The sequence below is a fragment of the Eleutherodactylus coqui genome, chromosome 6, assembly GCF_035609145.1.
Source record: "Eleutherodactylus coqui strain aEleCoq1 chromosome 6, aEleCoq1.hap1, whole genome shotgun sequence".
In the NCBI taxonomy this organism is placed as follows: domain Eukaryota; kingdom Metazoa; phylum Chordata; class Amphibia; order Anura; family Eleutherodactylidae; genus Eleutherodactylus; species Eleutherodactylus coqui.
The window spans coordinates 51,934,899-52,079,077 of record NC_089842.1 but is presented as its reverse complement, the minus strand read 5'-3'; the positions used below and the strand labels follow the sequence as shown (position 1 = coordinate 52,079,077).

The 144,179-nt window shown below is 43.2% G+C and overlaps 1 protein-coding gene across 1 annotated transcript; it reads right to left on the bottom strand.

Annotated features, from left to right (window-relative positions):
* Positions 1–57,461: 57,461 nt before the first annotated feature.
* Positions 57,462–121,079, bottom strand: C1QTNF12 (C1q and TNF related 12). Its single transcript, XM_066606828.1, has 8 exons — positions 119,984–121,079; positions 81,772–81,882; positions 81,028–81,145; positions 79,119–79,303; positions 78,460–78,568; positions 73,940–74,030; positions 63,609–63,687; positions 57,462–58,232 (listed from the first exon to the last, which is right to left on the bottom strand). The coding sequence occupies exons 1-8, from the start codon at positions 120,152–120,154 to the stop codon at positions 58,134–58,136; spliced, it is 963 nt and encodes a 320-aa protein (XP_066462925.1). The 5' UTR covers positions 120,155–121,079; the 3' UTR covers positions 57,462–58,133.
* Between the last annotated feature and the right edge of the window lie 23,100 nt (positions 121,080–144,179).

Genomic DNA, 144,179 nt, shown 5'->3' with positions numbered 1-144,179 from the left:
ATAAACCCCAGTACCAAATTAACTCGGGCGAAGCCGGGTATATCAGCTAGTATAGACATATACATATCGTATAACATCACCAAAATGCGGAAAACATTAAAAAGAGAGAAACATAGTAACAAAAATAGGGGGCTGGAAATGCTATTCCTAATCAAATTTGGTGTGGCATATTCTGCCTAGAAGAAGGGGTGATTGCCCTGAAAGGGGCAACTCCACTTCAGGAGCCTAGGGGGCCTAGTCTGTCCCTAGATATAGGATGGGGAAGATGTTTAATGCAGATGTAATGATCAATGTATATTACACAGTATAGGGTAGAGCTGAATAAGTCCCATACAGCACAAATAACCACAGATACATAGCTGACAGGAGACCGCTGCCTCACCAAACACATCAGGCAGGGCAATAACCGGCGCCCATGTAGACGTGGGCCTGAAATTATGGCTGATTGGCTGGCTAGAGAAACACCTCCTTGTCGGCCAATTACTCCCTACACAATAGAAGATGTGGTAGCAGCAATGTACTTAATTCCCTCAGAACTCAAGGGTGAACGCCATCCAGACCTGTTGATTTATCTATTTTAATTTCTTTAAGGCAACTCTGCAGTTCTTGCTGGGTTGAAGGGGTATTCTCATGCAATCACTTGAATAGGGTATAACTATATGATCAGTGAGGGTCTAATTGTCGCAAGGACGAGGGTCTTGAAGGCCCTTGAATTAATGGTCATGCATACACACCACTGCTTCATTCAGGCATTGCCTGAGATAGCAAATGCTTAAAAAGCTATCTTCAGCAGATTCAACTACCATTCATTCTGGGGCCTTCAGGATCATATAGTTACCCCTATTATGTGGATAGCAAATAACATTATTTCATGGGACAACCCCATTAACCTCTTGCCTTTTATAGAGATTTGACAGTACATTATCCCTTATAAAGTCATCTGTCATTGGATTTTCTCATGTAAATACAGTTACGAAGATGACATTTAACCCTTTCCAATCCACTGTCTGACCTGTGAAGACATTATGATTCAAGGCTGTACAGCTCTGATCTGGAAGACATCAGTCAGGGTTCTCTTACTGTATATTGCCAGCCTCTCTGCTGTTGGAGCCTATCCAACGTGTCATCTCATGCAGTACTGGCTTTAGCCAGCAGATAGCGCCGTTGTATAACGGCAGAAAAAGAGTAAGCCCCCTAGGAAAACCAGGATACAAATTGGAGTGGAAATGGTTAATAGATTGCCCTTTTCCTCATCCTCCTCCACCATTATACCCAGACTATTTTTTAAAGGGACAAATTTCAGTTTTAAATTTCTCTTATTATTTATGTAACTGAAAACTGTTTTAGGGTTATTTTTGCTTTGCTTGGCAATGAATCCCTCTGTATTAATCTTTGCTCTCTTTTATCTGTCTTATACAGAGTGCATTCTTTTCTTTGTAATTTTCTAATCGCTGCTTTCTGGTTTTAGCTTTCTTTTTACGGTACCATTTATTTTGACACTTACGGTTTTATTTAACCACATTCATATTTTTCGGTTTCTACCACATTTATTCCCTTAAGGCATATATTGCTCATGGGACGTATTTAACATGCTTTTGGAAATCTCCCATTTAGATTGTGTACTTTTATTTTTGAGGACATTATGCCATTAAGGTCACCTCTTAATGGATGAAAATCGACCTTCCAAAAGTTTCTTTTTCTTTTGAAAGTTATTAAATAGTGGTCACTATTATGTTGGAGAACGCCAACTTGTACTTTTGATATCCTGTCTGGCTTATTATTTACATTAGGTCTAGAAGTGACCCCTTCTTGTTGGGTCTTGTACTAGTTGTGAGAAGTAATTGTCTTTTATTACTGTCCAAAAATTATTTCCTCAGGCAGTTCGAGTCCCCCATAATAATTACTCTGTTTAACTATGTCACTTTATCTATTGGCCTTATTAGTAGATTTTCTGCTTCTTGCATTATACTTGGAGACTTATGACAAACTCATATCAGTGTTTTTTTTTCCTTCTCCCTCCCCTTTTTTCAACCCTTAGGGACTACAGTGATACGAAGGTTATAAACAGACCGATCCAGAGTATAAAATGTCTGGGCAGCCTGGAATCAGATTAAATTAGAGAACACATGTAGTATTTTGATATGCATTTCACATCTGCCATATACATCATCACTGGGTTCACTCTCTCTAGTTCCACACATAGACCCACCACTTCTGCTGTTGTTTCCACTGCACGCTAAAAGAAATGTATTTTTTTCATTGCGTATTTCTGCAACTAGGAATCCATATTTGATAATATATTAATTGAAGGTCCATATTGAATGACAGCAAGCAGAGAGCTTGAAAACGGTGAGAAATGAATACAAAAGCTGCATTGCAAACTTATATAATTTTTCATTATATAAACAATAGCATTTAAAGCATATGGAAACCTTTGTGCATGAAAAAACAAAGCACACATATCTTATTAAGTCCCTGCAGAAGAAAAATGAGGTACTTATCTTTGCTTTTTTTGCATTGAGTTTTCATTCTCATGCATTTAAAAATCCTCACACATGGTTTGCAGGTTCTCCCACATTCAAGTTTTGGGCTTGGGGGCATTTAAAGCACTGATCAGCTGATCTCTCTCATGAATACGCACAAGCTCAGCTCCCTGTCCCCTCTCCTCTTTCAGAGGCTGTGTAGCATAACCACATCCACTCAATACTGCACAGCTATCTCTATCTGAGTAGCTGCTGACCCATTCCCCCTCACTGCTGATAAGAGCAGAACATTCACTTGGAGTGAATTAGAGCCCTCTGTAATAGTAGCTTTCTCTGCTCTCTGTTCTCTTGATATATTCCACCATTCCCCAGCATTACCATACAACCTTTTGTAATAGCTGAGTAGAAAGGCAATGAATGCACTTTCACAACAGGGAAGCAGGCTAGGGGAGGAGCTGACAGATTTCAGTCTTCCAGTCTGCAGTGCCTTGGAAAACAATACAAGCACAGCAATCAAAAATATGAAAATGTTCATGAAAACTAATTACAAAGAGCTTTCATTTCCAAGGGCACATTGATTAAAAGAAAAAAAGACTTCAAATATGTACATAGCCTTTAATTGCTGTCACTATCCCGAAAGACTTCTAGTAAATCAGTCCTAGAATGAATGCTCTTTATCCCTATGTACTATGTTACTATGTAACATTTATAATACTAATGTATCTTAATATAGTATATGGGCCTTTGTGCACTATGGCCCTTGTTTGATTGCTACTTCTCACCCCCTACAGCTATGCACCTGGTTGGAGAGGAAGCAACCACAAAAACGTTACAACAACCTGGGGACCCAAAGGACATGTTGCCATTTGAAAGAATTGGTAGATTATATGGACAACTTTTCCCTTCCAGATGTCTAGATGAAATACTACATAATCGAGTCACAAAATTAGGACCACCTCCTACTTTCGATGTCGGCAGCATGTTGCCCATGAAGGAGGTGACATCTGTTGGGCTGGCTTGGGGGCTATATAAGGTGTGTGATAGGCCGTCTGCTCACATATCACTCATTGTTGTCATGGGTAAAAAGGGCAATTTATCAGAGGCACCAATACGGGTGATTGGCTTTCGGGCCGAGCATGACAGTATTTCTCAAACAGCGCAGTTGGTAAACTGTTTGAGTGCTGCTGTAGGGAAAGTTTATAGTGAGCGGACAAATTGCACCATTGAAATGGTCGTTGTGGAAACTGCTGAGCACCACGTGCCATTGATGTGATATAGGTCACCATCAAAATGAACCAGGGGGCTACCTGATGTGTATCTAAAACAACAGTTCAGCGAACCCTATTGTGTATGGGGCTCCAAAGCAGACGGATAGTCACTACACCTACGCTAACAAAGGTGCATCAGAAAAAAAGGCATCAACTTGCATGGCAGTATGGGACTTGGAGAACCACTTATTGGCAAAGGGTTGCCTTCTCCAATGAGCCGTGGTTTCTGTTTCATTAAACGGGTGGGCGCTGGCGTGTCAGGTGAGAAACATCAGAGAATAAACCCCCTGCAACCATTGCCTGAAGAACACAAGCTGGTGGTGGCAGGATTATGGTCTGGGGATGTTCTTCGCACTATTCTCTGGATCCGTTCATCCATGTGGAAAGCAGTCTGAATCCATCTTTGCAGATCATGTACACTTAGGCCGGCTGCACACGAGCGTGACGGGCTCTGCCGCGGAATATTCCGCGGCGAAGCCCTTCACGGCGCCCCCCAGAGACCCCATACTCACCAGCGGATCCGGCGTCTTCGCTCCCGCATGACGCTTCCCCGCCCACCGCCGCTGCGTCACATGACACGACCACCGCGTCACATAACGTGGCCGGCCGTGTCATGTGACGCGCCGGTCGCGTCATATGATGCGGCGGCGGTAGGCGGGAAAGCGTTTTCACTCTATCTTTCGCTGTGTTACAGCTGGAGATAGCGTGAACGGACGGCTTCCATTGACTGCAATGGAAGCCGTCAGCGCGTACACCCGCGGCAAATAGAGCATGCCGCGGGTGAGGACGGGAGATTTCACGGTGCGGAATTCCGCTGTGGAATTCCGCACCGTGTGCCCTGAGCTATTAGGTTCAATAGAACCTAATAGCTGCGTGCAACGCAGCGGATTTTTGCCGCGAATTACGCGGCGGAAATCCGTTCGTGGGAAGGAGGCCTTATACATTATGTTTGTCTTTCCAAGGGCACATGGGATCCTCCAGCAAGACAATGCAAAAGTCATATGGCTAGAAACTCCTGCCAGTGGTTGGAAGAGCACAACTAAGACTTCCAAGTACTTCCCTGGCCCCCTAATTCTCCAGACTTAAACCCAACTGAGCATCCATGGAACCACCTCGATCGTGCGTGTTCACTCTATGGATCCTCCCCCACGCACCCTCTAGCACTGCGGTCTGCATGGCTCCAGATACCAGAGACCGCCTACCAGCACCTTACTGAGTGACTCCCGGCCCCTCTAGCTATTGTCCATGCACCACACCATTCTGGATGCTAGCTGGTGGTCCTAATAATGTGACTCAACTCTATAATACCCAACACCCAATGATGTGATCACACAATTTCATCTCAGGCCATTAGCAAGCTATTGTTATTCTATTTTAAAAGAACTGGGCCATTGAAAAGCAAATGAAAGGGCAAATAAATGGTGGCACAGAACTGTATCTTAACTAGAGATGAGCGAACGTGCTCGGCCCCGCCCCTTTTTCGCCCGAGTACCGCGATTTTCGAGTACTCGGGCGAAAAAATTCGGGGGGCGCCGTGGCAGCGCGGGGGGTTGCAGCGGGGAGTGGGGGGTAGAGGGAGAGAGAGAGGGCTCCCCCCTGTTCCCCGCTGCTACCCCCCGCACCGCCGCGCCTCTCCCCGCCCCCTGGCGCCCCCCGAATCTTTACGCGCGAGTACTCAAGTACTCGAAAATGGCGGTACTCGGGTGCGTAAGTACTCATTACGAGTACGTTCGCTCATCTCTAATCTTAACGCTTTAAGTATCACATTCATCTTTGCTACATCTTTATATGCATATACATATATACAGTTCTATGTACATGCCAGATTTATGGTGCAAGACAAGTCTTAGTTAGTTTTAGATAGTTCTTCCATCACATCTGGTGTCCCTTCATGTGTGTTGATATGACATTCATAGCCATGACAATGTGCCATCAATAGTGATACTGCCACTACCACTAAATGGTCCCTGCGGTCACCTGATCTGTCATCAATATGAACATCATGGTGATGACAGGATGAGTAAACACTGGTTTTGTATACAAAAGCTAAAGTCTCATTTATAAAATAGTGGAGCAGATTTGTCAACATATTTAAAGAGGTTGTACAGCTGTAAACTATCAATGGCTTATCTCAAGGATACCTCATCAATAGAAGATCAATGGGGGTCTATCTTCTGGGACCCCCACTGGTTAGCAGTTCACCAGGCTGATGTGTATGTGCACTGAGCTGATTTTTGCAGGAGGCAGACAGCTCCATTCTCACTGCAGTGGCCAGACTTGAAATTGCAGGACATTCACTTCAATGGGAACTTTGGCAGCAATACCAATTCTGGCCACTGCAGTGAGAATGGAGCTGTCTGCTTCCTGAAAAAATCAACTTTGTGCACAAGCGCATCAGCCCAGAGAACAGCTGACTGGCGGGGGTCCCTGGTGACGGACCGTTCAGTGACAATCCCTTTAAGCTGTTTACTGGTGAGAATACATAAAAATATATATGTTGTTTGGGCTGAATGCCTTATTTATGAAAGCCCTGAGTCAAATAGAAGGAATGAGGCTGCAGAGTCATGCCAATTGTGCGCCCTTTTATCTGTCACATGCAGTACTGGTTGGAGAGACTGGAATCCTATGCCATTTGTATAGTGTGTCAGCCTTGATAAATCTCCCCTGGAGTGCGGAAAAAATGGAAGTGCTACAACAGAAAACAGTGAGATACTGGCTTTTTTAGTTTCTAATGCAGGTAATAAAAGGAAACCAGTGATCTAATTGGTTGGGCCATTCGACGCCTTTATTTGTATTAGCTTTCACATATGAGGCCCATAATATCGTAGAGAAGCCTTCTTGCCTATTGCAATGAATCATATTTAAACGTGCAGTTTAGGAAATGAAAGCTGAGCTCTGATTGGTTAACAAAGACACCTTCACTCTGAGGTACTTATGTTACCTGAGGCTTTTTAGGAAATATCATAGCATCCAATAAAAATGTTTCCCTTATATTTTCAGTGACGGGAAAATGGGATTCAGTAGAGTTACGAATAGAGATGAGCGAGCACCCAAATGCTCGGGTCTGCGTTATTCGAGTCGAGCTTTTCGTAAAATTCGAGAGCTCTACTCAAGTAACGAACCCCATTGACTACAATGGGGGACTCGAGCATTTTTGTATGTGGGACGCCGGGTGCCGAGCTTTTTTTTTCCTTCTCTCTCTCTCTCTCTCTCTCTGTCTCTCCCAGCCAGCCAAAAAATATGAGTAACGAGCACCATCGAGTGCGCTAATACTCGAACGAGCATCAAGCTCGGCAGAGTATGTTCGCTCAACTCTATTTACGAAGAAACTAGAGACTAGGAAAATGCATTTCAAGAAATGTTTAGCTAGCCTTCTAGAAAATTCATAAAAAACTTTGTTCTCCATGACAGCCAATTACAACATGACTTTCATGTTTCATTTCTTAGTGCACTCTAAGAAATGAAAGCTGCGCTATGATTGGTTGCTATTAACGATGAGCTAGTGTACTACTCGAGCGAGCGGTGCCTTATTCGAGCACCTGCCCGCTTGTCTCTAAAGATTCGGCTGCCGATGCGGGTGACAGGTGAGTTGCGGCGGTGAGCAGGGGGGAGCGGGGAGGGGGGGAGAGAGAGATCTCCCCTCTGTTCCTCCCCACTCTCCCCCGCCGCTCCCCGCCCCCTGCCGGCACCTGAATCTTTAGAGACGAGCGGGCAGGTACTCGAATAAGGCACTACTCGCTCTAGTAGTTTGCCTTATCGAGTATGCTTGCTCATCTCTAGTTGCTATGGGTAGCGATATTTTAGCTACACATGCTCATTTTGTCTAGCGGGTAATCCCTCCTGTAGAATGAAAATGCTCATAATCCATAGTGCCTGCCCATCCAAGATAGTCGCTTTCCTTCCCTCTGCCAATTAAACCTTTTGATCATTGTGTGATATAAGGATGCAGATGTGGACCTCATTTTCAACCATACTACTCTGAAAACAAGAACGAACAGTGCAAAATAAGTACATTACTACAACAGCCACAAAACACGTAGAGAAAATAGAAAGTCCAACTTGGCCAATTTTTCTACTACTAGTAATGCCAGGAAAAATGTAAATCCGATTAGGGTTCGTTCACACCTGGGCTCTGTTGGGATTTTCCATCTGTCGGTTCCGTTTTTGGAGCAGAGAAATTGACTTAAAACGGAATTAAACGTTTCTGTTTTTTTCCCCATTACTTTAAATAATTTTAAAAAAAAGAAAGATTACAGTTTGCTTCCGTTCCGTTAGGTTTCTGTTTTTTAACGGCTGCAGAAAAAATAAAACATTGAATAGGGAAAAGATGGAAATGTTTATTTCAGTTTTAGGGCTTATTCAGACGACCGTATATCGGCCAGGTATTCACGCCCAGCCGATATACGGCGTCCATCTCTGCAGGGGGAGGAGGCTGGAAGATCAAGGAGCAGTGCACTGAGCTCCCGCCCCTCTGCACTATTTGCAATGAGAGAAGGTGGGGCGGGTTGGAGCTAAGTACCGGGACTTAGCTTCGCCCCCGTTCAGCCTCCTCCCATTGCAAATAGTGCCAAGGGGCGGAGAGGGGGCAGGAGCTCAGAGCACTGCTCCGGACTCTTCCAGACTCCTCCCCCTGCAGAGAGGGACGCCGTATATCGGCCGGCGTGAATACCCGGCCGATATACAGTCGTCTGAATAAGCCCGTAATTACCTTTCTCTGCGCCAAAAAAACGGAAGAGATGGAAAGACCTAATAGAGCCCAACGCAGGTGTGAAGAAGTCTTTAGATGTATGTATTTTCATCTATCGTAGCCATTCCTGAATTATCCTTGTCTTTGACAATGGTAATGTACCGAGCGACCTTTTCAGTGTCCATAGGGTTTACAGGATTCCATTGCAGTTACTACAATATGTCTATTTATATGCTATTCAGGGCAGTGTCACATGAGCATGTTTGCGCATGTTTTTGCGCACGCAAAGTCTGTGCATGCTAAACGCAGAGAATAGAACTCATTAATTTCAATGGGTTCGTTCTCATAAGCACAGGTGCGAAGAGGAAGGGTGTGCTACTGAGAAAAACACAGGAAAAGAAGGCAGCTGGCCTTATTAGGCTTTAATTAGCCATTAAATTCCATGTAAACAGTGTCTCCCATGCGCGTATGAATTGGCGCTGCTCGCACAGAAATTACAGTAATATGTGCAGATGTGTGCGACACGCTGATTACATTGCTCTTCCAATCTTGTTCGTGCCCAAACATTCGCGTGTCTCTGCTCTGAGGGTTTGAGAAAAAGTAGGTCACAACCACTATGAGTGCGGCAAGGGGACATTCACACACGGCAGATCTGTTGCCGAAATTTTTGCAACCGAAATTGATCTGAATGGGGTTATTTTAGCTGCAAACACATCCTTTTCTGCAACACCCATTTAGATGAATGAGAGAGACGCAGAAATTTCTGCAACACATCTACTTTGTGTGAATTCACCCTCATGGTGGTCATCAGAAGCATAAGGGGGCATTAACATACAGCTAATTTGCTACGAATTGTGTGACAGATTTTGGTGCGGCTCGGCAGTAAATTTCACTCCTTTAAAGGAAGCCTGTCAGCTTGAATATGCAGTACATTCTTCAGGCCTCATGTTATAGGGTAGGAGGAGCTGAGCAGATTGATATATAGCTTTATGGGGAAAAATTCAGTATAACTTTATCAAGCTTGATAAAGACCAGTTCTTTTAGTCGAAACGTTGCCAGCTTTTTATTGTATGTAGGAATAAAAATTTGACATTTTTATACACATCATATGCTGCCATGGACTTTGTATATACTATTGCAGGATTCGCTAAATCATTCCAGACAGATGTCTGTCCAGACTCTGTTTGAACACTTCCATTGAAGAACTCACCACCTCCTGTGGCAACTTGTTCCACTCATTGATTCCCCTCACTGTCTAATATCTAATCCCTATAAGAATAGGGCTGATCCCTCTGCAGTGTGACAGCCCTTCAGATATTTGTAGACAGCTATTAAGTCTCCTCTCAGCCTTCTTTTTTGCAAGCTAAACATTCCCAGATCCTTTAACCGTTCCTCATTGGAGATGGTTTGCAGACCGCTCACCATCTTGGTAACTCTTTTCTGAACTTGCTCTAGTTTGTCAATGTCTTTTTTAAATTGGAGTGCTCAGAACTGGACACAGTATTCCAGATGCGGTCTGACTAAGGAAGAGTAAAGGGGGATAATGACCTCACATGATCTAGACTCTATGCTTCTCTTAATACATCCCAGAATTGTGTTTCCCTTTTTTGCTGCTGCATCACACTGTTGACTCATGTTCGGTCTATGATCTATTAACATACCCAAGTCTTTTTCACATGTGCTGCTGCTAAGCTCAGTTCCTCCCATTCTGTATGTGTTTTTCTAGACCTTTTTGAATCCTCTCTCTCTTTTCTCTAGTGTTAGCTATCCCTCCTAGCTTTGTGTCGTCTGCAGTTTCCCCTCACTTCCCCTCTCCAGATCATTTATAAAAAAAAAGTTGAAGAACACTAAGCCCACTGAGACCACTCTTTGAGTAAGATCACTCAGCCACTTGTGAATCCACCTAACAGTTGCCTTGTGAATAGAACTTGTATTCTGTTCATTTATATCTCTGCTCATTCTGAGCTGAACAGTCCCATGAGCGGTCCTATCAGTGATTGACAGCTACCCCTGTATGTACAGTCATACACAGCTGCCAATCACTAATAGCTCCGCCCAATGGACTGTTCAGCTCAGAATGAGCAGAGATATAAATGAATAAAGTACAGGTTACACTGAATCTTTCCCCATAAAACTATATATCAATCTGCTCAGCTCCTCCCGCTCCTTTTGCTTCCCTAACAAGGTAACAATGAATAATTTCAAAACAGGCATCATAAATGGGTGGATTATAAAAATAGTGAAACTTTGTCGGAATTTTCCTTTAAATACCTCAATAATGCCTCGGGTACATAATGAATTGTCATTTTGGCTAGACTAAAATGATGTCTACCACCAACTCTATTAGTAGGTGACAGACACTGTATAAAGCCTATGGCAAAAATAAATACACATTCATTTCTTTATATTATGGAAAAGAAATCATTTTTCATAAGGAAGCCCGTGATTTTATGGTTGCATGCAGCATTCTTTCTGTTAAACCTTATGAATCATTTTATGAATCATTTTCATGGCAGCAATAACTAACATTTTATTAACTGCAAAAATGCATAGCCTTTATTATATATTAGACCTGTGTCTTTTATGGCGCTTTTATGCAGTTAAGTAGAAATAAATGCCCCTTTCATTTTCTTTCTGCTGTGTTTTATATTGTGAACATAAATTGTAACCGGGGTTTAGTATCTGTTTGTTCTTGCCGAGTGTTGTTTTTACTTTTTATTCCCTTGTGAATCACCTGAATGTCTATGAGTACAATATCTTACATGTGATTTTTACTCTACAGTGAATGGCAAATATTTAAAGCCCATTTCTGTTTGCGGCAATGCCCACATTTACTAATGATGCCATATTTGGCGCCAGTAAAAGTGGAGAGGGAAGTTAGAGAGATTGCAGCACATTTATTAAAAGCTGCACGTTTCGTTTCATGCACCATTTGCACCATTTCTCCTTAGTCCAATTAATAAATTTGGCCTAAATTACGTCTCCTAGGAGGCCACATTAATTTTCAAGATTAACGTATTAGAAGAAAATTTACAAAACCATTGGAGAAATCTGGTGCACGTTCCAATGTGACCTTAAAAAAGTTTTATTTGATGCCATAAATTAGGGTAAACACATTGATGTGAATCAGTGTCTCCCTGAATCTTTCCTCTCAACACATAGGCAGCCTACAGATTTACCTAGAGGAAAAGTAAGCAGGTACCGATAGGCCGAATTAATAAAGGAATTGTTTAAGGGGGTCTTCCCAAAATAGACCACACACCAATCCTGAGGATGGGGGTGTTGGGTCCTACTTTTCTCATCACTGCAGGTTTGCTACACTCATTGCAGTGACATCAGCTTGAATGGAATGGCACATGTGCTGCACCACTCCATTTATTTCATTGGGGCTGACGGAAATAGTCAAGTTCAAGCACTTGGTCACTATCTCCGTCAGCCTTACTGAAGATGAATGGAGCAGTACCATTTATGCGCAACCACTCCATTCAATCTCCTCCTTACTGCAGGGGGTGCAGCAAGCCTTCTGTGTTGAGAGGGAAAATAGGACTCGCATCCTCGGGATTGGTCAGGGTCTCTGCCGTGAGACCTTCACAGATGAATCTTTTATCCCCTATCCTATGGATAGGAGAGGAAAGTCAATTTTGTTACAACCCCTTTAAATATGCAAATACATACACTATCTTACTAAAAGAATTTGGACACCCCTATCAGCAAAATAGAATCATATCTTATTAGCATGTCATGTGTCCTGAATCATACTACATAAGATGCAGACCTTGGAAGGTGTCAACCATAGTTTGTGATAGGAACTGCACGATATTGGATTTACAGTTTATGCCCATCCACAATGGGGCAAGGAGTGACGTAATTGGACAGTTGAGCAATGGAAGAACATTTCATGCAGTGATAAATCACACTACTGGATCTTCACATCAGATGGATGTACCTGGGTGTGGAGGAGTCTGGGGAATGCCTTTTGTCTGAGTGTGTTGTGCCAACAGTTAAGTACGTTGCAAGTTCCGTTATGGTCTGGAGATGGTTTACTTGACATGGTCTCAGTCATTGGATGTAGTGACAAGAACCATGAACACAGTAGTGTAACCTTGACATTCTAGACAATAATGTGCTGACAACAACGTGGTGATACTCTGGGAATGGTCAGCAGTACATTCAACAAGACAACAAGCCTTGTCATAAATCCAATGCTGTTTTACATTGGTTTAGGGATATGGATGTTCGACAATTGGACTGGCCTCATAGAGTCCCAACCTGAACCCTACTGAACATCTTTAGGGCAAACTGGAATTTCGGGTTAGGAAATATGAACAGAGTCCTTCTTCTTTGACTGATTTTGCTGTCGGCTACAGGCTCTACAGTAGGGATAGGCTGCATCTCAATGGGGAGGGTGCAGCTGTGCTGGGGAAGAAGATGGCTAGAAGGTTGGAGGAGTGTTTTAACTAGGGACTGGGGAGAGGACAAAAAGAGTAATAGTGGGGAAGACACTGTAGACAGTGACCTGGCACCAAGTACTGGTAATGGGAGTTGAGTGGGGGAAGGAGTTAGTACAGGTAGAACTGATAGAACAGCTAATAGGACCATAAGTCGCATAATGAATACAAAGAATAACAACAACCGTATAAATTGTTTGGCAACTAATGCAAGGCGTCTGATCAGTAGAGTGGGTGAGCTTAACACAAGAATGTCTGAAGATAATTACGTCTTAGTAGGAATAACTGAAATATGGCTTGATGATGAGTGCGATTGCGCAGTGAATTTACAGGGTTATAATCTCTTCAGAACAGACCATTGAAAACAGAAAGAGAGGTATGTCTGTACGTTAAATCTAACTTAATGCCGAACCTACGGGAAGATATAGGTGTAGGAGATGAACACGTGGTATCTCTGTGGGTAGAAATACAAGGAGGGAAAAATAACAAAATCCTGATAGGGGGTTTTCTGTAGGCCACCAAAAATAACAGAAGAAACTGAAAACTTATTAATAAGGCAAATATAAGAGGTGTCAAACCGCAATGAAGTAATTTTTATGGGAGACTTTAATTATCCAGATATAATATGGGAAGACGAAACCTGCAAATCTCACAAGGGTGATAAGTTCTTGAGGAGAATTAAAGATAACTACCTTACCCAACTTGTGCGGGAGTCAACTAGAGGGAGGGCCACTCTTAACTTATTATTAACTAACAAACCAGACAGAATCATGGGGGTACAGGTTGAGGGGCACTTGGGAAATAAAGACCACAATATAGTTAGTTTCCAGCTGTCATTCAATAGGAAGCCTTATCAGGGAGCGACAAAAAAAACGAAACTTTAGAAAAGCAAAATTTGATCAGCTCAGCACTGTTTAAAAGTTTTAAAATATCCTAATTACCGCATCTGAGCGTTTCATACCCTTTAAAAATAAAAACTACAAGTAGAAGGAAACCAGTGCAGCTCAACAAGACTGTAAAGGGGGCAATAAATGAAAAAAAGAAAGCGTTTAAATTATTAAAACAAGAAAGCAGTGAAGAAGTGCTTAAAACATACAGGAAAAAGAACAAATTATGTAAGGAAAAGATAAAAATTTCACCCAATCCGAGCTGTCTCATTTTATATATCAACCTATTATGCGGCACGGTGTCAAATCCTTTAAAAAAGTCCAGATATATGAGATCAATAGACTCTCCCAGGTCCAGCCTAGAGCTTACTTTATCGTAGAAGCTGATCATATTGGTCTGACATGATCGACCCTTCATGAACCCATGCTGGTGAGGAGTTATTCCGTTGTTCTCCTTGAGGTATTCTTCGATGGCGTCTCTCAGAAACCCCTCAAATATTTTTCCAGTTACTGAATTGAGACTTACCGGCCTGTAGTTACCAGGCTCTCTTTTGGACCCCTTTTTGTAAACTGGAACCACGTTGACAATGTGCCAATCCAATGGTACAACCCCGGTCTTGATAGTATCCACAAATATTAGATATAGTGGCCTAGCTATCATATCACTTAGTTCCTTTAGTACCCTTGGGTGTATTCCATCTGGGCCTGGCGATTTATCGATTTTAATCTTCTTTAACTGGTTAAAGTGTATCAGATGTGAGGAGAAAGTATGCCACAGAGAGTATCCAATGTCATTAGGGCCAAAGGAATCCCCTCTAAATATTAACGTATGTAAATAATTACTACTTTTGATTCTTTCTCAGGTGTCTAATTTCTTATGGTAATACAGTGTATGAACATTTATATGTAAACTACATGTATGTAATAACACGCATTTGTATGTTAAACTCCCATCGACATTAACCATATATTTTATGGAAATATTTGCATTAATATTCCCACACATATTCCATTCCATTTCATTTCTATTTTCCAAACAGAACAGCACGGCTAACTGCGCTATTTCTTTTGTTTGAAAAACGGAAGTGAAACAGAATGCAATTAAACTGAAATAAACGGGAATATTTCTGTTTTTGTAGGAAACAATTGAAACCAATGGGGAACAAAACGGAAATGTTTAATTTCTTTTCTCTGCTCCAAAAACAGAACAAAGGGAACGGAAATCCCTAGCACCAGTGGGAACAACCCCTAACACCCACATGCAGCTTTTCAATACATTATTTGTTACATTAAATGATGCTATAAAAAAAAATTACAAATCATCTTGCAAAAACTGAGCCCTCATGCAATTAACCCTTTCCAATCCAAATTGTAGCCTGGTTTTTCTAGGGGGGCTTACTTTTTTTCTGCCGTTATACAACAGCGCTATATGCTGGCTAAAGCCAGTACTGCATGAGGTGACACGTTGGATAGGCTCCGACAGCAGAGAGGCTGGCAATATACAGTAAGAGAACCCCGACGGACGTCTTCCAACATCGGAGCTGTACAGCCTTAAATCATAATGTCTTCACAGGTCAGACAGTGGATTGGAAAGGGATAATTTGATGGAAAAATGAAAAACTTAAGGCTGTTGGAAGGCCAACAGCCATTTTTACATGAAAGAATTGCCGCCAACACTGACTGTGGCCGGAAGGGAGCTAAGAATGAGCCAAGAAGAAGGCTACTCTGCCCTACTTTATTGCATCTTTGGTAAGATTCTGAACACCCTTTGACTTTCCGAAGATAATAAATTTAGTGAGCATGCAAGAAGCCATTTTTGCATAATTTATGCTCTATCAGCTACAAAAAATCGATCAGACAATCTTAGGTTTAGTGTCCCTTTAATTATGATTGGACTTGCTTTTCTTAGATAAGGCAATTTCCATTCACTACTGCTTTTTTGTGTTGTCTACCAAGTCAGTATGCAGTACATGGGTTTCTATATTTGATGTTTTCTTCCCATAGCATTGAGGGATATATAGATAGCATAGATGTCTGTTTGGACAAGGCTTCTCTATCTTACTTGGTATATCGGAGTACGAGCAGCTCGGTATATCTGAGTATGATCGACATATGTTATTCTTACCCTCCGTTTTCTGTACTACCATTATGCCTCTACCTAATTAAGTTACTGGAAGACATAATCAGCCGCACCTACTGCTTTGGCTTTCATCTGAGTATTCAGTAAGCCCCTAGTCTTACACCGCTAGCTTGGCCAAGCCAAAATTGCTATATGGATTATAAAAAAACACCCATTCCTCATGATTCATTCTATTTTGATGGATACGGTCTGTGTTTTTAATAGTTCAATTACCTGTTTGCCTTTATCTGAGACATTCGTAACAGCATAAGTGATCTACCAGGAGCATTTCTGACGTGTTACATCTTTTGCCAGCTGGTTTGCATCCTGGGACATGATGAGAGCGCCGTCCAGTTATATAATGATCTATAGACCTTTTATTTTCAGCCAGGCTGTCATAAGGCTCCTGATTCTTCAATGCGTGATATAGATGTCAGCATCTACGACAAGCTTAGTGTTTCTACAATATTAAACTTTTATTTGGGATATTTGACGTAGATGTCTGATCAGTGATAGCTGCCAGGTCTTGAGAAGATGATTGCTGAAATCATGGAGATTTTTTTTTTAAGTAGCAACATTGTGTTTAGTGTTGGGCGAACCGAACCAGTAGAACCATGTTTCAGGTTGAACTTCGGTTCAGCACAAACCCAAACCAAGATTTTAGCAAAGTTCTTCCCAAAACAGGGTTCTACTGCTGCAGTTCGCTCAACACTAGTCCTGAACACTGGTGTATAGCACTATCTAAGAGCCATAAAAGCCCTGTTTTATATCCTCAGAGTGCTGTACAGAACTTTATGGCTCTTAGACAGTGTTATGCTTCAGTTTCAGGGGTTTTGGTGAACTTCCAGTTCGGTTCAAACTAATTCAGACCAAGCCAAAACCTTTTGCAAAACTTTGGCAAACTGGCCAAACTGAACTTTTCAGAAGTTCGCTCAGCACTAATTGTCTTAGGTAAGTTCTTGAACCTTAACGGGAAACTGCAAAAACTGGAAAACCATCTTTTGCTTATAGTTTTGCGGTAGTTTAGAAGTCCTGGTCTTACTTTTGCCTACTAGCTATACTTGCCTAGACCCTCCAACCATGAGAAAATGTAGCTTATTTAAAAAATAACAACGCTGTAGTTTTCATGACACAAGGATCAGTTCTACCCAGGACAAATCTCTTCCATCATAATCAAATGTAAGTTGTAAAGTTTTTTTCTCTAGTCTTATGCCTGTAATAATAGTGTTTAGCTACAGTCAGTATAGAAACTTCTATGCATGCAGGACCAAAACTTTTTTCTCAGGGTTTGGCCAAATTTTTGTATCTTTGGCCACCTTTTGGGCGTTTCTTGGAGACGAGCTTTAGATGTCTATAGGACAAATATGTACATTAAACTCTATTGACCTATTTTGGACATTATGGATCCATGGACCACTGGTTATATGTTAGTATTCTTCGAATACACATCAATAAGGTCTAAAATATGTGTGTTGAATATGGATATGTATTCTTTATATAGAAGTCGAATGGAGTGTAAAAGAGATGCGTGCTTGTAGACCCCACTGAGCGTCATTATGAGATTATTGATCTGTGTTATGCATTTGACCCATAGATTGTTTATTTCCATGGAATGATCCTCAAGAGAATGGGTGTAGATTGTAACATATCATATCATATAAGTCTTCCATTTAAAGTTAACATGTTACAACAACCAAAATAGGATTGGCCCAAAGAGAACGGAGGAGAAATTGGCACATTAAAACCAATGTTACTAGGAAACGTGAAGGTGTGCAGTAGATTTATGCTATATTATAGATACATATTTACTGGTATACCGATAAAGATCTTACTGCATGTTGTTTTTTTTCATGTTCAATGGTTAACCCCTTCCCACTATAAGCTATTTTCACCTTTTCGTAATTGGTTTTATTCTGTGACCGCTTTCCAAGAGTTATATTTTTTATTTTTATGATGACATAGCTATGTGAGGGGTTGATTTTTGCGGAAAAAGTTATATTTCGTAATTTCCAATTTAATGCAGCATGTAGTGTCTTAAAACACATTCAAATATTTCTAAGTGAGATCAGATGGCAAAAAAATGCAATTCTGCTATTTTGGGGGAAACTTAGTTTGTGTTGTAAAAATAACATAGATTTTTCTGGATTCTGACAAAAAATATTTTTTTTTATTTTTCCATTGATGTAGCGGTATGTTGGGTTTTTTTGCAGGGCGATCTGTAGTTTTTATTGGTATCATTTTGAAGGGCATATGACTTTTTGATAATTTTTTAAATTCTTTTTTTGGGGATAAGAGGTGACCCAAAAAATACCATTCTAACATAGTGTAATTTTTTTTAGGTATTCACCGTGGGGGATAAATAATGTAAAATTGTATTAGTGCAGATATATTTGAATGTGGCAATATAAATTAGTGTATGTTTATTTATTATTGTATTTTTTATTGTAAAAAAAAATGGGAAAGGGAGGTTTTTAAAATTTCGATATTTTTATTTTTTTATACTTAAATTTTAAACTTTTTTTTTTTACTTTCCAAATGGGACTTGAATATGTGATAGCTTGATTGCTTCTACAATATAATGTATTGTTCTCTGGCTGTTGTCCTGTTATACCCGGCACCAAACACCCTTATGGCTTCTTCGTTCGTGCATATGCGCTACTATGTTCACCACTACAGAGCGTATTATGCATGAACAAGGAAAAATCTTTTATTTTACCTTTCCACGCGAGTTTGAGAAAAAAAGCAGGAAGATAGGTCTTGCCTTATGTTACTCGTTTATTAATGGCCAAGAATACCGTTAGTGAAAACCAAACCATTGAAATTAATGGTATCATTTTGTTCTATTATGCAGCTGCATCACTGGTCTAAATCATGCCCATCTGTTTAAGCCCTTACTATAAGCCTCTAGGGCCTCATGGGAGTTCACATATTACATCAGACAGGGTATTATATGTGAACTGCCATGGAAGCCCTAGAGGCCCATAGTAGGCTGTAGACTGCCATGACAACCTTTGGCACCCCATGATCACATTGTAGGGGCTTAACTGGGGGTCAAAAGGAGCCCCCTCCCACCGTCTAACCACTTGCTATGGTTAGCCTTGACACTCACATGTAATGAATGAGCTCAACTTCTCAGTCTACTAATCAAATGTATTAATTAGCTGTATATTTTTACCAGGGAAGTGAAAGGCCAGGTAAAAATATACAGCTAATTAATACATTTGAGAACCTTGCTCTTAGAAGTGGAAAGAAAGAACAAAGACAAAAAATTCTGAAGGAAAGTAGAGGAGCAAGAGACACCGATCACAAACTAAAATGTTTCTACACAAATGCACAGAGCATGGGAAACAAACAAGGAGAATTGGAGCTCGTAACACAAAAAGAGAAATATGATGTCATAGGCATCATGGAAACTTGGTGGAATGATACACATGATTGGAATACAAGGCTTGAAGGATACAACTTCTTTATAAGAAACAGACCTAAAACAAGGAGAGGAGGTATTGTGTTGTATGTTAGGAAAGCATTCATCTACACAGAGATTCAAGCTTCAGAGCATGGTAGTTCTGTAGAAACTGTTTGGGTAAGAATACAAGGAGAGAACAACAGAAAGGACACCATTGTAGGCATTTACTATAGGCCACCTGGACAAGCAGAAGATATGGATGAACTCTTGCTACATCAGATGGCCAAGCTCTCAAAAAAGCATGACATGGTGATCATGGGAGATTTTACCTATACAGACATTTGTGGGGAATCTCTCTCAGGTAAAAGTAATGGATCCAACAAATTCCTATCCGCTCTTGCTGGAAACTTTATCTTCCAAAAGGTAGAAAAGAAAACAAGGGGATCTGCTATCTTGAACCTAATTTTCACCAACAGGGAGGGAATGGTCGAGGACGTAAGAGTGGCCGGAACCATAGGAGGCAGTAATCATGATATTCTTGAATTTTGGATAAAAAGGGGAGGAAGACCCGAGAAGACTCAGACCTCAAGTTTGGATTTCAGAAAGGCAGATTTTAATGAATCCAGAAAGAGGATAGAAAGAATCCAATGGCTGGATGTTCTTAAGGACAGAAATGTCCAAGAAGGTTGGGAAATATTGCGAAATGAGATTCTCAAAGCGCAATCGTTAACAATCAGAGATGAGCGAGCACCAAAATGCTCGGGTGCTCGTTATTCGGGACGAAATTTTCGCGATGCTCGAGGGTTTGTTTCGAATAACGAACCCCATTGAAGTCAATGGGCGACCCGAGCATTTTTGTATATCGCCGATGCTCGCTAAGGTTTCCATTTGTGAAAATCTGGGCAATTCAAGAAAGTGATGGGAACGACACAGCAACGGATAGGGCAGGCGAGGGGCTACATGTTGGGCTGCATCTCAAGTTCCCAGGTCCCACTATTAAGCCACAATAGCGGCAAGAGTGGGCCCCCCCCTCCCAACAATTTTTACTTCTGAAAAGCCCTCATTAGCAATGCATAACTTAGCTAAGCACCACACTACCTCCAACAAAGCACAATCACTGCCTGCATGACACTCCGCTGCCACTTCTCCTGGGTTACATGCTGCCCAACCCCCCCCCCCCCCCGCGCACGACCCAGTGTCCACAGCGCACACCAAAGTGTCCCTGCGCAGCCTTCAGCTGACCTCATGCCACACCACCCTCATGTCTGTTTATAAGTGCGTCTGCCATGAGGAGGAACCGCAGGCACACACTGCAGAGGGTTGGCACGGCTAGGCAGTGACCCTCTTTAAAAGGGGTGGGGCGATAGCCCACAATGCTGTACAGAAGCAATGAGAAATATAATCCTGTGCCACCGCCATCAGGAGCTGCACACGTGGGCATAGCAATGGGGAACCTATGTGCCACACACTATTCATTCTGTCAAGGTGTCTGCATTCCCCAGTCAGACCGCGTTTTTTTATAAATAGTCACAGGCAGGTACAACTCCGCAATGGGAATTCCGTGTGCACCCACAGCATGGGTGGCTCCCTGGAACCCACCGGCTGTACATAAATGTATCCCATTGCAGTGCCCTGGACAGCAGAGCTAACGTCAGATTAAATGCAGGTGGGCTTCGGCCCACACTGCATGCCCCAACCTGACCGGGGTTTTTAATTCATAGACACAGACAGGTACAACTCCCTATTGTGAAGTCCCTGTGGACCGACAGCATGGGTGGGTGCCAGGAAGCCACCGGCGGTACATAAATATATCCCATTGCATTGCCCATCACAGCTGAGGTAATGTCATGTTTAATGCAGGTGGGCTTCGGCCCACACTGCATGCCCCAGTCAGACTGGGGTTCTTTAGAAGTGGACACATGCAGTTACAACTCCGTGTGGACCGACAGCATGGGTGGCTCCCTGGAACCCACCGGCTGTACATAAATGTATCCCATTGCAGTGCCCTGGACAGCAGAGCTAATGTCAGATTAAATGCAGGTGGGCTTTGGCCCACACTGCATGCCCCAACCTGACCGGGGTTTTTAATTCATAGACACAGGCAGGTACAACTCCCTATTGTGAAGTCCCTGTGGACCGACAGCATGGGTGGGTGCCAGGAAGCCACCGGCGGTACATAAATATATCCCATTGCATTGCCCATCACAGCTGAGGTAATGTCATGTTTAATGCAGGTGGGCTTCGGCCCACACTGCATGCCCCAGTCAGACTGGGGTTCTTTAGAAGTGGACATATGCAGTTACAACTCCGTGTGGACCGACAGCATGGCTGGGTGCCAGGATGCCACCGGCGGTACATAAATATATCCCATTGCATTGCCCATCACAGCTGAGGTAATGTCATGTTTAATGCAGGTGGGCTTCGGCCCACACTGCATGCCCCAGTCAGACTGGGGTTCTTTAGAAGTGGACACATGCAGTTACAACTCCGTGTGGACCGACAGCATGGGTGGCTCCCTGGAACCCACCGGCGGTACATAAATATATCCCATTGCAGTGCCCATCACAGCTGAGGTAATGTCATGTTTAATGCAGGTGGGCTTCGGCCCACACTGCATGCCCCAGTCAGACTGGGGTTCTTTATAACTGGACACATGCAGTTACAACTCCGTGTGGACCGACAGCATGGGTGGGTGCCAGGAAGCCACCGGCGGTACATAAATATATCCCATTGCAATGCCCAGCACAGCTGATGTAACGTCAGCTTTAATGCACGTGGGCAAAAAATTAATTGGATTACACTGTAGGCGAGGGCCCCAAAAAATTGGTGTACCAACAGTACTAATGTACGTCAGAAAAATTGCCCATGCCCAACCAAGAGGGCAGGTGAAACCTATTAATCGCTTTGGTTAATGTGGCTTAATTTGTAACTAGGTCTGGAGGCAGCCCAGTTAAAATAAAAATTGGTTCAGGTGCAAGTTTCAACGCTTTAATGAGCATTGAAACGTATAAAAATTGTTTACAAAATTTATATGACTGAGCCTTGTGGGCCTAAAAAAAATTGCCCGTTCGGCGTGATTACGTCAGGTTTCAGGAGGAGGAGCAGGAGGAGGAGGATGAATATTATACACAGATTGATGAAGCTAAAAGGTCCACGTTTTTTATGGTGATAGAGAACAATGCTTCCATCCGCGGGTGCAGCCGACGTATTGTTTAGGTATCGCTGCTGTCCGCTGGTGGAGAAGAGAAGTCTGGGCAAATCCAGGCTTTGTTCATCTTGATGAGTGTAAGCCTGTCGGCACTGTCGGTTGACAGGCGGGTACGCTTATCTGTGATGATTCCCCCAGCCGCACTAAACACCCTCTCTGACAAGACGCTAGCCGCAGGACAAGCAAGCACCTCCAGGGCATACAGCGCGAGTTCAGGCCACGTGTCCAGCTTCGACACCCAGTAGTTGTAGGGGGCAGAGGCGTCACGGAGGACGGTCGTGCGATCTGCTTCGTACTCCCTCACCATCCTTTTACAGTGCTCCCGCCGACTCAGCCTTGACTGGGGAGCGGTGACACAGTCTTGCTGGGGAGCCAGAAAGCTGTCAAAGGCCTTAGAGAGTGTTCCCCTGCCTGTGCTGTACATGCTGCCTGATCTCCGCACCTCCCCTGCTACCTGGCCCTCGGAACTGCGCCTTCTGCCACTAGCGCTGTCGGATGGGAATTTTACCATCAGCTTGTCCGCCAGGGTCCTGTGGTATAGCATCACTCTCGAACCCCTTTCTCTTTGGGAATGAGAGTGGAAAGGTTCTCCTTATACCGTTGGTCGAGCAGTGTGTACACCCAGTAATCCGTAGTGGCCAGAATGCATGTAACGCGAGGGTCACGAGAAAGGCATCCTAACATGAAGTCAGCCATGTGTGCCAGGGTACCTGTATGCAACACATGGCTGTCCTCACTAGGAAGATCACTTTCAGGATCCTCCTCCTCCTCCTCAGGCCATACACGCTGAAAGGATGACAGGCAAGCAGCATGGGTACCCTCAGCAGTGGGCCAAGCTGTCTCTTCCCCCTCCTCCTCATCCTCCTCATGCTCCTCCTCCTCCTCCTCAACGCGGTGAGATATAGACAGGAGGGTGCTCTGACTATCCAGCGACATACTGTCTTCCCCCGCCTCTGTTTCCGAGCGCAAAGCGTCTGCCTTTATGCTTTGCAGGGAACTTCTCAAGAGGCATAGCAGAGGAATGGTGACGCTAATGATTGCAGCATCGCCGCTCACCATCTGGGTAGACTCCTCAAAGTTTCCAAGGAACTGGCAGATGTCTGCCAACCAGGCCCACTCTTCTGTAAAGAATTGAGGAGGCTGACTCCCACTGCGCCGCCCATGTTGGAGTTGGTATTCCACTATAGCTCTACGCTGTTCATAGAGCCTGGCCAACATGTGGAGCGTAGAGTTCCACCGTGTGGGCACGTCGCACAGCAGTCGGTGCACTGGCAGATGAAACCGATGTTGCAGGGTGCGCAGGGTGGCAGCGTCCATGTGGGACTTGCGGAAATGTGCGCAGAGCCGGCGCACCTTTCCGAGCAGGTCTGACAAGCGTGGGTAGCTTTTCAGAAAGCGCTGAACCACCAAATTAAAGACGTGGGCCAGGCATGGCACGTGCGTGAGGTTGCCGAGCTGCAGAGCCGCCACCAGGTTACGGCCGTTGTCACACATGACCATGCCCAGTTGGAGGCTCAGCGGCGAAAGCCAGCGGTCGGTCTGCTCTGTCAGACCCTGCAGCAGTTTGTGGGCCGTGTACCTCTTCTCTCCTAAGCTGAGTAGTTTCAGCACGACCTGCTGACGATTGCCCACCGCTGTGCTGCCACGCCGCGAGACACCGACTGCTGGCGACGTGCTGCTGCTGACACATCTTGATTGCGAGACAGAGGTTGCGTAGGAGGAGGAGGAGGAGGGTGGTTTAGTGGAGGAAGCATACACCGCCGCAGATACCACCACCGAGCTGGGGCCCGCAATTCTGGGGGTGGGTAGGACGTGAGCGGTCCCAGGCTCTGACTCTGTCCCAGCCTCCACTAAATTCACCCAATGTGCCATCAGGGAGGCTGGGACGGCACATCGGGAAAAGTAGTGGCGACTGGGAACTGAGTAGCGCGGGGCCGCCGCCGCCATCATACCTTTGAAAGCCTCCGTTTCCATACCCTATACGGCAGCATCTCCAGGCTGATAAATTTGGCTATCTGCACGTTTAACGCTTGAGCGTGCGGGTGCGTGGCGGCGTACTTGCGCTCCAACACTTGCGCTAGCGACGGCTGGATGGTGCGCTGAGAGACATTGGTGCATGGGGCCGAGGACAGCGGAGGGGAGGGTGTGGGTGCAGGCCAGGAGACGGTAGTGCCTGTGTCCTGAGAGGGGGGTTGGATCTCAGTGGCAGGTTGGGGCACAGGGAGAGAGGCAGCGGTGCAAACCGGAGGCGGTGAGCGGCCTTCGTCCCACCTTGTGGGGTGCTTGGCCATCATATGTCTGCGCATGCTGGTGGTGGTGAGGCTGGTGGTGGTGGCTCCCCGGCTGATCTTGGCGCAACAAAGGTTGCACACCACTGTTTGTCGGTCGTCTGCACTCTCAGTGAAAAACTGCCAGACCTTTGAGCACCTCGGCCTCTGCAGGGTGGAATGGCGCGTGGGGGCGCTTTGGGAAACAGTTGGCAGATTATTCGGTCTGGCCCTGCCTCTACCCCTGGCCACCGCACTGCCTCTTCCAACCTGCCCTGCTGCTGCACTTGCCTTCCCCTCTGAAGACCTGTCCTCAGTTGGCGTAGCAAACCAGGTGGCGTCAGTCACCTCATCGTTCTGCTGCTCTTCCTCCGAATCCTCTGTGTGCTCCTCCCTCGGACTTACTCCAATTACTACTACCTGAGTGATAGACAACTGTGTCTCATCGTCATCGTCCTCCTCACCCACTGAAAGCTCTTGAGACAGTTGCCGGAAGTCCCCAGCCTCATCCCCCGGACCCCGGGAACTTTCCAAAGGTTGGGCATCGGTCACGACAAACTCCTCCAGTGGGAGAGGATTCGGAACCATTGCTGCCCATTCTGGGCAGGGGCCCGTGAACAGTTCCTGGGAGTCTGCCTGCTCCTCAGAATGTGTCATTGTAATGGAGTGAGGAGGCCGGGAGGAAGTAGGAGCAGCAGCCAGAGGATTCAGAGTTGCAGCAGTTGACGGCGCAGAACTCTGGGTGGTCGATAGATTGTTGGATGCACTTTCTGCTATCCACGACAGGACCTGCTCACACTGCTCATTTTCTAATAAAGGTCTACCGCGTGGACCCATTAATTGTGAGATGAATGTGGGGACGCCAGAAACATGCCTTTCTCCTAATCCCGCAGCAGTCGGCTGCGATACACCTGGATCAGGAGCTCGGCCTGTGCCCACACCCTGACTTGGGCCTCCGCGTCCTCGCCCGCGTCCACATCCTCTAGGCCTACCCCTACCCCTCAGCATGCTGTATTACCAGTAGTGCAGAAACAGAACGCTGTAATTAAATGTGCCGCTTATTGGCCTGTGGTTGGAGGCTGACTTCGCTTACGGAACGCACAGCAGAGCCACGAAAGAATTTTGCGCAAGCCTGCTGTAACACTTAGCTGGCTGCGTATAAATTAGGACAAATACCCCCAGCAGAGACGCAGTACACTGAGGACGGTCACAGGCAGCCCAAATAGATTTTTTTTCCCAAATTTTTTTGGAAAAGCCCACTGCCTATATAGACTGTATATGTCTTTCACTGTCCCTGCCTCACCACCACTACTGGCCCTGGACTATGTAAAATTACTGCTGACTGTTTCACTCTGGACAGGATGACAGCGGTGATGTAAGAGGCAACGCAGAGCCAGGAAATAATTTTGCGCAAGCCTGCTGTAACACTTAGCTGGCTGTGTATGAGTTAGGACAACTACTCCCAGCAGAGACGCAGTACAGTCAGGACGATCACAGGCAGCCCAAATAGATTTTTTTTCCCAAATTTTTTTGGAAAAGCCCACTGCCTATATAGACTGTATATGTCTTTCACTGTCCCTGCCTCACCACCACTACTGGCTCTGGACTATGTAAAATTACTGCAGACTGTTTCACTCTGGACAGGATGACAGCGGTGATGTAAGAGGCAACGCAGAGCCACGAAAGAATTTTGTGCAAGCCTGCTGTAACACTTAGCTGGCTGCATATGAATTAGGACAACTACTCCCAGCAGAGACGCAGTACAATCAGGACGGTCACAGGCAGCCCAAATAGATTTTTTTTCCCAAATTTTTTTGGAAAAGCCCACTGCCTATATATACTGTATATGTCTTTCACTGTCCCTGCCTCACCACCACTACTGGCCCTGGACTATGTAAAATTACTGCAGGACGCAATGCTCTGCACGGCCGATATACAAAAAAAAAAAAAAGTGCAACACTGCAAAAAGCAGCCTCAACAGTACTGCACACGGTCAGATGTGGCCCTAAATAGGACCGTTGGGGTTCTTGAAGCCTAAAATCAATCCTAACACTCTCCCTATAGCAGCTCCGGCATCAGCAGCACTTTCCCTGATCTCTGTCAGAATGCATCTGTGGTGAGCCGCGGGAGGGGCCGATTTATATACTCGGGTGACACCTGATCTCACCAGCCACTCACTGCAGGGGGGTGGTATAGGGCTTGAACGTCGCAGGGGGAAGTTGTAATGCCTTCCCTGTCTTTCTATTGGCCAGAAAAGCGCGCTAACGTCTCAGAGATGAAAGTGAAAGTAACTCGAACATTGCATGGTGCTCGCCTCTAGTAACGAGCATCTCGAATACGCTAATACTCGAACGAGTATCAAGCTCAGACGAGTACGTTCGCTCATCTCTATTAACAATCCCTAAAAGATGGAAGAATGGGAAGCATTTAAAGAGACCAGGATGGGTGAACACAGAACTTGCACACATGTTAAAAATATGTTTATCCAATGGAAAGAGGGGTGAATAGCTAAAGAAAAATATAATGCGGTCTGCAGAAACTGTAGGGCAAGTCTCAGAAAAACTAAAGATAATAATGAATTGAGGCTTGCAACAGAGGCCAAAAGTAGATGGAACATCAACTGATCTTCCCTGTAGTATTGTGGGAATAAAAGAATGCAGGCTATCTGTAAGCAGAGAGATGGTGAGGGAACACTTAGCTAACTTAAATGAATTCAAGTCTCAAGGTCCAGATGAATTACATCCTAGGATACTAAAGGAAGCAGTGGAGGTAATTGCTGAATCACTCGCCATAAGCTTTGAAAATTCCTGGAGAAGAAGAGAAGTCTCAGAAGATTGGAAAAGGGCAAATGTTGTCCCTATCTTCAAAAAAGAGAAGACGGTGGATCCAGGAAAATACAGGCCTGTGAGCCTGACTTCTATACCAGGAAAGAGCTTTAAACAAATTATTAAACAGCATATATGCAAGTACTTGAAGAAAAATGGAGTAATTAACCAGAGCTGGCATGGGTTTGTAAAAAACAAGTCATGCCAGACAAATCTAATTTCCTTCTATGACAGAATCACCAACTGTGTTGATCAGGGAAATGTGGTGGATATAGTATATCTTGACTTTAGTAAAGCATTTGACAATACCATACTTATTGAAAAAAATGACCAAATATGGGATTGACAAGGTAACTGTTAGGTGGATTCACAAATGGCTGAGTGATCGTACTCAAAAAGTGGTCATAAGTTGCTGCACATCCAAGTGGAAGAATGTATCAAGTGGGGTACCACAAGGCTCTGTCCTAGGCCCAAAGTGTTGTTCAACATTTTTATAAATGATCTGAAGGAGGGAATTGATGGGAAACTGATCAAATTTGCAGACGACAGAAAACTAGGAGGGATAGCCAACACCAGGGAAAAGAGAGAGAGTATTCAAAAAGATCTAGAAAAGCTTAAACAGTGGGCTGCGACTAACAGAATGGTATTTAACAAAGAGAAGTGCAAAGTCCTTCATCTGGGCAAGAAAAATGAAAAAAGCGCATACAGAATGGGAGAAATTGGGCTAAGCAGCACATGTGAAAAAGACTTAGGTATACTAATAGATCATAGACTGAACATGAGTCAACAATGTGATGCTGCAGCCAAAAAGGCAAACACAATTCTGGGATGTATGAGAACCATAGAGTCTAGATCACATGAGGTCATTATCCCCCACTACCTTTGTCAGACCTCATCTGGAATACTGTGTCCAGTTCTGGGCACCCCACTTTAAAAAAGACATAGACAAACTGGAGCAAGTTCAGTGTATTGCTGGAAGGAGCAAGACTTAGTTCAGATTACGCTTTAAAGAGAGTAAGACACTATAAAAGGTTTAACAATAAGAATTTATTAAAACCAAATGATAATTGAGCATAGTGGTGAGTAATTGTCATACGTTTGTAAACTATCAGATCTATATACAAAGGAGAATATCTATATACAAAACATAAAGGTTGCAGATGTTACATAACAAAGTATAAAGTTAGCAAGTTACATTATAACCTAAAAGATTACAGATCACATATTACCATCACCAGAGGTTCCCTCACTTCTACGGGTTCAACAGATGACATTCTCATCTGGTCTTTGAAGTGTCCGGACTACCCAGAGCTTCTCATCCTTCCAGAGATTCCAAGAGCTTCTCCTCCTAGATTCCAAAAGCTTCTGCTTCTCAAACCCTCTCCTATCCTTTATACTAGTATAACTTGCTGAGTCATAGGCCATATTCTCCAAGCTTTGCAAACCAAGATGTTATCAATCTGAGACCATCTGAAGTAGCCAGTTTCATTGATCAAAGGTTCAGAATCAACAACTCAATTCCCTAGACAATGATGATGGTATCACAGGATTAACAAGACTCAACAGATTTCTGGCCATACAATGTATATGGACAGAGCTCAAACAAACCTATACACATGGAATTGTAGTAAAAGCAGGTAGCATTGTTCTGTATAAGTAAGACCAATATAGATATGTTAGACCTCTATCTTATACAAAGAACTAACAAGTCGCATACACATTTCACAGTTTCATCAAAGCTTCCTACACCAAACAGGTTTGAAGGCCACATGAATGTTCATAGCTATTCGCATGTAAAATACAAAATGGAGGATGAAAGACAAAATGGAAGGCTACAATTAGCCAATTATATTTGCACCACAATCCACCCTTTGGCTATTTGTAGCCATCATACCACTATTTCCTAATATGATCAAGATACATAAAATTAGCATACAATTTAGGGTTGGAATATATACTTTGACATATCATGGTTTGATCTTTAAGTTCTATTAATGAACAATTAGCAGTTTCCAAATGTTTCCTTCAAATGTTCCATATTTTTTCATAACAATAATACATTCACTTTTATTACACAGTTCCCTATCTTTTCATTTGCCATCAACATAAAACCAATCTTGTCAAATCTGGGCTCGAGAAAATAACGAAAACAAAAAATTCAAGAACCGTTAGATGTTGAATACAAATGTCTCTTCCTGTAAAATAGTTTATTCTTCTCGATCTTCTTTAGATCCTAAACCTATAGGATCTCCGATGCAGGGAAGCAGGGGGATTATTGTGCCCTCACTGCTTTCCCTGGTTAGCCAAAGAACAGACCCTAAGTAGGAATCTGTCCCCGCCCATTACATTGGTATCAAACAATCTTCTCCATTCTCCATATCCAGAAGTATCCGCAGCTGACTATAGAGCCCCTTTATTCCAATGGTGCAGATGCCCTCTGTACAGCATTTTGTTGCCCAAGGCCTTCAGGGAGGAGCTGTGATGCTTCACCATCCTTTGACGTCATCTGCTGGCGGTTATTATGCAGAGTATGAGGATCACCCCAGTGGCAATTTAGCAGCAGTCAGGCACACTTGTCAGTTCTTCAGGCTCAGTTGAATAGTCATAGCGTGTGGATAGGTGCAGCATGCACTTGGAGAAGATCAAATGTCAAATCACAATTGAAAAAGTCCAAAGGTCCTGGTGGAAATAAGTCAGTTCATAAATTTTCTCAGTCCCAAATAAACTTGATCCAAAATAATTCAGTCCATGGCAAATCAAACAAAACAAAAACAAAATCACAATCTGGGGTCTTGTGTGCTTTTCTTCACCCCTTCAAAACAAAAATCTGTAGTTCAAATTTATCCATCCAACAATCTCTGCCCAGAGAGACTTGATAAGTTTTCTGCTGTAGCAAATGAATATTTTTAATATTCCTAATCTTTCTACATTTCAGCACAAATACCTTCTACATACAGTAGACAGAACTCAAGAATTCTTACTATGTAAACAAACAATATAATATCAAACATTGCAAATCAATCAAGTTTACATTACAATAATCTCAGATTGATCAATATCATCATCAGTACAGTTACTTGTTTTTCACATGTTATCAAACACTGCGAACCAAGTTAAGCAAATTTTATAACTCAATATTCCTAGATTTGTCATGATCCTCTTCATTGGTAGTTACGTATTTACCACATCCCCTTCCTAGATTTGTCCCAACACAGTTTTTCACAAGTACATTATTATGCAATATATTCACATAATTTTACTAGTTTCCCACATAACAAAACCCAAATAGATATTGTATTAGTCCAACTCATGTAAATGAATTTGTACATTGTAATATCCCAACACACAATCATCAATTATGAGTATCTCACACTCACTTTCCCTGCCTTCAATCCATTCATTCAATATGCAGAGAAGTCTCCTACCTAAATACAAAGAACCATACATTTGCATACCTTTGTATTACACTCTGCATTTTCTCAGAAACCTGTTACCAGGATCCACAAACATTGAACATATACAAACAATTAACATGTAGACAGACCACAGACAAACATTAGACATTGAACAAGGGTTTTCCTGCAGCTAATGTGCAGAATAAAAACATTGTCCGTTTTTTCAATACACATGAGTTCTTCTGAACTCCATATGCAGTGGAGCTCCCAAAAATAAACAAAAAACCTTCTCTGAATTTAGGCCTTTTTGTGTTTTTTACAAAAGCAAAAACTAGCACTATCTATTGTAAGGCGATATCAGATGTCAATGAATGACCAAGGTTATTCCTACAAACAAACAAATGGGTTGTTAGCATCTCATCCCCAAACAAACAGTCTTGAAGTCTACCCTGTAAAACAAAACATATTAGAAAAAGGAAAAACATTTATTTTTCAAAGCCAAAGATCTCAGCCAGTACATCCTTGCCGGAATATCTCTCATCACCTGTTATCTTGAAGAAAGAGAAAAACAAAAGTACAGTGAGACAAAAAGCACATTAAACAAAAGATTATAATCATTATAATCCCACATTGCATTTGGAGTTCTATCAGGTACGTTTTTCCCCAATTCTCCCCCGGGGTCATATAATCCCCTTTTCTTATACAGTTTCCACATCTCATCTGTATGGATCCCATCTATTTTCTCCCATGGGACCCCAGCTTTCAATAAAGCTATAAACATATCTCTCCTGTTTACTCCACTTTGATTCACCTTAGTTCTTCTAGTACAATTTGGATTTTGATCTTGCTGTGATTCGTCCTCATTAAGGAACGGACCCAAGTTTCCCAAATCTCCCAACTGCCTTACCGCTTCCAGAACCTCAGCCACCGGATGACCAGTCTGATTTATCAGTACAGGCATGATTACTTCTTTATATGCAGGGGGAGCGGTTTTGATCATCTTATTCCTAACACATGTAGTCAACACTCTTCTCATCAGATCACTTTGCTCATTCATCGCAATTGCATGTTTCATCACTTCTTCCTTAATTCTCTGCATACAATCAGACAGAGTATACCAAGGCTTCTCTGTGTGCGGCCAATCAGAATCAGTAGGATATTTAGATCTTATAGCCGTCGCCACCACATCTAGTAGAGTGGATCGGCCCTGCTGGACCTGTAAAGTCCTGAATGCTTCAGCTACCACTGGATCAGTTGACAAATTAACAAATTTGGGTGCATCTTTACCATCTACACTTACACCATCTGCTCCTCCATCAAACAATCTTACTATCCAGGTTATCAATGGTTCATCTGGTTTCTGTGCAAATCTTTCATGAATGTCACTTAATTTCTGCTGTGAAAACTCCTCCACTACATCTCTCTTCACTGGTCCTTTTGGAGTGCTCACTGTTCTGCACTTCATGATGGGATTTGCTTTTACAGGAGCAGGAGGTGGATCAATTTTTCTACACTCATTAAAATGTCCAACTTCCTCAGCAGAATCTGAGAAATGCTCAGATTCATCTGAGGAAGAGTCCCAGATATCTCCATCCCACTTATTAGGGTCCCAATCAACTCCCGCCTTGGTCACTACAGTATGAACCTTTCTCTTATTTACTCTCCCTCTGCGTTTGCGGTATTTGTATTGTGCGACCCTGACAACTGCCTTTTCTGCTACTGTACTGTACTGATCTGCTTTATCCATAAGCAAGCTGTTCTGACATTGGGCCATCACCAGAGAACTACGCACATCACACATCTCCTTTTTCAGTTGCTGCACTTCCTGCAACGCCCTCTGATATTTATCGTGCATCTTCCGATACGCACTCAACAATATCCATCCTCTCCGGCACACAGAAGCAAATTCTTTGCCTTTTTCTACTTTTACTTTCTGCAAACATCTCACAACATCCACGGGCTCTCCACCCTCCAACACATCATCCCACGGCTCACATAATCCACCACACTGCGACCACTCAGCGGCCAATATATTATAGGGGGCTTTATTCCACCCTGGGATAACTGACAATTCATCAGACACTTTTTTGTTCTTAGTTACCGACATTTTCGTACTATTGCGGATTTTCTTAAACAGCGACATTTTCACACTATGCCAGATTATCACAAGAAATTCTTCAAATATCAGTTTATCAAAATTTTCCTTAAAAACAAACTAGTATATTACTCTCTGCGTAATCCTGTTCACAGCGCCATTTATGTATTGCTGGAAGGAGCAAGACTTAGTTCAGATTACGCTTTAAAGAGAGTAAGACACTATAAAAGGTTTAACAATAAGAATTTATTAAAACCAAATGATAATTGAGCATAGTGGTGAGTAATTGTCATACGTTTGTAAACTATCAGATCTATATACAAAGGAGAATATCTATATACAAAACATAAAGGTTGCAGATGTTACATAACAAAGTATAAAGTTAGCAAGTTACATTATAACCTAAAAGATTACAGATCACATATTACCATCACCAGAGGTTCCCTCACTTCTACGGGTTCAACAGATGACATTCTCATCTGGTCTTTGAAGTGTCCGGACTACCCAGAGCTTCTCATCCTTCCAGAGATTCCAAGAGCTTCTCCTCCTAGATTCCAAAAGCTTCTGCTTCTCAAACCCTCTCCTATCCTTTATACTAGTATAACTTGCTGAGTCATAGGCCATATTCTCCAAGCTTTGCAAACCAAGATGTTATCAATCTGAGACCATCTGAAGTAGCCAGTTTCATTGATCAAAGGTTCAGAATCAACAACTCAATTCCCTAGACAATGATGATGGTATCACAGGATTAACAAGACTCAACAGATTTCTGGCCATACAATGTATATGGACAGAGCTCAAACAAACCTATACACATGGAATTGTAGTAAAAGCAGGTAGCATTGTTCTGTATAAGTAAGACCAATATAGATATGTTAGACCTCTATCTTATACAAAGAACTAACAAGTCGCATACACATTTCACAGTTTCATCAAAGCTTCCTACACCAAACAGGTTTGAAGGCCACATGAATGTTCATAGCTATTCGCATGTAAAATACAAAATGGAGGATGAAAGACAAAATGGAAGGCTACAATTAGCCAATTATATTTGCACCACAGTTCAGAGAAGAGTTACCAAGATAGTGAGCGGTCTGCAAATCATGTCCTATGAGGAACAGTTAAAGGACCTGAGAATGTTTAGTTTGCAAAAAAAAAAGGCTGAGAGTAGACTTAATAGCTGTCTACAAATATCTGAAAGGCTGTCACATTGCAGAGGATCAGCCCTATTCTCATTTGCACAAGGAAAGACTAGAAGCAATGGGATGAAACTGAAAGGGAGGAGACACAGATTAGATATTAGAAAAAACTTTTTGACAGTGAGGGGATCAATGAGTGGAACAGGTTACCATGGGAGGTGGTGAGTTCTCTTTTAATGGAAGCGTTCAAACAAAGGCTGGACAGACATCTGTCTGGGATGATTTAGTCAATCGTGCACTGAGCAGGGGGTTGGACCCGATGACCCTGGAGGTCCCTTCCAACTCTACCATTCTATGATTCTATGAGCCTGCTGTATACTATTCCTCCCAACTTCTGGAGCACATGTACGACTGATTTCTGGAAAGGGTTAAAAGGGTTTTCTATAGTCTAAAGAAAAATTCTAGGGGCTTGAAATTGTTTAAAACAATGAAAAATGAATACTCATCTATTGCAGTGGTTACTCTGTCCAGCATTGCAGCCCCGGGACCCACAACACGGTACCCAGAAGAAGCAATTGTGCAATACTCCTCCATATAGCAATCTGCTTGTCTACATTTTGTTGGAAAGTGCTGTTTGTACCTGCCTGTATGTATCTTTGTATTAGCAAATATGGTCATATGGCCGCTGGCAGTCATGTTTACATGGGGAAGATTTGCTCTGGTAAATGCACCAGGATTTTGGTGCATGTTTGCTTGCAGTTTTGCAGCTGCAAATTGATTTACAAAAGAAAAGATACTTCCCGTTGGTCTTTCCTGTCCTCCAGCAATGATGTCTTGATCCATGTGACCACGTGTAATCTGTGATTGGCTGCAAATGGAGAAGGTGAGTAAAAATTTTATTTAGTAACTATCTTATTGTTTTTATTTTAACCACTTAGATACTGCAGATCCGCTGTAATCCGCTGTGCAATCTTCAATCATTTTGATTTCCTTCAGATTTTGACTTCCTCATTGAACTCAATGAATGAAAGCCCTAAAAGCACATCTTGGGATATTGCTATCCCACTTTATGCTCTCCACTTTGTGCTAAACTTTTATTTACATCTCCTGGCAATGATTTTCCATTTTCTGGATCTAAACAAACCTACAAATGCATTTCTTATGTTTAAGTATCTTTCATTAGTCTCTTAATTGCCCCTTGACCCTCATCCTTCAGCCCCTTGATTTATAGACTTTCCTATTTATAAAAGAACCTTAACAGAGTTCATAGTGTGCCAAGACAGAGCCAAAGTAATAAGTGTGAGTTGTCTAAAACAAATACCTACGCAGTCTGTCTGCATGGATGTTACTGTCACTTACTGAACCTGAAACCTAAATCCAGGGTTAGAAAAGCCAAGCACTACACTCGGCCAACTCTTACGGTGGTCCTGTGTGAAGATACAAGCTTGGTGAAGACAAAGTGCAGTAGTTATAATTTCACTAAGCTTCTCGTGAAAGAGCAGAACGAAAATACTACACAGAGATATTCAGAAGTTTTAGGATTTGCATAAGTTTCGTACAAAATTCCAGGAGAGGAATAACACGGGCAATGAATTAGACATGGCCAATTAATCCAGACTCCAAAAAGTCACAGCAATCCACTTTCGAGAAAGTTAACAATTTAAGAAAGTTACCAGCATAACCGTAAGATTTATGGAGGTTTGTCCCTGGCTAAAGGGTTCCAAATGTTACTTACTGTATATACATCAGGTTCAGAGATAACCGTGGAGAAATTACGTCAGGTAGTCGGCAACTTTCAGAAACTTTAATATTGGAAACAGGTGTAGCCAGTAATACAAGGTCTGTAATGACATTTTCTGTAGTCTACCTAGATTTAAGTGAATGCAGTTAATATCATGAACTCTTAATGCTGTCTCAATAAATCTTGAGACAGTCTGAACAAAGAAATCTCTCTGTAATCTCTATGTAATCCCGCCATCTTGGTGTTTTGTCAGTGCACTGTCTAAGATGAAATATAAGGGCAGTCTTTGGTGACATGACTAAGATTTCTTACTGCAACTTCCTAGAAGTTTTGTTACAATTTCTATTGAAATCTTAGTGCATTTCTAAAATAACATTTAAGAAAGACTCCAAAAATATGTTCTGACTGTCAGCTCTGCTAATAATTAACATTTTTCTTGGAGCTAAATTATTGATGTCAAGTCAAACTGGGCTTTCTTGTGGCATGTGTGATGGAGAAGAATGGCAGATGGGTTTGTAAATGGCAGAACTTTAATTCACCTTTCACATTCACCCTTTCTGGTACTAACTGTGTCTCCCAGTACTCAGATATCCCCAGAACTAACAGTAGATCTGAATAGTGTAATCGGCCGTCACAAGAATAATAGGCATGTAGCATGAATCAACACAGTAGAAAACACAAATACAAAACTAGGGATTCAACATTAGATGACAGGGCCAGAATACGATCATGATGATCATCATGCTGAAAATGTTAGCGGAGACTGGAGTAGATGGTATGAAATGGAAATGACAAACAAAGAAACGTTTTCTGTAACACTAGCTCTCGCCATGTCTTTCCCTAATCTCTCGCTGACGTTGATCCTAAGACCAGACACCACTGTCCCTCAGGAGCACTCAGTTATACCTACCAGCGACCCTGTCTGAAATACTGTCCCTGAGAACAAGAGAGCACTTGGACTCAGGCATGAAGTCTAACAAGCAAGCTGAATAACCAAGGCTAGGTATATAAAAACAAAGAATATGCACATAAAAACCACAGGCTAGGTTGAGGAATAAGGTCAGCCAACCCACTTCAGTGGATCGGCTGTGGGACCAGTTGTATAGCAGCTGTTCCAACAACAGGTTAGAAGGCAGGATGATGAACCAGTAGTAGAATTTCTTCTGGTTGTAACATTGGAGCGAAAATGCATCTAGTTCAAAACAACCATGCCATGTTATATTGGAAATAGTAACCTGAATACCAATGTTCACCAACCAGAGGCCATGCATTTGGCTTCATTCCTATGGGGAGCATTTAACACTATTGTTTTTCATTAGCACTAGACATGTCATAGCATTACTATGATATAAAATTATTGAAAATTGGCACTAAGGTAAGAACCATGCAACTGGTGTTTGGCTCAGAATCAGATACATACACTTAACACTACATTGTATGGAACTGCACTTTGCATCAGCACAATAGCACTAGTAAATTTAGACTCTCGTGTGGCGCAGAGTGTTAAGGCAGCAGTAATGCCATCCTAAGCTCTCACTCGTGACCTGAAGGTTGCAAGCTCAATCCTTGCAAGGTTCAGGTAGCCGGCTCAAGGTTGACTTATCCTTCCGAGGTCAGTAAAATGAGTAACCAGCTTGGTGTGGGGAAATAAATTACCTAAAAGTGCTGCAGAATAAGTTGGCGCTATACAAATAACTATTTATTTTAATGGCAACTTGCATTTTTTTTAACATAACATTTTGTAAATCCTATTTGATTTCTTCTTTAAGGCCTGTTTCACATGGGCTACAAAATCTTGCTACAAAATCATCTTTACAAAACACATGCATGTGCAGCTCCTGGTTTCCAATTGGTTCTTTCAGGCTACAAAACATCTCTCATGTGGATGAACCCATTGGTAACCATGGGCTCCACATACATGCGTTTTGTAGCGATGATTTTGTAGCCTAAAGGTGTTGTAGGCTCAAGAATACATTTTCAAATACTCCATTATAGTATTTTCAGTTAAAGTGACCATCCCGCTTCAGGACAAAATTCTTTCCGTGGACAGAAGGGGGATAAGTATACGTTACCCACAGTTATGTTTCCTTGCTGCCCTTTTAATCCACCAGTTCCGAGCCCCATTTTCAGCTGTCCAGCAATTTTCACACTGTGCATTTCTTTTGCTTGGCCAGTTCTGATCATGTGAGCAGCTATAGCCAATCAAAGAGCAAGTACAGTACATTGGTAGTCTAAGACTAGCAATGCACTGTAAGATTAGGTAGTCTGAAGATTGTGTTAGCCATCTTGGGCAACTGAAAACAGGACCTGGAACCGAAAGATTGGATGCCGACAGAAGAATAACTGCAGGTAATACACCCCTCTCCAACTTCAGTCCCGGGATAGAATTTCATCCCAAAACTGGAGGATTGCTTTAATAGAAAGGGGTCCTCTATTCACAATCCCCATCTACCAGCCTGTGTAGAGAGTGGCTACAAAGAGCACCTCACACTCCCGGACAGTCCATTAATCTTATTGGAAACCTCTTTATCCTTGTGGAATGCTGAAGGGAAATCAAACTTTTGTTGAGTGTTGATATCAGATACCTTGTTACCAATGTATCATCATCTTTCTATCAAAAAGGCATTCTCCAAACCGATAACCCATTGAATACATAAGCCCAACACTAACGTCTATATCTGATTGTGTTTGTATCAGTAAACGTACAGCAATTTCCTGATGGTCTTTGCTTATGGTGGGATTATGTTTATGCTCAGCAAGTGACAAAGCAGCAGCCTACACCTCTGGTAAGGAGTTAGATTTAAGACCATCTTAGATGACAATAAATGAGAATAGATTCAGCTAAACTGAGTCGCTGATCGTAACGTAATGGAGAAAGCTCGAAAGCAACTAGGCGGCCAAGATGAGACAAAATATATTGGTTTGTACTTTTAGCATGCAAAACCAATCCACGATTACATACACTTCTGTGTATTCTGCAAACACCTTCAGTAGGTTACTGTTACAAATATTTCAATATTAGGCCAGCAGATATATTGATTTATGATTAGAATAGATAATGTCAGCAAATTAGATATAATTACCCAATTCTATGGCTCCATCATAGGTGAGACGAGAGTGAAGCTTATCTATATTTTGGCAAAGAAAGGTTGGCACCAATCCATAAACTAAAAAAATTCCTCTGGACTATTAAAGTAGCAATAACGGAATACTGGAAAGCCTAAACCACAGTCTGAAGATGTTGGGAAAAAAAGATTATGTTGATTTATAACCCGCTATTCTCAATGTCAAACAAATTCGGGAAGCTTTTCAAGTTGAAAATAAAATTAAAAGCCAAACTACTTCAGTCTGTCTGTCAAAGGTTCCTACTGAAGCACCTTGACAATGATTGCAATATTGGACATTGAACTTCAGAAACTCGTTTTAATTGTACAGGCATTAGAGACATTACTCGATCAAACATTGTCCTTAGCAAGTATCTGCCCGCTCGGAAGAAAAGGTTCGGCTGCCGGTGCGGGTGAGAGGTGAGTTGCAGGGGGGAGCGGGGGGGAGAGAGGGAGAGAGAGATCTCCCCTCCTTTCCTCCCCACTCTCCCCAGCTGCTCCCCGCCCGCCGCCGGCAGCTGAATCTTTTCTTCCGAGCGGGCAGGTACTCGCTAAGGGCAATGCTCGCTCGAGTAATTGCCCTTAGCGAGTATGCTCGCTCATCTCTAACAGGCATCTATTCTTGTGTTGACCCTACATTGCTTAACTGGTTACTGAGCTCTAAACAAAATTTGCATAAATTTATAGTATTGCCAAATATAAGAAACTATGTATTATCTTATCAGAGAAAAATGCTTCTTTCTCCTCTCTTCAGGCGCTTTTCCTCCTTCCCTCCTAAACAGTTCACTCAGTAGGAAAAACTGCTTAAGTCCATCTTGGTATAAAAGATGGGCTAACAGCTGACTGACAAATCACATTACATGCTATCTATAGAAGTCTATGTAGATGGGATAAGAGAGAGGAGGAACCCAGAGTGAGAGAAGCAAAGACTCATATACGCTGCAAATATTAGTAAGTGTTTTACTGTCTCACAGATACTGAATCAGGAAGGGTATCGTTTCTCCTTAAGGAGAGCACCTAAAAAGTGTGTGAGGAGACTTATAAGCCTCTGGGAAATATGCAAATGAAAGATCGAACAATTCCTCTGCAGCACCACCTATTGGAAGGCAGCATTCCTGTAAGTCAATGTTAGACTTGCAGAAATGCTGCCTTCCAATAGGTGGTGTGCAAAGGTATTGTTCCATCTTCCCATTTACTGATACAGGAAACACACCTACACATGTCTTCCATGCTGCTACTTCTCTCTAAATGAGATATAGTGATAGGGCAGCAGGATCTCCTCTACTTTGTTATGTATGAGAGACATCATAGAAGCTAGTCTCCACCCACCATTTTAGGCAAAACTACGAATTAGAGACGGAGCCTGCAAAGGTGAAAACTAGTGATAAATACAGGGTACAAGTCATACTGTATAATAGATAGAGATAGTGTTATTCCTATGCTACACACATGGCAATTCATTCTGAAAAGTAATCTGAAAGTTTAGGTATGCTTTAAGCTTTGATCCACTTTAACAAGTAGGTTCCGAACCAGGCTTTGCTGCAATGAGAGATGTTCTGCAGTGCTTCCTCAATCACTTCAATAGATCAGAAGCACTCAATATCAACCGAGTGTTGACCCTTGGGGCTGCTGTTAAATGTGCCTCCATCCAAAAATTAGGCACTCCCATCTTAAGACATAACTAGTTAAATGGCATACTCTAATTTCTAGTCTGCCCCTTAACCCCGCTGTTCTAAGTATGAGACTGAACTGGTTTTAGGGTGTAACTGTCACGTCTGTCTCCTGGGATTTGTGGTTCTACAGGTGCTATGGAGTTTTCCTGTTCAGGTGTTGCAGATTGCGCTGGCTGGGTGTGTGTGTCTCTAGTCAGCCAATCACTCTAGGTCGGTACACAAAAAAGTTGTCTTCCCAGGTGTGGGTGTGTTCAGCTTTCTCTGTTCTCATTCTCTCTGTGTGTGTTGTTTCTGCAGGTGCTATGTGTGGTGGCTGCAAGAAAGGTTTGTGTTGCTGGACTCCTGGTTAGTGTAGGGACTAGCAGTATAGCCAGGAGCTGTGACGTGGCCCGCTAGCTTCATATTTTGATCAAATATCAATTAATACCTGGCATTTATAGCATTAACATCTGCTACTACTGTTTGCGTTTTGGCTGCTGTATGGTGTGATCATGGCTCTGTGTGTCTTCTTACTCTGTCCAGTTGTCCCTGTTGGTCGCGGCATGTATATGTGTCCTATCCAGGGTGCATGGGTTCCTAGGAGCAGCTCGGGCCCAGATCAAAAGACTGCTGGGCTGTCCTTTATTGCGGCGATGTTCCCCCTCTCAGGTGGGTCTGTGTCACTTACCCTAGTAGAAGATAGGGAGAGTTGCTAATCTGTGGTATTTCACCGGGTGTCCCTTATCTGTCTGGTAGCGTTCGTGTGGGCCTGGTGCTTACTTGCCCACGCGGACGTAAGAGTAACTAGGGGTTGACCTAGAGGGACTTGTGCCTGGGTGTTGAGAGCTAGAGGAGGTGCCAAAAAGTCATTCTGCCTTGACTGTGGTATATAGATAGAGGATTAGCACACAGACTTTAATCTTTGCCCCAGGTTAAAGAAAGTTTGGTTATGACTCTGGACTGGTTTGCATAGGATAAATAATATCTTTCATAACATTTATAGACTCACTTTGATACAGATTCAAATTATTACAGGTGTACCTATCAGGGATAAGTTAACACTCACACCTCAGCTTCTTTGCCAAAGAAGTAGACACCAGGGTGGTGTTGCAAATTTTTTATTGGGCCCCAAAGGTCACAAGATACATCTGCAAATTGAGTTGTGTCAACTGAAATATGACATATTGGCCACTAGAATATATATAATAAGCTGACACTTTTATATACAGTACTGCTGGAGCCTAGATAGGCAGAACTATACTACTGACAACAGAAAAGGGGAAAGCATATATAGAACTGTGCAAATGTTTTAGGCAAGTATAGAAAATATGCTACAAAGTAAGGGTGCATTCACAAGGGCAAGTGCGATATTGGTCCAAGAAACTTGGACTGATATTGAGCTTGTAAAATTGCGGTATTCACCTCAAGTACGTTGCCATTTGTGAAGAAACTGCATTGAATCGAAACAATTTTCATGCTTTACAGTAGAGGATTAAAAAATTGCATTGTACTCAGATGAAACTTGTGAATGTGATGCAATTGTTTACTCACTCATTGGAAACAATGGGCGAGATTTCTGCGGAGTTGCAGAAAAATATAACATGCTGTGATTTTTCAATCTCACAGCATCGCTGCAAGAGAAAAATCATACATGTAAGTAGTCCCATTGAAAGCAATATGTTACAGGAGAAGAGAAGGGAGAGGGGAGTCATGATAGAAACCCTTATATATGTTACAGGAGGAGAGAAAAATAAGGGGGATATGATGGAAAACCTTATATATGTTACAGTAGGAAAGAAAAGAGAAGAGGGACATGATGGAAACCTGTATATATGTTACAGGAGGAGAGACGGTAGATGAGGACATGATGGAAACCTTTATATATGTTACATCAGACATCATAAAAGGTCAGTCTCTAATGGCGAGCCTATGACAAACCAAGAAAAGCTATCCATTTCATGAAATGTGTTTGAACTTGTTTTCCAAAACATTCCATAATTTTTAGAAATTATAGTATGATATTTTAGTGAAATAGAAATTGTTTATGTAATGCCTTTCACTGCCAGATTCCAAAAATCATTTACATAATTGAATATGTTTACTAACCCACAAGTAATAGTAGAAGGGTTTTGCCTGGAAAGTCGTTTGTAACTGGAGATGGAGGTTCTTCTCCAGCACCCGCAGATGTTCTTATCCAGAAAAGCTTCAAAAATTTTCTGGATAGGACTTTGGAAAATTGATAAAATTTACCTTTTTGCCATACAACACTAATGATGATGCCCATTTAGAATAAAATATAAACTTCTACATTTCTCAGTTAATTCACTTAAATAGCGCTTACAATAATTACCTTTAATGATATGTCATACAAAAGTATGATTGATAGAAATCAACCTCTATCAATCCCAAAAAGCAGAGGTGGTCATGAATGTGTAGCCACTCTTTATTGAAGGGGATTTCATTATTTTTCTGCTAGTACTTATAGCATAGAACTACATTGCAAATGTATTGAATCGCTAGATGGTGTTGAGCGAAACGAACCATTAGAACTCAGGTTTAACTTTGATAAAAGTGCAGTTTGGTATGAATCTGAACTGAGCTTTTAGCAAAGTTCTACCCCAAACAAGGTTCTACTGGTATGGTTCACTCAACTCTAGTCCTGAACACTGGCGTATAACACTATCTAAGCCCATAAAAGCCTGTATAACACTATTGAGTGTTATACAGGGCTTTTATGGCTCTTAGACAATCTTATATGCCAGTTGTAGGAGTTTTGGTGACCTTCCAGTTCAGTTCAAACTAATTGAGGTCGAACCAAACAATGCAAAAGTTTGGTGAACTGGCTGAACCAAACTTTTCAAAAATTCACTCATCACTAATGTTAGACCATCACACTGGATCAATCATAATCTGGGACTGACTCTACTAGAAAAATCTAGTTCTGTTTATGAAAACTAATGAATTTAGTGGTGAGCCAACATGCACATACAGCCAACTCTTTGCTAATAGGGAGAATGGAATCCCCTTGTTCATATCATAAAAGTTCAAGCTGGGAATTTGAGAGAGATGCCAAATATTTAGAATTTAACATTCAATTCATGTTTGTGTGTTTTTTGGGGCACAGTGTTCCACACAATGTGCTTTTCAGTTCTTTAAACATCACTTCACAATTTTCAATACAGATTAAATTTAATCTCCATAATACATTATGTAATAATATGGATACTGTACATTGAATTATTTGTCTGAGATATACCATGTATAATAAACTTGGGCTGCATTCACAATTCTGTAGCCTCCCTAGCTCACATTTTTCAGCATTTCTTCCTGGTTCCTTGTCTGTACAGGGCTTGTCAATTTTTTTCTGGGAATTGTTGTCTATAAATAGTGTTGAGCAAACCTTCGAAAAGTTCAGTTCTGCCAGTTGACCAAAATTCAGCAAAAAGCATAGAGCTTGGCTTTTTCTATCAGTCCCATTGAGATGAATGGGGCAGAACTACTGTCCACTGTATACTGCACAGCATTGATAATGCCTTTCAAGATGAGTAAACTGCCCATGCCATAGGCACTAATGCAACCCCATACCATGAGAGATGCAGGCTTTTAAACTGTGCACTGATAATAAGCTGGATGTTCCCTTTCCTCTTGAGTCTGCAAGACAAGGCGTCTGTGGTTTCCAAAAAGAATTTCAAATTTTGATTCATCCGACCACAGAGCAGTTTTCCATTTTGCCTCAGTCTATTTTAAATGAGCTTTGGCCCAGAGAGGACGTTAGCATTTCTGGATTGTGTTGCGATATGGCTTCTTCTTTGTTTAATACAGATTTAATTTTTTTGGTTGATTGGACAGCAAACTGTGTTCACAGACAATAATTTCTGGAAGTACTCCTGAGTCCATGCAGTGATTTGCATTACAGAATCATGCCTGTTTTTAATGCAGTGCCGCCTGAGGGCCTGTAGATCTCAAGCATCCAATATTGACTGTCAGCCTTGTCCCTTGTGCACATGAATTTCTCCAGATCCTCTGAATCATGTGATGATATTATATACTGTAGATGGCGGGATATTCAAAGTCTTTGCAATTTTATGTTAAGGAACATTTTTTTTGAAATTGTTCACCACAGTTTTTAGATGCAGTTTTTCACAGATTGGTGAACCTTTGCTCTTGAGAGACTCTGCCTCTCTAATATGCTGTTTTTATACACAGTAATGTGACTTAGTAAAAAATTGACCCTCCAGCTGTTTTCCAATAGTGCCACTTACTTTTCTAGCCTTTTGGTACCCCATCCCAACTTTTGTGAGATGTGCTGCTGCCATCAATTTTCTAAATGAGTTAATTCTTTTAAATGAAATGGCTAAAATGTCTCACTTTCATCTTCTGATATGTGTTCTATGTTCTATTGCGTATAAAATATGGTTATATGAGATGTCCAAATCATTCCATTCTTTTTTGGTAACATTTACTTACATTTTACACAGCGTCCCAACTTTTTAGGAATTGGGATTGTAGAAGAGAAATAAAACTCCGTACTTTAATGCAGATAGTTTCTATTAGGTAGTAGAATTTACACCTTACATTTTCCCTTTGGAGTGTAGAACTGATAATTACTATAACCGATCACTCTGCTGTATCCAAGCAGTACGAATAATAGACATTTAATCACCACTTGAATGGAATTTACAGTTTTAATGTTAAAAGAGTGTTCTACATTAAAAGGACATTTTTAGCAGGAAGGCTTATTTTATGACTTAACTGCAGACAAAATTTTGCCGGAGCTGTGAAGGGCTATGTTATAGACATGGAGAACTTGGAAGATGACAAATTTTTATTGTCATATTAATTTTTGGGGCTGCGAGCCAAAGAGGAGATTTAAATATACCTTTTTAATTAATTTAGCATGGTTTGCGGGATTCTGCTATGCACAAGAATAGCTCTGCTGAACTTCTGCTGTACTGAGTCCATCGGGATAGCGGTCATCCCATCATCAAACCAGTATTTATATGGATGGTTCAACGATGAAGATCTCTGGGTAGAATATCACGTGGAGACTAGAGATGAGCGAGCACCAAAATGCTCGGGTGCTCGTTATTCGGGACGAACTTTTCGCGATGCTCGAGGGTTCGTTTCGAGTAACGAACCCCATTGAAGTCAATGGGCGACCCGAGCATTTTTGTATATCGCCGATGCTCGCTAAGGTTTTCATCTGTGAAAATCTGGGCAATTCAAGAAAGTAATGGGAACGACACAGCAATGGATAGGGCAGGCGAGGGGCTACATGTTGGGCTGCATCTCAAGTTCCCAGGTCCCACTATTAAGCCACAATAACGGCAAGAGTGCCCCCCCCTCCCAACAACTTTTACTTCTCAAAAGCCCTCATTAGCAATGCATACCATAGCTAAGCACCACACTACCTCCAACAAAGCACAATCACTGCCTGCATGACACTCCACTGCCACTTCTCCTGGGTTACATGCTGCCCAACCCCCCCCCCCCACGACCCAGTGTCCACAGCGCACACCAAACTGTCCCTGCCCAGCCTTCAGCTGCCCCCATGCCACACCACCCTCATGTCTATTTATAAGTGCGTCTGCCATGAGGAGGAACAGCAGGCACACACTGCAGAGGGTTGGCACGGCTAGGCAGCGACCCTCTTTAAAAGGGGCGGGGCGATAGCCCACAATGCTGTACAGAAGCAATGAGAAATCCAATCCTGTGCCACCTCCATCAGGAGCTGCACACGTGGGCATAGCAATGGGGAACCTATGTGCCACACACTATTCATTCTGTCAAGGTGTCTGCATGCCCCAGTCAGACCGCGGTTTTTTATAAATAGTCACAGGCAGGTACAACTCCGCAATGGGAATTCCGTGTGCACCCACAGCATGGGTGGCTCCCTGGAACCCACTGGCTGTACATTAATGTATCCCATTGCAGTGCCCATCACAGCTGAGGTAACGTCCGATTAAATGCAGGTGGGCTTCGGCCCACACTGCATGCCCCAGTCAGACTGGGGTTCTTTAGAAGTGGACACATGCAGTTACAACTCCCTGTGGGCCGACAGCATGGGTGGGTGCCAGGAAGCCACCGGCGGTACATAAATATATCCCATTGCAGTGCCCAACACAGCTGATGTAACGTCAGCTGTAATGCAGGTGGGCTAAAAATTCATTTGATTACACTGTAGGCGAGGGCCCCCAAAAATTGGTGTACCAACAGTACTAATGTACCTGAGAAAAATTGCCCATGCCCAACCAAGAGGGCAGGTGAAATCCATTAATCGCTTTGGTTAATGTGGCTTAATTGGTAACTAGGCCTGGAGGCAGCCCAGTTAAAATAAAAATTGGTTGAGGTGAAAGTTTCAACGCTTTAATGAGCATTGAAACGTATAAAAATTGTTTAGAAAAATTATGTGACTGAGCCTTGTGGGCCTAAGAAAAATTGCCCGTTCGGCGTGATTATGTGAGGTTTCAAGAGGAGGAGCAGGAGGAGGAGGAGGAATATTATACACAGATTGATGAAGCAAAAAGGTCCCTGTTTTTGATGGTGATAGAGAACGATGCTTCCATCCGCGGGTGCAGCCTACGTATTGCTTAGGTATCGCTGCTGTCCGCTGGTGCAGAAGAGAAGTCTGGGGAAATCCAGGCTTTGTTCATCTTGATGAGTGTAAGCCTGTCGGCACTGTCGGTTGACAGGTGTGTACCCTTATCCGTGATGATTCCCCCAGCCACACTAAGCACACTCTCTGACAAGACGCTAGCCGCAGGACAAACAAGCACCTCCAGGGCATACAGCGCGAGTTCAGGCCACGTGTCCAGCTTCGACACCCAGTAGTTGTAGGGGGCAGAGGCGTCACCGAGGACGGTCGTGCGATCGGCTACGTACTCCCTCACCATCCTTTTACAGTGCTCCCGCCAACTCAGCCTTGACTGGGGACCGATGACACAGTCTTGCTGGGGAGCCAGAAAGCTGGCAAAGGCCTTGGAGAATGGTCCCCTGCCTGCGCTGTACATGCTGCCTGATCTCTGCGCCTCCCCTGCTACCTGGCCCGCGGAAATGCGCCTTCGGCCACTAGCGCTGTCGGATGGGAAGTTTACCATCAGTTTGTCCACCAGCGCCCTGTGGTATAGCATCTTTCTCGAACCCCTTTCCTCTTCGGGATTGAGAGTGGAAAGGTTCTCCTTATACCGTGGGTCGAGCAGTGTGTACACCCAGTAATCCGTAGTGGCCAGAATGCGTGTAACGCGAGGGTCACGAGAAAGGCATCCTAACATGAAGTCAGCCATGTGTGCCAGGGTACCTGTACGCAACACATGGCTGTCCTCACTCAGAAGATCACTTTCAGGATCCTCCTCCTTCTCCTCCTCCTCTGGCCATACATGCTGAAAGGATGACAGGCAAGCAGCATGTGTACCCTCAGCAGTGGGCCAAGCTGTCTCTACCCCCTCCTCCTCATGCTCCTCCCCCTCCTCCTCCTCCTCCTCTGGCCATACACGCTGAAAGGATGACAGGCAAGCAGCATGTGTACCCTCAGCAGTGGGCCTAGCTGTCTCTTCCCCCTCCTCCTCATCCCCCTCCTCCTCAACACGCTGAGATATAGACATGAGGGTGCTCTGACTATCCAGCGACATACTGTCTTCCCCCGCCTCCGTTTCCGAGCGCAAAGCGTCTGCCTTTATGCTTTGCAGGGAACTTCTCAAGAGGCATAGCAGAGGAATGGTGACGCTAATGATTGCAGCATCCCCACTCAGCATCTGGGTAGACTCCTCAAACTTTCCAAGGACCTGGCAGATGGCTGCCAACCAGGCCCACTCTTCTGTAAATAATTGAGGAGGCTGACTCCCACTATGCCGCCCATGTTGGAGTTGGTATTCCGCAATAGCTCTACGCTGCTCATAGAGCCTGGCCAACATGTGGAGCGTAGAGTTCCACTGTGTGGGCACGTCGCACAGCAATCGGTGCACTGGCAGATGAAACCGATGTTAAAGGGTCCGCAGGGTGGCAGCATCCGTCTTGGAGTTGCGGAAATGTGCGCTGACCCGGCGCACCTTTCCGAGCAGGTATGACAAGTGTGGGTAGCTTTTCAGAAAGCGCTGAACCACCAAATTAAAGACATGGGCCAGGCATGGCACGTGCGTGAGGCTGCCGAGCTGCAGAGCCGCCACCAGGTTACGGCCGTTGTCACACACGACCATGCCCGGTTGGAGGCTCAGCGGCGCAAGCCAGCGGTCGGTCTGCTCTGTCAGACCCTGCAGCAGTTCGTGGGCCATCTGACTCTTCTCTCCTAAGCTGAGCAGTTTCAGCACGGCCTGCTGACGCTTGCCCACCGCTGTGCTGCCATGCCGCGCGACACCGACTGCTGGCGACGTGCTGCTGCTGACACATCTTGATTGCGAGACAGAGGTTGCGTAGGAGGAGGAGGAGGGTGGTTTAGTCGAGGAAGCATACACCGCCGCAGATACCACCACCGAGCTGGGGCACGCAATTCGGGGGGTGGGTAGGACGTGAGCGGTCCCAGGCTCTGACTCTGTCCTAGCCTGCACTAAATTCACCCAATGTGCCGTCAGGGAGATATAGTGGCCCTGCCCGCCTGTGCTTGTCCACGTGTCTGTTGTTAAGTGGACCTTGGCAGTAAACATGTTGGTGAGGGCGCGTACAATGTTGCGGGAGACGTGGTCGTGCAGGGCTGGGACGGCACATCGGGAAAAGTAGTGGCGACTGGGAACCGAGTAGCGTGGGGCCGCCGCCGCCATCATGCTTTTGAAAGCCTCCGTTTCCACAAGCCTATACGGCAGCATCTCCAGGCTGCTCAATTTGGCAATGTGCACGTTTAACGCTTGAGCGTGCGGGTGTGTGGCGGCGTACTTGCGCTCGCGCTCAAACAGATGCGCTAGCGACGCCTGGACGCTGCGCTGAGAGACATTGCTGGATGGGGCCGAGGACAGCGGAGGTGAGGGTGTGGGTGCAGGCCAGGAGACGGTAGTGTCTGTGTCCTCAGAGGGGGGTTGGATCTCAGTGGCAGGTTGGGGCACAGGGGGAGAGGCAGTGGTGCAAACCGGAGGCGGTGAACGGCCTTCGTCCCACCTTGTGGGGTGCTTGGCCATCATATGCCTGCGCATGCTGGTGGTGGTGCCTCCCCAGCTGATCTTGGCGCGACAAAGGTTGCACACCACTGTTCGTCGGTCGTCAGGCGTCTCTGTGAAAAACTGCCACACCGTAGAGCACCTTGACCTCTGCAGGGTGGCATGGCGCGAGGGGGCACTTTGGGAAACAGTTGGTGGATTATTCGGTCTGGCCCTGCCTCTACCCCGGGCCACCGCACTGGCTCGGCCTGTGCCCACACCCTGACTTGGGCCTCCGCGTCCTCACCCGCGTCCACGTCCTCTAGGCCTACCCCTACACCTCAGCATGGTGTATTACCAGTAGTGCAGAAACAGAACGCTGTAATTAAATGTGCCGCTTATTGGCCTGTGGTTGGAGGCTGACTTCGCTCACAGAACGCCAGGAAATAATTTTGCGCAAGCCTGCTGTAACACTTAGCTGGCTGCGTATGAATTTGGAGAACTACTACACCCAGCAGAGACCCAGAACACTGAGGACAGTCACAGGCAGCCCAAATAGATTTTTTTCCCCAAATGTTTTTGCAAAGGCCCACTGCCTATATTCAATCAATATGTCTTCTGTCCCTGCCTAAGCGCTTCTGGCCCTGGAGTATTACTGCAGGGCGCAATGCTCTGCACGGCCGATATACCAAAAAAGAAAATGTGCAACACTGCAAAAAGCAGCCTCCACAGTACTGCACACGGTTAGATGTGGCCCTAAGAAGGACCGTTGGGGTTCTTAAAGCCTAAAATACTCCTAACGCTCTCCCTATAGCAACTCCACCAAGACAGCACTTTCCCTAAAGTATGTCAGAACAAATCTGTGGCGAGCCGCGGGGGGGGCCGATTTTTATACTCGGGTGACACCTGATCTCGCCAGCCACTCACTGCAGGGGGTTGGTATAGGGCTTGAACGTCGCAGGGGGAAGTTGTAATGCCTTCCCTGTCTTTCTATTGGCCAGAAAAGCGCGCTAACGTCTCAGAGATGAAAGTGAAAGTAACCCGAACATCGCGTGGTACTAGTCACGAGTAACGAGCATCTCGAACACGCTAATACTCGAACGAGTATCAAGCTCGGACGAGTACGTTCGCTCATCTCTAGTGGAGACCCTTCTCCGTTATAGGTGAAAGTCTCTTCGCATTTTTGAACAATAGGTAACAAAAAGTTGTAAAAAAAAGTAAGTGAATCCTTTGGAATTACCTTGAATTCTGCATTGATTAATAACATAATGTGGTTTTATGGTTATCAAAGTCACAATTAGAGACAGACGCAATTGAAGTAAACTGTAATACACAAACACTTGTACCATTCATGTCTTTTATTGAGCATAGTGGGACGCACTTATTACTGGCGCATTGCGCCTTTTTGTTGCTGTAAATCAATTTACACAAATTTACTATTGATTTGTACCAAAAAGAACAGATGTTGCACCTCTTGCTCCATTTTTCAAAAGTGTCTACAAAAGGGGCAGTGTCTGGATCAAGTGTGAGTTTTAGACATTTATGGCAAAAGTTGCAAAATTTGTCGCTATCTCACTGCAATAATTTTATACACTGGGTGGTGTATAAAAAAAGTGATGGTACTGTTGTATCTTGTCTCCACCAGAAAAATGGATGGAGACCTGGGATTGTGTTGTGGGAGGTATAAGGTGCGCCCACAGCAGCTGATTGGCTGTTAGCCCCCAAATCCCCTTTGTGCTCCCAGCAATGCCACCGGCTGTAAATGTGTCATGCAGTCCCGGCAACCCAGAAGTCGGCCCAGCTCTGTGTGTCCCAATGCCCTTCTTTTCTCTTCAGCAAGTGCCTTCACCACCGTGCTCCCTGCACTGCCCCCATCTGTAACTGTGTTCCTGCTGGCCTCTTTGCCATGCAGTCCCCGCGATCCAGATGTCGGCCCTGCTCTGTGTGTTAGTGCAGTTGTCGGGGGTGCTGGCGGCACTCATTTCATGGGACAGCAGCGCCCAGCAACTGCTAAAGGCACCACAGGAAAATCGCACTGTTGTCAGCAGCTGTGAAGAGAGCACTGACAGTGTCGGACAGCATCGCCGGCGGAGATAAATAAAAACATCTGAGAGTTGTTGGCCGCCAGGGACACATACAGCGGCAGAGCAGGCAAGGCAGAATTGAGCGCCGTGGACATGCACAGCAGGCTGGAGGGGACATGATGGGAGAGTAGCAGGGGAAGTTCACAGAGCAGCGTGAAGAGTTACAGCAGCGGTACTGCTAATATCTCCTTTTGTCTGCCAGAGCTGCTCCACCTCCATCCGCTTTGTGTCTCTCCATCTTCCGCAGGCTCTGAGCCGCTGTCAAGGTATCTGCCGCTACCCCTGTCTCCGCTGACTTCTGCCACCATCAAATCAGCCAATCAAGAGCTGTGGGCATTCCCTATAACTCCTGCAGGACAAACCCAGGTCTCCACCCATTTTTCTGGTGGAGACAAGATACAACAGTGCCCAAAGTGACTCCACATTTAGACATATTTTTAAAGAGGCAACTAATTTATCAACATCATGTAACATTTTATAAAACATGTTACATCTTTAGGGCGAGCACCCACTGGCGTTTGCTTTCTCCGCGGGAAAAAAACGCGTTTTTCGCGGCGTTTTCGCGGCGTTTTCCGTTAATTTCCATTGACATTCATGGGTGCATTAGGAGAAAAATAGGGACACATATGCAACTGACAGTTCCTATGTTAAAAACGCAAACGCAACGCAAAAAAAACGCCAGTGGACAGGAACACATGTTATCTCTATGCCTGTGCAGGAAAAACGCAAAACGCAGGTAAAAAAACGCCAGTGGGTGCTCGCCCTTAAACTGAAGAAAAAAAAGTTGCCAGAAAAGTGTCATTTAAAATTGCTCTGATGATAAATTCCACACATTTCCATAAACATCCACAGTGCAGGGAGAAAAAGTAAGTAAAGCCTTGAAATGAATAACCTGTAGATCTTCCTGTAGCAGCAATCCCCTTCACCAAAGGTTTCATGTAGCTGTAAATAAAATTCGCACAATGCTAACGAGAATTTTGGAGCATTTCTCCTCGGTTCATCAATATTTATGGGATGCCTTGCATGCACAGCTTTCTCAAGATCATGCCACAGCATCTCAATAGAATTAAGGTCAGGACTTTGATTTGGCCATTCCAAAACACAAACCATCTTACTTTTCATCCATGTTCAGTCATTTACTTGTGTGCTTTGGGTCATTGTCTTGTTGCATGAGGCCTTAGTCAGACGGGCGTTTTTTCGCGCGATTTGCGGATCGCATGACGGATGCGCATCCGCAAATCTCGTGACCGGTGTGCGCAAGTCGCCCGCAAATCGCCCGAAAATCTGCTCCTAGCCGCGTTTCATTAGAAACGGGCCGGAGCTGTCCAGCGCATTGCATTCAATGGAGACGGCAATAGAGCCGCCTCCATTTAAAGCAATGCGCTGCGGGCGAGCCCGGGATGAATTGTCGGTAAGGGCTTAAATATATAAGCCCTTCCCTGCAATTCATCCTAAAATGTGTTAAAATAAGAAAAAATTGTATACTCACCTTCTCCCGGCAGCCGGAGCTCCGTGCGGCCGTCCTGCAGTGGGTGTGAAGGGGGTGTGAGTCAGACCTGCCCCCTGATTGGCTCAGCGCTGAGCCAATCAGAGGCATGCCTCACTCACACCCATTCATGAATTCATGAATGGATGTGAGTCAGACCTGCCCCTGATTGGCTCAGCGCTGAGAGGCAGCAGTCACTCACCCATTCATGAATTCATGAATGGGTGTGTGAGTGAAACCGGCCTCTGATTGGTCAGGGCTGTGACCAATCAGAGGCAGATCATTCAGCAGGCGGGGATTTTAAAGCCCCGCCGGCTGAATAGTGCCGAGAAGCAGTTCAGGAGAACTGACAGCGGCCGCGGCTGGACTCCGGCTGCAGCGGAAAGGTGAGTATACAATTTTTTTTATTTTAACACATTTTAGGATGAATTGCAGGGAAGGGTTTATATATTTAAGCCCTTCCCGACAATTCACCCCGCGCACGCCGGCAGCCCATTGCTTTCAATGGAGCGGCTGTATTGCCGCTCCATTGAATTCAATGGGCAAACATCGTTCTTCTCTGCCACAGCTGTTACAGCTGTGGCAGAGAAGAATGATTTGTCTTCTATATGTTCTCAATGGGGTCGGCGCTGCTGCCGCCGGCCCCATTGAGCGCATATACAGAAGAGAACAGGAATCGCAGATAGGTGCGATCTGCGATTTTTTGTTCTATAATTTATCGGACGAGCGCATAATAAGCGCTCATGTGTCCCATACCATTGCAAAGCAATGGTTTTATAAAATCACCGGACGCATGCGCATGCGCAAATCGCGGCTAAAAACGCCCGTCTGACTAAGGCCTTACACAGCAGCTCTTCAGCTGGAGGTCATGGATTACTGCCCTTAAAGTCTCCATTAAAATGTTTTGATACACCTTACAACTCATTGTTCCCACAAGGCATCCAGGCTCTGAGGTAGAAGCAAAGCCCCAAACCATGATGCTCCTCCCACCATCCTTCACAGTTAGATGAGGCTTTGGTGTTGGTTTGCAATGTTCTCTTTCCTCCAAACACAGCGCTGTGCAGTTGTGCTAAAAAGTACCACTTTTCCTTTGTCTATCCATAGAACATTTCCCCAGAAGCATTGGGAATATCCAGCTGCTCTTGGCAAAACTTGAGACGTGAACAATACAACTGTTTGTGTGTTACTATTGGGGGTTCTTCTACATGGGACGATTGTTGGACGCTTAAGTGCCCAAGGGTCGTCCCTGTGATTATCTCTCTTGTGCTTTCACACAGGAGCGATTATTGTTTAGTGAATGGAGGCTTATATAACAGTCAGGTTATATTTTGTAATTAGAAATCAATGTAAAAATCCAGGTAATCTGAAAGGGCTCACTTACTTATCCTTGCAACTCTACTTATTGATGTATTATTCCTTAACATGACTGTTACAGTGCGCTATGTAATTATCCTAGCGCACCTATGCTATATGTGTAGCCCGACAGTTAAAGGGAACCTGCCAGCAGATTTTTGTAATGTAATCCAAGAGTAGTGCTGCAATGTGGGCAGTGCTCTGTTCTACAAAGTCTATTTGTATTGGCTGATAATGAAAGTATTACTCTGAAACTTACATTCAAAGTTCTCCCTTGCAATATAACTGCAGCAAAGCAGTCCAGTCGGACCATGTCTCCTTGCAGCCTCTTTGTCCCCCAAATCCTGCCCCTGTCAGCTCCCTTGGGCCTCGTTCAGATGAGCGTAGTTTACACGCTGCCATGGCAGCGTGCAAACAACGCCGCTAACGTGCAAAAACTCTGCGGTGAATGAGCTGCTCTATGCTCCCAAGAAGCAACCCGTTCACATGTCCGTGCTGCAAGCAGAGTGCTGTCGTGGCTCCCATAGGTGCCTGTGGTCAGCACCATGGACAGTGCGAGTCGGCAATCGCTGTGCTATCTTTTTTACCAGTGCAGATTCTGCGCTGGTAAAAAAGCTCCATATGAGCGCTTCCATAGCAGCTTATTGGTTGCTAAAGAAGCGTGGTTTACACACAGCTGTAGCAGCGTGTAAACCACGCTCATCTGAACAAGGCCTTAGGGGTGATGTCTCAAGCGAGCACCGCTCGCTTTCCTCATCTGCACAAGCGCTGGCTGATGAGCAGACGGCACTCGCGTTAGACCTTGCTGTTCTATGCGGATGATACCTACTGCGTCTCCATGTCTGAGGAGCCGACAGGAGCAGATTTTGGGGGACGAAGATGATGCTGGAAGAGGCAGCTCTAATACATTTAAATACCACACATAAGAACTTTACATTTAAATTTCAGAGGTATGCTTTCATTATCAGGCAAAGCAAAATTAATTTGTAGAATAGAGCACTTTTTCTTATTCATAATCATGGTGGTAGGTTTTTACATCTTTCATGTCATGCACAGTGATAAATGATATTATTGACCCAGGTGGCCAGCCCTATTAATATCAGTTGTCTGAATTATTTGGAATGGTGGAGTCTCTATGGCAATTGCACCAACCCATGGTCCATCCCTGCATTTAAGGCTTAAAAAGCCCCTGAGATTTCATATATTTTCTCTTACTATGCATAAAGAAAAATCTGATATGTTATATTTAAAACTAAGTCCCATGTAATGTTTACAACTAGAGATGAGCGAATCTACTCGATTCGGGTGTTTTTGAACCCAAGCACCGCTTTTTCCGAGTAACTCACTACTCGGACGAAAACATTCGGGGGGTGCCGGGGGTGAGCGGGGTGTTGCAGAGGGGAGTGGGGGGGAGAGAGAGAGAGAGCTCCAACACATTAGACTAAGACATAACTAATGTGCACAATGGACCATTATAGCTAAATATTAAATCACCAACGCTATCTTTTCTACTTAGGGAGAGCACCTAGACAGTGAGCGAGAAGACTCATAGGCCATTTACACTCCTCTGGGTAATATGCAAATAAGTGAGATTTAATAATAATACCTCCACAACGCCACCTATTGGAAGGCAGCATTCTTTCAAGTCAATGTGAAATTTTTTATAAAAGCCTTGTAACAATGACTGGGAATTGAAAGCAAAGCCTCTCACTAGCAAAGCCAGACTCCAGCTGCACACTAATAAAGGAATAAAGGGCAAATACTCTGAAACACCTGTCTGTGCATGGAGTCTGGCTTTGCTTTCTGTTCCAGGTCATTGTTACAAGGCTTGTATAAAGAGTCTAACTTTGACTTGAAGGAATGCTGCCTTCCAATAGGTGGCACTGTGGAGGTATTATTCCATCTCCCTTATTTAAATCACCAAAATATGTGGAACACAAAATAGGGTGAATAATGCTATCCCTAACCAACTTTGGTGTGGCAGATCCTGCCTAGAAGCAGGGTGATTGCCCTGAGAGGGGCAGCCCAACATCAGGAACCTAGAGGGCCTAGCCTTCCCTCTAAAGGGAGGGAAGGAAGATACTAAATACAGATGGAAAGAGCAACGTATGCAACACATTATAAGGTAGAAGTGAATAAACCCCACACAGAATAAATAGCTACAGGTACTTAGCTGACAGTAGACCGCTGCCTCACCAAACAAATTAGGCAGGACAATAACCGGTGCCCATGTAGAGGCGGGCCCGGAATAAATACACTTCTATTATGGCTGATAGGTCAGCTAGAGGGAACACCGTCCTGCTGGCCAATTAGCTCACACACTACATGAGATCTTATAGCAGGTATATGCAATGGGCCGCATTGTATACTAAGCCCATTGTGGACTTTCTGACAGGTGACACCTCAGGAGTCCTCTGCAATGGTAGGAAGAAGGCAGCACATATATCTGTCATTTGTAAGTTTATGAGAGTCCTCCACACAGGAAAATGCAGTCCATGGAAAGTTTATGGTCATGTGGTCCAAGGCTGCCACTTCCTGATTGCTGCCAGTGCGCCTCAACAGTGGGTATCTCCAAAACATAAGAACTGTATCACAACTACTGACACCTAGAAACCAGGAAATGAGAAGACCACCAACAGACTAACGAGCACAGACCACCAACCACGAAGACCTGTGGTTTATATTTGCCAGTTCATGATTTACTAAGTATTTCGTTGGGTTATACAGATTAAACAAATAAATAACACCACATTCATTGTATATTGTTGTTATAGAATAATGTGACTGTTTGGTTTATTAAATTACAGACATTGAAGCAATACTTTATAATATAGAAATCAATACAAGTGTCATTGCTTATAATTGGAGACAAGTCTTTATCCCTTTATGTTATGTGACGCAAAGAGCGCCGCCAGTCCCGCAGCGTTGCACATCGGCGGCGTTCTGCTGTAGATCCCTTTTAAATCAGTTCTGAGTATCTTTGCATAGTTCTGGGTTTATCTCATGACAGTGTCCATTATAAACAGTCCTCCTGTTTATTTCTTCATGACCCCGTCTTCTTATAACATATACCGAACAACAAACAATGACAAAAAGACAAGTTCTCCTAAATATTACTATTTTTTACATAGTCCAACATGTAAATATTAACCCTTCCCCTGAATGAGGGGTCTACAATACGTTGCATAAAAGAGCTACTTAAAGCATTTGTTGGCCTCTCTGGTGATGTAAGGCGCAGAAGGAGATGTAACATGTTGGAAGGGGAGGTAAATAAGTTTCCTCCTTTGCGTTGCAGTTACCAAGCGGTAACACAAGAAATGGTCCCAGGTAACAGATATTGTGAAAGCTTCTTCCATTGCAGGTAAGTGAATGTGTACGTCTGAGGGTTAATGATAATCTGGAGGTTAGGCCTTTCCTTGGGTTTTATCTACAGTCCCATAAAAATGCCCATAAAATCAGAGCCATTTTGGACGGTGATTGGTGCCCCTGCCCCGTTGTCGACGAATATAGATGTGTATTGACCACTCTGTGAAAGCAAAGAGAAACAGAATAAAATTAGTGTATAAGTAAATATATTTACACTTTTTACCTAATTGTACTATCATGAATTTTAACATTTAGTATGCTAACTGAAGGCTTAGGAGTCTGAGATGTAGCTCTTGGGTTTTTTGCAATTTGTCTGAGCATTGCAGGATCTGACCTTGGGGTGGGATTTTCACTCCTGGGAAGATTGTCAACTGTCTTAAATGTTTGCAGTTGTGAATAATCTATCTCACTGTGGAATGATTACCTCCAAATTGTTTGAAAATGGCCTTATAATTCTTCCTAGATTGATGGGCAGCTACAATTGCTTCTCTAAGATTATTGCTGATGTGTTTCCTCCTCGGCATTATGTCTCTGAATGCTCCAGACCAGCAAACTGCCAAAACTTCTGTTTTATAGAGGTGTTCACACTTGCTGATCAATTAAAAATGGAGAATAAGTGTTAACACATGCCTGAATGCTCCAAACCAGCAAACTGCCAAAACTTTTGCTTTTATAGAGGTGTTCACACTTGCGGATCAATTAAAAATGGAAAATATATACATAACAGCCAATAGGATTTCAGTTCTCATTTTTAGTGGCCCACTTTTTCTTCTAACATTACTACGTTTCCAGAGGTGTAGCTATAGGGAGGGCGCTACTAGTACTCAGTACCAACTGTCCCCCCTACAGTGAAGAGGAAGCGTGGAAGGAAGAGGAGGCAGTAGAAGAAAAAGAAGAAGAGGAGAACTAGGAATAACAGCGACTCAGTGGTTAGCACTGTTGCCTTGCAGTGCAGGAGTCCTTGACCAAGATCAACATCTGCATGGAGTTTGTATGTCCTCCCTCTGTTCTTCATTACAATCACCTTTATTCATATAATGCATATACTTATTGAGGAGGAGGAGAAGGAGGAGGAAGAAGAATGCTGGCTCATTGGTTAGCACCGTTATTTTGCAGTGCTGTTGTCCTAAGTTCAAATCTGACCAAGGACAACATCTGCATGGAGTTTGTTTGTTCTCACTGTGTTTTGTGATTTTCTCCCACCCTCTAAAAGCATACTAATAGGTGAACATAGATTGTGAGCTTCAAAGGGGCTAGAAAATCAAAAGTTATTTAGGCCCAATGCACACGGGTGGATTTTTGCTGTGGAATCCGCGGCAGGCGTCTGACCTTGTGCCGCAGCCATGTCCGTCCATAGCATACAATGTAAAATGATTCTTTCACGCACATGAGCGGAAATCACTTGCGATTTCCACGCGCAGAGGAAGAATCGCACAATGCTCTGTTTTCGTGTGGGACTCACACGGACGGCTTCTATTGCAGTCAATGGAAGCCGTCCGACCCATGGCAATTCCGAAGTGTCAGTTTCAAAATCGTCGTGAATCTGCGTCATTGCGGGCCAGGCATTCTCTGTATGGCCGGCACATCCACAGCACAGAGAGGAAGAATCCACAGAGGTACGCGGGGGGTCATTGGATTCTGCTGCGGGATCACACATGTGGAATCTGATACGGCCGATTGCATTTGGTATTAAAGTGCTGTGTAGTATGCATGTGTTCTATAAATAAGGGTAATAAATAGGAAACACAGGGAGAACATACAAACTGCATGCAGATGTTGTCAGATTTGAACCTAGGACCCTAGCACTGCAAGACAACAGTGCTAACAGCTGGGTCACAGCAGAAGAGGAGATGCCACTGCCATTTGGCCGGGACAATTGTTTTAGGGGTATCGGTGTAAGTTTGGTTCAAACAGAACTTTTTACTGCAATTTAGAGAACTTTTCAAAAGTTCGCTCACCTCTACTTATAATCTTGGGGGGCAAAATTTGTGATTCTAGCCATGAGACTCCTGCAGATATAGAGCTCACTTCCTTGCTGTGTTTAATAGTCCCCATCGAGTTTGTTGGAGACCAAGATGTCATATCTTGAAATAAACATTTTCCTGGCGAGCACATTTTCTATGCATTTTTCATTATATGTATTTGGTAAAATCACTCATTGCCTCCACAGCTCCCTCCAGTCTGAAGGCGCTCGTACTGGTATTTGCATACGGCATATGTACACGGTTCATTGCTTTTATAAACTGTCCTTAAGAAAACAGTTGCCAGTCCAATTTCTTGGAAGTAAAGCAAAGTAGCAAATCAAATTTTTAAAAGATGCTCATCCATAAGAATAACAAATGCCACGATGAGTATCTAATGGCTCACTGGATGGTGTCTACGCCGTCCAAGAACAATAACTGTAAGTATTAGCTGTCTCATGGAGACAACTACTAATGTTCCAGAAAAGTAACCGAACAAAGGATGGCTCTGCAGAATTTTATGAGTCCAAGGTTTTCAATGAAACGAAAAGATTTAAATAAACACAAGCTGAAGGAATCCTCTTTATAGATCTGCCTTGTGGGGTACTTGCAATAATAAAATACCAAAGTGAATGGCATCCTGGGAAAAGTAGTGTAACTTCACAAAGTGCCTTAGTCTTGGAATGAAAACTGAGAAAGCTATATATTGCTACCCTCAAGCAGTTCTAATTGAATGGACAGAATGGACAGTTAACGATAATAAAGGGGTTATTCATCAACTTTTATGGTCTAGTTTACTGTCTGTTATGGCTATGCTGCGCTCCTAAAGTCAACGGGAGCTACGGCTGATTAAGTTGTAACTCATTTTAATGTACAGGAATATGATCTGATGTTTTTATACATAGTTTATAGCAAGTGGTAAGGAATCAGCTGGAGATTTTTTTTAAAAGGAGCAAATTGCACCAGAAAACTGTCTTATGTGTTTTGCACCACATTTATCATGTGTTTTAGACACTTTCAGACACTTTTTGTCCCTGCAGTACAAGCAAAAACAAGTGGCAACAGCACTCACACATTTAATATCTGAGTAAAAATGCATAAATGGTATATATACTAACCACTAGAGATGAGCGAGTATACTCGCTAAAGGCAATTGCTCGAGCGAGCATTGCCTTTAGCGAGTACCTGCCCGCTCGAGACAAAAGGTTCGGGTGCCTGCGGTGGGCAGGGAGCTGCGGGGGAGAGCGGGGCGGAACGGAGAGGAGATCTCTCTCTCCCTCTCTCCCCCCGCTCCCTCCTGTTGACTGCCGCTACTCACCGCTCCCCCGCGCCGGCACCCGAACCTTTCATCTCGAGCGGGCAGGTACTCGCTAAAGGCAATGCTCGCTCGAGCAATTGCCTTTAGCGAGTATACTCGCTCATCTCTAATACTAACCACATAAAAATACAAAGTTCTAAGCGCACATTTTGATCAAAACATGTGGGCCCATCTGCCGCGGCCATGTGTGGTTAGCATATATATATATATTGCGGTCGTGCATTCTTTTTTAGATATTAAATGTGTATGAATGCTGTTGCCACATGTTTTTGCTTGTACTCTGTTGTTGCAGCCATGGTATATATGAACTTGTACATTTAATTTATTTGCCGAAGGGGCTGATTGTCTTTTGTTACTTTTTTTTTTCTGCATCTGAAGAAGGGGCGTGACTAAGTGGAAAGAGGCATGGCCTAAATGCGTCCACATGCGTAAAACATGGCATAAATTAAGCTAACTAGTAGGTGGTATAAAGGTAGACTAAACAGTCTTAAGATATGCCAAATTTATCATCCGGCAGAGTCGCTGTGATAAATTTGGCACATTTTAAGACTGTCTAGTCTAAACTTGCATTGTTTAATTATTAGACAGTGCGGCATATTTACTTAGACCAGTGTTTTATATTCCAGTTTAAGTAAACTTCATCTACCAGCAACAAATGTATTAAGAGGCATAAGAGTAGATTATAGTAAAAGTGATGAGCAGTGCATGGCCCACTAATGTTGAAAACTTTTTAAAAAAGTGTCAGGACATAGAATACATATCAGAAAAGGCGCACTTTTGGCACTTGCAATATGGCAGTATTAGTGCATCTACCCTAGTATACCAATATGTGTTTAACTGCCTCTTCCCTCCAAAGGATGTGTTCACATCTACACCGAGGAAGCAGGAAAACGGATCTGTTCTATTACGGAACTGAAGAGTGCCAGACGGATCTTAAGTTCTGTAATGGGGCCTGTCAGGTTTCCATCATACTCTCTGGCGTTTAATGGGAAAAAAATAGGCAGCCTACTGCTGTGATTTTGGGACAGGCCTCCACCAGATGCTCTGGCGCAGATGTTAATAGAGAATTAACAGGTCAGACTGGGAATGAGAATAGACCCAAGTACACAGAGGTCTACCTTGACATTGTAGACCATAATGTGGCAATGCTCTGTAAATAGTCAGCAATTCTTCCAACAAAACAACGAGCCTCGTCACAAATCCATAGTTTTCAAAAATAGGCTGGAAAGACATCTGTCTGGGATGATTTAGTGATCCTGCATTGAGCAGGGGGTTGGACCCGATGACCCTGGCAGTCCCTTCCAACTCTACCATTCTATGATTCTTTGACTGAGGATATGGATGTTCCACAATTGGAACGGCTGCACAGAATCCCAATTTGAACCCTACTGAACATCTTTGGGATGAACAGGAATGTCAGATCAGGAAATATGATTAGCACCCATCTTCTGTGAGAGAACGCACAAGACATTTGCAGGATGAATGAAGGGAAATACCAGCTGAAGTATATCAGACGTTAGTAAAACGTATGTCACAGAGAATATCCAATATCATTAGGGCCAAAGTAGGCTCCACTAAGTATTAACATACGTAAATAAACACTACTTTTGATTCTTGCCCAGATGTCCAATTATTCTGGTAGAATGGTGTATAAGTGCCATACATTGCACAAAATAACTGGGCTAAACAGTGCACAAATAAAGGTGCCACGCAATGTTCAAGGCTGTAAAATGAATTTAGAACGGGCAATGCAGTGAGCATATAGTGATTATATAGTATATAGTGATAGTGGTCATATAGCAGAGACATAAAATGAAATATAATGAAGCCTTGTGTGCTGCAGAGTGTAAGCTCTCGCTCACAACTTGAAGGTTGCAAGTTTAATCCCCACCTGGTTCAGGTAGCCGGCTCAAGATCAACTTAGCCTTCCATCCTTCCGAGGTTGGTAAAATGAGTACTCAGCTTGGTGGGGGTGGGGTGGGGTAATAAAAAAAAAAATACCTGAAAGCGCTGCGTAATACAAATAGCACGATTTCATATATTGCCCACACAATACTACCACATGGTGCCTGCCCAATAAGACCATAAAGTAGAGATGTGTAAAGTGCAATAATAAAACAGTCATACATTGTGTAATTGACTGCACTATATATGGCAGAAGAGTGATACATTGCACAAATAACAGAACAGATATAAACACATAAAAGAAACACTGTTGCAGAAGTAATAATAAACAGTGGCAGACATAGATACCCACCTGTAATTGCAGCAACCCCTGAACATGTACAGTAAATATTCTGCTGTTACTTTCCAATCCAGCTATGACTTCTAATGACCTAAAAGATAAAATAAATGACCATGTATGGGGCGATGCATGAGACACAAGGAATAATTGTTTTCAAAGACCTTTCTTGCTAGTTACAGAGAGTACCAGGGTCTACAATACTTGTCATCATTTACGCAAGCAAGTTGTTAGTACGTGTGAACACAATGTACAGTATGTTCTGGACTGAAGTTTAGTTCGTTCAGGATCAGGAGGACCCTTTGGCTTTAACTACATTTCTTCTGTATACCATGCAACGGGCTGCTGTAAAACTGCTTCAGTGACTCGATACCCTGAGGCTGCCCTGTTCTGTTTTTGCCCTTTTCGGTAACCCCATATGAGGTTCATGCGAGGTATTTACTACATACAGAACTATTGTATGTTCTGCATGCAATAGAAAGAGTTAAGTTCAGTCTTTTCCAATCTTTGCCTGTTAGTTCCCTGAGGCTGTGGAAGATGTGAATGACTGCAGTGCACACATAAGACTGACAACGCCAGCATGCTCGCAGTGTGCAGTACTTGGTGCCAGAGGAAAGCTAGCCCTGACATGCATCTCTCTGCCTGAAATTCTTCCAGGATGATGACACTCTGTCCACTCCCCCACTCAATATCAACTGTGAAATGTGCAGGGGCTCGGGATAAGCCACTCGCTGGCATGAACTGCTAGGAAAGTATTAGTATACATACAAAACTCCAATATTACATAATGAATCTCAGATTTGCAAAGTGCAATAAAGAAAGTAGCGAGCAATAAGATGTTTTGCAGCAGATGATTACTGCTTTGTTACATTGTGTTGCTTATTACCCTGTTTCCCTGAAAATAAGACATACCCCGAAAATAAGACATAGCATGATTTTCCAGAATTTTTGAGGATGCAAAATGATTTTTCAGGCTTTTTGAGGATGCTTGAAATATAAGCCCTACTCCAAAATTAAGCCCTGCTAACAGTTAATTTAAAAAAGAGAATTTAAATAGATTCCAGGCAGCTATACATGTAAAAAAGTTAAACTTTTTTGAACAAAAATTAATATAAGACACTGTCTTATTTTCGGGGAAACACGGTACATGCCGCATTTGTGTAGCTACAGTATGACAGCCATTGACTGGAGTGCAGAAAGACAAAAATAAAGATGCATTTTGTTACTTTTTTAGACCAGGTCTTAAAGGGGTATTCCATTATTTTTTTTTAATTGTCTATAAAATCAGACAATTTTCTAATTACATTGAAGCTCTGCTTATATACTATCCTTATACTAGACTAATAGTGGAGTACTGATTTGTATTCTGGTTATTACATCTACGTCTCTGTGTGTATTTACATGGCAGTCTGTTCCCAAGTGATGTTGGAATATAAGTTAGTAATCCTTAGGGTCCTTTTACAAGGGACGATGCGTCGGGCCGTCCCCGCGATGATCATTTCTGTGCCTACCGCCTCCATTCACAGGAATTGCCTTAAGCAGACATAGATTTGTGGTTTAATTTGCATATTTTTCCATAATTAGAATTTATAAATCTGTTGGATGTCTCTAGCCACGCCCTCTCTCAGTAACTCCACCCACCCCTACGACCACTTTCAAAAAGTTTTTAGAAGGGTAAAAAGATTCAAATTTTAGTACAAATATATCTGACTTTTTTCTGTTAGAAAACTGGGGCTAAGTTATTAAAGGGGTTGTTCACAAAGGCTCATGGAATTGCGTACGTGACATTAGCAGATGTGTTTTGGATTTAACAGAGGGAGCACGTGACGATAGTCCAAGTGGGTGAAACGATGCATATTTTTAATAGCAAGTAAATTACAAAGTTGGACGTGACTGATCTCCGGCAAAAGGTGCTGCAAAAAGGTGAGTATATATTCTTTTTTATTTTTTACACTTTTTTGGATGGTTTTCAGGGAAGGGCTTATATTTGAAGCCCTTCCCCTAAAATTAATACAGCGCTTGCCGGCAGCCCATTGCATTCAATGGAGCCAGTTGTATTGCCAGTTCCATTGAATTCAATGGGCGAACATCGTTCTTCTCTGCCACAGCTCTAACAGCTATGGCAGAGGAGAACGATCTTTAGTATATGTTCTCAATGGGGTTGGCGTTGCTGCCGCCGGCCCCATTGAGCGCATATACAAGAACAACAATTTGCGCAGAATGCAGTTACATGCGTTCTGCGAATCGTTGTGTCATATAACTCTCGGCACATCCGCATAAAAAACGGCCATGTGACTGATCCCTTTGCAAAGCATTGGGTATATATAGACGCAGATCGCAAGTGCATCTCCAAATCGGGCAAGGAGGCTGCAGTGCTGACCTGAGACCTCTAAGCAATATCTGTTACCATTCAGAAATGTTGGTAGTAGGGGTGTGGCTAATTGTCTGTCACCTACCCTGTATAACACAATTCATAGGAATATTAATTGCATGCTCTAAGAGTAAAATGAAGATCTATGGAGGCTTTAGAAAGATTCCGCAGTGTCTACAAAAGTAGGCCAATGGGGCTACACACCAAAAGACCTCCATGTCGGTTTGCCCTGCGTATTTTGTGTATTCGAAGCAGCTGACGTATTTACATTGTAACTATTATTCCTAATTTCACTGAATAATTTCCCTGAGCCTGGAAATTTGTTCATATTGAGGAGCATTTTTCCAAAATGAGTCAAGTCACAAGAAAGTCTTTTATGAGAAAATCTACACTACAGTGTGCGGACATGACTGCTTTTACTCTGGCAGCATTAAATAAAATTGTTATACAATGGGAAATAACTCACTTTGCTTCAAGGGGTTTTGTTTAACTAGGAAAACACCTTTAAATATTGCCTTGTAGACATGCGAACAGGAGCTAAGGGATTCGCACTGTAGCATAAGGTATAAAATCTTAAACCTTCCTGTGACAGATTTTCTACTAGTATAAAAATATGATTCTTAAGCTGGACAATCCCTTTAATTGACCTTAACATTAAAGAGAACCTATTAAATTAAAAATGCAGTCCATTCTGCAGGCAGAAGGTACCGGGGAGCGATATATATCTTTATAGGAGAAGATTCTGTATGCCTTGTGTTTTATTCATTTCAATCCCTCTGATTCTGGGTTTAGAGGTCCAGTGGGCGGTCCTATCAGTGACTGACAGCTATGTGTGTATGAGCAGCCGTCAGTCACTATAGGACCGCCCACTGGACCTCTAAATCTAGAATGAGAGGGATTAAAATTAGAGATGAGCGATTAGAGCAATTACTCGATCGAGCATCGCTTTTTTCGAGTAACTGCATAATCGGGCGAAAAGATTTGGGGGGCGCCGGGGGTGAGCGAGGGGTTGTGGTGGGGAGTGGGGGGGGGAAGAGAGAGAGAGCTCCCCCCTGTTCCTCCTGCTACCCCCCGCTCCATCCAGCCGCCCCCCGAATCTTTTCGCCCGAGTAGACAGTTACTTGAAAAAAGCGATGCTCGATCGAGTAATTGTCCTCATTGGATTCCAATGCATCAGATCACATGGCCGTATTCTCGTGACGTAAAAGCGCCCGGCCGGCCAATATAGCATCGGGCGTTTTTACGTCAGGCCAAAAAGATAGTTAACGAACTGTCTTTTGGGCCGGAATACGTCGGCTGCTGTATGGGCTCCTAAGCCGTGGCTGCTAAACTCCCTCCCTCTGCTCTCCTCCTCGCTTGTTCTTTGCAATCTTAGTGGGCGGGCGGGTGCGGACCTAAGCGCTGCCCCGTCTCCTCCCATTGCTGGCTGTGGACAAGGGGGCGGTGCTATGCTTCGTCGCTTCGTCCCTTCCACGCCCCTTTGTCCACAGCCAGCAATGGGAGGAGGCAGGATGGGGCAGCACTTCGCTTCACCCCCGTCCCGCTCCCTCCCATTGCAAAGAACAAGCGGGGAGGAGAGCAGAGGTGAGCCTGCGAGGGTGATGGAGGGGAAAGGGGCGACGGCATGGTAGCCTCAGCGCATATGCGTCGGGGCCCATGCCGTGTGAACAGGCACACAAATGTTTGATTTGTGTGTCTGTTCACCAGTTTCATTTCTCCCATAATACTGTATATCGACCAGCCGTGAAAACGTTGGCCGATATACGCTTGTGGGAACAAAGCCTTAGATGCACTCTTCATCTGGTTTGGGTGGCTATTGGATGCTATTGGAATCACTAGCTGGAAGTTAAAGGGGTATTCTTGGCATTTACTATTGATGGTATATCCTCAGGTAATGTCATCAATAGCTGACTAGCAGCGGACAGCCACTTGGGATCCCTGCCGATCCGCTGATCCTACTGCCCGCTGGCAGAGCGGTGGGGCTGGAAGTGTAATAGAAGGTAGACAGGGCTGGAAGTGTAATAGAAGTCTACATTCCCATTAAATTATTTGAGACCGATGCCTCCTATTACATTTCTGGCTCCTCACTGCAGTCAGAGACGGAAGTATAATAGGAAGCATTTCTCCAATTGATTTCACTAAAAGTGAAGCCATCTATTACACTTCCAGCCCTGACAGTAGGCCAGAGGATCAGGTGATTGGTAGGGATCCCGCATGGCAGATCCCTGCCAATCAAGTATTGATCACCTATCCTGAGAATACGTTATCAGTACTAAAAGTCCAGAATACCCCTTTAAGGCATCTGATAGATGATGAGCTTTAGGCAACATGTCACCAGGTTCATGCTGCCAGAACCATGGGCACAAGTATGTGCTGCACCACGTATGTGTGATTATGAAATGCTGCAGCATTGCAGAATAAATATACACTGAAGATTAATTCCAAACAGAGCTCCTAGTCATGTGGGAGGCTTGTATCATCTAGAATGACAGCTCTCTCCCTATATACAACCTAACTGGGGGAGAACTGGACCCACTGAAGTATGCTCTGGTACTATGATGGGGCAGCCTGAGCATGCTTGCATACTGTCAAAAAAGTTTTATTTGGTATATCATGACACACTTTGCTACCAAAAGTAACTGGACATCTGAACAAGCATCTAAAATAGTATTTATTTGTATATGTTAATACTTGGTGGGGCCTTCTTTGGCCGTAATGACATCGGATGTTCTCCATGGCATACTTTCTACTAACATCTGATACACTTCAACTGGCATTTCCCTCCACTCATCCTGCAAATATCTGGTATATCCTATCAAAAAAGATGCATTGGCCCATCTACAAGGGTGCCAATTGTCATTGCACAGTTAAGCAATGGAAGAATATTCTATGGAGTGACAAAACATTCTACTACATCTTCACATCAGATAGACGTACCTGTGTGTGGAGGATGATGGGGAACACCTTTTGTCTGAGTGTGTTGTGCCAACAGTTAAGTACGGCAGAGGTTCTGTCATGGTCTTGGGATGTTTTACGTGGCAAGGTCTCAGTCCATTCGTTGTAGTGACAAGAACCATGAACACCAATGTGTACCCTGACATTCTATACAACAATGTAACAATACTCTGGTAATTGTCAGCAATGCACCTTGTCACAAGCCCAACACTGTTTTACACTGGTTTGAGGATATGGATGTTCCACGATTGGACCGGCCTATGCAGAGTCTCGACCTGAACCCTACTGAGCATCTCTGGGACAATTTGCAACGTTGGGTCAAGAAATATGAACAGTGTCCATCTTCTTTAAGAGAACCTGCCAGATGTTTGCAAGAAGAATGTAGGGAAATACCAGCTGAAGTGTATCAGATATTAATAGAAAGAATGCCACGGAGAATATCTGATGTCATTGGGGCCAAAGGAGCCCCACTTAGCGTTACCATATGGAAATAAGCACTACTTTTGATTTTTGTTCAGGTGTCCGATTACCTTTGGTAGGATAGCGTACGTCTAAGACCAAGTGAAGAATTCAGGATGGATATTCGTTAGAGAATATTTCATATTTTAGCCTTCTTGTCCTCATAGTTTCACTTGTCTTCATTCGTATGTCCTGGAGCACAGTGAAGGTGCTTTGTGAAGGTGTAAGGCACTTTTCCAGCTCCTTGACAATTCCTTTCCTCCTGAGACACAATATCAGCTAGACCTTTCATAACAATAAAAAGACAGTTTACTGGAAAATGATGCTGAGGAACAAACTCTGCTGGGAAATAATAAGTGCCAGGCTGGTGGGTAGAAGAGGACGCAAATGGAACATTGCTGGGGCATGAGATCACACTGACGACAGAAGGTCTCTAGCATTACAAGTGCAAAACCTGATTCTGTCTTGGCATACCTGCCAAGGAACAGGAGGAGGGGCAGGACCTGAGGGGGTGATTTGGGGAAGGTAAATATGGTGATATGTTGAAAAGACATTTGGCACATAATCCTATTTTTCATTTTTTCAGACCTTCCTGTAAATTCACTTTGCTACAATTATCCTGAACTTTTATTATAAGCTACAGTTATATGAATTAGAGGGGAAAACCTTTTCTTGCCGTAATGTGTTTTAACACTTTCTGTGCCAAGGAGAGAGGCAGAAGGCTTAAGCAGATGTCAATTCCAATCTAGAATGAGATGGAATCCTTTAATTGAGTGCATTCTCCTAAAATGTCCGAAAGAATGCCAAAATTTCTGTAAAAACACTTCAACAAAAAGCAATGAATGTGATGTTCCAACATCAGAGAAACTTCCAAAATTTCCAAATCACACTCCTTGGATCATCATAGGATGACATTTCTTGCACACAATAGACTGGCCGGCAGTTTATAAATAATAACCAAGTAAATCAAATATTTTCTGCATTCTCCAGATAAAAATTTTATAACCCAGTTCGGAGAATTCCATACTATGCTTCAGGGAATTAAATGATAGCTGTGATCTTTAGAGTGTGTATGCTCACCTTTCAACAGAATTTTAGAGTTTATACATGAAATTAATCTACAAATGGTTGAGCAACTTTGTAAAAAAATTCTATTTTTTCATCCAGCACTCATTCTAATGATAGTGTCATGTCTGCTAAGTCATGTCAGGAAAACTAACAGGTACAAAGAACCAAGACAGGCAGAATGGTCTGTAATACGCAGGAGACTTCTGGGTAGCTAGTCGTATGAAAATAGAAGATATAATGGTGGAAGTAAGACCTAGGATCTTTCCGTAAAGAAGCCCTGACTAGCCCTGATGATGTAGCGGAGCACCCGCCCTGAAAGGGCAACCACACAGCTGGAACCTAAATGGATTCCCTAGAAGGCCCTAGATGAAAGATGAGTGGAAAGGGAATAAGAGAGAACAGGATGGGAAAAAATAAGCCAAACAAACGCCAAGGTAAAAGATAGATGAAAAAATACAGACAATAACAAACAGTCTGAAGTACAAATTCCTTAAAGGAAAGCACAAACTGTAGTACGCAGAATACACAACACCAGCAAGCAAGACCAGAATATAAGAGTAATAGCAGCATCAGGGGTGTAACTATAGGGGATGCGGTTGCACCCGGGCCCAGGAGTCTTAGGGAGCCTGTAAGACCTCTCCTTTCGATATAGGGAGCTCACTACTAGGAATAAAGCGTTATAGTTGGGGTCCCTGTTACAGATTTTGCATTGGGGCCCAGAAGCTTCAAGTTACGCCTCTGACCAGCATCTTTCGTCCAGAGAATAAATTCCTCAAGGAAGACACTGATTGGCTGACTGATACAATAGACAGCTCAGCCAGCCAATCACCACTAACACAGAAGGGAGATATTCTCCCTCGACGTCTATCACAAAAAGATGCTGCACACCGGATCCGTGCATGTGCCCGAAGTTCATTTCGCCGGCAGTGCCGTGACATATAGTCTTTGCTATTGACCAAAGATGTATTCACTATTGTGTTGGTATGCACTGGAAACCAAAGGCGTAACTTGAAGCTCCCGAGCCCGAATGCAAAACCTGTAATGGGGCCCCCAACAATTAAGCTTTACTTATAGTACTGGGTTCCCTATATGGAGAAGAGAGGCCTTATGGGCCCCCTAAGGCTCCTGGGCCCGGGTGCAACTGCATCCCCTGCATCCTCAATAGTTACGCCCATGCTGGTAACAGTGAACATGCTTGTGGCCAGACACCTCCTAATTTACATGCTGAGCTCATATGCAGTAGGATAATTCTCTTTCCCTACATTAGATGATTGTCTGGTGAATGGTGTGAAAACACAAAATGTAAATCACTAAGAAATTCTGTGAGCAGATAATGGAGAAAACAAGGATTGCTGGGAGATTTCAGCTCTGAAACCTCGAGAACTGTGAATGCAGCTCAGGACTCTAATTCAGGATCAGTACAAGTAATGCAATATATTTACGAAGTTACTTCATATTGTAGATAGATTCTGCATGTAACGTGCTAAATGGTGTCACACAACTATTGCATACATTTAGATAATGAGAAGGTACCTCCCTTGGCAAAAAATGTTATAAATCAAAGGTTGCTTGACAGAATTACTCCCTGGTGGTTCATGGGTAATTTTAAAGGTGAGTTCACACGTAGCAGGTTCGCTGCAGATTTTCAGCAGCAGAGGAAATCTAAAGCATTTTTGCACCATTTGCTGAGGATTTGGGTAGAGATCCACAACTGAATGGGTGAAATCTGTTGTGGATTTGCACCAAAATCCACATCGAATACATTTGCTGTAGATTTTTCTCCGCTGTAGAAAATCTGTAGTAAATCAGCTGTATGAGGGCTTGTTTTTTTGCAAGTTGTACTTTTTAACCCTTTCCAATCCACTGTCTGACATCTTTCGACATTCTGATTGAAGCTTGTACAGCTCCAAGAAGACATCCGACAAGGTATTCTTACCGTCTATTGCCAGCCACTCCGCTGTCGGAGCCACTCTGGTGCACACACACTGGCTTTAGCCAGCAGATGGCACTGTTGTATAACAGCAAAAAGAGAAAGCCTTTTAAGAAACCCTGAATCCAAAATTGGACTGGAAAGGGTTAATAGCACAATATAATGTAAAAACACTTTACAAATTTTTGGGAGTCATTATGAAAAATAACAGCAAGTGGACGATTTTTGCAGATTGCCTTTAGAGATTAGTTTTTATGGCATTCACGGTGTGGTAAAAACGATATGTCAACTTTACTCTATGGGTCAGTACAATTACTGCAATACCAAACTTAGGACTTAAACACAAGGGTGTGTCTAAGTCCTGATATGCAGCTGTGATTATCACGGGACACAACTAAACCATTGATTTCAATGGTTTCGTTCCCACTATCGGGATTCTCGCCAATTAAGGCTTTTTTCACTCGGGCAACAGCGATTGTGCTGCAAAAAAATCGTAGTGATATTGCAGCCGTGTTCCCCCATTTTTCGTGCGATATCGCTGCATTTTCTCGTGGTGATACTGTGATTTTCTCAAGTGACTTTGTCATGCAATTTTGGGGTAGGCTTTATTTTCACCCAAAAATAAGACCTACTCTATTTTTGGGGGTATTTTCGCTCCCTGGCACCCTGCACACCCCACTTCCCCCAGTCTCACATTAGCCCTACCCACGGGAGGTAGGGCTAATATAGATTTCACGTTTCTACAAAAGTTAGAATCATGCCTCAACAAAATGACAATTAATTGAATTAATTTGCTTAATTGCCCAACCCTAACTGCAATATTTTAGAGTTATCTTATCAGGCCTTGCTTCTTAGGAGCCGAAAGATGTCAGACTTGGGGGTCTTCACTTGGCCCCTGACCTCCATGATAACCCATCAGTACCCTACAATCACATCACAGTGAGCAGCCAATGGGGGGGTGCACCCTCCTTCTGTCTAACTGCTTTTATGCTGCGGTCACTATTGATCTCTATTGACTGTGGCATCTAAGGGGTTAAAAAGCCAGGAATTAATTCTGATCTCCAATGTTGTTGCAGTGTTAGCTATAACATACAGCTGACACCTGAATTGAACATATGATGCCAGGTTCAACGGCAGATAATAGGCGGTCACTGGAGGTTCCAGCGATGGGGCTGCAATTGTACATGTTTTTAAAATGGATTGTGAATACGCCATGTTCCCGAAAAAGGGGGCATGGTTTAAAAGGAGGGTATGTGGCTGCCCGCACTGGCACATTAATGCCAGAAACTGGTGTAAGTTATACCATATATATACCCCAGATCGGATCTCGGACACATTTCTGCGTAGGTGCATGACGGAGCTGAGATGCACCTAATATGTATGAAGAGGCGCACACCCTCTCCATACACTTGGCGCATCATCTACCAGTGGGAATAATATTAAGACTGGCGGCTAAAATCCTGTTCCTAATACATATTCTCCATGGTCTTTAAAACTAACACCTGAAATATATCCTAGTGAACAACCAATCACTTAGTGATGTCTTAGTTAGAATTTGCTTACGTATATCCGTGACAGAGGGACTCAATGCATATCAGGACGCGGATACTGTCCCTTGGACGCAACTGTCCTTTGCTCTTCATCTCACTGTGATCTACAAACAATATTGAAGGACACAGCTTAGTGAAAAATTGTACATTTTGCATGCAATACAGTAGAGTCCAAGCATTATTGGATACATGTAATATGTAGTAAACTATGAGAATGACACAAAAATTGACACAATGTGATATTGTTGCAAAGATCATCTGTGTAGTACTAGGAGAGCTCATCAATTTCAATGGAACACATGTAATGCTTTATTTCCCCTCTAGAGGCGTTGCAGGGGAATCAAACTCTTACTGCAAAGTTCCACCTGAAGATTACAGCTGGGAAGCCCAACATCATCTTATTATAATCAGAGAACTCTAGAGATGAGCGAGTATACTCGCTAAAGGCAATTACTCGAGCGAGCATTGCCTTTAGCGAGTACCTGCCCGCTCGAGACTGAAGACTACTCGCTCATCTCTAGAGAACTCTTCTAGCAAAAAGAAATTGTCCAAAGTGGACAACTCCTTCAAGTTTTGGGTTGTACATCGATAAGTGGAATAGAATTACTAAAGATGACTCTACCACAGTGTTATAGTCTACCAATGTACCTTCTGAAGTCAGACAACATATAACAATAGTATTTTAACAAAGAAATTAATTTATTAACATCCAAATATTAGGATATTCTGTATGAGGACTTCCATAACAGGCTGCAGGAGATATGATGCAGACAATTTTTCTTGATTTTCCCATTTTCGCATTTGTAAAGCCAATTTTTATTTTAATTTTGGCAGCCGTAAGGGCTTATCATTCAATGAATCGGTTGTATTTTGCAATGGCAGCATTTTTGTGTAAATTTTAAGGGGTTGTACTAAGATAGACTTTTATGACCTATTCATATGGATAGGTCATAAAAGTCTGAGATCAGTGTAGGTCTCACCGATCCTGAGAAAAGAGGGTCCATGTCCCCCTCCTCACTATGGAGGGAGAGTGAATGGAGCTGATGAAAATAGCTGAGTACTTATACTTGGCTATCTTCAGCAATCTCATTGAATGACAGCTGAGCACTGCCTCTGATTGGTCACAGCGCTCAGCCAATCAGAGGTAGCGCTTTCTGGAGGCAGGGATTTTTCAATCCCTGGCCACCAGAAGACAGATGAAGACTGACTGGGTTGGGGAGAAGAGAAGGACAGAGCATCAAGGTGAGTTAATGTTTAGATTTTTTTTTACAGCTAGGGATGATTTTCAGGGAAGGGCTTATATTTCAAGCACTTCCCTGAAAATTATTGCTGCAGGGGTTGTCTTCATCCCATTGCTTTCAATGGGGCGGCAGTAGCATCGGCTCCATTGAAAGCAATGGGATGGCATCGCGCTCTTCTGACAGCTGTGACAGCTGTGGCAGAGGAGCGCATCTTCCCTCATTAGAAGAGCTTTAAACTATAACAATATGGGATACGACGTGAAAGGCCAGGTAAAAATATACAGCTAATTAATACATTTGAGAACCTTGCTATTAGAAGTATAGAGAAAAAACAAAGACAAAAAATTCAGAAGTAGAGGAGCAAAAGACATCAAACACAAACTAAAATGTTTCTATACAAATGCACCGAGCATAGAAAACAAACAAGGACAACTGGAGCTCCTAACACAGGAAGAGAAATATGATGTCATAGGCATCACAGAAACATGGTGGAATGGTACACATGATTGGAATACAAGGCTTGAAGGATACAACTTATTTATAAGACCTAAAAACAGACCTAAAATAAGGGCAGTGTCACTGCTTGTCAATCGCGACAGCATTGTGGCATGGTGGCCTCGACGCAGGACAAGATCTGTCGCCTTGTTAAGCAGGACAAGGGTTAATGCACCATATGCAGAGACTGCTGGTGCTGTCTTTCTTTGCTGCATGGATGCATACTGTATTAGTCATGCCTAGGAAATGAGTGGAGGTGAGCTTCTCTAATTGCTGTGCTAGTCTTCAGGTGTGGAGTAGCTTTATATTGTCACCCCTCCTTGTGTTCAGTGCTGCTTATTCCGTTCCATAGTGAAGTACTTAGAGTTTGGAGCTCTTCTGTGCTGGATTTATTGCTACTTGCAGATTAGTTGCTGCGGGTTCCTTTTCCGTTATATTTCTGTTATTATTTCTGTATTTCTTTGCTGTTCGGTTCATCTCTCTGGGTGCCTCTATAGAGGCAATCAGGGCCCAGGATGAAGACCATGTGGCCGCTTCTATTGAGGTGATTACTCCGCTTCTAGGCAGGGACATTTCACCCCCCTGCTAGGTTAGGGCCAGGATTCCTTCTCCCTGGAGTGGTGCTACTGTTCAGCATAACATGGTGTGTGTGTCTATTTCCAGCAGTATGTACGTTTTCTGACATCGTGCTGTGTCGCACAGTTTATTCTTACTGGTTTACGCGCTCCTGTTGTGGTGCACACTGTTCTACAGTGCATAGTAGCATCAACTGCAGTAGTTGTGAACGTCACCTTGCGTCCGTGCTGAGCGTGGTGCTTGCGAGCCGCACTGACATGACAGGGAGGAGGTATTGCGTCGTATGTTAGGAAAACATTAACCTCCACCAAGATTCAAGCTTCAGAGCATCGTAGTTCTGTAGAAACTGTTTGGGTAAGAATACTAAAAGAGAACAACAGAAAGGACACCATTGTAGGCATTTACTATAGGCCATCTGGACAAGCAGAAGATATGGATGAACTCTTTCTACATCAGATGGCCAAGCTCTCAAAAAGGCATAACATAGTGATCATGGGAGAGTTTAACTATCCAGACATTTGTTGGGAATCTCTCTCAGGTAAAAGTAATGGATCCAACAAATTCTTATCCGCTCTTGCTGACAAGTTTATCTTCCAAAAGGTTGAAGAGAAAACAAGGGGATCTGCTATCTTGCACCTAATTCTTACCAAAAGGGGGAAATAGTTGAGGAAGTAAGGGTGGCTGGGACCTTAGTTGGCAGGGATCATGTTATCCTTGAATTTTGGACGAAAAAGGAAGGAAGAACTGAGAAGACTCAGACCTCAAGGTTGGATTTCAGAAAGGCAGATTTCAATGGATGGATGTTTGTGAAATATTGTGAAATGAGATTCTGAAAGCACAGTTGTTAACAATCCCTAAAAGAAGGAAGAATGGGAACATTTAAAAAGACCAGGATGGATAAACACAGAACTTGCACACATGTTAAATACAAAGAAAAATATGTTTATTAAATGTCAAAAAGTGTCAGAAAAACTAAAGCTGATAATGAATTAAGGCTTGCAACAGAGGCCAAAAGCAAAAAAAGGATTTTGGGGGTATGTCAAAAGCAAAAGAAAAGATGCTATTGGATGCTTACAAGATGAAAATGGTGAATTGGTTATGAATGATGTTGAAAAGGCCGAACTTTTAATTTCCTGTTTTATATCTGTTTTCTCTCAGAAAGTAGATGGAACATCAACTGATCTTCCCTGTGCTATTGGGGGAATAAAAGAATGCAGGCTATCTATAAGCTGAGAGATGATGAGGGAAACTTAGCAAACTTAAATGAATTCAAGTCTCCAGGTCTAGATGAATTACATCCTAGGATACTAAAGAAAGCAGCAGAGGTAATTGCTGAGCCACTTGCCATAATCTTTGAAAATTCCTGGAGAACAGAAGTCCCAGAAGATTGGAAAAGGGCAAATGTTGTCCCTATCTTCAAAAAAGGGAAGAAGGTGGATCCAAGAAACTACAGGCCTGTGAGCCTGACTTATATACGGGAAAGATCTTTGAACAAAATAATTAAACAGCATGTATACAAGTACTTAGATAAAAATGGAGTAATTAACCAGAGCCAGCATGGGTTTGTAACAAACAAGTCATGCCAGACTAATCTAATTTCCTTCTATGACAGAATTACCAACTGGGTTGATCAAAGAAATGTGGTGGTTATAGTATATCTTGACTTTAGTAAAGCATTTGACAAAGTATCTCATACTATACTTATTGAAAAAATGTCTCCTGAAATATAAGTTGCATATGTATTTAGGATAGCTGTATAGAAGGACTATGTGCTCGTATAGAATCAGATCACACTTTGTGATAAGCCCCACCCCACCATGTCGTTTTTTCACCTTGGCTGATATTGTTTGGTAGAAAAGGTGGCAAGCCTACCTGGAGATTATTATTAGACCACCGGCTGCCATTGCGACCCAGTAGCACCTCACCATTGTATCAATTATGCCTGTATCATTTAAGGGGTCGGAGTTATTTCGTATTTTGGGTAGAGTTGGGTGTCAGCTATATAATACAGCTGTTACCCACAAGAGATGATATACTTTTACAATGCATGGTGGGAAGGAGATTTATATGATCTCATCATTAAACCATGGTGGGTGTTTGTTCTAATCATGGTAATCAAGAGAAATGCCTGGCAGAGAAATTCACCTTACAAAGCAGCTTACATCCTCTGACTGTAGCATACACCTTTACAAATTAAGTGCAAACACTTGAGCTCACTCACCTATGTGAATATGAGCAGAAAACTGGTAAATCCCTGGAATTGTAGCTGTAAACCGACCTGTTGGCAGGTTCATTCCAGAACCACGAAGGAAGGAGCCTTTAGCTGTTGGCTGCAGTTGAAACGAAATAGCATTTACTTAGAGTTACCAAAAAATCCAACTTCTGTAATTTCAAGTTTATGAGCTCTGTACCAATGTAAGAGAGAAAGTGTGAGGAAAAGCCTAAATGCAGGACTAGCAGTAAGGACCTATAAAGAAAGGCCTATGGAATAATTCTGTGGAAGACCATGGAAAAAACTAGAGCTCTGGCGCAACATATAGTAGATTAGGAACTGAGAGCTGAAGATGCGTGTAGCTTAAAAACCGTAAAAAAAAGTTAATTGATAACAGCAAGTTTTTTCACCATTTTTACACCACTGACATCTTCAGCTCTCGATTCCTCAACTACTATACTTTGCACCACAGCTTTAGTTTTTTCCATGGTCTTTCATGGAAAATAAATGCCTTTGGTGTGAAAACCCCTTTAACAAAATGTAAATTATAACTCATGGCTACAGTGGTTGGTGAAGGGATCCATGAGCATTAATGTCCAAAGTTGACTCTCAGACCACCCCCTGGTACTGTTTTTCGCATTGTTCAATTATATTGGTCAATTTCTTACCAGCTGAAAATTTTGAAGTTCTGCCAGAGTCCTTTTGTCCACAAATACAGGACCCTTAAGTCGACAATGAAAAGCTTCATCTATTCGCCTGTATGGATAGAGGTCCTTAATTGGGAGCACTAGCGGTGGAGGTTCACTGGCGTGATCAACATTATCTCCAGATATGGAACGACGCTCTGTCGCCTCTAAGAGATAACAATTTATTAAAAGCATGTTATAAACAAGACTGTAATCATATAACTTCTAAATGTAAAAAGTAAAACATGCCTTACTTGGTTCCCTTTCATGGCTGTTAGCAAATGAAATACTGTGTTTTTTGGACCGTAAGACAGAACTGTAGGACGAAGCCACGTTTAGGCAATAGAAATGTAAAAAAAATAATATCTCATAGGAATAAAGACTTCCATGGTGGTCTGAGGTAGTGGAGGGGCTGATGTCACTAGTTCTGCTGGTCTAGTGTAGAAGGAAGGGTTCATAACCCTGATGGACCAGGGAAAAAATTGGAATTACTACCTGGTAGTCTAGAATATATGAGGATTGTATAGAATTTATTTTCTTGTAGTATATCGTAAAATAGGGTTTTAACACTTGGTGGTCTTGGGTCAATGAGGTAGTTGATATTATGTACCTTTCTGATGTAGGGTAGGCTAAGATTTAAAGGGGTTGTGCTAAATTATAAAGTTATTCCTTATCCATAAGCTCTCCACTGTTCTGTTTACTTCAATAAGAGCACTGAAGGTTGCTGAAGTGTGACCTCCACACCATTTTCTTGGGGACTGACTGGACCCCCATTTTGGGTTTGTTGGGATACGAGTGATTGGACCCCCACTGATCATAAAGTTAGCCTCTATCCTGTGCATAGGGAATAACTTTATAACTTTGCACAAACCTTTAATATCTGGTAGCCTGGTGGGTTTACTCATTTTACCAGACTACAGCAAAGTGTCCTTTTGGGGTTTTCTGTTTCAGATTGCTTTCTTGCCATACATTGATCATACAGATCAGAATTGGGAAGAGAGAATTAGGAAATTGTAGCTATGAACAGCTGCATATTCACATAATGATCAGGCAGAGCACTTTATGACCACTCTGACCAATCATTAGAGAAATGGTTAGAGATGTCTGGTGCTTCTGAACTTACCTGACTATGGATTTAATGTTTTTCCGAGTAGGAATTGCACCTATGTAGTACCATCTTATAGTCCAAAAAAAAAGGTAACATAAGGTTTCCATTCCAGTTGGGTTTATCATTGCCATGTTGACATTTTGTGAAGAGAATGCAATGGTTTAAGCATTAAATAAGGTCCGCCAACAATAAGTAAACCATAAGATGCCCTATTGTTAGGACCCTGAGTGGAAAAAATGCAGCAGGGAACCCAGCGCTAAATGCTGCCACAGGAGAAATGAAGCAATACACTGACCCCATTGAAATTAATGGGCTGCTTGTGTAATGCATGGACAGGCTGGGTCCTCCAGAGCAAGAGTTATTCTCCGTATGAACTCCCTACAAAGGCTAATAGATGAGGGTCCTGAACTTTCGGAAGTCATCGTTATTCATCCAGTAGGTGCTTTGGCTACAATTTCCTAGGTTGATGAACTTGCCCTACACTTACCTCCTCCAGTGATCAGAGAATAACATGAAGATGAAGAGCAATGAGTAGGAAAGCTATTTAAACAGTAATAAAAAAAAGGAGCATATATAAAAACTGTATGAAAACAACAACCTTTTGTTTTACATGCCAGTTTTTCTAACTTGACCAAAAATATAGCGTGGCCTAAATTGCTCCTAAGTGTATAAAAAAAATCATCTACTGGCCGATCCATAGAACTCTAGATCTGACTCTTGTGTTATTCTTCACAACTTAGTACAAAGGATATATAGGAGACTTTGCTCATGGGTTCACTCTACCTTTGAGCATCTGTTTGAACTCCTGTAACAATACTTCGTGCGTGACCTCAGCTCCTGGCATTCCTGGAGGTCCAGGAGGCCCTTGTGGTCCTGGTGGGCCTGGTGGCCCAGACAGTCTCTGAAGAAGAAAGAGAAATGGATCCTGTAAAGAGCTGCATGGGAGAACACTTTTTCTGGATAATATACAAATCCAGCATCATCACTTGAAGCTCCCAGGAACGAGCGCAAAATCTGTAACCGTGCCCCCAGTTATTATGCATAATTTGTAGTACTGGTTTGAGGGCCTAACTGCTTTTACAACTTATACCCCCCGTAAACTACTGTCCCTTTGTTAATCAGAAAAGAAAATGAGACTCCTGGCATCATGGCCCCCATGGTGTGAGCGCTGATGCCAGGAGAATGGTTGGTGACACTAAAGCCTCTGATTGGCAGGCACCACTCAATTGACTTCCGCTATCAACAGCAGGGCTGCAGTGCTGGATGGTCGAGACCAAGGACAAGTAAGCACTGCACGATTATTATAGCACATCGTCACCTGAAATTTAATTTTCAAGAAGTGACCGGACAAACGCTTTAGCAAATAATGATATTTTTACATTAGTGCTGGAGGCGTCCATTCTCAAGAATAGATCCCAGAACAGGGAACTAATCCCAAACTTTTACTCTGGGAAGGTTTATCCTTCTTCCTTCTGGAGAATGGATCTGTCCAACTATGGTGAAAAACGGAGCCATTCAGATACTCACAGAATTCTTGTTAAGTTTACATTTCTTTTTTTGGTATGTCCCATCATCGATTCGGTCCCTGAATTTAATCCATGTCATTGCAGGATCTGGTTTCTCAGGAGATTCAGGAAGCTAAACAAAAGAAAAGGAAAAATTATATATATATATATATATATATATATATATATATGCTTCGTTTTCCTGCGCAGCAAAGGTCTCCAATGAAATCTCTGGGAGGTGCGCAAATGAGTGCTCAATGCGCTTATAAATGCGCAATACGCTGCGCAATTCCACTGAGAAAAGAACACATCTAGACGTAATTACGCTAAATGGCCATTTGAATAAGGGCGTGTTAACTGTTGCGCACTAACAAACATGCCCTGCATGTGCAAAAAGTACATTACAATGCGCCAATACGCACGCAAATCAACCTCATTCCTAGCACAAATAGGTTCGATACGCTTATGTGAAGGAGCCCTTAGATAAAGGTCTAGCAAATGTTAAAAATAATCTGCATGGCGCTCTACGCCATTACTGTAGCAAGCTTATGCTCATTCATATGAGATCAGAGCAGACGCACTTCCCAAATAGTTTCTTTAGCACCTGCTGCAGCTGTAGGTGGAAGGCTGGCTAATTGGCGCAGAATAGAGATGAGCGAACGTACTCGTTACGAGTACTTACGCACCTGAGCACCGCCATTTTCGAGTACAGCAGTACTCGCGCGTAAAGATTCGGGGGGCGCCGTGGCGGCACGGGGGGTAGCAGTGGGGAGTGGGGGGGAGAGGGAGAGAGAGAGGGCTCCCCCCTGTTCCCCGCTGCTCCCCCCCGCACCGCCGCGCCTCTCCCCGCCCCCCGGCGCCCCCCGAATCTTTACGCCCGAGTACTGAAGTACTCGAAAATGGCGGTACTCGGGTGCGTAAGTACTCATTACGAGTACGTTCGCTCATCTCTAGCGCAGAACTGAAGGCAGAGAATGGGCAAGGACACAGTCATATGCAAATATACAGGTTGGTCCACAGAAAAGTAGCCCAGCACCATACTCTTCTAAAAGCTGTCTAAGCGTATGTTCACACATAGCGGACTTTATGCGGATTGTCCGCAGTGGAAAATCCACACTAAAATTCTCATCAATTTCCGCCCTAAAAACTGTGCGAATTTGGAAATCGATTTTGTTTCGGATCCGCAGCAGAATTACCCCTTCAATTGAAAAGGTGAAAAACCACATCGAAATCTGCACCAAATTCCGTGGCGAATTCAGCCGTGTGAACATACCTTTAGGCAGCTTTTTAAGAGTGTGGTGCCGGGGTTATTTTCCGTGGCAGACCCTGTACTTCTTCTTTACACATTAATCCCATTTTTCTACAAATAAATTGGAAGATTTTGTTATAACTAACTCTATTTCTGCCCTCTTGGATGGTAAATGGTGTTGTCTCTGTTCACACTGTGTTCTGGTATATCTCTGCACGGACATCTGAAGTGTGTTGCTTAACGTATGCCCAGACAAATGCAATTAGTATATGGTTTTTGCGAGAGATTCCCTATTTAGTGCAGTCAAGTGCCAACATTTACCGGCCTAAGAAATGCCAAAAGGACACTAATGAAGCTTATGAAGAGTTCCCAAGTGCACATCACAGTCATGATATGAACAAAGCCCAAGTACTTGAGTTAGGATGGCTCAAGTACTCGGGATCAAGTACTCATACACTGGTGTAACTATAAGGGATGCAGGGGATGCGGTTGCACCCGGGCCCAGGAGCCTTAGGGGGCCCATAAGGCCTCTCTTCTCCATATAGGAAGCCCAGTACTATGAATGAAGCATTATAGTTGGGGGACCTGGTACAGGTTTTGCATTAGGGGCCAGCAACTTCAAGTTACACCTCTGCATTAAGAGAAGTTGGGGGGCCCCAAGATAAACGTTTGCACCCGGACGCATGAGTCTTTAGCTACTCCCCTGCTCATAGATAAACTACATGCATAATATTAACGTGCGAGAATCCCGCTAGTGAAAACTAAATCACGCCCATGTGAAGAAGCCCCTAGGCACTAAAAGTTACAGACAGTGCACAGATAGAAAATACCCACATGTGATAAGGGGAGTTTCAACATAGTGTTATTTAGGAAAAAGTTGCATTTTTTGCAGTGTTTTTCTCATTTTTTTTTTTGCCCTGCTTTTATCAGCAAAAAACACTCTGACCAGATGTTAGCTATGGGTCAATAGTTTTTTTTGTGTTTTTACTCACTTTTGGTGTATTTTTGGGTTCATAGCATGCTCTTTCAAAATGCTGCATGCTCTAGGTTTCAGGGGGGTTTTTTCAGCTGATTTCCTATATGCTTCCTAAAAATTTTCCATAAAAAGCTTGGAAAAAAAACTACTAAGCCAGATGCACACGCGCATTTGTACCACATTTTTGTATGCGCAACTGTGTTTTTTTTACTGTACCTTTCACATGTGCCAGCCGTGTACAATTGTGCATGCAAAAAAACACACGCTGATGCTTTCAGCCATTGAAATGGCCAATTAGCTTAATGAGTCCAAGATGTGTTCTTTCCCTGTGCAAAGGCGCAGGAAATTAGAGCATGCTTCTTTTTTTTTTTTTTTTTTGCCACCGGAATTGCACATGCCAAATACACCCATGTGAGCAAACCCATTGAAATCAGTGAGTTCTATTTTCTGCGTATTGCGCGTGCAAACACGTTTGTGTGAATTCAGACTTATTTTATTTCTTAGCATTTTAGGAAAACTGATGACCGTTCATTGGTCACATCACTTATTGCAAGAAGGATCCCTTGACAGAAAACTCATTATAGGATATTCTGCTGTAATCTTTGAAGGAATCCAGCAGCAAGTGCCCATTCTCCTTGTAGCTCCACCACAGAGGAAATGAAGCATTAGACAGTAGAGATGAGCGAGTATACTCGCTAAGGCACATTACTGGAGCGAGTAGTGCCTTAGCCGAGTATCTCCCCGCTCGTCTCTAAAGATTCGGGGGCTGGGGGGGGGGGGGGGGGGCGGGGAGGAACGGAGGGGAGATCTCTCTCTCCCTCTCTCCCCCCAAGTCCCCGCCGCAACTCACCTGTCACCCGCGCCGGCCCCCCAATCTTTAGAGACGAGCGGGGAGATACTCGGCTAAGGCACTACTCGCTCGAGTAATGTGTCTTAGCGAGTATACTTGCTCATCTGTATTAGACAGTTCACATTTAAAAGGGGTTGTCCAGTTGTAAACTATTGATGGCCTATCAGCAGGATAAAGCATCAATACTAGATCAGGGGGATCTGCCACCCAGGACCCCCACCAATCAGTTGTGTGCTAATATAATGAGTTGATTTCTGCATAAGCACACTGGCCAAGCGATCAGCTGATTGGCAGGGCTCCCTGGCAAATGACCATCGTTGATCTACTATTGATGACCTATACTGCTGATAGGCCATCAATAGTTTAAAACTGAACAACCCCATTCAAATCAAAGTGAGGCCTAGACATGCAGTATTTGGTCTTGTAGGTTAAAGGTACATTCACATGTGATGAAAGTCGTGCAGAGTTTGATACAAAAATTTTGGTGCAGGTTTTCTACCGTGGAATACCATTTGCGTATGTGTGAACATGCCCGAAGGGTGACTTCAGATGAGCATATTTGTGTGCTTTCTAGCAAAATTTGCCTGCGCAATATGCAGAGAATAGAACCTACTGATTTCAATGGGTATTTTGAACACACATTTCTCTTGCGTCTAAAAAAATAGGACCTGTGCAATTTTTGTGCGCACATGCACACCAAGGGCCACATAGAAGTCTATGGGATGTGCATAATTACGCACTTAATTGTGCAATACGTTGTGTAATTCTGTGGGAAAAAAAAAACATTGGGACCTCATTAGGCTAAATAGACTTTTAAATCACGGAGGGAGGGGTGTCGCACACACTGGTCCTCCGTGTGCAAAAAGTAGAGTACTGTGCACCTATACACTCGCAAATCTACCTCATCAAACCTCATTCACTGTGCATATACATTGTGCTGAAGTGTGCGAAATCGTACATACGGTCGTCTGAACCCGCCCTAAGAGATGCCCTTCGTAAGCTCTCTTTGCTCTGGCTGATAACGGTCCTGAATGACTCAGAGAATTCTTTAATATAGTGTTTCAGCCGTTCAGAGGTTCCCACCTTGCTTTCAGGCCAGACCAGGGTTTAGCAGTATTTCTACCTCTGCTGGAGCTGAGGGGTGTGGTGGTTGCAAGAGTAATGTCAGTCCTCACCTGGTGCTGAGTAGCCCTGCTCCTATTTAAGCAGTGCTAGTATTGACTCCTGTGCTGGTCAATGCTTCAGTTGCCGCTGGACAGTTACTGAGGAACACATCCTGGCTGAAACTCCTCCGTGCGAGCTAAGTCCCTATTTTTGCTTTGTTTGGTTTTCTGTTTCCCTTTCTTTTGTTTTAGGGCTCCCTGATAGGGACGTGTCAGTGGCCCAGGCATGCGTGCGGGTCCGCACCTATTGGAGCGATCGGCCCGCCGAGTAGACAGGGCCTCCTCCTGGGCTAGGGGTTTATAGGGAGAGGATTTCCCGTAGTTTTATGTTTTCTTTGCCCAGTTGTGCCTTTTTCGTTTGTTTTGGATATTGCATGTCCGGTTGGACACAACATATAGTATTTCAAACTGAGTTTTCTAACCCAGACATCCCCTTCAGTATTTCATTTTTACTTCTGGAATGAAACTTGAACTTCCTGTTCAGCTGGGTTACTCTGGGTACAGCTGTTCCTTCCAAACATAACTGTATAAGATGCGATGCAAAGGACAAGAATAAGCCTTACTGCATATACCCAATATATTTTGCAAGAGTTATCAAAATGAGAGAAGTTAGGAGTAGTTGAATTCAGCAACCAATCAGGTTCCAGCTTTGATTTTTCCAGCGGACTCTTGTTGCTACAGGCTCTTGCCCCTTTGCGCCGGTATTGATATGTTTCCATCATTGTGTTTATTATATCTTACATTTAAAATATCTTTACATTCAACACATTTACTTCAGTTTGATTTTCACTGGAACATTTCAAGTATTCGGCTCCGTTCACATTACATTTTAAGATTATGCTTTATGTTACGGGTAAATGCCTAGTACGTAAGCTCCTTCTTCTCTTCTGACTTCCTAAAATGTAGCATGAAGAAAAACGAACTCATCATCTTTCCCCCACCTCACTCAACTTCCCCAATAGACTTACCAATCACAATCAATGGCTCCATACTTTCTTGGTGTAACTTCTGACTCTGTCCTCTCTTTCAAAGTGTACATACAAGCCCTCACCACCATCTCCAGCTTTAAAACATCTCTTAGATTAGATCCTTCCTCAACCCTGAGTCAACAAAAATGCTTGTTCATGCCCTCATCATGTCTTCACTACTGCAACATCCTTCTCTGTGGCCTCCCGTGCAATGCACTTTTGCCCTTCCAATCCATGCACAACTAGGCTACACGGATCTTCCACTTCTCCCCTCATTGCTCTCCTGCCTCCCGCCTCTGCTCATCTCTCCACTAGCTGCTCATTTCCCAGAAAATCCAGTTCAAGTTATTATCAATGACATACAATATACCACCTCCATACATTTCTGACTTCTTATCCCCATAACTCCTCACACGTAACCTCCGTTCCTCGCAAGACCTCCTCCATTCTCCTGTAGTCTGCTCCTCACCTATACTTTGGAACTCGCTACCTCAACGCATCAGACTCTCCCCCGCCTTGAAAGCTTGAGTAGGAACTTGAAAATGCAATGTCTTCAGAAAAACCTACAACCTCCGGTTACTCTAATGCCACCACAAGGTGAGCACCTTCTACCCTCACCTACTGTCTCCACTGTAAGGCCTCATGGGCCTCTTTAACAACTTGTCTTTTGAGCGATAATGGTTGTGTCTAAATGGGCCTTTTAGTCATTTAGTAGATGTTTATTGTTCCTGTCAACTTATATATGTAATGTAGATATATATGTAATGGTATATGTAGTTTTTAAGTATTTAAACCCCTAGTTCTTAATTTGTACGGCATCCTGGAATTAACCTTTTACAGGCCAAATTTTGTTTACAAAAAGTGGCCACATTTTCTTAACAAAAGTGGTCAAATTTAGGCCACTAAAGAAACATTGAAAAGTAATGGTCCCATTTGGGAACATTTGCTTGTAAAAAGTTTTGATGCAGCTTTAAAATAAATAAATAAAATAATAATGTGTCCATGAGGCCCCGATGACCTGCCAAAAAAAGTCCTTTTGATGCATGTCAAGGAGGCATTTATAATTCTCTTTACTGTGTGGAATGTAGTTGACTATGTTATTCAATACAGAGACATCCGGTATTAAAAAATCCAAATACCCCACGGTAAACTGTTTTTTAATAACAAGAGTCTTCGGGCGACATATTCCACTTTTTGCCATCTCATCAAATACTCCCGATTGATACTTCCGACAGAAGGCTCAAATGTGAAGCGTACGGAGCCTTAAAAATACTCTTCCTTTTAGTTACATTTATGGGCTCTGGTTCCAGTTGACTTCAGCGCAGCAAACAAGCCTGCCTGCCGTGCCTTTAGTGCATCCTGTAACACTTTAAACCCGCCAAAGTGGTAAAAGAAAAGCTTACGTCTAAGAATAAATGAAGTGTCCATGGCACCTACTAGTATAATAACTACTGGACGCAGTAAATGTGTTAATGAAAACATTCGCAGAGGGAAAATATCTGAGGAAAGGTATGTCAGGCTGCGTTACATCCCCAGTTCTATGTAATCACGGTCTAGGATTCCTATATAAACACAATACTTTAGCCCAATTCACAAAAGAAAGTCCTGAGAAGGTAAAATGTTCAGCCCAAGGAGTTGTGCGTTCCAAATTCCCTCTGTGATGGAGAAACCGAGTGCGAACCTTTAGATCGTATTCATTTGTAAAGCTAGTAAGGACATGGGAAGAACGGCAGTACATTTGTGTGTTAAAAACACAGATTTGACGTGTATCACGGCTGCTGGCAGTTAGAATCATATCACTTAACCCCTAAAGGACCGGACACATTTTAACGATTTTACCCATGTTGTAGTTTTATGGCCCTATTATTTTTTTTTTTTTCTTTGGGGGGGGGGGGGTGCTGCCAAAATTATTTTTGCTGTTTTTCAGCTGTTTTTTTTTCTTCATGACATGTAGGGCTATTTTAACATATTTTACCTTTTTTTCACATAAATCTTTTTTACATTTTTTTGTTTTATAAGACGTAATATGTTCAAAAATTAAAAAATATGTATTTTTTTATTTAGAGTTCTTTATTTTTTTATTATTATATTTACGCTAAAATAAGGACAGGAGTAGTTTCTTCACTTTGTTTCAGAAATTGTTATATATAATTGGCATAATCTTTATCGTTTTTCATAATCTTATTTATTTTTCTAATTTTATTCTGTAAACATCCCTTCATAGTGACATGAGTCACTAGCAGAGCTGGGCTGGGGTCTGCAAAAACCTTGACATGCCGAGGGTCACCGGTGATCATGTGATCCCCCGGTCCATGCAGGAAATGGCAGTGCCGCCTCTTGTACTATCTACATAGCTCTCATTCAACACTATGTAGCCTATGAAAGAGAAGTCTGAAGCAGTTAAAAAACATTTTTGTCTTCTCCTCTGGGTCCTTGGCTGTCTCTGACAGATGAGAAGCCAAGCTACTCCTACTAGATTTCAGGATTATGAGCTTTAATCCTGTGCCATATTTTTACAATGGCACAGGATTATAGCCTAGGACCAAGCGGCATATATTTACAGCGCTTCGTCCTTAATGTGTTAAAGAGATGGTCCAGGGAGGCCAAATACTTACACAGATCCACAATGTCAGAATGTCCATTTCTGTCCCGAATCCCACACTGGATCACATAGTATAACCCCTCCCTCTGTGACCATCACGTCATCAAGGGGATTAGCTGTTTGACTAATTTTAATAAGTAAGCCATTAAAGGGGTTGTACAAAGATACAATTTTATTACCTATCCATAGGACAGGTGATAAAAGTCTGATCAGTGGGAGTCTCCGTAGTAAAACCCACTCCGATCCTGAAAACGTGGGTCCTGTGTCCCCCTTTTCTTATCACTTTTACCACCTGCAATGATATCAGAAAGAATGGAGCTCTGCTTCAGTCATTTCAATGCGGTGGATGGAAATAGCTGAATGCTTGTATTATCGACTACCTCCAGCAATCCCATTGAAAATTATTGGAGTGGCACTGCATATGCATAGCCATCACTCCATTCAATCTCCTCCTCACTGCCATTCAATCTCCTCCTCCCATTTATCTCTATGGGACTTCGGAGATACCTGAGTGCTTGAACACATGCTCCATAGAGGCTCCGTTCACACACAGGGCCTCCTCCATTTTCTTGCTCGGTAGGGGGCCCATTGGCCAGACTCCAAACAATTAAATTGTCCCCTATCCTGTGGATAGGGGATAACTTTCGATATTGAGTAAAACCCTTTATTATGACAAGGAGAAGGTTGACCCAAGCTGTTGCATTCATGTGATTGTTTATAAAGCCCTGTTCATATCTTCGTTACGGAATTCTGTTTTTCTGCTCCATTTTAGGAGCAGTAAGAGGAAATTCGCTGGCCGAACTAACCCATTTTATGATGGAACCGAACAGTGCCAAACAGACTCCATTGACTATAATGGAGTCTGTTCCGTTTCCATTTGACTGTCCGGCCACTTTTTTTCTGGCATCTGCGAGGGAGGTTTCGTTTGAAAGCTCGGAACGCAGATTGCCTACCAAGAAAACTCAAAAGTTCATCTAGTAAGTTTTAGGGACAGTACAGTGTAATTGCAGTCTGAATTTCATTACATACCTACATCTGGCAGTAATATACTGTAGGTGCCATGTAAAACCAGTAGCAACTTTCAGCAGGCAGGATTGAGACCCAGGACTGCAAGGCTTCACGGCAAATTATCCATCGAGCAGCCTTATATCACGTCTACAGAACTATATACAGACAAGTGTCCACTTCCGCATACCCATATCTTCCCTTCCATAGTAAATACACTCATAAAGTACATGATTGGTCATCAGAGCTATTTTCAACCACTTGTCACCTGTTTTTCATATAAAGCCAAGCTGGAGACATATCGGCCTGTCTGGCACCCATGCTCTACATGTCACCCTAATTAAATGAGCATCTTTGCTGCCCATAGAAAACCGTCTGCCAACTCTTTTGTTATTGAACAACTACATTTCCTGAAATTCCCACCCTTTAAGGGCACAGTTTCTTGCCACACAGGTGCCTTGCCCAAGGGTGCCTAAAATGCTATTCACACCCTAACAATTTGGCTTCGAGATTGAAAATAAACAGTCAATAGAGACGTCTGGCTTGTTAGCGATGACATCACATAAAGCCACGTCCCTCGGCGGATGATGGGTGCACTATAACGTAGAAGACGCTATATCTCATACGGTTTATAAGCTTCCATATTACCAAAAATAGGGTATTTATATAAAGTTTATCACCTCCAATAACTTATGCCCGATTTTTTGCGCCCAGAATGGCATCTGCTGTCTGACTCAATATCTGGCCAAGAACAGGTTAAAGAAGTCAGCGTCAGCTGCTTTCTGCTAGAAGTGTGCTTTCCCCATTAGTGAAATGAGGGTGTGGTATGTGCCAGCCACACTTCAAACAGGATGTAATAAAACACAGCAATGAGAATAATAGCCATTGGGCAAGACCACGGTGCTTGTAAAAATGTCGATTTTATTTCTAATAATAAAAAAATGAACAATGATTTCTTCTGGTGAGGCAAGACACGATGGCGAGGCCAAGATACGTCTTGTGCAATACGGTAATAAACAGGCTTTGTCTGCAGCACCTTGCAGGCTCTACATGCGATTATTTTGCTACCTGTTGCATTCTTATCAAGCATAATTGGTTTAAAAGGGAAATTAATAGAGATGAGCGAGTATACTCGCTAAGGCACATTACTCGAGTGAGTAGTGCCTTAGCCGAGTATCTCCCCGCTCGTCTCTAAAGATTCGGGGGCCGGCGCGGGTGACAGGTGAGTTGCGGCAGGGAGTGGGGGGGGGAGAGGGAGAGAGAGATCTCCCCTCTGTTCCTCCCCGCTCTCCCCCGCCGCTCCCCGCCCCGCGCCGGCCCCCGGGGAGATACTCGGCTTAGGCACTACTCGCTCCAGTAATGTGCCTTAGCGAGTATACTCACTCATCTCTAGAAATTAACAAAGATTCCTGGAAGGGTATACCCTAAATTGAAGGCATCATCAATAGGTTAAGCTAGCCAAAGAAATTAGATTGCCAGTTGCGTATCTCATAAATTTCCGGAAGGTCTAGTGAAATATGTTGTCTATAGGATGAAAGAAACTACTCAGGATCCAGGAAAAAAAGGGATAAAAAGCTAAATGCGCAATCTTGTGTAATACACTGTCCTACCAAAAGTAAGTGGATGGCTGAGCCAGAATCAAAAATAGTATTTAATTCATATTTTAATACTTAGTGGGGCCCCCTTGGCCCTAATGACATTGATACTCTCCATGCCGTACTTTCTATTAACATCTGATATAGAGACAGCTGGTAGTTCCCTCCATTCATCCTGCAAATGTTTGACAGGTTCTCTCAGAGAAGATGCATCGGCCCGTCTATAATGATGCAAGGAGTGTAGTCATTGGACAGTTGAGCAATGGAAGAATGTTACTATAGAGTGATGAATCGCACTACACCAACTTCAAATCCGATGGACGTACCTGGGTGTGGAGGATGATGGGGGACGACTTTTGCCTGAGTGTGTTGTGCCAACAGTTAAGTATGGTGGAGGCTGCATCACGGTTTGTGGATGTTTTATGTGGCATGTTATCAGTTCGTTGGTCGTAGTACTAAGAACTAGAGATGAGCGAGCGTGCTCGTCCAAGCTTGATGCTCGGTCCAGCATTAGCATACTCGGGCGAGCACCAGGCGGTGCTCTGATGCTCGATCAAATTTCAGGAGAGAGAGAGAGAGGGAGAAAAAAATGCTCGACATCCGGCGGGTCCATTGAAAAAGGGTTGAGTCTCCCATTGACTTCAATGGGGTTCGTTACTCGAACAGAGCTCTCGCTCATTACAAAAAGCTTGGCTGCAATAACGAGCACCCGAGCATTTTGGTGCTCGCTTCTCTCTAGTAAGAACCATGAACACGGAGGTGTACCATGACATTCTAGACAATAACATGCTGCCGACAATGTGGTGATACTCTAGGACTGGTCACTTATACCTCCAACAACGCAACGCGCCTTCTCACAAATCCAACACGGTTTTACATTGGTTTGGGGATATAGATGTTCCACAATTGGACCGGCCTGTGCACAGTCCCGATCTGAACCCTACTGATCATCATTGGGACAAACTGGAATGTTCGGTCAGGAAATATGAACACTGTCCAACTTCTTGATGAGAACTCACCAGATGCTTGCAGGATGAAGGTAATGGTTGGGATAGAGCAGCCATGTAAGAAAAAATGCATCCATCTCTTTCACATTATATTATCATTGTCAGTTTATGTAACACAACGTACAATCAATGGAAGACTCCCTCCTCGTTTAACCTGCTTCTTTCTTTATTGGACAACTAATGTAACTAGTAATGGGATATAACATTACCTGCAGGTATGGTGGTGGTATGTAATGGCAGTCTTAGGGTACTTGTACACAGGCCAACAGTCGCCCAAGAAATTGCTCAAAATCCTGATTACGGAAGACTGTCGTCCAATGTAAATATGGGACCGGACAGGACCCTATTTTCATAAGCATATTTAGCATGGATCTATAACCCCAGCAAGTACTGAGGAGGAGGTTTTAACACTTTTTATCCCTTTAAAAGGTTGCGCCAATTTCACCCTTCAAGAAAAAATACATACTTTTTTCCCTCGCACGGACTCTCAAGTGACATGGCTCTCAGTGACCGACCTGCTGGTGCCGCCTACACCAAGCTGCAGCCAAACACTATAAGTGTCCACCTCCCGGCTCCTTCCCCTTGCATGCTAAGTTATGGTGCTTATAGTTTAGAATATGTGGAGTGCGAGGAGCCTTTTTTCCTACTCACCCGGTCCCCCATTCCTGCAGTGTTCCCCGGAAAAGTCAGAGCATGCATACCCTCTTGAAACATAAGCCCCATCCCAAAAATAAACTCCAGCTGCATTACATAAAAAAGTACATTACCTAGCAGGCTCGATAATGCCACGGTACGGCCAATTCATAAATCCCGCGTCTACAACGCGATGGTTGTGATTGGTTCTTCGACCACTGCTCGGCCAATTAAGTCGATGAACCAATTACAGCCATCGCATTGGTTCGTGGAGCGCTGCAGATAAATCTGTCTAGTCGCGCTCCCTAGAGAACTCTATAAAGTCCATGTCCATCCTGAAGATGCAAGCTATCTCACTGCCAAATTTCATCAAAATTACCTCAGTGGTATAGCTGTGAAAAGTCAGCAAATAGAGATGAGCGAGCACGCTCGTTTAAGGCTGATGCTCGATGCATCGGTCTTGTCGAGTAACTGATTACTCGACCGAGCACCATGTGGGGGAGGGTGGGGGCAGGGGGGAGAGAGAAAGAGATCTCTCTCACTCTCCCCCCCCCCTCCCCACCCCCGCACGGTGCTCATTTGAGTAATCAGTTACTCGACAAGACCGATGCATCGAGCATCAGCCTTAAACGAGCGTGCTCGCTCATCTCTAGTAGCAAACAGACAGACAGAGCTACTTTCACATTTAGTATGGATGACAGGTTCTCTTTAATATTATGTGGCAATGAAGGAGTGTAGGTTCTCCGATATGTTTGTAGCAGATGATGTAATACAACTGCTACTGGATTACTGCAGTGTGGAGGTGAATCGCTCTCTGTTTTCTACATCAACAAGAAAACTATTGAAAGAATCTACACAGATGAAGGGAAAAACAGCCATGAAATAACTCAGAACAGTGCAATACAGTAAAGCAAAGTTATCCAACTATTAGCTATACTTTTAAACAGTCAAATGGTTAAATTAGTTAGGCTGGCTTTCCACATTCCTTATGTGCTGCAGATTCTGCGGTGATTTTTTAGTGAAAGTCAATAGGACTTTCTAATGTTAAAATCGCATCGCAACACAATTTTGTTGCGTTGCGATGCAATAAAAAGTAGGCTCTATAGGGAAACATGGGAGATGAAAAATAAATTATTGGTTTCATTATATGCTTTTTTACTGACCCTCGCATAACAAGTAAATCGCGCGATTTTCTCGCCTGTGTAAAATTACCCTATGGGCTTATTCACATGGGCGTCGGCACTTTTACGTTCACCGCCGTCGACATAAAAATGTGTGAATGGGCGCGCAAATCTACATATATGCCGAGGCCGCAATGCCTTACCTCCCCCTCGGCAGCTCTCCTCCCCTCCGGCTGTTTGCAATGAGAGGGGGCAGGGTGGGGGCGGAGCTAAGCTCCCATACCCTCCCCTTGTTCGCAGCCATCAATGGGAGGGGGTGGAGCTATGCCCTCTCTGATTGCAAACAGCCAGAGGGGAGGAGAGAAGGGGGAGGGAGTTTAGCAGTCAAGTTGCTAAACTCTTTCCCTCCTCCTTTCTCCAGCCACTGTCATTGGCTCACATAGGAGTCCATGCAGCGACCGACATATTCCTGCCTGGCGTAAATGTGCCCTGCGCCATATTTGCCGGCCGGGTGCTTTTACCCTGTGGGAATACGCTGGCCTGATCTGATGCATTGTAATCCAATGCATCAGATGGAAGCGTATATTGGCCAACCGTGAAAACGGCGTCCAATATACGCTCGAGCGAATAAGCCGTTATTCTGTGGATTTATCCTGCAATTGTCAACCCTAAGGGTGGTTTCACATGGGTGAGAAAATCACATGATTTTCACCTGATGCGATAGGCAGTAAAAAAAGCAGTATATGAAACCAATTATTTACAATGGTTTCCTTCCCATCTGCAATGTTTTCACTGATGCGATATTGAGAAAATAAAAAATCGTGACGTGCTCTATCTTTCTGCGATGCGCAATTTTTCATCTCCCATGTATTCCTATGGAGGCTTCTTTTTATCGCATTCCACCGCTACAAACAGGATGCGATGCTATTTTATCATTACAAAGGCCCACTGACAACTGCGATAAAAAATCATGTGATTTTCTCGCGCGTTTTTATCGCGGGCGGCAGCGATGCGAGATTATTCTCGAAAAAAGCATGGCAGCTGCTCAAAAATTGCAGTGAATAAGATACAATTTTGCAGCGATTTTCTCGCTGCAAAATTGCAAACACCCATGTGGAATTAGCCTTAGGCCGGTGTCACACGGGTGTATTTGGCACACACCTTTTACGCGCACAATATGCAGAGAATAGAACCCATTTCTTTTTTCGTACGCAATTGCAGAAAAAGTACAGTGAAAAAGTACAGCAATGCACGCACAAAACACATTGCTTTTTCTGCAAAATGCTACACTCATACACGCACAAATACGCACGCTCGGGTGACGCTGGCTTTAAAATACAAGGGTTAAAGCTAGCAGAAGATCCACAACATTATACTCAATGGTCTGCTGACTGGGTCTCCTAATGAGACTGGGATAAACTGTAAACTGCAGCTTTATGCTCATGCATTGAGCTGCTTTCTGCAGGAAGCAGACAGCTCTGTTCTCACTGCAGTGGGCAGGCTTGGTATTGCGAACCAAGTTCCCAGTTACTTCAATGCCTGTAATACCAAGCCTGGCCACTGCAGTGAGACTGGAGCTATCTGTTTCCTGCAGAAATCAGCTTAGTGCATGAATAAAAATAAAATAACGCAAAGGCTCAGCTTACAGTTGATCGGTAGGAGTCCCACAGCAGACCCTTACCAATCTACTATTGATGGCCTATCCTAGGGATAGGCCATCAATAGTTCAAACTGGACAACCCCTTTAAGCAGTTTCCACGTACATTACAAAGGGTGGTACAACTATATACAACCTCCATGTATTGCATTGTAATACTTCTGAGTGTAACATTAAAGGGGTTTTGTCATAAAAAAAAAATCAATACCTATTCCTCCCCAGGCAGTCTTCTTACTGTATCTTCTCCTGTCTCCTGCAGCCACCCGGGTCACGTCACCCCCAGCTCACCATTTATTCTTCCGGTGTCGAAGCGTACATTGACGGCATTTTCCTTCCTGCAGGTCGATGTAAGCTACGTCACTGGTGCTACCTCACTATGCCGGCGCTAAGTGCCGAGACTGCCCATGTGCGCTGTCTCATGACAGTAGTATATGAACACTCACGGCGAGACAGCATGCATGCAAAATCTCAGCAATAGCCCGGCATTCCCTGCTAGGCAGAGAATGTTACGTCACTAGTGACATAATGTACACTGACCTGCTGGAAGGAGACAGTCGAGGATGGACGCTCCATAACAAGAAGAGGATCCAGCCGTCTTGCTGTGAGCTGACCTGGGGAACATGAGGAGCGAGGAGAAGTTTGGAGAGGAGAAGATGTGGTAAGAAGACTGACAGGGGAGGAATAGGGAAGTATTGTTTTTTTTCTCTCATGACAGAAGTATAAAAAGACACTTTAAAGGTTAGATATGTAACAAAATATACTAAGGTAAAAAGTGCTACAAAATGTTACAAAGCCATCTTCTTTTTTTCATTATCTAAACTCGAGGCTTGAAATATTTATTATATGTGAAGATATATAACATGTCAGTCCGATTAAACAAAAAAAAAAAGCTTCTCAGACCGTTTTTATGGTAGACAAACAGTAATTCACTCTCCACCCAAGTACTGTTGTGAAGTCTGAATGACTTCTGGAAGGAGCCCCACTGCACTGTGATTATTTAATTACTATGGCATGCAGAAGCAGTCCTAGCTCTCGCTGGCTGGGATCTTCTTTGTTTTGGCAGCTTTAAGTTGAGGCACTGAGGCAAGGCTGCCAATTCAGGTGCTGCCAGGCTCTGTCCTACTGGACATGAAGCTTAATACACAGCAGCTTAGGAGAGGTGGCATGGTAAGTGCACACAGTCTCACAGTTACTTCTGCCACTGCAGCTGATTCATAAATCTTTCCGGCTAGCAGCGCCGGAGTCGGACTGGTGACAGTGACATCTACTGGAGCGGGATAATGTGATGCACATTCTGCACAGAAATGCTTTGTTCACACTACATCGAAACAGCGCAATGAACACAATATACGTCCTTTGTCATCCCTTTCCATTGTTTTATCCATGACGGAACACACTGGTGCATCTTGCACTGCATGTAAATATCTGCCATACCTTTACCATCTATTTCCCCTATTACCCAGCATTCCATTCCTTTTTTTATAGTCTACGATAGAGGAAAAAAATGATAAAAATAAATATATAATAATATGGAACACTCCATAAACTTATGAAACCTCAACTCAACCCAGCAACTCCACCAATTGGTGCACATTTTGCAGATAAGTGGGAGCAGATCTCACAGCTCTTTTTTTACGGTCCGCAAACATGTTCAATGGGGTTACAATCTGGTGAGTTAGGGGCCAAGGCAGTGTGGGGAATTCATTGTTGTTTTCCTCCAACCACTCCCTAGTTATGTGAGCTTGATCACATGAAGTGTTGTCCTGTTGAAAGATGGCACTGTGGTTGGGGAAGACTTCCTAAAGATATGGTTGCAGATGGTCAACTAACTGGTCACTATAGTGTTCACCATTCAAAGATTGTGGTATGATGACCAATGGTTTGGGCCATGCCAGGAAAATGATCGCCAGACCATGACACTGCCACCACCGGCCAGTGGAACTCTAACGGTGAACCCATGGGATACGGTTTCATGCTGCTTACGCCAGATGTGGACCAAGCCATCTGTATGGTTTTGCAGAGAACATGACTCACCACTACAGATGATCTTCTGCCAAGTGTCCAAGATCCATTGACATCTTTCCTAGGCAATGCAAGGTGGTGTTGGTGATAACATCAGGGACACCTTTGTCAGTCTTCACTTATTGAACCCTAGTCCACACAAGGTATGCCACATGGTCATTGTGGAAATTTCTCTAACTTCCCCGCTGTTGTACTTCTGGGTTATCTGGTACACTGTGGTACATCGTTGCTGAAATACTGGTCGTGCCACCCAATACTTGCCTCTAGGTTCAACTACACATGCCCTGCCACTGTGTGATCTTGTGTTGAATGTCTGTTCATGGTTCAACCAGTCTTGGTACACTTTTGATACCATGGTTCAAGAATAGTCAACAAGTGTGACTGTTTCAGAAATACTGTCACAAAACCTTCGCGCACCAACAGTCTGCTCATAGTCAAAGCCTCTCAAGTCACCACATTTACTCATAACAGCCAGACGTGAGATGATTTAGTAAATCCTGCATTGAGCAGGGGGTTGGACCAAATGACTCTGTAGGTCCCCTCCAACTCCACCATTCCATGATTCTATAAGGCATTTTTTCTGAGGATACAGTGCAGCATTCTGCACTACTTTATCTGGGATTTGCATCAGAGGCTCCAAACAGAGTCTCCCAGGCGGAAGTGAACCTAGCTTTAGTGTGGTAATATTTTGAAATGGCCAAAAAACTGTGACAACTAGGGGGATCCAAAAACAGACAATTGACCATCAGTTGTCAACACCTTGGGACAAGGTCGTCAGCACAATACATGACAGACAGTTACACAAACATGCACACACTGGGTTGGATATTTCTTGCCAACCAACGATGTGGTTAAACCTCATGTAAAAATGTTTAATTGGACCTAACGCTCTTAACGCAACTAATCATAGCTTAAATACCAGATACAATGGAATGATTCTGGTTGACAATAATCCAATTAAGCTTCACATTTAAAGCATATCTGCTGGTCTTATTCCATATACTGATATTGTACTGGGCCAAAAATTACTTTTTGTAAAAGGTTACAATGGGCTCTTCTGCCAATCTTCATATTGAGCAAGATATTTTTCCAACATGTTGGAAGAATCTCAAAATCTCCTTCCTCGCCTTCTGTCTTTGACAGCCGATGACCTGACTTGCTGGGATGGAATTAGTCCACGTGGACATTCCTGCGTCATATTGTTATCCCTATGGGGCTTGAATTCCGCACCTGTTAAAATCCATGCGATTTAATTCAAAACCGCAAGATTTTAATTCTGCAGCGGACAAGCTTTATGCTGCGTAATTTAGGACGTCTTGCAGAGTTGTTATTGCGGATTTGTAACATAAACTTCACACGACTATATGTGTTTTTGGCCGATATCGGCTAAAAATCACGTGAAAGAAGAATAGCCGTGATCAAGTCCTAATTTTAATTAGTGTTTTTTCATCCATTCACATGGGTGGTTACGGCGCATTGGCGAAAAAATACGCTGCTGTTCGGCAATCCCTCAGTTGGTAGAAATCCTTGGAATGCCTGCTGCTGCTTTACTAGAGCCAGCTGTAGTCTTTTCCCAGCGTCGGACGCAGCTAAACTCCTCCCCTCTCTGTTTTTTCAGCTCCCATAGAAGTGTATGAAAGCCTCCAGCATATCTTGTCAAAAGATAGGGCAAGACCTATCTTTTCATGTGCCGTATAAAATTGGTTGCCGTTTTTGGTCGCCGATGTCTTATTATTCCCAGTGTGTCTTTTTTACGTGCCTAAAAATCACTCATCTGAATGAAAACTTTGGAAACCAATGCTTCAGATGGTCGCAATTTTTAGATACGGCTACAGTAGCTGCATACATACGATCGTGTGAATAAGGCCAAAGTCAGTAGAAAATAACGCACAAAATTCTGCAAGATGTTCCACAGAAATGCAGCCTGCACCCTTGGCGTCCTCTTTGGCACTGCTGGACACATACCTGTCCTTCTGAAAGGTCCATCAAAACTCTTCTTTTATAGAAGCCCCTGAGATACTGTATGTCTAATGACAGATTTACATCCAAGGGCATCTGACAAATATAGTCCTGCTGTTACTGGGATGTGTGTGAGATGCCCTAGCAAATTTTGCAAGTCCCAGCCTCTTCTGATAGAATTGCCACACTGTACATTAATTAAGCAGATTTGGACCTCTCGCATCAATCAAGCAGGCTGAGATGGTGCGAACATATACATTTATATTAGCATATGTCCTCCAAAATGTATGTATGCCAAGGTCCCTTCAGGAAAATTAAGATACTATCTATAAATACTCTCTGGCTGGTATTGTCTATGAAGGCACACTTTGGTTGGCACTGGGCATTCTCTGGTTGACAGTATATACCATGTACAAACATAATAGAAGCATGGACTGTATTTGAAAATATCACTCATATGCACACTGAATGGCCACCTCCTTAGACACCCTTCTAGTAGCGCGTTGGACCTCTTTTGGCCTTCAGAAAGAGTAGATGTTTGTCCAAGATCTCAATAGGTGTCAAAATTGTTCTGCAGGCATATTGGCCCATGCGGACAGGATCGTTTCTGGCAGTTGCTGCAAATTAGATGGAGATTCTGACCTGATCTGAACAGCTCACAGGAAGGGCTCATCAGTACATTCTGCTTGCCATATATTCTCACCTCCTATCAACAAGGGGCAAAAGAAATTTGTATTCATCTGAGGATGTGATGTTTTTTCTCTGCTCAGCTATACAACTTTTTCACTCTTTTGCCTACTGGAGTCTTGTCTTTCTGTTGCTTTCAGACAGCAATGGAGCTAGAACCGGTCGTCTGCCGTTATGGACCATCTGTGCTAACGAACGACGAGATGTGCGTTATTTGGAGCACCAGTGATGTTTGCTTCACCGTACACCGTATGTCCATCAGAACGATTCTTGACCCCTACGACCACTCCCGTTGAAGAGTTGTTCATGGCCACAGGATCCCCTTTCGCTGGATCTTTCTTCTTGATCACACCACTCTCCGTATATTCTTCACACCTCTGAACTAGAAAACCCCACAAGGTTGACAGTGTATGAAATCCCGACCACTACAAGTCTAGCACCGATGACCAAGCCTCATTGGAAGTTACTCCGATCATTGGAGTTTCCCAGTGTGCAGAGGTGTAACTTGAAGCTCCTGAGCCCCAATGCAAAATCGTGTAACAGGGCCCCCCAACTATAATGCTTTATTCATACTACTAGGTTCCCTATATTGAGAAGAGAGGCCTTATGGGCCCCCTAAGGGTCCTGGGCCCGGGTGCAACTGTACCCAATGCATCCTCTATAGTTACGCCCCTCTAAGTGTGGATTAACACTGCAACTGATCCACAAAAAAATTGGCACTTGATTTTATGCTGCACTCCGGAGTCATGGCTCTAATTTCTATATGGGGAAGCTCCAACTGTCAAAGGGCCAATATCTCGAATGAAGTGGCCATTCAATGTGTACAAGTATATAACCAGCACGTCCCATTTGGCTAATAGGTGAAGAAGGATCACATCACCAGATTCAACTTTTTTTTTTTTTTACAAAAAGTATCGGCTAACTTACGGATATTTATTGCAGAAAACAGCTAGACACTTCATCGAATGCAAGAAAACCCACCATATATTACAGCTGTATATAACTTACTGAAACATCTCGTCTTGTTTTCAACCTAGTCTGGTAATGTAAAAACCAGTAAAGCTATTTTTACCCCACCAACCAGGGAATAATAAGGCTCGTTTTACTAGTGCAGTCTGTTATACTAACCAAACTTACGTTTGTACTGCAGCCAAGCTACAAATATCATCTCACACCAGGGAATACAGAAATTGTAGCTGAGCTCTGTGACTTATAGAAATCTCCTATCAGCAGATCAACCTCTGAAAATTAGTTGTTTGATTGTGTAATACAAGAGTATCAAAAGTTCCCACTGTACTTTGAAACTGACACTTCAAGTCCAGTCTGAGCTTCTTGTGGCCTTTTCAAGCATGAAAGGAAATGCAAGCAGGTAATTCCACCCCCGTGCTGAAATATGCCTTTGATTCCTGACATCATTGAAGACATGGCACGTGCTGTTAGAATTAAAGGGCCACTCCGGCAGAAACACATTTCTCCATCCCTGCCCTCCTCAATGATTGCCTCTCACACTCTGGAGATCTCCTCTGGGTATTTCAGACACTTTCATGCAGTGCAGCCCCCTGTCTGATGGTTATCGTGCACCATCTTGAGGCTGAGACTTTTTACTTTCAGTTTTACATCTGTCCCATGATGCATCAATACTGCATTAGCTATACTGCTCTGCCTGCAGTGGGGACAGTTTAATTAGCATTATCTTCTGTAGTCACCTAAATAAGCTATAGCCCATATGTTTGCATTCAGTAGGATGAGCTGTGGTCTCCTCTATTATACCTGTGTGACAGGAGCTGTGTGATAGGTGACTGTGATAGGTGTGTCTGCCTTCTGTGGTAGGGATCATGCAGTAGGAACACACACAGAGAATTTGACTAGAAAATAAATGCATAACCCCAAGTAGATCTGAGCTGGTCAGAATGAGGTCACATGACCATGTGAGGAAAAAGAGGCTGAACGTTTCAGACAGAAAGACATAACTGAGCAAAGTAACAGTAGCTCACCTATATATACTGGGGGGGGGGGGGGGGGAGAGTAGCTGCATTATGAATGAATTAAAAAAATTACTGGAGTGGCCCTTTAAATTGCCTAATATTTGCAATATTGCACTTGTTTACATTTTCCTCAGAAGTCTTTCAGACATAAAGAAAGTTTTCGGGGGAGAGGTAAGCTGTATGGGACTTCTTCCATTCTCAAAAATGAGTGTCTCTTAGGCCACCTGCAGACGGGCGGAAATTCCCTTGGAAGCTGCCAAAGGATTGTGTTAACAAACGCAATCCTAGACAGAAGGCCGCGGTTTGTCCGCGCGAAATCTCGCGCAGCAAACAAACCGCGGCATGCTCTATTTCTGTGTGGGGCTCGCAGAGCGCCGCACAGAAACGTCACTGCCCACCCGCCGGCTCTGGTGTACAACTGAGCGCTCCGAGTGGGGTATGCAGAACACAGCTGGAGCGCTGTCTTCTGCATACTTCTACTGTGTTCTCCGAGCGGGGTACCAGCTGAAACAATAGTATCAGCAGTATCCTGCTGAGAACTCAGCGTGCGGTCCTGATAAGACTCATCTTTGTCTTTCAGCTTCCTGAAGGACAACGATGAGCGAATCGTTAACAAAAACTGCATGATGGCCTCGCGTTTAGACCCAACGATTCTCGCTCAAAAGACGGCTTTGAGCAAATTTTGATTGAGAATCGTTGGGTCTAAATGGGCCTTAACTCCTATTAAATTCAACTGATAGTGATACCGACAGCTTTCCCATCAGTAATGTCCACTCACTGATCTCTAAGAAGAAGATGCAACAGCAGTAGGAAATAGTGTTGAGTGAACTGAGCCAGAAGAATTCCTGTTCGGGTTGAACTTTGCACCATTCCCGTTTCTATCACTTTGCGAAGGCTGCAACAAGGGTAGACTGGAAGTGGTGTAAGAAAAACATATAACAAGCTCTCTCACTGCTCCCACTGGCCTCTGCAATCTGTGCTGCGCCCTGTTCCCGGCCAGACTTCTATCTCAGCCATATTCAACTCGGAAGTCAGTGTGGGACAGTGTGGTGCGAACTGCTGATGCAGCGAGCAGGAGGAGAAAGGTGAGTATATGTGTTTTTTATTTATGCTATAAAGGGGGCTTGGAGACTTTATAATTAATACTACAAAGGAGCCATGGGAGTATTGATTTACTATAAAGGTGCTATGTGCATTATTACTACTATAAAGGGCTCATAGGTACACTAATATTGCTATACAGGGGCAATGGGGCATTTTTATTACTATAAAAGGGTCATAAGAGCATTCTAATTACTATAAATGAGCTATAAGGGGCATCAATATTACTAAATGGGGCCATTAGGAGCATCATTATTGCTAGAAAGAGGCCATAAGAGGCATTATTATTGCTATAAAGGAACCATGAAGGAAACAGTATTACTCAAAGGGGAACATGAGGGGTATTATTATTAGTAAACCTAGGCTATGAGAGGGCAATTCTTATTACTAAACAGAGGCCATACGGGGCATTTTTAATAAAAGGGGGTCATCATGAATGACACCATTACTGAATGGAGGCCATGATGGGCATTATTACTGAGTGACAACATAAAAGGGGGCACATTCCTGACACTTAATGTGTGGGCCTGCAGGAAGCACAAAAAGGGGCTGCTGTTACTATGTGGGCCACATGGCATTATAACTACGTATAGCACCATGGATGGGGAGACTATGTAGAGGTTTGAAAAACAAAGGCAGGTGGCTGAAAAATTGAGGAGTCAAATATGTTTGTGTGTCAGATTCCACAGGGACAAGTTGTGACAGAGAGAAGAGATCATGGTGGTCTGAGCCAGATGGAGAAGAAAAGGGAAAGTGAATAACCCCAGTTAAAGGGGACATGTGTGATCATGGGAGGAAACTGTACTGTAATCACTTAGACAGTCTGCAGAGTGCCTGTGTAGAACAAGTATGTACCTTTCTATGATCACTGTTTAGAGATAATATTGGTCTTTGGATACAGTTTTTTTCTGTAACACTATGGTGGTATTTTGTGATCCCAGTCTGAGGGTATAATTTGGCCCTCATATATTGTTAATACTGGTAATATTGAGCTTTGTAGTGGTTTCTCAGTAACAGTATAGTGGTAATACCGTCACTGTGGTGGTAATATGTGATCTCGGTGTGGCGGTATACTTTTGGCCCTTATATAATACAATTATAGGTAATGTTGGTGTTAGTATAGTGGGTTTTGTTCACTGACATATGGAGGTAATTACATGGGTCATGATGATTCCAGTGATGCAGTAATACCGTGTATGGTTTTCTTTCACTTTTACAAAATAAAACAAAAATAGCTTCATTTTTTCAACTATGTACATATATATATTCTTTAATGCATTTTATTACCATTTATTCTGATATTTATTTGGTCTTAACATGAACATCACAAATGGGATTGTTTAATCACTTTTATAATGCTCTGCTATACTGGGGGTGGGTGCTTTTTGTTGATGTTCACGCTATTGGCCAGATTTACTAGAAACTGCCCTGTTGACACAAACCTGAAACGAGTTTTTAACAAAGTTTTACCCGGTTCTCCTGGTTCAGTTTGCTCGACACTAGTCCTGAACACTGGTATATAGCATTGTCTAAAAGCCATAAAGCATTATATAACACGCTGAGTGCAAAGCAGGGCTTTTATGACTCTTACATAGCGGTATATACCATATTTAGGAGTTTGGGTGAACTTCCAGTTCGGTTCGAACCAATTTAAACCAAACCAAACTTTTTGGGAAAGTTTGACAAACCGGCCAAAGTGGACGTTTTAAAAGTTCGCTCATCACTGCTAGGAAGAAACCATGGCCTTTTTGGCTTTTATTAGCTACATGCATCTTGTTCTCAAAAGTTGCATGGTTGGTTTGCTATAGTCAATGCTGCCAGTCCACCACTAGGGTTGCCACCCGGTCAGTAAACCACTGGCCTGGCCGGTATTTTTGCTGTCAGGCCGGTGCCAGTATATTTTTTTTACCGGCCCTATTACAGGCTGGTATTTTCAGAGCCTGCACTGCCCCCTAGCGCCGGTTAACTCTCCTCCGGCAGGGAAAACCCAGACCTGCAGAGCCGACAGGTTCCAGGGCCTCCGATGATGTCATGGCCAGTACCATGGCCGGTATTTTTTCGTGACAAAGGTGGCAAGTGGCAACCCTATACACCACCAATCAGATATTGATAGCCTATTTTAGCAGAGAACCCTAAAAGAGGAAACCACCTTTAAAGGGGTATTCCCAGAATCAACATCTATCACCTGTCCACATGTCCCTGTGTAGAGTCTCGGTGGTTGATCGAGGCTCAGGAAGGTTTTGCAATAGGCTTACCAGGAGGAATGTAGCAGGGGTGTCCACAGGGCTCACCTCAGCGATCCACATTACCTGCAGAAAGCCTTGGAAGAAGACCCAATTGCATGAACTTCCTATACATTTTTGGGGCCTCTCTTTTAGGCGCTAATGGTCTACACTGCATCCTCCTATGGCTGCATGCCACCTCCAGTAAAATGGCCCTTTTAAATATTTAAAGTAACATGACACATAGGACCCGGCCCTTTTTTTCGTTAGTTTGTTTGTTTTTTTGTTCCTCACTTTTTTATTTTTCTATTAATGTAGCTGTATGAGGGCTTTTTTTTGTGAGAACAAGTTATATTTTTCTACGGTACTATTTAACTCCTTCCCGCTCCAGGACGTAAGTTTACATCCTGGCAGTGGGGTGCTTCCCGCAAAAGGGCATAAACTTACGTCCTGGGGATAGTGTGAGATCATAAGCGATCTTACGCTATCCGGCAGCGGGAGCTGGCTGTCAGTGATAGCCGGCCTCCCGCTGTTAACCTCTTCCCTGCCGCGATCTACGTAGATTGCATCATGCGAAGAGTTCACAGAGGGAGTGCGCTCCCTCTGTGACGTTGTCGCGCTCCCTCTGTGACGAGAGTCTAGCTGGTTGCCATGGCAACAGGACGCCAGATACCGGCGTCCTGTATTGCCATTTCCTTTGATTGCTGTAATAAGCGATAAGGCATTGCAGGAGAGAAGTCCTGCAATGCCTTATCATAGCGATCATCAGTGCTGTGCTGTAAGTCCCCCAGAGGGACACAAATGGTGTAAAAAAAAAGATCAAATAATGTACAAAAAATAAAAATGTTTCACACAGGAAAAATAGTCATTCGGAGAATGGAGGCAGAGCGGGCCGGAGATCTCTTAACTGCAAACAGGCAGCTGTTCATAGATGAATGTCTGCCTGTTTACATAGGCCGATAGTCTCTTGGTTTTCATGCGAGCTATAAACCAAGCCATTCCGACGAGTGAGTGATTTCTCACATGTGTGCACGATACCCCACCCCACCCCACCCCACCGTGATATAAAAGACTACTTAGCCTAACGACGTCCAGATGTGTTCTTTTTTCACAGAATTTTGCAAAAAGTCCCGTAGACTTCTATTCGGAACTTTGGTGCGCAAATACACACAAAAATAGAGCATGCTGCGATTTTTCCTGTGCGTGCAAGAAGGCAGCATGGAAAGGAACAAATTGAAAGCAATGGGCTTTATTTTCTGCGTATTCTATGTGCAAATACAAGTGCCAATACGTCCATCTGAAGGGGCCCCTGGGGAAGGGAACCCTGACTTCAATGGGTTTCCTCACATTCTCACGTTCAATTTTCGCACGCACGAAGATATACGCGATCTGCTCTATTTTTGTACGCATTTGCACACCCAAGGCACCATAAGAATCTATGATGAATCTAAGGGTGCTCCCTGTTTGCACAAAGTCGCATGATTTCCCTGTGCTAATCAATAACACTGGGGACTAATTAGGCTGCCCAGCCTTTTCAATCACAGCACGGGTGTGTCCCGTACCTATATGAACGGGTCCGACAGCGCCGAAAAGTACACTAAAATGAGTGTATATTCATGCAGTAGCCCGTGGTAGTGCTTCCTATTACGTCACGCTACGCTCATCTGCAGGAATCCTCATGGTTGGCTTTAATGTAACTCATGCAAGCCATAGTCCAAGATAAAGCACTTGTAACATATGTGTTCTTACTGTAGTATCAGCGTTTTCGTTTATCACTAATCACATATATGAAGACACCTCACAGTCACTACTCTGAGAAAATCAAAGGGGTTCCTCATCCGTGACCAATTATGCCGCTCTTGTCTGGAAGGTAGTGTGAGGCTCTCGCTTGGTTACCTCAATGGCTTCCAGTCCATTGTAGGCCGTTCTATCAAACACTACTGCGCCACACCCCTGGGGTTCAGATCAAAGCCCTTCCTACCCCGTGTCACTTAACACGTCAAACACGCAAGATTCTGTCTTCATTGTTGTAATTGCTGAGATTCACACATCACTCCGAAGAGTATTTCGAGTTGATGAAGATCTTATTTTCTTAACACACTTCACAATCACTTCTCTCACTCCGGGCTCTTTCATCCTGCAACTTCTTAATCCTACTTATTGTTTTGCCCACACTCCGCTCCCAGAATCCCTCCCGGGAATCCTTTGACAGAACAGCACTTACCAACTTACTCTCAGCAGATCTGCTTTTTTAGAATTTATGAACCAGAATAATCCGCAAAGACACCTGTCCACAGAGTAAAAATATACATTATTTGTGCAAAGTTTCTATCCACACTCAACCCCCCCCCCCCCCCCCCCCAACCACCCAACAATGTTTCTGGGTAGACAATGGCTCCAATCAGCTTTTCTTTTTTTTTTCCAAAAATTCTTTCAAGGACTAATATTTATACAATGCATTAGCCTGACACTCATATTTGTTATGGTTTTTATTCTCCATCTCGGGCTCGGGATCACTATGCATATAATTTACCAATAGGAGTAAATATTATCAAGTTCATTTAAATATTTTGTCTGACATGCCTTGTCTCCGAGCACTCATGTATACAGACACGTTACGTGTGCCAGTGGATCGTAGAGCTCTAAAGTGTTCCAAATCGTGGAGAGCACAGCTTGTACTCACATCAGGTTACTAGAAGGAGCCCTCGTTCAGGATTCGGCTCTCTTGACCAAAACGTACGGAAAAAACAAAGAGCATCTCTCACCCTTGAGGAGCTTTCCTGACATACTCTTACGTCCCAACCGGACGTATTAGTTTCACCCTAAAAGGATGAATATATGCACACACTTTGTAAATATGGATAACACAAAAATAGAAGGAAACAAAAAACAGGGAAGTTGGGAAATCTAACCCTAAACCCTCTGATACGAGAAGACCCTACCTAAAAATGGAGCACTTGCCCTGATGAGGGCAACGCTACATTTGGAACCTGGGGGAAACTCTAACTTTCCCTAGATGGTGACTGGGAATATTGGCAAAAGTTAGATAACACTCAATTAATAATAAACTACAACAGTACAGAGAAATAGATGTCGAAATACCCAAGCTAAGAAAATAGATCACCGCCAGACTTATCTTAACAGAGACGCAGGATGGGACCAAGAACTGCAGACAAGTCCAGAAACACCTGACAAAAAGTAAAACTGGTGTCCTCTGTGAGGAGCAGATGGAATAAATATATACAAACTTATAACTAATTGACTGGCTGCATTGCCCATTTCCCAACCAACATATCTGTCCATAAACCAACTGAGAAGTCTCCCTGTTGGCTTCCAGCACCAAAATGCCTTTGAGCATGCACCAGCATGAAGATCATGTGCACCAGGACTGACGCTGTGATGTCACCCTTGTCTTGATCCTCATTTGCAGGGCCAGTGAGCTGTGACACCTACATTACACAGGTAACCTATTGCTTTGAATGGGCACCGTGTAATGCTTAATTTCCCTTTTGATAGCACTGCAGAGAAATTGAATACTTGCTGACAGGTTTCCCTACAGGTGATTTCTACAGGTCCTAGTGAATCATGTTGAAACGTAATCCTTGATCTCAGTAGTTCGGCCTCCCCGTCACTCTTGGTGGCCCTCTTTGGCTCCTACAGCAGGTCTTTCTCTGTACAGCCCTCTCTATCACTGTCTGCACGTAGCCCCCTGGTCGCTCTCCAGCATGGATTTATGGCCACACGTACTATCTGTGGTGGCTAGCCTCCGCCACTTTAAGAAACTGCTACTGAGTTTTCTCTGCTCCACTCTGTGCAGCGCCACACGCTTGTGACGCAGCATTCTTTGCTTTTATAGGGCACCTGATCAGTGCCAAGGATGTTCACGCTTGTTCTTGTTGTGTTTGTTTGAGTTTCACGCTGCTACTGGTTGTGTTTTTTATTCATTTGTGTCCTCTGGCACTGGTGGGAGTGGATTTGTGTGTGTTGCTGTTGGAGTACACCTGATGGCTATTAGGGAGGGGTTTTATGTCCTCCTCACCATGGTTCTGTGCTATTCAATTGTTCTTGCAGTCTCCTTCAAGGAGTGTAGGAGATCATAGCTGTGTTCCGTGACTCATCCAGAGATAGGAGTCTGTGTTTCTCCAAGCTGCCTCTAAAAATAAGTTCTGTGTTTGCTTTAGTGCTCTTGCACACGGGCAGATTTGATTTGCAGAATTTGGGGCCAGCGGCTTCCCCCGTGGATTCTGCAGCAAATACTGCCCATAGCCTCCTATGGAGACCTGCTGCTTCCTGCAGACGACCGTAAATTTCCGCTCATGGTAGAGAAATCGCAGCATACTCCATTCTGTGCAGATTTCTGCACCGACAGCTTCCATTGAAGTCAATGGAAGCTGTCCATCCGGCGGCCCTTCAGCAGTGAGCACTGCAGGAGGGTCGCGGGATCCGCGTCATCACCTAACGACGGTGCTGCTTTATCTGTTCTGCGCATGCGCACGCGTACAGAAGAAGAAGAATCAGGACAGGATAGTGGGGTCACCAGCTGGGTACAGGGTCGGATCCTGCTGCGGGATCCCGTATGCAGGATCCGACCCTATCGTGTGCAGGAGGCCTTATAGTGAAGTGTGTTCAGTGGTATTGTGATATCTTTATCTCTAGGTTACAAGGATAGTGAGAGCCCCATGTTCGTATGTGAGTGCATCCTTATCAGGACGGGACAGTCATTATTTAGGTAGGGACTATCGGTTCTGTGGTGTGGACAGTTCCTGTGTGTTGAGTTCAGGAATATAGTTACTGTACATTTGTAGCAGACATGACAGTTCTCTAGGGGGGTGAGGCTTAGCCCTCCATTATCTCCTATGGTGGAACTGATCTTCACAGTGGTGATTCACTTGTCACTGCCGCATCACTCTGCAGCAGGGCTTCCTCTCTGGCGCTTGGAGGGTCTGTATGTCTCTCCCCTCTACTGTGTCCCTGGCAGGACTTCCACCCAGCAGTCATAAAAATGGCTGTTCTATTAATGTGTGTGAAGGAGCAGACATGTTCCTCCACTACTTTATACTAGCAGGGAGACACTTTGTGAACAGCTGATTGTCAAGGAATCTTCTAACAAGTCAGAGTTGATCAAAGTGCAGAACACCTTTAAGCAGCACTTCCATGCTCAGTAATTTCAAGTAATTCTTCATGACCCAAAACTGGGTCATCTTCTAGGACCATGATACAGGTCAACAAAGGCACCACATTGAAACATCTAGCCTGATAAGGTCTTCCATTTGAGATTGGAGAGCTACATTCTCCTTGTCCTTTTATGGAGGAAACCGTGTGAAATGGTGGAGTATCCCACAAGGGATCCTCTGCAGTAGGTGCCGGAGTAGTAACTTCTATTAGAAACCGTGACTGGAAATCAGTTGGAGAGAAGCCTTCTGTTACACTTTTGGCTCCAATGTAATTGTGGGCGTCTAGCTTGGCTGCATTAACAGCAGGCCAGAGGATCAGATGATCGGTGGGAATCTCGAGTGGTCGATCCCTGCCTATTAGCTATTAATGATGACCTATCCTGAGGATAGGTCATTAATATTTCAATGCCCGAAAAACTCTTTTAAGAAGCACTAGTCTATACGATTCAATATCTGTCCATCTATGTTTTTTTCTTACTTTGGTACCCATAGCTGAATTGTTGACTGTAAGATTGATACATGGAGTATGGCTTCCACTGTTAGAGGAGCAATGATGTCTGTGATAGATCCATTGTGTACCAGATCCTAAGAGATCCCATTGATACAATATAGTGATGTTGGCCTCTAGGATTGCTACTGGCTGGCATTTCAAAGGAAAGAATGGCCACTAGTGGATAATGAGGTTTTTGGTAATTACAGTAATTTCTTGGAACTGGGCCTCTCTGCTGATAAGGTATTGTATTGAATTTAACTTTTTTTTGTATAATCAAAGTGAGAAAATGGGATCCTTAGTTTCTACATTCCCGATGGTGTGCGGAGATCATTTTCATATTTTGATCTTATTAAAACAGGTGTTTAAGGGGGTGAAGACAGAATTGGCTGCTGGCGAGAATGTGAGATTCATCTCTAGATGCTGTCAGCTGATGACAGTGATATCCACTCCACCCTGTTGATAATGTTCTATTTGTGATTGACAGGTCATGATGGAAGTTGTTGTACAGCAGCACAGATACACAAGTAATTCAAACAGCAGCACAGATCCACAAGTATTGTAGCAGTCACTCTTAATGTGATCCAATTACATACAGTAGCCCCTAAGTAAAATAAAAAAGCACCCTGCAGTTTGGCGGTATATTAATTTACTCAGTGACAGCATTTAAAGGGGCTGTCTGGTGTAGAACACTCAATTTCAAGGACCCTATTAGGAATGTTATTAGATGGGGGGGGGGGGTCCCCATTGAGTAAACTTATCTATTAACCAAGTGGATTTCAGCTATAAAGACTTTTTCTCGCTCTCGAAGACCCAACACATCTGTATATTACACAGGCAGCCCATTGAATTCAGTGGAAACTTGTAGTACTTAATTTACCCTGTGGTGGCTCTCCAGGGAAATGTAATATTTGCTGGATTTACCTGCTTTGGGAAATGATGCGCTCAACTTATCATCACTGGACCCTTTTATCTAAAAAGGGATTTCCAAAGTTGTGAAAAACTCTAAGGATAAGAGGGATAAAATTAACAATAGTATATTAGAGAATTGATTAAATACCAATTCCATAAAATTGTGTTCAATCTACCAGCAGCGCTTTCAAGTCATTTATTTATTACACCCACCAAGTTGGGTGCTCAACTTACTGACCTCAAAAGTATGAGTCAACTACCCGAACCACGCAGGGATTGAACTCACAATCTTCAGGTAGTGAGCAAAAGCACTCTGCACCACACAAGACTCTGTTATCCTATGTAAACATGGGACCCAACAGAACAAGTGAGTGAGAATCGCTCACTTGTTAGAGTCACTTGGTCTTTAGCTCACCTAAAAACCAAGCGACTATCGACCCGTGTAAACAGGCAGTCGTTCCTCTATGAACAACTGTCTGTTTGAATGAAGGCGGGTGGCCAGAATAGGGTGCTCCACCTCTATTCATTGTACGTCTATCACTCATGTGTAAAAAGCACAGGAGGAATAATCGTTGGGATGGCTGTGGGACATTTAAGTAAAAGTACCCTAAGACCACAGCAAGTCTGCCTGTATTCTACTTGTGCAGAAAGCAGAAAGATATCAGCATTACCCACAGTAAAATTGCTTAGTCTTAGTGGATGAATGGTTTACCAGAACCAAGCTCACAATATAAATATGGCACCACAACCAAGTTCAGTACATAAATACAGCACCATAATCAAGCTCCTAACATAAATACAGCACCAGATCCATGCACACAACATTAATACAGCACCTAACCAGACTCAGTACATAGACACAATACAAGAACCAAGCTGATAACATAAATACAGTAGCAGAGCTAAGCAATTTTATTTAGGGTGTGCCGAATGGCTGATGGTGGTGCCTTAGAATATTAGATGGCAGGTGACAGACCCACAAGATACTGCTGCACAAAGGAAGTTGATCATCTTGCTATGTGGGCCTAAGGGGGATGATCATTCACAGCCTAAATCAGCCTGATACCCCCCTAACAAGCTATGGCTGGCCATGATGACATCACAATTCTATGTGTATGAACTATACTGCACTGTATAGTTAATTACTTGTGATGTCATACTGTGCTGCATTGGAGTGGGAACCTTTTTAAAGTGACAGTGTCTTACTACAGATTAGATTGGGCTAGAGACTTTAAGTTCTATAGTTACAAGATGCTAAGGGTGCCAAATACAGCAATTAGAATGGCTACCGTAGTTGCTGCGAGGTGTTAGAGGTGAGCATTCTGCAAACGTTAGTGATAAGCCACCGCTGTGATCTGCACTGGCACGTAGAGTCCAAAGTGATAACATTTTGTGGCATGTCTTCTATGGTTCTTTCTGCTGGGGGGAATCTGTGAAGTAGTGGGTAGTAACCATGGTGATCCACGGAGATGCTTTCATGGTGGCCTACAAGCTCAGTCAGGGTTTGACGCAGCTGACTCAATTGGTTGAGAGTTCCATCCCTAGTTGCACAACTGCTTCACTCACATTAAACTGTGTGCAGTTTTCAAGTTCTAATGAAATAAACTTCTGGTTGGCAATCAACACATCTGGTGCAAGTTCTTTGTAAAGGGCCACAAAATGTCTAATGGGGGTTCCGAGACTAAAGTATTGATTACCTATTCCGAAGAGTCATCGAATTGATCAGCAGTGGTCTGCTGCTCAAGATCCCCGCCAATCAGATACCCTGTTTCCCTGAAAATAAGACCTAGCATGATTTTTCAGGATTTTTGACGATGCAGAATGATTTTTCAGGATTTTTGAGAATGTTTGAAATATAAGCCTTGCTCCAAAATTAAGCCCTAGTTACAGTTAATAAAAAAGGTAATTTAAATGTGTCCAGGCAGCTATACATGTAAAAAAGTGAAATCTTTTGGAGTACAAAATTAATATAAGGCACTGTCTTATTTTCAGGAAAACAGGGTAACTGAAGTGACAGTAGCGCTGGGGCAAACGCCACTGTCTATACCAGGCACAGCACTGTACATTGTATAGTGGCTGTGCCTGGTATTGCAGCTCAGTCCCAATAACTTGAACGGGCCATCCATGCTTCTCTGGGAAATATGCAAATGGAAAGAAGGAACAATGCATCTGCAGCACCACCTATTGGAAGGCAGAAACTGTGAGACACAGCATGGACTAACCGTGCACAGAGAGCTGTTTCGGAGTTATTGCCCCTCATCAGTGTAAAGCAGGTTTCTGGCTTCGCTAGTGAGACACCTCACTAAGGAGAAATGATACCCCTGCTGACCCACATCTATAGGGTTCTCAATAGCAAAGACAGAAACCTGCTGCACACTAAAGAAGGCAAATCACCCTGAAACAGTTGTCTGTGCATGGTTATTCTGGCTTTGACTCACAAATTCTAGTTATTGTTACAAGACTTGTTAAAAAGTCTAACATTGACTTGCAGGAATGCTGCATTCTAATAGGTGGCGCTGCAGACACATTGTTCCATCTTTCCATCTGAACAAGACTGAGATGCTCTCAGGTCATATAACCAATGAATATGACATCACATGCCTTAGAAGAGGCCACGGTGCTCACCCAATCGACATGGCCTTTTCAATCAGCTGATTGTCAGGGATTCCAAGTAACAGGTCACAACAATCAACTATTTAAGGAGGCCACAACGTCTTCTATGATAATGCATTGCCCTGAAATGCCTCATTGTCCCTGCAGTATATCAATGGTGGTCTTCTCAGAGATAATGTTTGATTGGAATAGAACTAAACAGGGACAGCTTATATCCTAATTTGCAGAACAGAATATATAAGGATTGCATGTACAGTAGTTTTATGATACACTAATTCTCGAAAAGAAAATCAAGCACCCAGAAGGAGTTGTGGGAATCAAATAAAGCTTTATATGATATAAGTAAGTGATTATAATATGAGGACAAAGGATAATGTATTACAGAAAACTGACCCTTTTGAAAAGAGGCCCTAGTACCCTATTGTACCACCTCTAGCTTGGATACAAGATGTGATACAGATGGTTATGGAGGCTCTAGTACCCTGTTGTGGCGCCTCTAGCTTGGATACAAGATGTGATACAGATGGTTATGGAGGCTCTAGTACCCTATTGTACCACCTCTAGCTTGGATACAAGATGTGATACAGATGGTTATGGAGGCTCTAGTACCCTGTTGTGCCGCCTCTAGCTTGGATACAAGATGTGATACGGTGGGCATGGAGGCGCTAGTACCCTGTTGTACTGCCTCTAGCTTGGATACAAGATGTGATACAGATGGTTATGGAGGCTCTAGGAAGCTGTTGTACCACCTGTAGCTCTGTAGCTTGGCTGCAAGATGTGATATGGGTGGGCATGGAGGCTCTAGTATCCTGTTGTATCACCTCTAGCTTGGATACAAGATGTGATAGAGGTGGGCATGGAGTCTCTAGTACCCTGTTGTACCATCTCCAGCTTGGATACAAGTTCTGATATGCATAGAGGCATACAGGCTATGTATGAAATCTTGCATCAAATTGCTTCACATTTACTGCAACTGAGCATCTAGAACGTGCAAACTCGTAGGCTGTCAATGTTGGTATTCCAGATGGTCCCATATATGTTGTGTTGGCGGTAAATCTAGCCACTAGGCAGGCAACTGAAGTGTGACAATGTTGTGGGGACATTCCCCTGACCCCCTTGTGTGTGCGGCCGAGCATTATCCTGCTGGAAACTGCCTCTTGGAAGCCGCCATGAGAGGACCACATGTGGCTGCAGGATGTCCTGAACATATCACTGAGCCGTCATTGTCCCTCGTACCACTACTAGGGGTGACTGACTGTTGTATGTGATGCCCCTTTACCCAGACCATCACACCAGTAGTGGGGGCAGTGTGCCGCTCCACAGTAAAGGCCATCGTCCGTGCCCAAACTAAATCTGGATTCTCCACTCAAGACAACCTGGTTCCACTCCGTAGCGTCCAGTTTTGTCACTCACGACACCGCTGTTAACAGAGGTGATGGTGGGTGGGTGTCAAAGGCAGTACATGTAATGTGCGCAGTGAGCCCAAATGTCCCTCAGCCAAGCATCTGAAAATGGTACCAACAGACACCGGGGCCAGTAATGAACACCCCTTGTCAGACAGAGCACAAAAACACATAGTGACTATGGCTTAAAGCATGTTTGACAGAAAACAGTCAAATTTTCAGTAGTAAATAAGCCTTAGTGTGTTATCATATGCATGGTACATATAAGATGACTAGGTTGGAAATCTATTAAAACCAGCATCTTAAATGCCAGTCTTAAAATTATTTCCCACGATACACAATGCACCTAACACATGAAGAATTGCACCCTCCTTCACATGTTAGGCACATTCCGGTACCTTCGAGCACCTGCACAGAAATGAAGCCAGTTCCGACCTGGCATACGCTCATGGTATAATTTCTGCCAGTTTCTGGCATAAATTATACATAAATGTGTCGGTCTGGGCATCCACGCTCCCTCCTGACAAGCCATGCCCCTTTTCTGATGCCTTGGTCTGCATTTGGAATGAAGTCACTACATATGCACTGGGGTGACACTTTTTGTCACTATATGTACACTTGACAATCAGATATAAAACTTTTCTGAATGCACGTTTTATGGCGTTTGAATTTTTTTGAAGAACTGAAAACCATAAAAACCAGAAAAGTCCCAAATTTTTGCACAAGTCTGGGTGGCGACAAAATTGGTGACTTTCTAACACCAGAATTCTGGCATAAAACCCTTCATGAATTCCCCTCTAAGCATACGTAAATCATGAGCATGATACATGATTTTTGCATCTACGAATGGCACATGGCATTTGACACCCTGCCAACATTTGATAGCACCACAGTGGAAATTTGCTCCGGTACTTGTATTAGTATCCCATGTAATACATTTACCTATCTCCGGTCTCTGATCCTACTAATCATTGGGATGTTTCGTTCTGAAAACCTTCGAGAAATGATATTAATTCATGTTGTTACTATTATAGTATCTGTTCCCCACCACCACACTCTCGCTAGTGTTCCTTCATACACATCTATGACCACCAAGTATTTCACAACCTCACCCCCCTGTATAAGCTCTTCTCTTATGTGTATGCCTACGGGTTATTTCTACAGAACATTCTCATCAAACTGCTTTCCAGTTATTTCCGTCTAAACACATTTCCATCTTCTGCTGCACTCTTCCCCATCCCATCATCTGTCTCCTGCGCACATTTTATTTACCACTTCAGGCTGGCAATCTAGTTTTCAGGTCCAAATGCAACCGACATGCCACCGTCCAATATTTCCACTACATTCCAGTGCCTCCCACAACGTAAACACCTCTCTCTTCCTGAAATACATCTCTTTCATTCCAAACGCTCACTCTCATTATCTCAACAACTTTACACTACATTGCTCATCTCTCCCTCTTCGCAGCCAGGCCAAGACTTTCTCGAGAAACCCTACTCCTCTTGACAGTGTTTCCCATTCATTCTGCAGATATAGCCAAAATAGATCAAGAGTCATTTCACTTACATTTGTTGTACTTAAATGACCGCGACCATAAACAGAAGATCTTGTGTTCTACATACCTAAATATCAGGTGTCAACCTTATTTCTGATCGAGAGGATTTAGCCCACATCATCACCAATAATTGTGAACATAATGTATAGGAAAGTTACTAAAGTAATGGTCACTTTATAATGTTCTTATTTCGCACTTAGTATGAAAACATTTTACAATGCATTCGACTTCTAATAACTCCTTGCGTCTTCGGTATAAAAATACATTAAAATGCACTCATTAGAGGTGACCATATTTGTAAGAGTAGTAGCAAAAAGGATCAACGAAAAACAGGTTAGTACACAGTCATTCCATTCAATTAACCCACATGCTAAACTTTGGCCGCACACTTCCAGGTGTATCTTTAGTAGAATTGAGCAAACCAAACTAGTAAAACCCTGTTTTAGATCAAACTTTGATTAAAGCTTGCTTTGGCATGAACCTGAACCGAGTTTTTAGCAAAGTTCTACCCAACACAGAGTTGTACTGGTTCAGTTCGCTCTACACTAATCCTGAGCACTGTTATATAGCTGTATCTAACAGCCTTAAACTCCCAGTATAACACTCTCAGATTGTTGTACAGGGATTTTATGGCTCTTAGAAAGTGTTTTACACCAGTTTTAGGGGATTTGGTGAACTTCGGTTTGGTTTGAAGTAATTCGGACGGAACCAAACTTTTTGCAAAACATCAGCGAACCAGCCAAACCAAACTTTTCAAAAGTTTGCTCATCACTAATCCTTACCCTATATGTATAAATGCATTGCTAGGTACAGTTTTTGCAATGAAGAACATTGAAATGTATTCATGCTTTCTATAATGGAAGCAGTATTGCAAGTTTCTGACATAAGAACATAGAACATTCGCAAACTCAAGCCTAAAAGGGGAATCTTACCATATTGTAGTTAAACAGGGCAATGCCTATGACAAGAGGAAAGCTAATGATGCATCAACACTGGCAAATTCCTTCTGCAATCTACACATACAAATGAGGTAGTTATACCCATTGCCTCATTAGTGACTGACAAGTCAGAATTTTCTCCTACCAATTTTCTATGACATTCTGACTCTAACTAAACCTATTTCTGAACCTCCTCATTGCTTGAGGTCCTTTTGGTACCATAAACGCCTGTGGCACTCTAGCAGTTAAATTAATCACATGGACACAAGTGATTTTGTAATGCTGATGTGAGTTGACTTGCGTAGAAGATAAGAGGCAGTGGAGGTGTCTATGCATGGCTCACATACCTTGTCAAGTTCATGTACCTCCTCACTGTTGGATAGTGTAACATTAAAAGGATCAGTGAACTGATGTGGATCTTTTCCCCTTTTACGTTCTTTTTTAGCTGCCAGGACCGGAAAAATTGCAAGTTGTTGGCACAGTACCGTGGCCACCAGGAGACATACCCAACACCTCATTATGCTCGGTGAATATATCCTTCAAAGTTTTACAAAGTTGAACTGTGGAAAGCTCCAAGTACCTTTAAGAAGATGCTGAGAGGAATAAAACAAGTTGGAAAGTGATCCTTCTGTGTAGATAAGCACTTGCCAAGACAAAACGGGGTCAAGATAAAGCATCAATCTACTTGACTCCACTAGGTCTTTTTACACATGACAAGTAGGAGGGAGGGTGAAAGCAAATGTTCTCCCATCAATTTCTCCAAAAGTCCAAACAATATAATTAGAACTCACTCAACTATGAAGCCTGTAACATTAAAGGGATCAGGATGACATCTTAGCCCACATCTGTCAGCGTAGAACCCCATCAGTTTAGACCTTCCTCCGTAATGATGATCAATGAATGGACCCATTAGGTGGACAATAGGAAACGGAAATTCTGTTGATCACTAGTCATCCTCATCTGTTACTGTAACTGGACACATTCACAATCTGATGTCTTCTGCTTGACTTGAAGTCACCTTTGGGATAAAACTCAGGATCCGATGAAGTCTCCTCCAGTCCTCACCAGCAGACGACTCACACTTCTGTTCAACATTAATTCTTGAACGAAAAAAAAAGTAATGTCCCTTCACAAATCAAACATTATAACATACAGTAGTTAATATCTCATCTTGGCTCTTTGTCAACAGCCCTGTTCTCTGGGTTATAAAAAAAAAAGTTCGTAAAAAAAAAAATCTGTACAAAAATAGTAAAGAACAAAAAGTCCTGCAGAATCTTTCCTGTGTGATTCCTTAGGTGATGTTGCTTTTTCACAATTGTCAGAATGATGGTTTATTCCTTCTTTCTGTGTCCCAGTCTTCTCTCTCAATTTCTCTCTCACTCTGTCTCTCCCCAACTGCAAATTGGCAGTTGTTCTCCGGGCTGCTCATTTCACCAAATATATCCTTCTTTCCTGTAGCTGCTACTTGAAGGAGAGGGAGGGGACTCACCCTGCTCATCTGTCAATCCTAGTTTTTTTAGCAGCCCTATTAACGTACAGCTGATAAGCAGTTCAGCCTTCTCACAAAGATGCTAAGCACATCTTAATGAGCCATAAAAACTTTTATTTTAACCCTAAGGGAAAAGATTATATATGGAAATGACAAAAACGGAATACAGGGAAGAATGTTTCATATTAACTCTTGAAATATTCATGTTTTAAACATATGCATTTATACTCGCAAGCAAAGAGGTGCACAAGTTTCATTTCCACCGTAGGAGAACCTTAACACTTGATGCTGAGTTTCCTTAAAGATTACAGCTGATCACTAGGGGGGTCCAACAGTGGCAAAAACCTCCAATTAACAAATCAGAATTGTAAAACAAAGAGAACCTGTAATCTAGATCTGTGATTAACTAATATATGGGGGTTGACAATGAATTCTTTCAATGAGTGGGAACTTTGAATATTGAATAGGTAAATGTTGCTATGATGTGCATTCAAGTGCCAAGGTCTCCTAATTTTTTTCTCGAGCATACTGTAGAAGCAGTTAGAAATATGGGCATGTTTTCGAAGACGCGGGCAATCTTCAGGTGTGAGTGAGACAGATGGCAGTATCGTCCAGGGCATAGTACCCACGTCACTGAAGTTAGAAGCAACTTAAAATGACGATGTTCACGTTCCAAGAAGAGCGTTTAATCAACCGCTTTTTTCACTTGTGTCGACTGATACCCATCGACATTCATCATCAGTTGAGTAAAACATGTGGTTATGGTGCCATGGATGTGAAAAATGTTCGTTCATGGGTGGGGCAGTTCAAAGAAAGCCGAATGTCGCGTGAGAACGAACCAAAAGAGCCTTGGCCAAACACCAGCTCGTTTGACAACATGATTGCGCAAGTGGAGTAAGTGGTTATGGAGGACCGCTGATTGCTTGAAGACCTAAAGATGCGGAAAGTTTCTTCCAGGAGGGTGCCAGAACTATTGATCGGCAATCATAAGGCTGCGCATGTGCCATTCAATCTAGACACGTGATGATGACATGAATGGTGCCTTCATGCTGTCAATTGTCATAATGGATTTTTGGCTTTTTCCAATGATGAGGGACACTTTCTGTGGTCACACGTTTTCCAGTAGTGCCGCCCTTACATCTGCAATTTTCCAGTGGGCAAAAAAAAAGACCCCTAAAGAAACATTTGCAGGGGCCATGGAATTATGACATCGACATTGTGATGTTGTGAAGGAAAATGTTGAAAAGTGACAATTTCAGCTAGTTTTTTTTAGAAAAAAAATTAGGGACCTTAGAACTTAAATGCACCTTGTACATGTTAGAAAATGTGTCAGAGGAAGACAATCTTTCCATCTCCTCGAAGTCTAAGAACGCCAGCTATCTCACTGACTGATATTGTCCTTGAGCGGTAGATGAGAAGAAACAGTAATAGGGGAACCAGAAAGCTCATTGTAGTATTCAAGGTGTGAAAGAATGGGGGCGTGTGTGGGAATATTCCCGATGGCTTTAGACAGAAGACAGTGGTTTTTGGCAATTTGACAGAGAAAACACAAGGCAGGTTAGTTGCTGTAACATTGATTGGCTTGTGGATAAATAACGCCTTTGTTTATACTGGAGTCAGAATGAACTTTATGTGCAAATATCAAGTCGTCTTTTATTAGCTGGAAACTAGAAAAATATTTATAAACGGATTTTTAATTATCAAGATTGTGTCGCTTATGCACATGAGACATCAAGGAAGTGATCTTGCAATTCTTGAACGCTACTCATCCCCTCCGTAAGCCCCATGATTGGCTCAAAAATGCTGAATTGAGATTGGTAAAAAATTAGGGCAGCAGTTTTCTCCAGATCTGTTCTTCTATGTGTAACAGTTTCTTTAAAAATTGTGTTAATGCACAGGTTGCTGAGTGTGACGTGGAAGTGCAGGAACCAGCTCCACCCAGAGAAGGCATGATTAGGAGGTAATGAAAAATACCACACTCCACATAGGACTATGTGTGAAGCAGTTGGGCGGTAAAGAGACTCACTAGTGCTGACTATACTACAGAAAAAGGGCCACGAAGGACTGTGCTACATAGTAACAGCACCTGCTGAGAAATTGGGAGAGACTGCCTCTTAGGGCTGACTCCAGTGACCAGGCTGGAAAAGTCAAACCTCCAGTTTAGAGAAAGCTGAACCTTACACTTTGTGCTTGCTACCCTTAAAAACCTGGATTGTGTTTTTTTTTACTGTTCTGTTAATAACAGTTAGACTGCCATAGAACGTCCAACTGATTCTTACTGCCATGTGCCTGTCCTAGAGGGGCACGACGATATTTTGGAACCACAGGAGAAGAGTCATAGACATGCTGAGAGACAACACACTGCCAGATATGGGTGAGACTCCAGCCGCCCCAGCGCCAACCCCTCCAACCACTATTACTCAACTGCACCCTAGGGATGTATTAAATCTATATACCCAAATTGGGCATATGAATAGGGCGTGAGCAAACTAATTTAATGTCCATAATGGTGCCTTTGGGTAAGCAATGCAGCCCATCGAGTAACAGCCCCAAACTTTAAGAGGCAGTCTGACCTTCTAAAGTATTCCCACTCACGTAGGAGACAAAGTTTTTCTTTTATAGTAGTTATATAAACAAACCACCAACAATTCAAATACAGTAAATGCATAGTTCTCTTTAAGTAATGATGTATTGAGTGTTGTAAGATGTTATAAGACGGTTCAAGGAAAACAATAGACTGATGTATCACGAGGATTCCAAAAACAATTCTGTGGTATCTTATAATAACTATCCACAACCACAAACATTAAATGTCACTTCTACACTCGTAATTAAATGCATTAGGAATGATTTACACAACAATTTCAGAGTCCTTCCCTTATAAAGGACAATCATGCTGTGAAAATACAGTTTACAAAGATACATAACATTCCTTTCTGTCTCTGGCGGCTATCAACTCGCAACATATAAACCAACATATATGAGTAGATCAAAAGTTACGGCACTAGTAAAAGTTTCAGAATGACGTTTCTTCCCCGTAAAGAGATATAAGGGCAAATATATTAAGACCGGCATTTCAAACGCTGATCTTAATATTATTTCTGCTGGCACACAATGTACCTAATATATGAAGAAGCGCATGTCTCTTCGTATATAAGGTGCATCTTGGCTCTTCCATGCGCATGCATAGATCCGATAAGGCATACGTTTCTGGTATAATTTACATCAGTTTCTGGGGTAAAGTATACACAAATGTTTTTGTCCAGGATGGCCATACCTGCTCCCAATAAGTCATACCTGTTTTTTGGGAAGGTGGCAGACAGCAGTGCAGACTGCCAAAAGTCAAAAATGCTTTGCAATTTTTTAAGCCAGAAGCTAGTGTAAAAATGGTTATCAATGGACTCCGTAGGCTTTTATCTTTTCACTTATGGTAGCAATTTATGTATAAAAAAATACATAATCCTGTATTGTGGGACGCACCCATGTATTGGCTGGCTTCTGTCGTATTGTTCACATTGCAGATTTAGTAGCATGCAGTTGCTCCTCCCCAATCTGGGCTGGTTGAGTGGGTAGCTGCATATAGGTCTGCAGTGGACAGTTTAGCTTCTCTGGTTCATAGTCTGGCTTGCTGCATATTGTTAGGGTAAACGGCCATTGTGCTGACCTTATGGCGATTGTGCCTGCTTAGCGGCTATCGTGCCTGCTCTGCACCTTATCAGGTATTGCATTTTTGGCTCTTTTCCAGTAAAATGTGTTTTTGTGTTCCCCCTCACCTCTGTGATTTTAATTTACTTTACAGTGAGATAGTGTAGGTTCTGACTGACGCAGTGTGGCCTAGCTGTCGGCCCGTCAGCCTCTACATCTTGGCCAAAATGCTAAACTAACACCCACATTTAATTAGTGTGTATCAATACTTACTTAATGCAGTTTGCTATGGACATCTGGGGGAGCCCAAGATGTCAGCCAGTGCAGCCCACTGTTGAGATACAGGGCAAGCCACTGCCATGTCAGTGTGAGTTGTAATCCTGTATTGTGGGACGCACCCATCTATTGGCTGGCTTCTGTGGTATTGTTCACATTGCAGATTAGGTTGTCTGCAGTCGCTCCTCCCCAATCTGGGCTGGGTTGAGTGGGTGACTGCCTATAGGTCTGTAGTGGACAGTCTAGCTCCTCTGGTTCATAGTCTGGCTTGCTGCATATTGTTAGGTTCTACGGCCATTGTGCCAGTCTTATGGCGATTGTGCCGGCATCATGGCCATTGTGCCTGCTCTGCACCTTATCATGTATTGCATTTTTGGCTCTTTTCCAGTGAAATACAATTTATGTATAAGTACCAAGAGAAAATTTAGCTATATTCATTGTCACTTTTTTTTACTGAACATTATTAACAAACTTTGAATAGTGCTATAACTTTATTGATCATTGAGTGGAGAACCTTGGATATAAGCTGCCCATTTGGGTCAGTGTCTATGGTCAGGAGGGAGAGGTTGTTGCTAACAAAAAGTTATGGAAGTTATGAAGTTGTGTTATGCCTATATGGTCACCGGTGGGGTCAGTAATGTAAATATTGTTTGTCCAATCAAACAGCTTCAGTTCATTTGACCATTCTGTGGACCATAATTCTTGGTCTTTTCCTTTAGTCTGCCTTCCTGTGCGCCGGAAATTTTGCAGCATTTATAGTACAAGCCATGTGGTGCAGACTTAAAAGATCTACTTCACACGGTGCAGAACAGTTCTGCAACAAATCCGCAGCATGTCGATTTATATTGTGGATTCATGCTGTGGAAGTCAACCCTTGAAACACAACTGACTTCATACCATTTATGTGCAGATTTGGGCACTGCAGACCTGGTACGCATTTGTTGCAAGTTATTTTGAGCTTGTTTATGCTGACGCAAGCATAAAAGTACTCGCTGCTTGGCGGGACATCTCCACATGCAAACCGCCGGCCTATGGGAGCACCTATTGCATTAGCAACCATCCCCATAAGCCAATTCTTGGCCAATGTAAAAGAAATTGAACGGAGTGCTGATTGACATGCGTGTCAGTCGGTGCTCATTAAATTGGAATGTATAAAAAGACCCTTAGGGCTTAGAAAAGCTTAAAAAGCTATGGAGCGTATTTGCAAATGAACTAGGGATTTATTTATTTTATTAACTATTTTAAATCTGCGCTGTTGTGCACAAGTTTTTAAAAAATAGCTGGAAGTGAGGTCCTGCCTAGAGAGGAGCGAGCACCCAAATGCTCGGGTCCGCGTTATTCGAGTCGAGCTTTTCGGAAAATTCAAGAGCTCTACTCAAGTACCAATTCCCATTGATTACAATGGGAGACTCGAGCATTTTTGTATGTGGCACGCCGGGTGCTGAGATTTTTTTTTTCTTGGTTCTCTCTCTCTCTCCCTGCAGCCTGCCAGCCAAAAAATTTGCCATTGAAGCGCGTGCTGTGTCGCGGTGGGGATGGGCCAAAACAGGCACGTCACAGCGGGGAGGAGTCAAAAACTGGGGCGGGGTTGAACACAGCGTGATGCTTGTTCAAGTAACGAGCACCATCGACTACGCTAATGCTCGAACGAGCATCAAGCTCGGCAGAGTATGTTTGCTCAACTCTAGTCCTGCCCTACCTTTTCTCGCGCATAGTATTGACACGTGAGAATCCCGCTAGTCAAAATGAAACCATTAAAATCAATGACTTTGTCATGTGTTATGGCCATGATTTTCACGGCCACAAAACAGGATGAAATCACTGCCATCTAAAGAAGCCCTAAGAGTGGTAGATTTTGCTATAAACAATTAACTATTTGAAAAAAAAAAACCTTAAAATGTTTTTTCTTGTCCTGATATGGCTCACAAATATTAGTTGTTGGGGTCCAACCATTGGGGCCCCAGTTCCAATAACAAGAAGTGCCTGTACATGAGCTCTTATACTGTACATTTAAAATGTATTCCAGTACTTGAGCAATAATGGCTTATTCTTAGGATAGGCCATTAATGTTAGATTAGTGAAGGCCTGACTCTTGGGACCCCCATGGGTCATCTAATTGATGGGATGCCTGATGTTACAACTCAGAGCAGCTCAGTCCAATTCAAGTGCACTTGAAAAACAATGAATGGGATGCGGCAAAGCTGGAGCGCTGTAGCCCCTTCAATCAGCTGATTGGCAGTGGTATAGACAATCGGACCCACACCAATTGATTGGCTAATTGAAGGATAGGTTATGAATAGAGATGAGCGAACGTACTCGGTTCGGGTGTTTTTGGACTCGAGCACCACTTTTTCCGAGTAACTGACTACTCGGACGAAAAGATTCGGGGGGCGCCGGGGGGCGGGGGGTGGCGTGGTGGAGCAGGGGGTAGCAGTGGGGTACAGGGGGGAGCTCTCCCCCCCCCCCTCCCCTCTGCAACCACCCGCGCACCCTCTGCACCCCCCGCATCTTTTCGTCCGAGTAGTCAGTTACTCGGAAAAAGCGGTGCTCGAGTCCAAAAACACCCGAACCGAGTACGCTCGCTCATCTCTAGTTATGAATTATATAGAACCCTTCGATATCAAGGGCAAGTATGAAAACAGGTGATTGACTACACTCAGCTATTTCCAGGAGTCTAGCTGACTTTAACCTATAGAATGGACCATAGACTCTTAGCGTGCCATAAAAGTGTAATTGATGGGGGTCCAACCACTCTAGTCAATATACCATAAACTTACTAAATGGGAATCTGTCAGCTTGAATATGCTGTCCAAACTGTATGCCTCGTATTATAGAGCAGGAGGAGCAGGGCAAATTAATATATAGTTTTATAGGTAAACATTCACTACAACTTGTATTTTATTCATTTATATCACTGCTCATTCTGAGCTGAATAGTCCAATGGGCGGTCCTATTAGTGATTGGCAGCTATGTGTGTATGACTACATACATGGGTAGCTGTCAGCCACTGATAGCTCCACCCATCAGACTGTTCAGCTCTGAATGTGCAGAGATATAAATGAATAAAATACAAGTTGTAGTGAATGTTTCCCTATAAAACTGTATATCAATCCGCTCAGCTCCTCCTGCTCTATATCATCATGCCTGCCGTTTGGACAGCGTGTTCGAGCTGACAGATTCCCTTGAATACCCTAAAGAGTTACGTATCTTGATAATCAGTAATGTTATGTAAAATAAATAATAATATATCTATAAATATATGTTCTGCATCTGTATGATCTACATAATCTCTACAAATATGTATTTTAATCTTTTCATTTAAGCAATTCAAGCATAATAAAAAAAGTATTTTTTGTATAATTTAACATGTCAGATTCACATGATGAAAACTTTATGTCACGTATTGTAGCCAAGGGCATTGCGGATTTCTAACATTTGATGTTATCAGTCAGCGCGGTTCACTAAAAACATACTGATATTAAGTTAACCTCATAAACATGTATGTGCAGAGCTGTGGATAATCAAACTTTAGAAGCGTGAAAAAGTGTGCCTTAGGTCGCAACGTAAAAGCGTTGGGTTTCGCACAGTATACAAGCGCTTCAAAATGGCAACATATAAAGAGAACCCCGGGCCTAGACATAGTATTATATACATTTTTTAAGACTATGAAGACAAATCTTGTCAAGGACATAGTAAATGAGCTACTTAAGGATCTACTAATTAACATAATATGAATGGTTATCCTTTGTTCTGCCTGTAGGGGAGGCACAAGAATTACAGTCAACTATTAGGGTGTGGTGTCTCAACAAAGTCTTACAATCATTAATTCATCTTTACAAAGCTGTAGTTTAAATATAAACTATTCCCATAAGTTCAACCATTGTAACCTATTTTCTTATATTCTTCCGTATATTGCTATATACAATACTTTTCATAGGGAAACCCATTTAGGTGCCTATCGCCTCTTAAAGCAACCCTCCATGTGGATGGCATGGGCTCAGCTTCTGAACCCGAGTCCCCCCATAGGAAGTAAGTGTACATCTACTTGTTGGAACCCCCTCCCAGCCAGAATGAAAACTTCAGTCCTGGGGCGAGAAGGGGTTAAAATTGCCTCACAACCGCTCTGTCCTTCGTGGTTGCTGCTGACCAAGACATGTGACTGCTGCAGCCAATTCCTGGCTGTAAAGGTCACTGCTGTGGCCAATGATTGGCTGTGGCAGTCATATGTCCTGGTCACCGGAGACCAGGAAGAACAGAGTGGTTGAGAGGCAATTTTAATTCATGGGAATACCCCTTTAAATATTCAACATGTTTCAAACACAAAACTGCATGGCAATCTTGAATTTCACAAGAACAGAAGACTGAGCAGAGAAAAGGGAGAGGCAATTATAAACCTCTTCTGATGTGAAGAAATACAACACTACATAGTGTGTGGGGGTCCTCCATGTCCGGTGGATTAGGAGACGGAGCACAGGTTGCAGTAAATAACTACAGTTACTTTAACTTGGCACAAAGTTTCAGAATATTGTAACACGGTTACAAAAACGTTGGCGATGTAATCTGTAATACTCAACAGTACAGACTCTTGAATCTTGGCAACGCTGTCTCGGCTTACCAGTCCTTGCGAAACGTGTCCTACCAGTGCCCTGGTGATGTAGACCTTCCAACAGCTACCATGTCTGGGAATGTGACCACACAAGCAATATCCACACAGGTGACAATAGAGACTGTTATGTAAATCAGTTCTCACTGAACATTATATTTGCATCACTTTCCTAACTTAACTAAACTCTAGCACATACTGTATAGCATTTACCCACCTTTGCTAGGTTAACTTTTTTTACTCCTGTGTACAAGGGAGTTATATTTCAAGGCTTTTGGTCTTAAAACTTTTAAGTAAATTTTATGTGATGTTAAAGGGGTTGTCTCGCGAAATCAAGTGGGGTTATTATACACTTCTGTATGGCCATATTAATGCACTTTGTAATATACATCGTGCATTAAATATGAGCCATACAGAAGTTATTCACTTACCTGCTCCGTTGCTAGCGTCCCCGTCGCCATGGATCCGTCTAAAATCGCCGGCGGCTTGCTTTTTTAGACGCGCTTGCGCAGTCCATTCTTCTGCTCTGAGCACGAGCTGCTTCAGCGTGTTCGCCACTACAGCTCTTCTGCGCATGCGCAGACGAGCTGTAACTTCTCAGGAGCGCGCTGGAGCGGCCATTCTGCTACCATCCTCTGTTAGAGAATGGTGCAGAAACTTGAGCAGCCCAGCCAAGAAGCCCAGCCCAGCAGCCCAGCCCAGCCGAGAAGCCCAGCCCAGCAGCCCAGCCGAGAAGCCCAGCCCAGCCCTGCCGTGAAGCCGCCCATGTAAGTCAGGGGTCGGGGGTGATGTGTTCGCTGGGGGGCCTGCCGCCGGGCCCTGGAGCCTGCCGCCGGGCCCCGGAGCCTTCGTCTGTTGTCAGGGGCCTGCCGCTGGGCCCCAGGGCCTAGCGCGGGGGGAGCCGGGGCCTAGCGCGGGGGAATCGGGGCCTAGCGTTGGTTACCTGCTGCCTGGCGGTGGGTGACTGTGGCCCAAGAGTGTGTGCCGTGGTCGGCGGCCGCGGTGGGTCCCGGTCGGCGGCTGCGGGGCGACTGGTTGTCAGGGAGACACAGCTGGTAGCGTCTCGGGAGCGCGCATGTCGGGCTACAGCAAGCGACGGGAAAAGAGCCGGTGGCCATCTTTGGGAAACTTTTTATAAGTTGCTGAAACGCTGGAACTGTAAGTAGAAACCGGCTAGAAAAGTCATTTACACGGGTGCTTAGTAATGTATGCTTAATAAGGGGGACTGGGCAAAAAAAAAATTTCACTGCTTCCTCGAGACAACCCCTTTAAATACTAATCCATCTATCTATCTATCTATCTATCTATCTATCTATCTATCTATCTATCTATCTATCTATCTATCTATCTATCTATCTATCTATCTATCTAATCTCTATCTCACTTGATACTATAATAAATCTCTAAGTCTCCAGCTCTATAGTACCTGGATTGTATATCCCCAGTACTAGCCACACTAATGCCATCCAAACCTATAATAATAATAATTTACATCATCGTTATTCTCATAATTTCGTAGAGTGACGAGATCTGATGAGTTGAGCGTTAAGATTGATGCATTGGTTGCCTTGTGTATTTGAATGTTCTACAAAAAGAAAACTCTGAGTGCAAGTTTTAGTCTTCTTTCTTCTATGTCGTCCCTTAAAAAATAATGAAAATAAAAATATTCCCCGTGTAGTAGGATACGTGCAGCAGACACTTTTAGTGCATGGCCAAGTACCAACCAAACCATCGACCTTTTCCAAAGCTACCATTAGGCACTCACAAGTAATTTAAGTAATTTACCAATATGCCAAATTTCCTTTCAAGAAGTTTGCAACTCAAAGTCATAGGAAAACGTTTACAGTTAGAAGGAACCTTTTTTCTTAAAAAAAACCACAATAACATACTGTACTTAATTTCATCTATGGTACCGCTGCTGGGAAATTGAACACAGGGTTCCTGGACAGATTACAGTTGATTTCTGCGAATCCCACACCCTGTCATCAGCCTATCATTGGAGACTCTCCTAACAAAAAGAGATTGCCAAGGTGCACAACCCATTCAATAAGGATCCACCACTGGGGCAAAAGTTAGTTTCATAAAAAAATTAAGCATGTACCCCTCTCCAGTAAACTCATATAAAGGGTTTTATCAAAATAATGAAAACACCTAGATGTTTCAAGAGATTTATTTTATTAAAGGGATTATCGGGGGACAAAGTTCTGTTCAAAAACCTCTTCGGTCTACGGTAGTAAAATAACAGAGCTCATACTCACTCTTCCATGCTCCCCTACCCCACTGCCGTCTTGATGGTTCTCCAGCTCCTGCTGAACTGCACTTCCTGGAAGGAAGTGATGACCACCCAACACTAGGTCACATGAGCACTGCAGTTATTTACTGGCTGAAGGGAGATGGTGATTGGTTGCAGTGGTCACATAGCCCTTTTTTCGGGAACATCATCACGACTCCCTACACCAGGAAGTGAAGTTCGACCAGGGACTGGAAATCCAGCAAAATGGCAAGGGCAGAGGAGCATGGAAGGGTGAGGATGAGCTCTGTTATTTTGCTACAGCAGACTTAAGACATAGTAGCATAGTAACATTGACGTTTTTGAACAGAAGTGTGTCCCCGGATAACCCCTTTAATAAAGTGTAGGACGCCTTTGGCAGTTAATACAGCCTGAATTCGGTTTGGAATGGACTCATACATGAATGATATCTAATGTAATATTAGACCAATAACTCTTCAAGATCCAGTACAGATGTTGGTGAGGTTAATGTCTTCTTATTCTTGTTTCCAAAGCAAACCAGAGCAGCTCAATGATGTTCAGGTCTCGTGACCGTGGTGGCCAAGGTAGATGCTGAACTTCATCTTCATGCTCCTAAAATGACGTATGGACATAGCGAGCATGGATAGGGGCATTATCATCCTAGAAAAACCATCTCCATCAGGAAACAATGTCTGCACCATTGGGTGGAACTGATCAGCCAAAATGTCACTTTTAAGTTGGCAAAGGGTCCTTCAGAAAACGATGACATGACTGGCCGAACCACAATGGATCCACCACCATGTTTGACTATAGGAAGCACACAGGTAGAATAATAGGCTTTCCTTTGGCATCTGTCAGGCATAAGCACACCCCATGGTGGCAAATAATGTAAAGAAGGATTTGTCAGAACAAATATTATTTCAGACTATCAGCAGAACAGGATTTGTTCTCGTGGCACCATTGTAGTAGTCTTTGGACATTCGCTTATGTAACATTGTAGCATACTATTTAAGCCTGAAAAAAAAACATATTTCTATCTGGTATTACCAACCCTGATCCAGAGGAAGGCAAAAAAAACAGCAATAACATATGAGCCAATATTTCTCATTTAAGGGAAACCTTTCCTTCCTGACTTCAATCTGGCAATTGGTATAGTCCCCGAATCAACAATCCTTTTGAAGTAATCAGTGATTATAACATAGAATATTGTAACGCTGAAGAAAGACATCCAGGCCCCTCTTAAACTTCTTTACCGAATTCGCCATCACTACATGCTCAGGCAGAGAGTTCCATACTCTCACTGCTCTTACAGTAAAGAACCCCCTTCTATGTCAGTGTAGAAACCTTCTTTCCTCTAGACGTAGAGAGTGCCCCGGTTGTTACAGTCCTGTGTATAAATAGATGATGGCAGAGATCTCTGTATTGTCCCCTGATATATTTATACAAAGTTATTAGTTCATCCCTCAGCCATCGTTTTTCTAAACTAAAAAACTCCAGTTTTGATAACCTCTCTGGGTATTGTAGTCTGTCCATTCCATTTATTATATTAGTTGCCCACCTTTGTACCTTCTCAAGCTCTGATATGTTCTTCTTGAATACTGGTGCACAATACTATCCACAATATTCCATGTGTGGTCTGACCAGTGACTTGTAAAAAGGAAGAACAATGTTCTCGTCATGTACCCCTAGACCTCTTTTGATGCACCCCATGATCCTATTTGCCTTAGCAGCAGCTACCTGACACTGGTTACTCCAGTTACTTTTACAGCTAACTAAAACCAGTGGTTTGTGGATACTATTGTGTTTTAGCAGATGATATTTGGCCTTCAAGGGTGTATGCTGTCATGACGTTTGACATCGTACCTCTGGATACACCAAGTAAGCTAGTGGTTTTGCTGACAGATGCTCCAATTAGACGGGCACCAACAAGCCGCCCTCTCTAAAAGCCTGTAAGATTGGACATCTTCCATGTTCCACAATACAAAACACCGAATGCAGAAGAACTACTGCTGTTTTACTGTTGATTTGCATAGATACTACACATTAACAAGAATGCCGGGGTGTCAGGGTCCACATGCGTATTTTTACGGCATTTATTACCAAGAGCATTATCAATCCTGGGTGTTTCCATTATTTTGATAAATCAGCCATACTTAGGGAAAATGAATTTAGTGAAATAATGTATGCCCCCATGATTGGTACTTTAGGTACCAGGCGGTCTGTGAACAGTTAAACAGCCCGGCCACCAATCACCGCCATCCCTCCTCCTTACCCTTTCGCTTCCTCACATTCCATTAAAAGTATGTGGCTTTCTTTATTTGTTAATAATATTTAACCTTCTTTGGCGCCTGCTTGTACTTCAGCCCCCCTTTTACGTTACTTGTAGACAAGCCCCGAATTTGTTAAAAGTACACTTGATGACACATAAATAGGACAATCTGTCAGAGAGCAGCTAAACCGCTCTGACAGATCTCCAGATCCACAATCCATGCTAAAAACCGACATTCTCAATGTCTTAAGCATGCTCACTCTTTCCCTCCTCGGCATAATGCACACTTATACACACATTATATCATAGATGATGCAGATTTTCTCCTATAGACATATTCGTGTGGAAAAGTGTGAAACATTCCTTATCAACAGTAGGAGTCACTCTGAAAATAGGGGAAAACTGGAGGAAAATGTTTTACTAAACTAATATGCAAATAGGAAGATGGAACAATACCTCTACAGTGCCACCTATTGGAAGGCAGTGTTTCTTCAAGTAAATGTAAGACTTTTTAACAAGCCTTGTAGCAATGACTGGGAATTTTAAACCAAAGCCAGAATCTTATAAGACTCCTCACACCTTCTAGGTGCTCTTCCTAAGGTAAAACTATACTCTTCCCACATCATAGGCCTCTCACTAGCCAAGCCAGAAACCTACTGCACACTGACGAGGGGCAAACCCCCCCGAAACAGCTGTCTGTGTATAGTTATCTATTCTTTCTGAGCTCCACATGTGCATAGTTTGGTTCCTAGCTGGCCTCTGTGGTGAGCAGGGTCTTATGCTCTTCCATGACCTCTTCATTGGCCACCAACGCTCTTCTTCCCTCCCAGCTGTTTCCAAAGGCAACATTTCTTTATCTGCAGCATTGCTGATGTCACCTTTAACTTCCTGTCCCGCAGCTGCCACCATTTCTTGTGATGTCCCCGTTGCTTCTTCAATTGAGCATGCAGCCATTTTTTGCTTCCAATCGCTTCAGCCCTCAAAATCACCTCACTCCATCAATATAGGGTCCATGCAGCTCCATTGCTGACCGAAAAAGAAGCAGTCCTGCTATAGATTTTATCTTATCTCTTGCTTCTTGGCTGCTTTTAAGCTCAGCTCTATTAGGACAGAGCTGTGATCTGTAACTACAGTTTAGCTACAGTGCCTAATCTGAAGTAGTCTGGGACACACCCACTGTCCAATCACTGGTTCAGAGCAGGCATCTTGAACCAATGATGAGACAGGGGTGTTTCCTAGGCTAGTTCAGATTAGGTACCGTAGCTAAACTGTGGTTATAGATCACAACTCTGTTCTAATAGCGTTGAGCTATAAGCAAGATTTGAAGAAAAATGCATTGCAGATTATAATCCACTCTAAATTCTGATTTACATATCAATTTTGAGCCCATAACCAGAGGGTCGCTTTAAAGTCTGCCAGGCTTCTCATCGGTGGATGATTAACCAATCAAAAAGGACCAGACGCAAAGGGAAATGAGATTGCAAAACCTACTGGGACAGGGATTGATGCGAAGGATAAAGTCATTACTCCAAGTTGCATAAGTGAATTTTAAGTAAATTAAATATACCTAAATGGTACCCGCACTTTGAAACAACTTGCATTAATATGATAGCTGTATAAGTATAAAATTACTTGTACGTGTTGAAAATTTGTTCTAAGGTGCCAGCCTGCCTTCTAATGTTGATGTCAAGCGAATCCATCAGTAAGAAGGGTGAGCAGTGCCCTGCTCCCCACTTACAGATTACTGTCCCATGTGATAGTGTGAAGTAGGGCCAGTAGTCATCTTATGATGTGATGCAGCAGAATGCAACAGAAGAAGTGGTGGAGAATGCACATTAAGTACAGTGTAGGCCACATTCCTCCTTCCAGTGAAGCGGCCAGAGGCGGACTACAACTGTTGGAAAGACTGATAGCAGTGCGAGCTGCAAAATATGTCTATATCCCCATGCAGGAGAGATCAGAGGGTCAAGCTGCAGGTTAGCTATCATACAAGGGCCTGTAGTAGGGACTGCTGCAAAGGGAGAGGCACTAGAATTCTATGGGCCCAAGGGGCAAGAGACTGCAGAGTTGCTGTTGATAGACCACCTGAGTGGACACCAGATTCCAGAGAAAAGAGTCCTTCAGATGACCAATAAAGGGCTTTGATGACCCCGGAGCCAAAGAGAACAGCCAGGAAAGCTCAGAGAGATCATCAGTGCAAAGGACACCACAGCACATAGGTAGATAGGAAGTCTCTCTCCCCATCAATTCCGGGCACGGAGATTGCAGTGTCGAAGTTAAAGAACAACCGGAACATGAGATGCTGATACTCGGTGAAGAGGACTTCAGTAGTTGTAAATGTACAAATTCCCCTGGGACAGTTAGGCGTAAATCCCTGGCCAGTGTGTGGGGGTCATGGACTTATGGACACTGTGGAACACTAGCGTAATTAAGTTTGGCGCCATAGATTTAAGCAAAGCCTTGCACAGTTGATTAAACAGGTTAATATATCTTTTCCATTATGTGTAATGTTCCATGATGTTTGTAATGGAAGCAGCAAGGCATCAGCTAATGGGGAGGAGCAGATAGGTAAATATGGAAGTGACCAGGGAGTAATTCCGTGGGGTATTCATGACAGAGAGAGACCTCTGTAATTTGGTGGAGTCAGTGACATCATGCCTTCTGTGTGTAATGGACGTGGCTCCTACGTGAGAGCTTGTCGGGCTACGAACTGAGGCTCGATGTAAAGTATCTTACTGCATCTGGTGTGAGACTTGTAACGTGTATAGTGAGGAGAGGCCAGCATCGTTGTATGCCTTGCTGCTACCAAGGAAGGTAGTTTGAGGGACCATGTATGCATCGGTCAATTATGCCAGATTATGAGGACTGTCACTTTAAGAGAATGAAACTACATGTTGTAACACAGTGTTATTACAAAATGTTCAATAATGTTATTACATAATATTCAATATGCTATTACGCAATGTTCAAGTACATGTCACTTCCTATGGAGCGAAATGCCATTCATATTGTTCTGGTTAAGTAAAACTTCATTTTCTATAAAAAAAAAAAAAAGAAGGCGCTGCTTCCACCTCTGTGTGTCACCGTCGCGCCATACACAACACCACCACCTGCTTCATGGAGAAGAGGTGTAACTCATGCTGCTTATTGAAGTGTATGAAGAGTAGAGGGGAGGGAGGAGAGAGATACTCGCACAGGAAGTCATGCTACCAGTGAAAACTGAAAATTATAGATTTAACCTGCAAGGAGCAAAACTGATGACAAATGCAAGATACAAGTCATATAATGGTGCTGCCGCTCTATACACACAGGGCACCTTATTCTAAAAATGAACTGAAAGTGCGGGTACACTTTAATATTACTTAATAATACCATTATTCACCACACCAAAGAGTAGAATCTTGGGCAAAAAGATGGGGGTGATATTTGGTGTAGTAATTCAAAAGAGGTCCAAAACAATGAAACAACAATAGGAAATGCTCTCACCTTATCAGGTTGTGCTAGGAATGGGCAAAACCACATGAAATCAATTTGAAATAGCAAGTGCGGACCCAATGGTGGTCTTGATACTGGAAGCTGCAAGCCTTTTCCTGGTCTCACCAAGAGGATTCTCTCCATTTGCACTCCCACTGGGCTGATGATATGCATAACATAGATAAGACTTGTGAATGAGCTTTGCTTTTTTTCAGAAGAGGCTGACATGTACATTGCCAGACTTCTTGTAAAAATGAACTTTACTTACCAACAGAAGCAACCATCTTTTTTTTATCCCTGATGAAGACCCCATTCCAGGTTGGAAATGCATTGCCTCTATAGGAAAATAAAGTTCATTATTTAAATTAGTCTAGTAATACCTCATTTGGCTGGTCAGAACTATATTATCCACTTAGCACAAAGAGCTAGGTCCTGACTTTACCAATGACCACCAGGGACTAAATAATAAATCTTCCACAGCCCACCAGGTATTGGAAGGCTATGCATACTACTGCAACACCGGGCCCTGAGAGTCAAGTTTACAATATTCTCTATGCTAGTAATCAATAGCGAATGAATTGTGCATGTTCCATTGTCCATTCATGACAACAACCCTTGTATATTTGCTCTATTTGGGCATCTAGATGCCATATGGGAGTGGAGGGTGCATGATCATTCGAATGGCCAGCATCTAATGCTACATTTCCCTTTCAGCTGCCCAATGCCCATGAAGAGGTTCTCTTTGGAATAAAATCTAATCAGACTTTGTGAAACAACCCCTTTAAAGAACCACCCAGGCAAAACTGAATCACTGTATCATCCATCTCAAACAGAAATAAAACCTGACTTAGGGGGTGTCAAATGACACAAGGATACATAGTACCAAATAGAGGATCCATGTCACCCATCTAGGACTTTACTAGGTTTAAAGAGGTTTTACTACTTCTAGCTATTTTGCTGCAGGAAACAGCCAGCTCCTTACAACGTGAAGTGCCCAGGGTTGGTACTGCAGGCTTAGTTCCATTTACCTCAATTGGACTCAGCCTCCAGTACCAACCCAGGCCACTACGCAGTGTACAGAGCTGTCCGCTTCCTGCAACAAAACAGCTAGAAGTAGTAAAACCAACTTAAGCCTAATACAGTCCTGGATGGATGACAGAGGGATCCTCCATTTGTTACTCTGCACCCTTGTGTCATGTGATGTCATTGTGTCATGATGTCATGATGTTTAAGCATTTTGATCACATCAGGTACCGTATGCAGAATGTTTGGTGCATATGACACATGAATGATGTCCGTGTAATTGCCTGAGCTATCTCACTATGCATTTGATTACTTCATACAGTAAACAGCAAGGAAAGTATGAAATCTTGGCTCTAGAGTTGTTGGGTCCCATGTGGATCTTCTGCATTCGGTCCAGTCCAAGAGTTCACACCTCTACTTTCATCATCTGTTAGTACATGATGCTATCTTCATATGTTTCCATTTATAAGTTCAAACACAAAAAGAAAAGATGTTTTCTTTCTTGGAATCCATGTGAAACTTGAAGTTGATTGTGAAACCATTCGCTGAACTGGACCAGGTTGAAGTGACTTTGGATTGTTTTTCTTGTACTACAATGTAAGGTATTTTTGTTTGAGATGGATCATGCGAGCTACAGCAATTCCTGGTGTTTTATTACTCTATTATTCTGGATATGAGTCATTGTGCTTGGTATCGTAAATGACATCACAGTAAAAAGACGTGATTATGCTGGCAGTACTGGCAATAATAGAATATTTGTTGCACCTATTTTACTTATTGTTGGCTTTGTGTTTTGTTTTTTTCCCCCCCGTTTTATTATATGGGGATTTTTTTCACAAATTGCCTGTGTCAACTTTTCTTTCATTCAGAGGTACTTTAAATATTACAGAATGTTAGCATCTGTTTTTCGGCAACTTGTTCCCATTGCTTCCTTTACCTTGTGTCAGCACTTTTCCACTCACTTCCATTTATTTAAAACCAATGCGTACCTCCAATTCTATACAACGATGGCGTATTTTCAATGAACTGTCAATGCTTTATTTTTCACCTAAAAGCAGCTAGAAGTAGTTGTCGTTTTGCTGCAAAACTCGGCATGCAGTTACATCTCAGGCAGATATGAGTTGTGGGGTGATTAGATGAACGATCTTGTCACCTGAAGCCCTAAAAGTGGTTCCCCCCTTGGCCTATAAAAGGCTCTCGGAAGCTCCTTGTGTGCAGTGACCTCTTTTTCCGGTTGTGTAGAGCTTGTTGACCACAAGACACGTCTACGATACAGTCAAAAAGATATCGCCCAGAGTTTGAGAGGGGCGCGTTATTGGGATGTGAGGAGCTGGATGGTCATATCGATAAATTGCCCACCACCTGGGCCATTATGACCAGACTATTAGATGGTGTTGGGATCAGTAGATGCATGAGGGCACACAATACGACCGGGCTCAGGACGCCCCGACTGACTACCAGTAGAGAGGATCATATGATAAGCACGAGCAGCTTTCACTGTTCATTGTCCGCCATTCAGAGACAGGTGGTGCCATCTTTACAGGCTCCTGTGTCTGTTGGAACCATTTCCAGGAGATTGGCTGAAGGACATTTGGTCTCACGTGTTGTGACCTTGACACCCACTCTGTTTGCAGTGGTGCTGTGAACAACTAAACTGGACTGCCACAGAGTGGAACTGAGTGGTCTTCACCAACAAATCCAGGTTTAACTTGGGCACTGATGACGGTCGTGTTCATGTCTGGAAACCTAGGGGAGAGCACCTCAATCTTGCCTTTGCTGTGGAGCTGTACGCTGCCTCCTGCTGGTATGATGGTCTGGTGGGAACATCGCATACAACAGTCGGTCACCCCTAGTGGTGGTACGAGGGACAATGACAGCTCAGCAATATGTTCAGGACATCCTGCAGCCACATGTGTTCCTCTCAGCAGAGAGGCAGCAGGATAATGATCGGCCGCACACACAAGGGGGTCACAGGAATGTCTCCTCAACATTGTCAGACTTCCGTGGCTGCCCGGTTGTAAGATTTATAGCTAAAAGAAGATGTATGGGACCATCTGGGACACCAACCTTGACTGCCTACACATTTTCGCAATCTAGAGGTTCAGTTACAGCAAATGTAGAGTGATACGCCACAGGGTACAATATGGAATCTGTATGCTTCCATGTCCACCCACATCACATCTTCTATACAAGCTAAAGGCAGCCCAACAGGGTACTAGAGCCTCCATGCCTGCCCTTATCACATCTTGTATCCAAGCTAAAGGCAGCCCAACAGGGTACTAAAGCCTCCATGCCTGCCCTTATCACATCTTGTATCCAAGCTAGAGGTGGTACAACAGGGTACTAGAGCCTTCCTTCAAGTGTTCAGTTTTCTGCAATAAATGATCCTTTCTTAGACTGTAATTACTTATTTACATCAACTTTACAATCAAGCTTAGAGAATTTAATTCCTTTCCGGCAACTTCTAGGGTAGAGATCTTTTTCTTCAATGAGTGTATGTGTCATGGCAGTTCAAATGCTCTGTGTGAAGCAGAATTCCTTTTGACTTCATCATTTCCTATCTAATTCATAAATGAGCAGAATAAAAAATCCTAAAAAAAATCTAAAAAGTTCCTAGAGGTAAGTAACTGGCTGTAAAGTCAATTAAAATGCAATTGTCTTCTACTGGACTTTTGAGGCACGTTATTGTCAAAGCACGGCCCACCTAAATAATATGAGTTCCAGCATCTGTAATAAACTAAAAGGGTATGGTCACCTTAGGCATAAATGCTACAGATTTTCAGCTTTGAAAATCCCCAGTTTTTACAATACAAGTTACATGGATGAGATTTAAAAAATGTCATGGTGCGGAAATATTCCACACAGAAGCTTCAGTAAAATTGATATACGCTAAAGATTGTAAACCGCAGCATGTCAATTTATGCTGTAGATTTTCACAGTGAATTTCACTCCTTCTAATGGGAGGTAGAGGGGAAAGACACAGATTAGATATTAGAAGACACTTTCTGACAGTGAGGGTGATCAATGAGTGGAACAGGTTACCACAGGAGGTGGTGAGTTCTCCTTCAATGGAAGTCTTCAAACAAAGGCTGGACAGACATCTGTCTGGGATGATTCAGTGAATCCTGCACTAAGCAGGGGGTTGGACCCGATGACCCTGGAGGTCCCTTCCAACTCTACCATTCTATGATTCTATAATGAGGGGGCAAAATCTGCACCAAAATCAAACTTAAAAATCCTTACCATTTGGTGATGATTTCCTGCAAAAAATGCTCAGAGAATCCTCAATGAATGAACATGTCCTTAGTTCTCTGTGGGACACCTCATATGTATATATTGATGAAGTAGATATACATTTCCCTTGGAAACTCTATAGTTTATCGGCTAAGCAACATAATATACACTTCATACCTGATGGGAGATATCAGTCCAAGAAACGTGGACCAATATCGCAGTTGTAAACCTCCGATTTTTGCCTGCAATTGTGATGCGTTTTGCGAGAAAAACACATTGATTTGCATCGCTGCACTTGCGGTTTTTAAGCGGACTTTTCATGCACGGTCTATGAATTGTAAAAATAGACAAATCACATTGCATTTACATGTGAGTGCGATGCAATTTTTTCAGGCTTCCATAAGAAATAATGGGCGATTCTCGAATAAGAATCGCCCAAAAATAGGACATGCTGCGATTTTTCTATCCCAGACTATCGGCACTAGAGAAATATCGCTCATGTGAATAAACAGATTTAAATTAATATGTTCTTTCATGTGCAGGTTCTGTCCATATCGCCATTGGTCTGAGCTCATGAGTGAAAATCTCCTGTGTCTATACACCCTAATATGGTCTTTTTCTGTTATCAATTTTCTGTGTTTCTATAGAAATCAATGTTTTCATTGAAGTTAATGGCAAAGAAGCTAGATCACCACCTGGAAAATATGTGAGAAGGTAATCAAGTAATCATCTGGTGATCATCTGGTTACCAGATCGCTACTCAAAGAGAAATAGGAATGTCCATTAGGTCTCACTCAACTATTCTGTCATGAAGGACTTAAGGGCTTATTCACATGAGCGTATATTGGCCGGCATTTTCATGGCCAGCCGATATATGCTACCATCTGATGCACAGGCTTGGCATAAATGCCGTCGGGCGGAGGGAGACAGTTTAGCTCTGCTAAGCTGTCTCAGCCTTCCCCTCGCCGGCTCTCTGCAAAGGGAAGAGGCGGGACTCGGCAGGAGCTAGTGTGCTGAGTTCCCACCCCCTCTCCGCCCCTTGCCGCTGTTTGCAATGGGAGGGGGCCCATTGCTGTTTGCATTGGAAGGGTGCCCCCTCCCATTGCAAACAGCGGCAAGGAGTGAAGAGGAGAAGAGAAGGGGGAAGGAGTTTAGCCGTCATGCTGCTAAACTCGCTTCCACCTCCCTTCTCTGCCCGCTGTCATTGGCTCACATAGGAGTCTATGGCAGCAGCCAAAGTCGGGCCAGGAAGATAGTTCCAGGACTATCTTTCCTGCCTGGCGTAAAAGCGCCTGGCCGGGTGCTTTTATACTGTGGGAATACACCTGTGTGATCTGATACATTGGATTCCAATGCATCAGATAGTAGCGTATATCAGCTGGTCGTGAAAGCGGTGGCCAATATACGCTCATGTGAATAAGCCCTAAAGTTGTTGTCCGGGACTTTTACTATTAATGACCTATCAATAGGACAGTGTGGTGAGGGGGGCCCTTGGGCCCCCCTAGCTCGGGGGCCGGGTTACAATTGTGACCACTATAGGTTCACTACTGCTTCCAGTGTTGTCCACACTGACAGCGGACCCAAGGATCAGCTTATTGGCGGGGATCCCAAACAGCAGAACCCAGTCATACAACTAGTGATGACCTATCCTGATGATAGGTTATCAATAGTAAAGGTACTGGAGAACCCCCTTAAGAATCGTACTGACATGACAAGCTAATCTTGTGGACTGAAAGTAGGTGACCCCTGGAGTCCGGGGATGTATGTTTTATACTTACATCCTCCGTCGTTCCTCTGTGGGCAGTCGTGGAAGATGCTGCTCAATGCATTTAGCGGCGCTGCAAAGTAGTCTGCTCGAGGTAGCGATGGGGGAGGTAAGTATAAAACTTTCATCCTCGGACTCCACTGGTCACCTACTTTCAGCCCATAAGCTAAGCTTATAGGGCTAATAGCAGGTAACAGATTCCCTTTAAATATGTCTGTGTTATTTTGAGCTACATTATTATTCATAGAAAATTGGTAGAGATGAGCGAATATACTCGTTTCGAGTAATTACTCGATCGAGCACCGCGATTTTCGAGTACTTCTGTACTCGGGTGAAAAGATTCGGGGGGGGGCAGGGGGAGGCGTGGCGGAGCGGGGGGTAGCAGCGGGGAACAGGGGGGAGCCCTCTCTCTCTCCCTCTCCCCGCTGTAACCCCCCACTCACCCACGGCGCCCCCCCGAATCTTTTAGCCCGAGTACGGAAGTACTCGAAAATCGCGGCGCTCGGGCGAAAAA

Bases quoted from the DNA above. Each gene is read 5' to 3' on its own strand.
- C1QTNF12 (XM_066606828.1), bottom strand. From the start codon at position 120,154: ATGAGGTGTTGGGTATGTCTCCTGGTGGCCACGGTACTGTGCCAACAA. The intron at 78,569-79,118 runs GTAAGAAATTGA...TTTCAACTGCAG, and splicing joins AACTTCAAAATTTTCAGCTG to CCAACAGCTAAAGGCTCCTT. The intron at 58,233-63,608 runs GTGGGTATCTAT...TTGCTTTCACAG, and splicing joins AGGGGTTGCTGCAATTACAG to AGTGGTCAATACACATCTAT.